At 38.3% G+C, this 144,179-nt stretch overlaps 2 protein-coding genes, 1 long non-coding RNA gene and 2 pseudogenes across 4 annotated transcripts; 2 read left to right on the plus strand and 3 right to left on the minus strand.

Annotated features, from left to right (window-relative positions):
- Positions 1 to 516: 516 nt before the first annotated feature.
- On the minus strand, positions 517 to 27,967 carry LOC144340268 (uncharacterized). The gene is made up of 3 exons (XR_013416172.1): positions 26,699 to 27,967; positions 18,533 to 18,572; positions 517 to 1,892 (listed from the first exon to the last, which is right to left on the minus strand). It is a non-coding gene; the product is annotated as an uncharacterized LOC144340268 (long non-coding RNA).
- Positions 27,968 to 38,795: 10,828 nt separating this feature from the next.
- On the minus strand, positions 38,796 to 39,553 carry LOC106998168 (uncharacterized; annotated as a pseudogene).
- Positions 38,798 to 106,436, plus strand: DSE (dermatan sulfate epimerase). Of its 2 annotated transcripts, none has more exons than XM_001111756.5 (6): positions 38,798 to 38,991; positions 67,179 to 67,647; positions 95,082 to 95,335; positions 99,083 to 99,322; positions 101,495 to 101,702; positions 103,750 to 106,436. In XM_001111756.5, the coding sequence occupies exons 2-6, from the start codon at positions 67,232 to 67,234 to the stop codon at positions 105,506 to 105,508; spliced, it is 2,877 nt and encodes a 958-aa protein (XP_001111756.1). In that variant the 5' UTR covers positions 38,798 to 38,991; positions 67,179 to 67,231; the 3' UTR covers positions 105,509 to 106,436. The 2 variants fall into 2 exon arrangements, with proteins under 2 accessions (XP_001111756.1, XP_014993030.1); XM_015137544.3 differs by having other exon boundaries at positions 67,179 to 67,643.
- Positions 106,437 to 123,697: 17,261 nt separating this feature from the next.
- LOC716011 (keratin, type I cytoskeletal 18 pseudogene) lies at positions 123,698 to 124,986 on the minus strand (annotated as a pseudogene).
- A 2,974-nt stretch (positions 124,987 to 127,960) lies between these two features.
- CALHM6 (calcium homeostasis modulator family member 6) lies at positions 127,961 to 130,151 on the plus strand. Its single transcript, XM_001111520.5, has 2 exons — positions 127,961 to 128,837; positions 129,657 to 130,151. Exons 1-2 carry the CDS (start codon positions 128,313 to 128,315, stop codon positions 130,077 to 130,079), a joined length of 948 nt encoding a protein of 315 aa, XP_001111520.1. The 5' UTR covers positions 127,961 to 128,312; the 3' UTR covers positions 130,080 to 130,151.
- Positions 130,152 to 144,179: the final 14,028 nt, after the last annotated feature.

The following is a 144,179-nucleotide window of genomic DNA, read 5'->3' on the forward strand; positions in this document are numbered from 1 at the left end:
CTGCATGCATCTATTCATTTTAACTCAAAACAAAATGCATTCTTTTTGTTTGTTTGTTTTGAGACGGAGTCTTGCTCTGTCGCCCAGGCTGGAGTGCAGTGGCACGATCTCAGCTCACTGCAAGCTCTGCCTCCCAGGTTCATGCCATTCTCCTGCCTCAGCCTCCCGAGTAGCTGGGACTACAGGTGCCCACCACCACGCTTGGCTAATTTTTTTGTATTTTTTTAGTAGAGATGGGGTTTCACCATGTTAGCCAGGATGGTCTCGATCTCCTGACCTTGTGATCCGCCCGCCTCGGCCTCCCAAAGTGCTGAGATTACAGGCGTGAGCCACCGCGCCCGGCCAACAAAATGCATTCTTAATCATTTTAGTATTACATATGTTTTTGACAATTATGCCAAAAAGCAATTTTTAATAAGGCAAACTCTTAATAATCAAGAAATAGAAAGAACTACCCTTAAATACAATTCTCAACTACCACTGATTTTGGTAATAACTGTATTTCTAGTAAATATATTTGATGTTTTGATTATTTTATTATAAGCTTAGTAGGATAAGAAAAATACAAAAAATACAACTGCATAAATCTCAACATGATGAAATAAAAATTATGAAAATCTCCTTATGAATCAAAAAAGTTGAATCACTCATTTTAAACCTTCCAGTCTAGCAAAAACCCTGATTTTATGCCTTTTCAGAAAACAGAAAACCAAAGATGTTCTCCAACTTAGCTTATAAAGTCAACACAACTTTGATATGAGAACATGAACATTAAATAATGAGGAAAAAATTGCAGGCAACCTCAATCATGAGCAGATATGCTTAAATTCTTAATATTAGATAACCATACAACATGTATCTATGAAATGACACAAGTTGAGTTTGTTGCAATTATGCAATGTTAGTTTAGTTTAACATTAGAAAACTGAGAATTTATGACATTAACAGAATAAAGGAAAAAAGTATATGATCATTGTACTAGATGCAGAAAAGCAGTTGGTTAAAGTAAGCATCTATTTATGATTAAAATATATCTTTGGGCAAATGAAGAATAGAAGAGAGCTTCTTTAATCAAATACAGGGTATCTACAAAACACCAATAATAAACACCATGGAAATACTGAAAGCTTTCTTTCTATGATCAGGAATAAGATAATAGTTGTATTAGTTCATTCTCTTGATGCTATGATGAAACACCCAAGACTGGGTAATTTATAAAGGAAAGAGATTTAATTGAGTAACAGTTCTGCAGGGCTGGGGAGGCCTCATGAAACTTACAATTATGGTGGAAGGGAAAGCAAACACATTCTTCTTCACATGGCGACAGCAAGGAGAAGTGCAATGCGAAGTGGGGAAAAGCCCCTTATAAAACCATCAGATCTCATGAGAACTCACTCACTATCATGAGAACAGCATGGGGGAGATGCCCCCATGATCTAATTACCTCCCACGAGGTAACCCCCCAATATATGGGGATTACAATTCGGATTACAATTCAAGATGAGGTTCTGGGTGAGGACCCAGAACCATATCAATAGTTATCAACATTTCTAGGCTACCTACTACTAAAAGTCCTAATCAGTGTGGTAAGGAAGAAGAATTGAAAAGAACAAGTAGGCCGGGCACAGTGGCTCACGCCTGTAGTCCCAGCACTTTGGGAGGCAGAGGCAGGCAGATCACGAGGTCAGGGAATCGAGACCACCCTGGCCAACATGGTGAAACCCCGTCTCTACTAAAAATACAAAAATTAGCTGGGCATGGTGGCACGTTCCTGTTGTCCCAGCTACTTGGGAGGCCGAGGCAGTAGAATCCCTTGAACCCGGGAGGCGGAGGTTGCCGTGAGCCAAGATCGCGTCACTGCACTCCAGCCTGGCAACAGAGTTAGACTCCATCTAAAAGTAAAAGAACAAGTAAAACTGTCATTATTTGCTATGACTGTATATGTAAAAAAACTCAAAGACTCTACCAATAGTTCTTAGAATTGAGTTTAATAAGATTGTATCCCAGCAACCTTGTTAAACTCAATTCTAATCTCGACTTGTAGATTTTAAAAATTTCATTTCTATGATGAGCAACAACAGAAAATGAAACTGAAAATAATCATAATAGGATCAAAAATATTTAAAACCTAAAAATAAATATTTTAGCAGTTGTAAAAGAAACATAAAACATTCCCAAGAGACATTAAAGAACACAAATCAATGAATACCTATACTACATTTATATATTGAAAGACTCAGCATTTTTAAAGTGTTAATTTTCCTGAAACTGAGCTTTAGATCCAAAGAAATTCAAATCAAAATCCCAGTTGGGGTGTGTGTGCGTGTGTGTGTGTGCGTGTGTGTGTGTGTGTGTGTGTGTTTGTGAGAGAGAGACACACACAGGGAGAAAAGGAGTTTGAAACTCAATTCTTTAAAATATGAACAAAAATGAAGAGAAACAGGTATAGACAAGACACTCTTGAATAGGAGGGAAAAGGTAAGAGGAGTTGCTCTACTGGATATTCATACTTATGTCTGTGATAATTAGGATAGTATAGTATTGGTGTAAGAATAGACAAAAAATCATTGGAACAAATTGGAGTTTAGAAAAAGACACATATTTGAACTAAATTAAGTGTTTATATATTAAGTAGGATACAAAGAAAGGTACTTACAATAAAGGAAAAGACTGATACTTAGAGTGAGTTAAAATTAAGAGCCTCAGTTTATGAAAAGACACCTTTAATTGGTAAAAAGTCAAGCTACATGGTAGAATATATTACATATGTAAGTCTTGTGCCCAGTATAAAGTACATCTACAAATTAAATCAATATATAAGAAAATCTAATGAACAATGGACAAAAAGACTTCACCAGGCATTTCACACACAAAAAAAGATACCCCAATTGCCAACAAGTATAAGAAAAGGTCTTTGATTTCTTCAACAAGTATAAGAAAAGGTAAAAGAAATAAAATTTCTTTGTTTCAGGGAAATGCAAATTAAAACCATGGTTATATACCACCAGACTTCTTTTAGAATAGCTAAAATTAAGAATACTGATAATCCCAACTGTGGGAGAAAATGTAGAGCAACAGGAATTCTCATTCACTGCTAATGTGAAAATTGGTAAATGTACTTCCTCAGGATAAAATTTTCAATGAAAAGAGAATAGAATTTACATATATTCACATAAATTCATGCATCCCAGTGGAAAGCACTGACCTATTTTGTGCCTTGTCTTAGTCCATTTTCTGCTGCTATAACAGAGTACTAGAGACTGGGTGATTTATAAAGAAAAGAGATTTATTTGGCTTATGGTTCCGGAGGCTGGGAAGTCCAAGACTGAGGGACTGTATTTGGTGAAGGCATTCTTGTTTTATCATAACATGATGGAAGGCATCACATGATGAGATAATGTGAGAGAGAGTGAGAGCATGAGACAGAGAGAAAAAGGGTGCCAAACTCCTGAGATAACTCATTTCTGTGATAATGACAATCCATGAAGAAAGTGTCCCCATGACTTAATCACTTTGTAAAGTCCCCATCTCCCAATACCGTTATGTTGGCAATTAATTTTCAACATGAGTTTTGGAGGGGATTTTCAAACCATAGCATGTCTCAGCTGATCTTTATGGTATGTACATATCTAGTTTACAGATGAGAAAAGTGAGGCTTCAGAAAGAGAAAGATTTTTAATAAATCCATGAATCTACTAAGTGGAAGAGCCACCACCTAAACAAGCTCTCTCTCATTCTCAACCACATATACTTTCACCATGTTTATAAAAGCATCCTTTAAAAAGATATCCTGTTTTTCCTTATACATTTATAAATTTCCCTTTAAATTTAAAAAGGTCACTTTAATTACATTACTTGATGCCTTTTGCTCCCTATTCAGAGGTAAAACAATGCAGTTTACAAAATACTGCAATCCTTGAGTCCAGAAGGTCGAGGCTGCAGTGAGCCATGATTGCAGCACTCCACTCCAGCCTGGGTGACAGAGCAAGAACCCCTCTCAAAAACAAACAACCCTCCAAAATTCTGCAATATGTGAAAGAAGTTTGACTCTTTGCTATAGTCTCTATCCTAGCTGCTTTATTTTAATGTATTGTACTTAGTGAACGTTGTTGTACTAATCTATTTACACATTTGTTTCCCAACATTAGATTATAATATTCTTGAGGACAAGTTCTTATCTTTGTGTCTCTGTGTCTTCAGCATATCACACAATTGTCTACTGAATGACTAGATGAGATGTTATTCTCAAGGCTTTTACTCAGAGTAGGCAAGTCCCTATTTCAATCCTTTTAAAGAAAGCTTGAAAGCACTCTGCTACCTTCTAGCAGAGTTAAAGTCAAATTATATTCTGAAAGATAAAGGATTCTACCTCATTTTTCCATTTGAAGTGATTCACCAATAATTCTACTTCCTGTTGGTCTCTTAATTCACATAAAGCCCACATTTCACAAACTATATCCAGAGAATAAGGCTCTCTTTGCCAAAAATATTGTATTCAAAAATTTTCTCCCTTTCTGTAGGTTGCCTGCTCACTCTTAATAGTTTCCTTTGCTGTGCAGAAACTCTTTAATTAGATCTCATTTTTTGTTTTGTTTTGTTTTTTGGGTTTTTTGTTTTTTTTTTTTTTTTAACCTTTGTTGCTATTGCTTTTGGCATCTTCGTCATGAAATCTTTGCCCATTCCTATGTCCAGAGTGGTATTACCTAGGTTATCTCCCAGAGTTTTTATAGCTTTGGGTTTTCCATTTAAGTCTTTACTCCATCTTGAGGAATTTAAACAAATTTACAAGAAAAAAAAACCATTAAAAAGTTGGTAAAGGGTATGAACAGACTTTCCAAAAGACATGAGTGCAGCCAACAATGATGAAAAAAAGCTCAACATCAGTGATCATTAGAGAAATGCAAATCAAAACCACAGTGAAATGCCATCTTACACCAGTCAGACTGGCTATTAAAAAGTCAGAATATAACAGATGCTGACAAAGTTGCGGAGAAGGAACCTCCCACTGTTGGTGGAAGTGTAAATTAGTTTAACCATTGTGGAAGACTGTGGTGATTCCTCAAAGTCCTAAAGACAGAAATACCATTTGACCCAACAATCTCATTACTGGGTATATACTCAAAGGAATGTAAATCACTCTGTTATAAAGACACATGCACATGTATGTTCATTGCAGCACTACTCACAATAGCAAAGACATGGAATCAACCTAAATGCCCATCAATGATAGACTTGATAAAGAAAATGCGGTACATATACACCATGGAATACTATGCAGCCATAAAAAGGGACAAGATCAAGTCCTTTGCAGGGACATAGATGGAGCTAGAGGCCATTATCCTTAGCAAACTAACACATAAAGAGAAAACCGAATACCACATGGTTTCGCTTGTAAGTGGGAGCTAAATGATGAAAGCACATGGACACAAAGAGGGGAACAACACACACTGGGGTCTATGCAAGGGTGGAGGGTGGTAAGAGAGAGAGTGTTAGGAAAAATAACTCATGAGTACTAGGCTTAATACCTGGGTGACAAAGAAATCTGTACAACGAACCCCCATGACATGTTTACCTATGTAACAAAACTGTACATGTACCCCTGAACTTAAAAGTTAGATTTTTAAAAAGGTATTGTTTTATTCTCTTTTGTTTGATTGTACTGTTAAAGAAAAAATACAACAAATATAGTTTGAAGATCTAATTGGCTTTTATTTGTGATTCTAGAATCAGGCAACACTTCATTCTATAAAACAGAATTAGTGATCCACTGGATATGATAGAATGGTTGGTTTTTGTAAGGTGGGAATAAGACAACAGAATGATAAATAAAAGTGTGTTGGTTAACGTAAGTTACAACAAGTCACTTTTCTTGTAAGAGTTAAAACAGAGAAGACCTCTTTATTATGCTGACTTAGGAAGATTGAGCTCTTTGACTAGTTGCTGTGAATCTCCTGTTTTCAGGAAAAACTGCTCTGTTTGGGGCTATACCAGCTTCCTTAAAGTTCAGTTTGATTATGAGGCACTTTGCATGAGTGACACTATTTTGGTTTGGTTTGATCTGTGGGAGTCTGGGTGCAGAAAGCTGGTCCAAAACAATGGATTCCCAGAAACTGTAACAGCACTTAGTCATAAACACCTCTCTCAGAATTATGTTCAGCATGTGAATGTCCCTGATGTCCATTTGTAGTCAGATATCAACTCCTTTGGAATCCAGGAAGAATTTTATTTTGACTGTATTTAATGTAAATCTGTTTTACAGAAGAAGAATTTAAAAATATGTATCTTGCAGTATATGAACAGAAAATACTCCTATTGAAAAAGTTCTTGATGACCTAGACAGAATCTAAATAGTTATCTAGCATTTAGTCTGCAAGCCTACAGAATGCTAGATAATGTGATATAGTTAATTTTAGCCAAAGTCTTGCTCATCTGAATATAAGTTATAATTTCTAAGAGTCGTGTTAAAAATAAGGCAGTATTATTTAAAAATTAGTACTATAATGCCACCTACCTGAGTGACACATGGTCTGATGTATTTGCTTGCATGTTTTAAAGAAAAAAGTAGGCCAGGCACAGCGGCTCACGCCTGTAATCCCAGCATTTTGGGAGGCCGAGGCAGGTGGATCACCCCAGGTTGGGAGTTCAAGATCAGCCTGACCAACATGCGGAAACCCTGTCTCTACTTAAAATATAAAATTAGCCAGGCATGGTGGCACATGCCTGTGGTCCCAGCTACTTGGGAGGCTGAGGCAGGAGAATTTCTTGAACCTGGGAGGTGGAGGTTGCAATGAGCCGAGATTGTGCCATTGCACTCCAGCCTGGGCAACAAGAGCAAAACTTCATCTCAAAAAAAAAAAAAAAAAAAAAAATGGTAACATCAAATTCCAATTTTACAATTATATTGTGCTCAAAATATCTGCCTATGTATTTTAGGCTAGATTCATAGTCTTTGTAGTAAAAAATATTAATCTTACTAAATTCAGCTTTCAAGAGTCATATTAAATAATAATTTTATTGTCAGCACTATATGTAAGGCTACATTTCATGACTATAGATTCAATAAAACAGCACGACTATAATGAGAATAGCTAATCATAGTGATTTATTAATAATGCCAGTGTTTACATTTTATCTCTTTTAATGTAATAATCCCATGTGCTGTAAGTACAGTGCACTATCGTTATCCCTGTTTTACACATAAGGAACCTGAAGCACAGAGAGTATTGAATATTAGCTGAATATCACAGAGTTTATAAGTGGTAGAACTGGTATACAGAGCTGACTCCAGAACCCTGGCTCCTCACTGCCATACTACAGTACCTCATATACATGAGGAAAATATACACAAGAAAAGTTGCTTTGTGTGAGATTTGCTTTAGCTAACTTTTACTACAGTATCATTATTTATCATTTAAAATTAGAAATAGCCAGGCGTGGTGGCTCACGCCTGTAATACCAGCACTTTGGGAGGCCAAGGTGGGAGGATCACGAGGTCAGGAGTTCGAGACCAACCTGACCAACATGGTGAAACACCGTCTCTACTAAAACTACAAAAATTAGCCGGGCATGGTGGTGGATGCCTGCAATCCCAGCTACTCAGGAGACTGTGGCAGGAGAGTCGCTTTAACTGGGGAGGCAGAATTTGCAGTGAGCCGAGATTGCGCCATTGCACTCCAGCCTAGGTGACAGAGCAAGACTCCATCTCAATAAATAAATAAATAAATACATAAATAAATAAAACTAGAAACACTCTAATTGCAGAATTCATCCAGATAAATTGAAAAGCGTTGATATTACTGATGATTACAAGGAGTCTTGAGGTCAAATAAAAGATTTAGAAAAATTATGTTTTGATGAAGACAGAATTCAGATATGTTACAGTGAAATGGTTTTACATTCTTCTTATGACCATTAGTAGTAAGCAAAAATGTGTAATTTTCTTTTTAAAAAATGGCACTGATGACATTGACTGTAAGTTCAGTCTATTCTAATTTATTTAGACTTTGTATTCCTGCATTCAGTAACACCCTTAGCAGTTTTGAGGGGCATTATGAAATTTGGTATGATTATGAAGACTATAACTTCAGGAACTAGAAGACATTTGCAGTTACCTTGATTTTGTCAGGTAAGCCAAAGAACCACCACCACAGAGAATAAACTTCATCAGTTCTTTGCTCTAACAGGAGCTTTGTTACTCTTCATGTCTGTGTTTGATGTTCTGAATAACCTTCATTTTCCTTCCTCCCTCCTTCCCTCCTTTTCTTTCTCTCTTTCTTTTTCTTTCTCTCTTTCTTTCTTTTTCTTTTCTTTTCTTTCTCTTTCTTCTTTTTTGTTTTGACGGAGTTTTGCTCTTGCTGCCCAGGCTGGAGTGCAGTGGCGCAATCTCGGCTCACTGCAACCTCCGCCTCCCGGGTTCAAGCAATTCTCCTGCCTCAGCCTCTCTAGTAGCTGTGATTACAGGTGCCTGCCACCACGCCCAGCTACTTTTTTGTATTTTTAGTAGAGATGAGGTTTCACTATGTTGGCTAGGCTGGTCTCACACTCCTGACATCAGGCGATCCACCCATCTCAGCCTCCCAAAGTGCTGGGATTACAGGTGTGAGCCATCGCACCCAGCCTACTATGCATCCTTTCACAGTTAAATTTTTTAAATGTGGATCTTGTGAATTTAGAATTCATTATAATTCACAGACAGAACCAAAGATTACCTTTGGCTTAGGCAGAGAGACAGAGTGGCAGGCTCAGCTAAGCAACTTGACCCACACCCAATCAGCAACTGCAGTTTTTGTTACCTAATGTGCAAAATCCACACAGCTTATTCTATTTACAAAGTTGTAAAGTGATAGAAAGCTTTTTCCATTTTCCAACCAAGTGTTGTACAGGGTGTCAGCAGCATGTTTATAAAAACGAAGCAACTTCATGACAGTTAATCAAGCTTCCCATTGTCAAGAGTCTCTGGACCTCTGAGGGCTTGCCCAGACATTTTTGCCCAGGTCCATGTGGAACTACAAGTTCCTCTATGCCTCCAAATAGCCAAACAGTGTCCCAGAAATGTTTGCTCCAATCTTTGTCTTATTTGTCTCATGCACCCTGTGCTAGAAGCTCTGTTCATCTGTATCCATTTACTGGTAACATGCTCCTGTTCAGCAGATAAATGAGTTTGTCTTCTTGTCTGTAACTGGCTGAAAAAGTGCAGGGTGAGATCTCCTCCACCGCAGTCCTGTCCATCTGTTCATCATATTCCATGACCACGTGTCCTGATCTTTTCATCTCCCATAGCTGATGTGGCTGCTCTATGCTTCCAAAAACTTACATAATATTAAATCTTAGAACATTTACAAGTTTTCAGGGAACATGTACCCACCCAAAAGTAATAACATTCCCCCCACTTTTCTTTCTTTCTTTTTTTAAAACCTTATGGTTTATTTCAGTGGAATAGAAAAAAGTAGCCAATTTTTTCCACAATTGGAATTGGGGGTTGGTGAAGGGAAGTGGTAAATACAGTTTGGAAAGGAATGTTCTGCTAAGAAATTCAGATTTTATGAGCCAAGGAAAACCATCATATCTTTTTGTTGTTGTTTTAATGTGAAATGATCAGAGCTGTGCTTTAGGAATATTAATCTGACTACTATGTTTTGAATGAATTTAAAAAAGGAGAAAACAGAGTCATGAAATCCAGTTACTGCTGTAGGATCAATCTGGGCGAGCAAGTAATGAAATCCTGAACTAGTGAAGCAGCAGTGGGAATGAAGAGGAGGGAGACAATGGTCAGTGGAATTCATATGACTTGGCAACTGAATACATAGTTGAGGAAAAAGGAAATGTTTTTTTTTTGTTGTTTTTTTTGAGACGGAGTCTCGCTCTGTTCCCCGGGCTGGAGTACAGTGGCAGGATCTCAGCTCACTGCAAGCTCCGCCTCCCGGGTTCACGCCATTCTCCTGCCTCAGCCTCCCGAGTAGCTGGGACTACAGGCGCCTGCCACCTCGCCCGGCTAGTTTTTTGTATTTTTTAGTAGAGACGGGGTTTCACCATGTTAGCCAGGATGGTCTCCATCTCCTGACCTCGTGATCCGCCTGTCTCAGCCTCCCAAAGTGCTGGGATTACAGGCTTGAGCCACCGCGCCCGGCGGAAAAAGGAAATGTTAAAGGTAACAGGTTTTGAGATGTCTGTTGCCCATTCCTGGTGCTAATAAAATTATAGAAATATGGAACAGAAGAAGAATCTCCATTCTGCATTTAGGATGCTAGTGAAACATCCACAAAGACGTTATTAACCAGGCAATAGAAATATAGAAACCCTATTGTAAGTTTTGAATGTCTCTTTACTGATAGATTATGAAAATAGATGGAATTTCTGTGTGCGAGTGTGGAGTATACAAATATATGAATTGCATGGGACTTTAAAAGTCACTGAGAAAAAAGGATCGACGAAGCAACAAAGTAAAGAAATAGTTAAGTAGTGTGAGGGGACTCATGAGAATACAGAATCACAGAAAGCCAGGGAGAAAAGTTTCAGGCAGAAGGTTTATCTGCTTGTGGTTTGTTGAACTTCTTAAATCTGCAGATTAATGTTTTTAGTCAAATTTAGTATGTTTTCAGTCATTCTTTTTAAAAATATTTTTCTGTCCCTTTCTCTCTCTTGTTTCGTGCTGGAACTCCCATTATATGTATATTGGTATACTTGATGTCCCACAGGTCTCTTTTCTTCAGCTGGGATAATTTCTGCTGATCTGTCAAGTTCATTGATTCTTTCTTCTGCCATTTTGAATCTGCTATTCAGTGCTTCTAGTGAATTATTCACTTCAGTTTTCCAATACACAATATGCATTTGATTCCTTTTTCTATCACCTGAGAGTTTCTATTTGTTGATTCATTGCTGTCATTTTTTTAATCATTATTATTATACTTCAAGTTCCAAGGTACCTGGGAACAACATGCAGGTTTGATACATAGGTATACATGTGCCATGTTGGTTTGCTGCACCCATCAACTCGTCATTTACATTAGGTATTCCTCCTAATGCTATCCCTCCCGCAGCCCCCCACCCCCCACCAGGCACTGGTGTGTGATGTTCTTGGCCCTGTGTCCAAGGGTTCTCATTGTTCAATTCCCACCTTTGAGTGAGAACATGTGGTGCCCCTCTGAGACAAAGCTTCCAGAGGAAAGATCAGGCAGCAACATTTGTGGTTCTGCAATATTTGCTATTCTGCAGCCTCTGCTGGTGATACACAGGCAAACAGGGTCTGGAGTGGACCTTGAGCAATCTCCAACAGACCTGCAGCTGAGGGTCCTGACTGTTGGAAGGAAAATTAACAAACAGAAAGGACATCCACACCAAAACCCCATCTGTACGTCACCATCATCAAAGACCAAAGGTAGATAAAACCACAAAGATGGGGAGAAACCAGAGCAGAAAAGCTGAAAATTCTAAAAGTCAGAGGGCCTCTTCTCCTCCAAAGGAAAGCAGCTCCTCACCAGCTAAAAACCTGGAAAAAAGATTAGACAAATGGCTAACTAGAATAAACAGTGTAGAGAAGACCTTAAATGACCTGATGGAGCTGAAAACCATGACATGAGAACTATGTGACGCATGCACAAGCTTCAGTAGCCGATTTGATCAGGTGGAAGAAAGGGTATCAGTTTTTGAAGATCAAATAAATGAAATGAAGTGAGAAGAGAAGTTTAGAGAAAAAAGAGTAAAAAGAAATGAACAAAGCCTCCAAGAAATATGGGACTATGTGAAAAGACCAAATCTATGTCTGATTGGTGTACCCGAAAGTGACAGGGAACCAAGTTGGAAAACACTCTTCAGGATATTATCCAGGAGAACATCCCCTACTTAACGAGGCAGGTCAACATTCAAATTCAGGAAATACAGAGAACACCACAAAGATACTCCTTGAGAAGAGCAACCCCAAGACACATTATTGTCAGATTCACCAAAGTTGAAATGAAGGAAAAAATGGTAAGGGGAGCCAGAGAGAAAGGTCGGGTTATCGACAAAGGGAAGCCCATCAGACTAACAGTGGATCTCTTGGCAGAAACTCTACAAGCAAGAAGAGAGTGGGGGCCAATATTCAACAGTCTTAAAGAAAGGAATTTTCAACCCAGCATTTCATATCCAGCCAAACAAAACTTCATAAGTGAAGGAGAAATGAAATCCTTTTCAGACAAATGCTGAGAGATTTTGTCACCACCAGGCTTGCCTTACAATAGATCATGAAGGAAGCACTAAACATGGAAAGGAACAACCGCTATCAGCCAATGCAAAACATGCCAAATTGTAAAGACCATCGACGCTACGAAGAAACTGCATCAACTAATGAGCAAAATAACCAGCTAACATCATAATGACAGGATCAAATTCACACATAACAATATTAACCTTAAATGTAAATGGACTAAATGCTCCAATAAACAGACACAGACTGGCAAATTGGATAAAGAGTCAAGACCCATCAGTGTGCTGTATTCAGGAGACCCATCTCACGTTCAGAGACACACATAGACTCAAAATAAAGGGATGGAGAAAGATCTACCAAGCAAATGGACAACAAAAAAAAGCAGGGGTTGCAATCCTAGTCTCTGATAAAACAGACTTTAAACCAACAAAGATCAAAAGAGACAAAGAAGGCCATTACATAATGGTAAAGGGATCAATTCAAGAAGAGCTAACTATCCTAAATACATATGCATCTAATACAAGACCACCCAGATTCATAAAGGAAGCCCTTAGAGACCTACAAAGAGACTTAGACTCCCATACAATAATAATGGAAGACTTTAACACCCCACTGTCAACATTAGACAGATCAATGAGACAGAAAGTTAACAAAGATATGCAATAATTGAACTCAACTCTGCAACAAGCAGATGTAATAGACATCTATAGAACTCTCTACCCCAAACCAACAGAATATACATTCTTCTCAGCACCACATTGCACTTATTCCAAAATTGACCACATAGTTGGAGGTAAAGCACTCCTCAGCAAATGTACAAGAACAGAAATTATAACAAACTGTCTCTCAGACCACAATCAAACTAGAACTCAGGATTAAGAAACTCACTCAAAACCTCTCAACTACATGGAAACTGAACAACCTGCTTCTGAATGACTACCAGGTACATAACGAAATGAAGGCAGAAATAAAGATGTTCTTTGAAATCAATGAGGACAAAGACACAACATATCACATTTAAAGAAGAGTGTAGAGGGAAATTTATAGCACTAAATGCCCACAAGATTAAGCAGGAAAGATCTAAAATTGACACCCTAACATCACAATTAAAAGAACTAGAGAAGCAAGAGCAAACACATTCAAAAGCTAGCAGAAGGCAAGAAATAACGAAGATCAGAGCAGAACTGAAGGAGATAGAGACACAAAAACCCTTCAAAAAATCAACGAAACCAGGAGCTGGTTTTTTGAAAAGATCAACAAAATTGATAGACCACTAGCAAGACTAATAAAGAAGAAAAGAGAGAAGAATCAAATGGATGCAATAAAAAATGATAAAGAGGATATCACCACCGACCCCACAGAAATACAAACTACCATCAGAGAATACTATAAACACCTCTATGCAAATAAACTAGAAAATGTAGAAGAAATGGATAATTTCCTGGACACTTACACTCTCCTACGACTAAACCAGGAAGAAGTTGAAACCCTGAATAGACCAATAGCAGGCTCTGAAATTGAGGCAATAATTAATATCCTACCAACCAAAAAAAGTCCAGGACCAGATGGATTCACAGCTGAATTCTACCAGAGGTATAAGGAGGACCTGGTACCATTCCTTCTGAAACTATTCCAATCAATAGAAAAAGAGGGAATCCTCCCTAACTCATTTTATGAGGCCATCATCATCCTGATACCAAAGCCGGGCAGAGACACAACAAAAAAAGAGAATTTTAGACCAATATCCCTGATGAACATCGATGCAAAAATCCTCCATAAAATACAGGCAAACTGAATCCAGCAGCACATCAAAAAGCTTATCCACCATGATCAAGTGGGCTTCATCCCCGGGATGCAAGGCTGGTTCAACATATGCAAATCAATAAACATAATCCAGCATATAAATATAACCAAAGACAAAAACCACATGATTATCTCAATAGATGCAGAAAAGGCCTTTGACAAAATTCAACAGCCCTTCATGCTAAAAACTCTCAATAAATTCGGTATTGATGGAACGTATCTCAAAATAATAAGAGCTATTTATTACAAACCCACAGCCAATATCATACTGAATGGGCAAAAACTGGAAGCATTCCCTTTGAAAACTGGCACAAGACAGGGATGCCCTCTCTCACCACTCCTATTCAATATAGTGTTGGAAGTTCTGGCTAGGGCAATCAGGCAAGAGAAAGAAATCAAGGGTATTCAGTTAGGAAAAGAAGAAGTCAAATTGTCCCTGTTTGCAGATGACATGATTGTATATTTAGAAAACCCCATCATCTCAGCCCAAAATCTCCTTAAGCTGATAAGCAACTTCAGCAAAGTCTCAGGATACAAAATTAATGTGCAAAAATCACAAGCATTCTTACACACCAGTAGCAGACAGAGAGCCAAATCATGAATGAACTTCCATTCACAACTGCTTCAAAGAGAATAAAATACCTAGGAATCCAACTGACAAGGGATGTAAAGGACCTCTTCAAGGAGAACTACAAACTACTGCTCAGTGAAATAAAAGAGGACACAAACAAATGGAAGAACATACCATGCTCATGGATAGGAAGAATTAATATTGTGAAAATGGGCATACTGCCCAAGGTAATTTATAGATTCAGTGCCATCCCCATCAAGCTACCAATGAGTTTCTTCACAGAATTGGAAAAAACTGCTTTAAAGTTCATATGGAACCAAAAAAGAGCCCACATTGCCAAGATAATACTAAGCCAAAAGAACAAAGCTCGAGGCATCATGCTACCTGACTTCAAACTATACTACAAGGCTACAGTAACCCAAACAGAATGGTACTGGTACCAAAACAGAGATATAGACTAATGGAACACAACAGAGCCCTCAGAAATATTACCAATCATCTGCAACCATCTCATCTTTGACAAACCTGACAAAAACAAGAAATGGGGAAAGGATTCTCTATTTAATAAATGGTGCTGGCACAACTGGCTAGTCATAAGTAGAAAGCTGAAACTGAATCCCTTCCTTACACCTTATACAAAAATTGATTCAAGATGGATTAAAGACTTAAATGTTAAACCTAAAACCATAAAAATCCTAGAAGAAAACCTAGGCAATACCATTCAGGACATAAGCATGGGCAAGGACTTTATGACTAAAACACCAAAAGCAATGGCCACAAAAGCCAAAATTGACAAATGGGATCTAATTAAACTAACGAGCTTCTGCACAGCAAAATAAACTACCATCAGAGTGAGCAGGCAACCTACAGAATGGGAGAAAATTTTTACAATCTGCCCATGTGACCAAGGGCTAATATCCAGAATCTACAAAGAACTTAAATAAATTTACAAGAAAAAATCAAACAACCCCATCAAAAATGGGCAAAGGATATGAACAGCCACTTCTCAAAAGAAGACATTTATGCAGCCAACAGACACGTGAGAAAATGCTCATCATCACTGGTCATCAGAGAACTGCAAATCAAAACCACAATGAGATACCATCTCAAACCAGTTAGAATGGTGATCATTAAAAAGTCAGGAAACAACAGGTGCTGGAGAGGATGTGGAAATATAGGAACACTTTTACACTGTTGGTGGGACTGTAAACTATTTGTAGAAGACAATGTGATGATTCCTCAAGGATCTAGAACTAGAAATACCATTTGGCCCAGCCATCCTATTACTGGGTATATACCCAAAGGATTATAAATCATGTTGCTATAAAGACACACGCACACATATGTTTTTCTGTGGCACTATTCACAATAGCAAAATCTTGGAACCAACCCAAATGTCCATCAATGACAGACTGGATTAAGAAAATGCGGCACATATACACCATGGAATACTGTGCAGCCATAAGAAGGATGAGTTCATGTCCTTTGTAGGCACATGGATGCAGCTGGAAACCATCATTCTGAGCAAACTATCGCAAGGACAGAAAACCAAACACCGCATATTCTCACTCATAGGTGGGAACTGAACAATGAGAACACTTGGACACAGGGTGGGGAACATCACACACCAGGGCCTGTCGTGGGGTGAGGAGAGGGGGGAGGGATATCATTAGGAGATATACCTTATATAAATGACGAGTTCACGGGTGCAGCACAGCAACATGGCACATGTATACATATGTAACCAACCTGCATGTTGTGCTCATGTACCCTAGAACTTAAAGTATAATAAAACATATACATATACATGCTCATACATATACATATGTAACAATATTTATATACACTAATATATAATGGATATGTATACATATATATGTATATCTACAGTATATCTACACACACACTCCCATATACATACATACACATCTCTAAACCTGGATTCCTAAAGGTTTTCCCATGCCAGTATGGCTTAGTGATTGGATAGAGGTTGTGCTGAAACCCCTGAGCCAATGAAGTTTCTGTCTTTTGCCAAAGGATCTCTATGTGATAAGGGAACTCACTCAAGAGTTCAGGTGCTCTCAAGCCTACTCAAGCTCCAGCTTTTACTTACCACTGGATCTTTTCTTATCCTCTCTTTTATGCAAACAAATTCAGGGGTAGCCAGGATTGAGTGACTAGCTCGGGCCTTCTCCAGGAAATATACAAAGCCAGAGTAATATTCTCCAACTGTGACTACAGCCTCAGACTAGTAGAGCCATTGGCTTTCCCTGTTTACCTGCCTCAGAGATCAGCATTTTTACCAAATATGCTGCTGGGAGTGGTCGTTTCTCATCACTCTAGATTGAGTGAGCTCTCATTGATCATAACAGAGAAGCTGCCCGTCCTCATGGGCTGGCCAGCTTCTACAAATCCTCTGTCCTTACTGAAGTGAGGAGTAAGGGGAGGGAGGATATGCGAGTAGCTTCAGGCTAGAATGCCACAGATTCTCATTATTCTTATATTCAGCAGTTTTTCAAGCCTAAATGCTTCTCAGGTTGTTGTGTGCCTTTGGTTGATTTTCAGAGTGCCAAAATGATTGTTTTTGTCAATTTTATCCAGCTTTATAGTTGCTTTTTACAGAGAGAATTTGTCTCACTTGGCCATAACCAAAAGCTCACCACTTACTACCTTTAAAAGAATCACTTACATATTAATTCTGTTTCATGTTTACATGCAAATATTTTTTTTAAAATACCTAAATATACTACTCCCTTTTATAGTGTTTAGGAATCTGACCTTGTAACTTTAAGAGACTAATTAGCTCAAATCTAGTTTCATTTTTAAATTTTATATCTTGCTTTTTTCCTATGTCAAAATGACTTATCTCATAAGAGGATAGTAAGAAAACTGAAAAGTGATCAGGCCATTTCATATGCCTTCATAAAAACTGCTCAAGATGATATGATTGAGGAAGAGTATGCAGATCAATGTGCATGGGTCTACATTATTCTAGGACTGACTTATTTCCCCATAGAGTGGAAATCTTCTACTTCTAACTTCTGTGGCAATAAATTCTTTTTTTTAAAGCATGATTACATGAGAACTCTTCAGAGAAAAGAACTTGAATCTCTTCTTTTCATATCACAAAAGCTTACTCTAGTGAATTCTGAGTAACGCGAACTGAGAATTAAATTTAGAATTTGCAGGGTCATGAGCTTCTACCCAGATTATCTCAGGAAAAGGTATTAAACAGAAGCATCATTACCCCATTAATCATTAAAAAAAGGCCAACTGACACAACTGTCTATTCTTTGAGGTAGCAAAAAACCCAGTCAGGCAGGCACTGTTTTGTACTCATTTAGTAATTCTGATATTCAAGACTATTCCTTAGACAGAAAAGTATATGGCTCTCTAAAGGTCAGGCAAGTCCGGACTGCTATGATGATATTCTCAAAGATGAGTTATGTTCCATGCAAGTCTATTCACTAAACGTGTATGGTACCAAATAATCTGACTCCAAGTAATAAAAAAAATAGCTTTTGGGTGTTTTCCACGCCTTTAGACATGACGAACATAGACTATTTAATTGTATAAAGATTTTCCTGGCATATCTTCCATTTGGAAAAAAGTCCTGAAAGTTCTTCTGTTTTATGAAATATTCTAGTCTAGTCTCTGTTCTGCATTATATTATTTTACATAGAACTTACAGTCTTAAAAAAGAATGTTCATTTGTTTAAAAGCTCCCAAATTGACTAATATTATTGCTATTATAGTTTGTTTTTACATAGTGTTCAATAGAACATTTGTTGTGATTAAGCAAGATTGCTTCTTTGTCTCCTTTTCTCTTCTCTTCCAAATAGTTCAATGCCATTATAACTTTCCTCTAACAGAGATGGGAATGTTTGCCTTCACTGAATCCCCATCTCATCAGTCTACAGTCTTGAAACTCTTATTTTAACAGAACAGTCATCTGACTCGGTTTGGCTGTCTCTTACCAAAATCTCTTGGCAGCAACAGAGTAACCCTTGCTGGTACCTGAGAGAGAAAACAAAGGGTCTGTTTTGAGTACAGTAGAAGATAAAAAATGAACCTGATACTTCTTCACATCTTAAAACTTTTATTTGAGAAATATGCTAAGTTGTAACATTAACATTTAAATTCCTAGGAACCATCTTTATAGTTGATTATATTTTTATTGGTGAAATATATCACAACTACATTCTATTCCACTCTGTTATAGTGATGTTTGTTATTTATAAATACCTTTATTATTTTTACCTCATTATAAAATAGCTACATAATAATGAAATGTTTAATAATGTTCTGCAAAGAGGAAAAAAAAGCATAAGGGATATTGACCATCTTGGATTGTTTTTCATGAATTCAGAGTCCTCAGTAAGTGATTTTAGAAACTCAACTTAATCAACTTAGTTCAAATAAGCAGTCTCTGTTGATTAAAATAGTCTTTACTGTCTATCAGAGTATTCCAATTCTAAACTCAGAGAATTTAGGAATTTCAGTTTATAATCAGAAAGCACCCTGGTGAACTATGAATAGTGACAAAGGCCTTAAGGAAGATTTATCCCAACTTTGGTAGAACCTGGGGAGTTGTCTTTTACATTTTATCATGCACCTTTCTAGTAACTGCAGTTCTTCTATCCCACAGTGGTTCTCTTTAGTTTATGGGAAATTTAAGTCCTGATATTAAATCCTTATTAATTTCTGTAACCTCCTTGGTTACACTGGCCTGTAAACAAAGCTCATTTCAGTCTCTGCTCAAACCCTTGGAAAAGTTAGTTAATATCTCTGAACCTCAATTCTGCCTGTAAATATGTAAAATGAAAGGAACCAATTAGATGCCTAGCTATAACATTTCTTGATTTTAAGTGTTTGTTTTTAGAATCACCACTCTCCATATATTTGTGTGAGCTAATCAACTATTCTCTATATATCTACTCATGGCCTCCTTGGTACAACCAATCCTTTTAGACCTTAACTTACCCCGGTCCTGTGTCCAAGAATCAATTCAACTGAAATGGCTGGTCAGAACCATTTTTCTCTTGATCACAAGGGTTCTCCGAACACCAAGCTTCCTCAAATGATAAAACACCTGTTCCAGAAGAATCTCTCAATATGGTGCTGAATTTGCATAGGTTATTGATCCTAATTTCTAGACTCTGAATGGAGGTTAATTGTGCTTGGAATAGTGGTTCTCAAATGCATAAGGACTTAAAATCCACAGGGTTAGTGCTGGGTGAGGCAGAGGTCAGTAGCTCTTGAACTGGATAGTAAACATCAAGAAATTGAGAAATAAGAAACAGGAACTTTGGGATGCTTTGAGGAGCATACTTAAAACCACCACAGCCTCAGATGTTTGTGTTGAAGGAGTAAGATGGCCAAGAAAAAAAAAAATGTTAGGTCTGAGACTTTACTCATTCCAATAACAGACCTGGCAGAGAAATCATTACCCATTTTGCAACACAGCCTTAGGACAAGTCTGGGCAAGCTCTGGGTGGGCAAAAAATAGGCTTTCCAAAACTCACCTAGCTTTCCAGCCCACCCCACATACATACCCTACACATGAAGTCTTCCTTTCTTTCCTTTCTTTCCCCTTCCCCCCTCCTCCTCCCTCTCTCTCTTTCTCTCTTCCAGAATGAATGATTTGTATGACTGTGTAATGTGTTTGTCAGACAAGTCCATCAGGGACTTAATAGTCCCTTAACAGGGTAAGAGAGAGATATGAGTCTTGTGGTCATCATAAGTGGTTGGGCTTCCCCACTACCTCATTCGTTTATGTTAGCTAACTATCAAAATCTAGGTCTTTACTAATTTATAGTTCAAATATCCATACGAGTAGTGTGTTTGTGTGTGTGGGTCTGTGTGTGTGTAAACACTGATGGCTATTTTTCCAAATGAACTGATGATGACCTCCAACTTGTGGTTCAGGAGAAGGAACTTTATGTCCTACTTTTGCTCTGGAAAAATGAAGAGACTGCTAAGGGGGAGTAGTCATGATGGAATTGTGCATGTGTGTGTTAGGTAATATTGGGTGGAAAATTAAGGGATATTTTCCTTTGTAGTATTCCAAATAAATCTGTTTATGTCATAGATAGTTACTTGGAATAAATATCTTTCTTCATGAATGCCCTCTTAATTTCCAGAAAATCTTATAAATGTTTCTCAGTAAGGTTCTTTAAATAAACTATGTTTCAATCATAATACTACTAGCTACCATTGAGCATTTACACTTCCTGGCATTGGGTCCAACACTTTACATTCTTTATTTCTCATCCTTATACTCTCAAAAGATGGGACATTGATATTCCCAGAAAACTGAGATTTGGGGAGGCTAAGTAAATTTGCCTAAGGTTATGGAACAAATACATTGTACAGCTGTTACTTGATCATAGATCTGACTGGCTCCAACCATTGGACACTTACTGTTGTCACATAAGGGGATTCAGACAGATATCTAGCTTATTTTATAACTGTTCTCATTTGGCGAGAGATTGTCTACAAAGATATTTGGTTTTTGTGAGCCTTAATGGCTGATGTAAAACAATTTGGTAATTATTTTTAATTTAAAAAAACCTTATAATCAATCTAAACATACTCCTATGTCATATACTGAGACTCTGAGAAAATATTTTAGAGTAGAGGTGAGCAGTCTTCAGATACTGAATTATAATGCCATCCACTTTTAAAGAATGATATGACACTTTCAAGAATCTAGACTTCAGATGGCTTGCAAAAGTACACCTATATCTAGAGCAATACTTGGATATAATATTTCCTGAAATACAGTCTTTCTCTTAAAGAAAAAAATAATAATATTAGTTCAGGTCCTTGAGATATGAGGCAAGGATTAGAGATTTGTTAAGTAAATGTTGACCCAGACTATATAAATCTAATGATCAAAATCCCTTTAAAATTTTTTAGGAGATTGGAGAACAGTAAATAATATTTATTGAAAGCCTGTTTTATGTTATGTGCTACTAGGAGCTTAGACAACATAACCTCACGTGGACCTTACAACTGCTCTGGAGGTCAGTCATTGTTCTTGAGTCAGGCTTTTTTTTCTGGTATAAGTAACAGAGTTGCCCCCTCATGCTGTCTCAAAAGGCATGAGTTATTTTAAGGGAGAGTGGGTGGAGGGTTTGTATAGTAAGGGAACCAGGAAGCTCATGGAATTGTCATATAATCTGGCCTTACAAGCACTTCAGTTACAACTCTGTCAAAATGGGAAGTGGCTCAAGAAACTTGCTCTTCCCATCTAAGGAAAGGATGGTATTTTTCAGCTTTTGGTGAGACCATTTATCTTCAGAATGGGTCTAATCTGAAAACAGACCCCACTGGGCAGAAACATGAAATCCATGTTCATAATTCTGTAAATGATATGAAAATTACTTGCATTCTTGTAACACCTATATAAAAATTATAATTTTCTGTTTATTTTCCCACAATTGTTGCTGTAGTTACATTTTTTTGGTTACATTACTTTTTATAATAAAATAGTGACAGGTTTTATATAATAATCTGTAATTGGCTTTTTAATGTGCTTTCCATGGAAATACTCCAAACTTGACACTGGTGTCAATTCCATTGTACTTGTTCACAAATATAACACACACTACACATTTTTACATATACACATACATATATAAAGGCACACATACCTATGTGCATAATTCATTTAAGCATGTTTATTATTGGACACTTGAGTTGTTTTCAGTATTTTGCTAATTTAAACAATACCATGTTGAACAACTTTGCATACATACAGTTTCACACATATGTGCATATATTCTAAGGAGTGGAATTGCTGGATGCAAATTTACATACCTTTTAAAGATTTGTTACTCCAAATCCTGTATTTGTCCTCCAAATCCTCTCTCAAAGGAATGTGCCAATTTGTACTTCCACCAGCATTGTATGAGACTCACTATTTCTGTGTACCTTCCTCAAACCTTCACATTTTTCTAATTTGAACACTTTAGGTATGACCAGACTGTAGAGCCTCAGGTTACTACTTATTTACCAACTGTTTTTCAGCTGATACTTTTAAGCCTTCTGCTCCAGTTAGGCCACAGACTCCTATTTCCTTTCCTTTTAGGATAATGCTGGCTAGGGCTCATTTAGCCTAATTTCTGTTTTCTGCCCTAGTACAGTAGCCTCCTTGGTCCATGCTTAAACGATTTCAGAAATCTAAAAGGGAATTTTCCAATACATATACCCGCTTCTTTCATGTCAGTAAAATAAAAGCATTATAGGACTCCTCAATTTGATATGTGATCTCAACTAGTCTGTTAATACTAAATTGCAGACACTCAAAGGTGAGAATCAGTCCTAGGAAGATTATGCGCAACCAGTCTACAATGCAAATATTAAGCAGGCTCAAAAGTAGATCTGTAACTACAGCTGCAGCTCCATCAAGGCAACAAGTGGACACATCCTGGCAAAGTGCAATCTGACCTCCTTTGTTTTACATTAGCTCATTGTTCTTTAATACATTTTAACTTGAAAAAGTTAAATAGCCTTCAATAACAAGACAATTATGGTGTCATAGAATTAGTGTTGAAATCTTCCAACTCACATACTAGACAAAACATAGTTCTCCCAATAACTATCTGGAGGATCCCTGAAGAGGATGCTAACCACATGACTATTGCTTCCCTGGTTCAACCCACCCCTGAATGGCATGAAGGCTGTTAGCTCAGCAAAGAGGCTTTGAAACGCTGTCCTGTAGACTGGTATGGACAGGCTGCACTTCAGATTTGTCTGGAGAGATATAAGACATGATCCATGGCCAAGGAATCGGGGGGGGGCTCAGACATTTTTAAGATCCTCTAGTAATTTTGGTGAATAGTTCTAGTCTTTGGAACTATGGCTCAGAGCATCAAAGAGAAATGTATCCTGTGAACTTTACACAACTGGCTAGAGCTATGTTATCTAATATGGTAGACAGAGCCACTAGGCACATGTGTCTATTGGCCACTTGAAGTATGCATAGCTAGTCAAGATTTCAAAGACTTACATTAAAATGATAATGTTTTGGACATAGGGTGTTACATAAAAGTATTGTAAGACCTAATTTCACCTTTTTAAAAACATATTTTAATGTCGCAATAAAGCATTTAAAGTTACAAAAATGGCTTACATTATATTTCTACTAGACAATTTTGATCTAGAAGGCATAGTTCCATAGCTCAGGAACTTTGAGTCATAGAATTTTAAAGTTAAAGGAATCTTGTAGATGAAACAATTCTCTCACTTTGAGAATGAGTAAACAGGTACCCCATTGGTAAAGTGACTTATTCTGGTAACCTGAGTTGTTGGTAGAGCCAGGATGTTCCCGAATCCCACAACTCTGGATTTCCATCCAATGCTAGCTTCTCCCTCCCATGCTGCTCATCTTGAGCGATAGTAGCCACACCGAGTGTTTTACGATTCCTACAATTCTGAGGCATAGAAAGCCTCACCACTCATAGCCCCTGTTGTAGTCTCTGCTCACCAGATTCTGTCTGAATAACTAAGGCGTCCAAATTCATTACTACAGATCCATAGTCACACCCTTAAGCAGATGCCTCCTCTTTTCACCATCTCACATTATTAGTTTTGCCTAAACCAAATGGAGCTATGGTTTTAGTGAGGCCTTAGTATCTTTCTAACATGTTTCCAAAAAATAAATTCTACTTATTTGAGTGGTGTGACATTCACTAATAATATTTCTCCCACCTTCACGTTTACTAACATTCTGGTTTTCTCTGCATCCAGAGAACAATGTTTCTTCTTCTCCAGTACTAGTTAGAAGGATCAAGTGTTGATGAGTGATGAGCCCCTCCCTGGCTCCTGCCCTTTAGCCATAAAAACAAGTTATGTTTTTGCATGCCATCAACAGAGCCTTGCTTATATAACAGTTTTTTTAAGCCAAAAAATAGTTTTTCTTCTCTCTCATCTTTTAATAAAATATGTGAGAACTTTAATAGTGTTATTGGTAAGCATCCAAAATATTTAGAAACTACTTCCCCTGCCACAGAAATATTTGCTGCTCTGAAGGGTGCATTCAAAGGATCTACTTTCCCCAATGATTCCCAGCCTGTTGAGATTCATGCACGTATGTCCCAAAATGTGTTAAAATCCACGTGCACATGTGTGTGTTTTTCAAAGTCAGTGCAGATGCATAGAAATGCCCCCCACCCAGGTCTGTTGCATTTTGATGTATTTCCTTCTGAATGCCTCAGGTTTAAGCTGAGCTGTCAAGTGTAGAATTTAGAGGGAATAATTAACCCAAGTCACTGATCAATTAAAATGTCCCCAGGCAAATAAGAGTATGTGAATAAATCTGATTTTTTAATGATTTCTTAGAACAGGTAACAAAAATACTTTCCAATTTCAGTCCTTTACTGTCTAGTTGAATCCTTGCTGCTGGAAGAAGGCAAGCAAGTCTTTGCCTTTCTTCAAAGCTCGATATCCAATGCAGCAAAAATTCCTGATCATGACTCTGTTTCCTACATCACTTGTAGGTGATTTTTTGTTTGTTTGTTTGTTTTTTGTTTCTTTCTGCTATTGACTGTTTCTGATCATAGAGATCTAGGGCAATGACATTCACTTTGTGAATAGTAATAAATGAAAATGTCATGTTTGGAGATGTAATATCAGTACCATCTGTAATAGCAGACTGCAGCCTACATTGGCATAAATACTAGTGCCATACAATTATTTATAAATGGAGCCTTGTTGAGGGGAAGAGTTATTCTTTAATTAATAAAAATCTAAGACAAGGTGGTGACAGAATATGCCAGGTGTAGGGTAGAAAATGCAGTTCTTGGAAGTATCCTTCCCAGTGGCAGGAACTGAAGACTCTAGATCAACCAGGTGGACCTTTTCATTGATGAGCTGATAGCTTTTAGGCTGTGGGGAACCTCTGGTGCCTTACAACTCTAACTACTGCAAAATTTCTTGTTGTACCTCATAAACATGTGATCTTCCTATTGGAAGAGCTACGTGGTCCTTGGACAAACAGAGATAGTGTCTTGCTTTAAACCTTATCTACTTGCTACAGTTTCCTTCTGCCAATATGAGCATGCCTCTAAATGCCACAAAGTGTTTCAATTTAATCAAAGTTGGCTCTACTTTTGCCTTTTGTTTGGCTAAAGCATCACGCCATCTTCTTGATGCTTTATTGTGTTTATCAGTCAGATTTATGTAGGTTAGAAAGCATTCAGAAGTCATTATTTCAGTTTCATAGTTCTTAGAGGTCTATACCCTTAAACTTTGAAAGTAAACATGAACAGTATCTCTCTACACATACACAGTAACCTCACTGCAATGTTTTTAAGTTTCAAGTCGCAATCTATTAGTGGGTCTTGAAATCTATTTAGTTGATCAAATTCTTTCTTTTTTAATGAAATAGACTAAAATAAAAAATAGAAACATTGATTTGTGAAACTTTTATATTTCTATATCTTTATCATCTAGCTTCTATTTATCATCTGCCTATCCATATTAGTTTTAGTTTAAAGAAAAGGTTTGAAGAACATTTGCCTTAAGGGAACTATCAGAAATAGATTATTAGAGTACATGACAATTCTTATGATTTCATGCTAGACTAAATAGGGAACACTTACTATACAAGCATTTGTAGGTTTGCATATATGATATCTTTCACAACTTCCTCCTTCTAAATCTCCATATTATTATTTTTTAACTTTAGAGAGATTAGAAAAGGGAGTCATCATAAGTCTTAAGGATTTGAGTAACTGTCAACCATCTATGATCAAATTTAAATATACTTTTCTTCCTATTTATAATTTTAGTTCAGTTACTGTAGTTATATAGCTTTTGTTTCCTATATATGGCAAATACTGTTTTAATATTAGTAAAATTTAGAAGCTTCTTGTCCAGGTTTAAATTTCAGAGAACAACAGCTGATAGATCAGGGACAAAGAAAATTTAGTATTATTCTTTCACACTCAGAATAAAAACTGTAATAGAGATCATTAATTTCTGTACAGTGTATAGGACAGGTGATGTGGTTAAGTGGAAACAGATAGGCTTCGCATTATTATTACAAACTGGGAATCTATAATACTTCCTTTACTTTTCAAGCACATGTTAGCTCATCTGTCATTCTAAGTGTTGATATAGCTCATTTTACTCACAAAATGGCATCTGTTGACTTGTGAGGCAAGATCTCTTAGGTTAGCTTCATCCATAGTCATTCTTAGTAGCATCCAAAGAAAGCACAGTTCATATGGCAACATTCTTTTCAAATGATTCCCCACAAAATTATGTTTGACTTAAAAACTTGCTTAAAGAGAAGGAATATTACACCATGGAATACTATGCAGCCATAAAAAGGAACGAGATCATGTCCTTTGCAGAGACATGGGTGGAGTCATTATCCTCAGCAAACTAACGCAGGAACAGAAAACCAAACACCGCATGTTCTCACTTATAAGTGGGAGCTGAATGATAAGAACACAGGGAGGAGAACAACACAAACTGGGGCCTGTGGGTGACAGGGAAGGGAGAACATCAGGAAAAATAGCTAATGCATGCTGGGCTTAATACCTAGGTGATGGGTTGATAGGTGCAGCAAACCACCATGGTACATGTTTACCTATGTCACAAAACACATACTGCATGTGTACCCTGGAACTTAAAATTTAAAAAAAATTTTAAAGGGAAGGAATATTTCTCTGCATCTGCATCTGGAAAAAAAAAGTCATATCTTGACATATATTTTAATATTTCGTTTGTAATTTCCTGGTAATTTTACTTATTGAAACATGGGGAAAATATTCAAAAGCTAGTTTTTGAAAGATTTGAAAATAAAGGTGACACCATTATCCCTCTTTAAATAGAGCATGAATATTTGGGTGAATGTAACAATTTAGTGTTAACTCTCTCAGTCCCTTTGTGACATTAGTATGGACACTTAATATGTACATAAATTTGGAAAAGGTTGCCACCTTGGCTGCATCATAAAAGAATTCTAAGGAAGTCGAATGCTCAAATACCACTTTTAATAACTTTCCTATTAAGCCCCAGCACTTCAAATACCACTTTTAATAACTTTCCTATTAAGCCCCAGCACTTTAAAGATGATAGTTAATTTTGATTCTTCAGTTACTTATTCCTGTGATGAATTTGACATTTAAAAAAAATTTTTTTTAATGGCTTGTGTGCTTTCGGGAGAAAAGAAAAACTATGAGTTGAGTTTTCTGCTTTTATGTACTAATATTTTTGCTGATTGCATCACAAGTAAATTCACTGGTCAGAGTTCTGATGATTTGGGATACATTTTTTAAGATGCCATTTTTTACAACTATTATTGTAAAATTTGAGGAAAACGACATCTATAATTTTTATCATAGAGCCATTTATATTCTAATATCAAAATAGATTTTAAAATTATATAACTGATTTTTTATTGTTTTGTTTTTGTTTTCTTTGAGATGGAGTCTCATTCTGTTGCCCAGACTGGAGTGCAGTGGCGTGATCTCGACTTACCACAACCTCCGCTTCCTGGGTTCAAGTGATTCTCCTGCCTTGGCCTCCCCAGTAGCTGGGATTACAAGGTGTGCACCACCACACCTGGCTAATTTTTCTACTTTTAGTAGAGGTGGGCTTTCACCATGTTGGGCAGGCTGGTGTCAAACTCCTGACCTCGTGATCTGCCTGCCTTGGCCTCCCAAAGTGCTGGGTTTACAGGTTTGGGTCACTGCACCCGGCTGAATATAAGTTTTAACATCAAGAAATACCCATAACTTCTTAGTTTATATGGCTTAATGAACTTGAGATTTACAAAATAATTAGATTGTTTTTCAGAATTATTCCTGGACTCACAATTTGTAAGATTCTTTTAAAATATCTCAAGAGAGCTGGGTGTGATGGTGCACATCTACAGTCCCAGCTACTCAGGAGGCTGAGGTGGGAGGATCACTTGAGCCCAGGAGTTTGAGGTTGTAGTGAGCTATGATCCTGCCACTGTACTCCAGCCTGGGCAACAGAGCAAGACCCCATCTCTGGAAAAAAAAAATATGTGTGTGTGTGTGTGTATGTGTGTGTATGTCTCATAAGCCTCTGGCTGCTCTCCAAACCCTTATTTAGTCTTATCCAGTAGAAACACATTAATCATCAAATAAATCCTTGATTTTTACTGAAAAATAAAGAAGCTTATATTTAGCAAATATACTATCACAATAGTACTTCTCAAAAAGTTCCTGCTTAATGCATTATGTCATCAAGTGATTAATGAAAAGGGACTGACAACAAATGTGAGTCATAGCTGAAGCTACAAAACAGAAAGAGCTACTCTATCATCCTCCTTCTGATGAAAATTATCTAGACTATGTATTGTATATATACATATTTTGTATATATTATTATATTAAAATATATACCATTTTAGACTGCAAAGACCCTCAGAGATATTCTACACCAGTGGTTCTCAGATGAGATTCACTTTCAGGAGCTGTAAAACTTGTTTAGACTATGCATCCTGCAACAGGTAAATTGGAATCTCTGTGATAGGGCCCCAGGTATCAAAGTTTTATAAATTCCCTAAGTGATTCCAATATACAGTCTAAGTGTTAAGAACTATTGGCTTAGGCCAGTGGTCTTCAAACTCAAATGTACATAAGAATCACCTGCAGTTTGTTAAAACATGGATTTCTGGCCCTCACCCCTAGAGAATCTAATTAAGTAGATCTGGGATTGGTCTGAAAATTTTCAAGATCTCAAGTGCTATGGACTGAATTTTGTTCCCCAAAATTCATACGTAAGTCCCAACCCCCAATGTGACCATACTTGGAAATAGAGCTTTTAGGATTAAAGAAAGGTAAAATGAGGTCATAAGGATGATGTCTTATAAGAAGAGGGAGAAAGAGAGATCACTCTGTTTCCATGTGCAGGCCACGTGAGAACACAGGCTACTGTCTGCAAGCAAGCAAGAGAACCCTCATCAGAAACAGAATTGGCTAGCACCTTGATCTTGAACTTCCTAGCCTCCAGAACTGTGAGAAATAAATTTCTATACTTTTAGCCATCCAGTCTATGGTATTTTGTCATGGCATCCCAGGCTGACTAATGAATCAGTGATGCTAATAGCAGTGGTCCATGGACCATATTTTTGAGCACCTCTAGCCTAGACCACATACCCCAGAAATTTCATTTTAATTTGTCTGGAGGTAGTACAGAGCATCATTTTTTCCCCAAAGTTTCCTGGGTGGTCCTAAAGTATAACCATACTTGAGAACAAATGAAGTAGGATGGTTTCTTCTATTTATAGCTAAGGACACTAAGACTCAAAAGAAGTTGTGATTTGCCCAAGTTATCATGTTTATGCTACTGCTGATTTTTCCAAATTTATAGGGGAAGTAAAAACAGAAAGAATTTCTTCTAGGGTCAATTTAGTCCCAGAACCTGTAACTTTCAGTTTCCAGAATTAACCCATTAATTTTCCCATAGACAACATTAAAATTTGTCAATTTCAGGCAGATTCATTTAAAGTAACTTTTCCATTATACTACAATCCAAGATTGTTGTAGCCTATGTCTATTTTTACTTTGTAACAGTTGCTTTTTTTGGCCACATTTAATGACTGATCAGAAGTGAGATTTTTAAATATATATATACGCACACATATATATATACACATATATGTGTGTGCTTCTGTGTGTGTGTATATGTGATAGATACTTGCCACATGTTTAATGACTGATCAGAAAGTGAGATTTTAAAATATACATATATATACACACACATATATGTATGTGCTTGTGTGTGTATACATACATGATATTTAGCTGAGCTACACACCACAACATTAATCTGCCCACCATGAACAGAAGCACTGCTATCTTGTATAATAACAGGAAATTCAGAAAATTGATTCATGCAATAAAAAGATGCAATTTATTAGAATTTTTAAATACCTTAATTCCCAGGTATAATGAGAGGAAAAATAACTCAAGATGGGTGAAAGTTTATTAAAGATTTCACCTCAAGGACAGGCATTTAGTTAGTGATTTCACATATGTAGTGATGTGAACTTACATTGTTCATATATTGGAGAAATTACATCGTAAGTAAAACATAACACATTAAGCTTAACGCTGCTAAATGAAAGGTGCCATCCCCTGCACATTCTGAGTAGGCACTTGATTTCCTCCAAAAATAAACCTTATTTCTTCTTAGGCACTGACATTTTGTTAATGGAGGAAGTGAATCTACATTTTTTCATAAATTGCCAGAGTTAATATGAAATATGCGCTTCCCAAAAGGAGAAATTAGTTGTACATTTTTGGCCAATGATTCAGCAAAGAGAAGTGAGAAAAAGAAAATCTGGCTAGTAATCAGGAGGCTCGACTTCTCCTTCCACTTCTAACTAATTAGCAGCAAAAACTGGTAACAGTTCCACATCTATGTTAACCTTAGTTTCTTAGCCATAAGTAGAAAGCTGAAACTGGATCCTTTCCTTACTCCTTATACGAAAATTAATTCAAGATGGATTAGAGACTTAAATATTAGACCTAAAACCATAAAAACCCTAGAAGAAAACCTAGGCAATACCATTCAGGACATAGGCATGGGCAAGGACTTCATGTCTAAAACACAAAAAGCAATGGCAACAAAAGCCAAAATTGACAAATGGGATCTAATGAAACTAAAGAGCTTCTGCACAGCAAAATAAACTACCATCAGAGTGAACAGGCAACCTACAGAATGCGAGAAAATTTTTGCAATCTACTCATCTGACAAAGGGCTAATATCCAGAACCTACAAAGAACTCAAACAAATTTACAAGAAAAAAACAAACAACCCCATCAAAAAAGTGGGCAAAGGATATGAACAGACACTTCTCAAAAGAAGACATTCATACAGCCAACAGACACATGAAAAAATGCTCATCATCACTCGCCATCAGAGAAATGCAAATCAAAACCACTATGAGATACCATCTCACACCAGTTAGAATGACAATCATTAAAAAATCAGGAAACAACAGTTGCTGGAGAGGATGTGGAGAAATAGGAACACTTTTACACTGTTGGTGGGATGGTAAACTAGTTCAACCATTGTGGAAGACAGTGTGGCGATTCCTCAAAGATCTAGAACTAGAAATACCATTTGACCCAGCCATCCCATTACTGGGTATATACCCAAAGGATTATAAGACATGCTTCTATAAAGACACATGCACACGTATGTTTATTGCGGCACTATTCACAATAGCAAAGACTTGGAATCAACCCAAATGTCCATCAGTGACAGACTGGATTAAGAAAATGTGGCACATATACACCATGGAATACTATGCAGCCATAAAAAAGAATGAGTTCATGTCCTTTGTAGGACATGGATGCAGCTGGAAACCATCATTCTCAGCAAACTATCGCAAGAACAGAAAACCAAATACCACATGTTCTCACTCATAGGTGGGAACTGAACAATGAGATCACTTGGACATAGGAAGGGGAACATCATACACCGGGGCCTATTGTGGGGAGGGGGGAGTGGAGAGGGATAGCATTAGGAGATATACCTAATGTAAATGATGAGTTAATGGGTGCAGCACACCAACATGGCACATGTATACATATATAACAAACCTGCACATGTACCCTAGAACTTAAAGTATAATAAAATAAAAAAAGAATAGATATTAAAAAAAAACCTTAGTTTCTTCATAAAATGAAATGGTTAGAATGTAATTATTCCAAGTTTCCTTCTACTTTTCTCACTTAGATGACAAATACTTCTAAGGAATGCTGTGTTTTTTGTTTATTTGTTTAATTGTTGTTGGGTTTTAAAATTGTGTTATGTTAGCATTTTTAAAAAATGGAAGTGTTTTCCATTTAGCCAAGATGAGTAAAAATGGCAAACTCAAAATGGCACTTTTAAAAAATCAAAAAATGAAAGAAAACAGCGCAAAAGAACCACAGTGTATGGAGTTTGGTGAGAAAGGATATAGAAACATGCCACTGGACTACATACTTTAGTTTAACATCAGCAAACTGTTGAACATTTCCCATCTAAAAGATACTATAAATGCACAATAGCCCAGATTTTCTTTGCCTGACACAGGTGATCTCATCAGCAGAAGAAAACGCCTGAGCAGAAGAAGTCTGAATGGCCTGGCTGTTAAAATGTTTTCTTGGAATTCATTATGTGTAACACTCAGGCAGCAGAAACTTGAAGTGAAACATTAACTGCAATATGAAGTCCACTTCAATAGTTCAGCCAGTATTGACATCAAATATTTTTCCCAAACTGCATACCCAACAAAAGTATTTAGAAAGAAATACATTAGTGAGCTTGGGTTAATAAAAACGAATCTTCACAATATTTTATATAATAATAAACCAGAACAAATGTGACAAATATATTCTCTAAGTCTACTTCATTTGGTTCAAGTACCTGCTTAGTAACATGCTTTTTTTTTCTTTTTTTTTTTTTTGACACCAAGTTTCACTCTTGTTGCCCAGGCTGGAGTGCAGTGGTGTGATCTTGGTCACTGCAACCTCTGCCTCTTGGGTTCAAGCGATTCTCGTGTCTTAGCCTCCTGAGTAGCTGAGATTACAGGTGTGCGCCACCACGCCCGGCTAATTTTTTTGTGTGTGTTTTTAGTAGAGATGGAGTTTTGCCATGTTGCCCAGGCTGATCTCGAACTCTTGGAGTCAAGCACTTTGCCTGCCTCGGTCTCCCAAAGTGCTAGGATTACAGGTATAAGCCACCTCACCCAGCCTATTTAGTAACACTCTAATAGTGAGTGGTTCCCAAACTTTTGGTACATTGGAATCACAGAGTTTCAAACACCTCAAACTTTCTAATTTGATTGGTACAGACTATAACTGGGGAATCAGAAGTTCTTAAATCTCTCCAAATGGTTCTAATGTGCAGCAAAGTTTGGGAAGCACCACTATGTAGCACTCGTTCTGACTCTGGCTACACATTAGAACTATCTGGTACCTTTAAAAGCATATAGGACATCTGGACTTCATCCTAGAAGGAATTAAATCAGAATTTCTAAGAGTGCGACTAGGCGTTGGTGTGTTTTTGGTTCTCCCAAGTGATGCTAATATGCACCCAGGGGTTAGAATTACTATTATAGAATATTGCCAGGACAATCCTTATCTCCTCCTGAAGAGCACAGAAGGCTTGATTTCCAAACCATTGCAAAAATTGGCATGACCTCAACTACTTTTAGCAGGGTTGTGAGAGGCAGGGTATCACTCACCTTAATTGGTTCAGATCCTGCCTGAAAAATGCCCAGGCATGTTACAGTCCACCCAAGACTGATTGCAAAGGGTGTATCTCTCATTGATAGCCCCTAGAACCATTCTAAGTTATGACAATAAACACCTGTTTATTGAGTTCTCATTCCTTGGCAGGTATTATATACAATGTTTGGTTTGCTCCTTCCAGAAACTGCATGAGAAAAGTATGCATATCAAAATGCTACTGATGAGAAAGTGGAACTTAATGATGTTAAATGACTCGCCTGCCTAAGGTCACACAGTTAGTGACAGACAGTCTAGATTTCAGCCTAGTTTTGTTCAACTTTAAAGTCCATGCTCTTATTTGATGGACACATTAAATTATCCACCACTGTATCTAGCCTGGGACACAGCCACAATCTGAAAATTGAATTCTAATTCTAATTTAATAAACGTGCCCTCTGCCAGGAAATATGAGGAATGGCTATAGAAATGAAGAATAGAGTCTCTACCGTGAAGGAACTTATAATATTAAATGTTACACTCCTTTTGGTCTATTCAGTAAGTCTGAGGAAAAGAATAAACATCTAATTTCATTCACTCATATAGCAAATATCAAAAATTTTTGTAATTTCAGAGAACAATATTATAATTTGGAAGGTGTTTGGGACACCTTAGGTAGTTTATAATAAGAGGTGATATAAAATCATCCATTTCAAGTCAATTGTCAATGAATGAAGAATAGCCTTCAACTGAGGCCAGGATACTCAAACTGTAAATGAGGCTTTAGACATACAAAGTTAGTCTAGGCCAAGTGGTTTAGTGGAAGGATTCTAGATTTTATATCAGAAAACATAATCATATGTGATGTGAACCATTTATGGCTTGGGAAATTCACTTTAAATTTCAGAGCCTCTGTTTCCTCATCAGTCAGTGCCTGTGAGGATAAAAGGAGACACATATGGACGTGCCTGGTACACTTCATGACCTATTAGAAGATTGTGAGGCCAGGAAGTATGTACCTGCAGAAATCTCAAATTGTTACTTGCAGTAGAGGTAGTTCTCAATTCTGATTGAGAATGTAGGTAAATGTTTCATTTTGCTTTAAAGATGAAAACTAAGCCCAGGAAGCTAGAGTCATGTGGAGATGAAGCAGTCGCAGCAGAGCATTCTTGGTAATGGAGAAGAGCATGTCAGCGCGAGAAAGGCAGGGAGGGAGGCCTGAGCAAGGAAGGTTGGAGAAGCCTCTGGAGGATGCCTGGCCAGGGCTGAATGCTCAGAAATGGAAGGGAAAGCTCAGGAGATTATCACTGAATCAGTAAGTACAAGTAGAGGGCAGTATGGCTTGAGCAAACCAAAATGATCTTCTGTGATCTGAAGATGAGGGAATCTATAGGTGCAGGTTAAGGCAGTTTTACAAATGGAATAATTTTGACCTGAGGAAGGAAAAGGAAAAGCATTTCAAGAATGGAAGCAGATGTATAGTCAAGGACCAGACTGGTTAGTAAAACATAAAAGGCAGATTAAAATTTAGTTTAATGAATTAAACTCAACAGGAGAACAGCAGCTGCATACCTGTAACAGCCCTGTAATATTGTTATTCTGTTATTTTAGGCTAAAGCCAGGAATAAACTAAGGACGACAACAACAAAAAATACATTTTGTTTTGTTCAGACAAGAACATGGAAGGGATGTCTCTGCTTGAGATAAAATGGATGACTAAACAAAACTAATTCCCTTTTTTTGTCTTCTCTATTATGTAAAAATAAACCATTAAATGTAAGGGATAAAATAAACTTTCAAAGAGTTAACTGAAAAGATAGGTGGAGAAGCTTGTAGGAAAATATGTCCTAGCTGTCTAAAGCTTAACTTCTTGCTTAGTAAATTTCCATCTCAGCAAGGAGAGTTTACCAACAAGGACTCTCAGCTAGCATCAGCACAGAGGGAGATGAACACTAAAAAACTGGAGGTGGACAAATGGAGTTCCAGTTTTTGCCTTAGTCTGAAACCAAGGCAAGAAACTTTTCACAGATAGGGAACAAAATGAATAAACCTATTATTAGAATGACATCTGGGTACTTAGAAAAGGAAGACACAATTTTGTAGACATGAACCAGAATTCAGTAAGTAGTCATTTCCTTTGTTTTTTGACAATATTACAGTAGAGCAAAGACATCCAATAGACAAAGCTCATCTGCTGTTTGGGGCTGCATCTAGGAGTAAGGGGTCACTTTTTCCTAATCCTTCAGCTAAGGTGAGAGTGGGGGTACCTTTTTCTAAATCCTGCAAAAGTGCCATATACCCATATACACAGGGTGCTACCCTGGGACAACAGACAAAAACAGGACAAGGTAATATCTGGGTCCTCAACTGATAAGAATGTTCATCAGTAGCATTCAAATCCAGTGTCAGCTGGCAGAGGAGGGTACCTGAGAATGAGAACTTAAATGATGGTATGGCACAGACCGGATTTACAGAGGTCATGAAATTGAGAGGTAGAATTACTCAGTTATATCAATGATACCCAACATGTCAACAAGCTCAACAAGCTAAGAGGCCTAATTTAACACAATAAAATTCAGTAAAATCACAGGTTAAGTGCTGAACACTGCATTAAGTGTAGTTGTCTAGTTCAGTGAGTCTCCAACTAAACTTTTAACACTTTAAGGTTTTATTTCATAGATTGTAATATGGAGTCAGCTGGGTAATATTGCTGCCATAGAAGCTCCAAGGATATACTTAGGGAAAAACAGTAATTACAACAAAGCCATTAAACATCTTTCTACTTTGTCACTTGGGTGAAACCTTGAATTCAATTATTGGCATCAAGGTTTGAGAGAGATGTTGGCAAAGTAAATCTCCTCCTGAGAGCTTTCTTAATGGATGAAGAAAAGCTGATGGAGTGAATATGTACCCAGGTAAATTGAAGTATTCTCCCGTGGAATCAAGGCTAGGTGTATCCTGTAGATTCCAGAGAGCAGAATAGCAGATCTGTTGAGATTTACTGTAATGGAGTGAGCGGGGCAGGGGAGGGGTGTGCTTTGCACAAAGTGAATGTCATCCAGAGGCCAATTCACAGGTCACTCAAAAGCAAAATTGTGGGGGTGTGAGGGTAAAGGGGAGCAAATGACAGTGAGTACTGCCTCCTTTGAAGAATTCTCAATCCTGGTTGTACACTGTCATCATCTGGGAAGAGATTTTAAAATGCGGATGCTGATGCTTAGACCCTAACCTCAGAGATTCTGATTTGTTGTTCTTGGGTGGGGGTTCCCATTAGAAAGAATTTATTATAGCTCCCCTGCTGATTCTAAAGTTCCAGGTTGGAGAATCACTGAACTAGACTACTACTTGCTGAGAGGTTAAGTAAATTAAACCAGATGTTTTTTCTAAAGTCTCTTTCAAATTTGAGAAGATAAATGGAAATTAACACGGATTACATAGTATAGTTAGACACTTTCACAATTTGTTCTAATAATTGCATTAGTATATGTAAATCTCTTAGCATAGTGACCGTCTGATATGGTGTAGTAAACTCTCAATAAACATTAGCTATTTTTATTGTATCCTCTCCATAACTGTTCAAACGAGGTATTATATCGTTACACTATAGATGAGGAAACTGAGGCTCTGATGTTAGTTTTCCAAGGCCCACAGTAGTAAAAGCAAAGTTTGGATTTGAACCAAAAATTAATTCCAGTTTCCAGAGTCCTCTTCTCTCCTCCACAGACCTTCCCTAAAGCATCTAGTTTATGCAAATTAGTGATTTACCTGAGCGAACATTTAAAAAATTTAATAGTATCACTTCCTCTTGGCCTGTTTGTAAGGAGTTCCTCTTAAATGCAATTTCTGAAAAAGAGAAGCATAAACTGAGACATCCACATTTTTTCTGTATTTGGCCAAATAGAAGTGAGAACCTCTGAGGTCAGGGGAATTGGATGGAGGTACCCTTCAGAATTCATGGAGGAAAGCACTGCTCCCAGTAAAATATCTCCCATTCTAATGAATGGGTAAGTAGCCTACAAATCTTTCACTTCGGTACAATCTAGGTCTGGTAGGTTACATGAACACACTGGGTGGAGGTGGAGGGTGGGGGAAGTATTCCTGAGGTAATGGCCCTGATCATACCTGTCATCTCCTTGGGGCCTGGTTGGACCTGGCTGAGTGTGTTTGAGCCCAGTGGCTGATTTTTGGAAAACAGGAGGACTCTTCTCCAAGAGGCTGTGACTACCAAAGTTGCAAATGCTCCACCTGAACTTGGGTGCATGAGCGATCTCTCTCTCTCTCTCACACCCCCCACTGCGTAAGATAAATTTCCGTTTGTGAGCTGCCTACATTAAATGCTTTGCTCCTGACCTTCTATGATTAAAATCTGTTCCGTTTGCAGGGTTCGGTGCGCTTGGATTTAGTGTATTTTGTTGGTAAAGTAAAAAAGAGAACTGCTTCTCTATAGGCGATCCCCCTCCAAACCCTGCTCCCCCCCCGCCCCCCAACTAACTTCTCTTTGGGAAGAGAGTAAACTGAAATTCGAGAGAAAAGAGGCAGTAACTATTCGGGAGGAGCAGACTGCAGTGGGCACCAGCCCGGGTAGTAAGATTCTTAACGTCTTCCTCGCTTTCCTCTCCCAGAGTTGTGTGTAAGCATCAGCTCCTCCCCCTGGGCCTCCAAAAGTTACCTTTCCTTTGGGTGTGATTCTCGAACCTGAAGCGTTTGAGTCCTAAGAAACTAGAACAAGTTAGAGCCAAAGAGGCCTGGCGGGCAGGGGTGCGGGTGGAGTCCGGGCCGGGTGGCGTGGAAGGCCGAGCACAGCTGCGAGCCGTGAGTCCCGGGAGAGGAGGAGCGGGAGAAAGCGGGGCGGGCCTGCGGTCGGGGTTCGGCCGGGAGAGGGGGTCCCCGTTTCCCCCTCCTCATCCTCGCCTCCTCGGGCTCTGGTGACGTTGCGGTTTCCTCCCCCCTCCAGCGGAGCCTCAGCGCCCGCCGCGTCCCTCCCTCCGCCCCTTTCGCCCACACCTACCCGCCCGCGCCGGCCCGGCTCTCAGTAGCGCCGCCCGAGGCTACAGCAGCGCATCCCGGGGCGCGGCGCCCACCAGCACCCATGGCGCGGCGGTGGCGCGGAAGGCTCGGTTCGGAAAGGGCCGGGAGCCCGGGCGCCCTGGTGTGAGGAGGGCCAGGAGCTGGCTCTGGAGGCTGCGGAGGCGACGCCGGAAAGAACGAAGCCTCGGCGGGGAGCGGTAAGCGGAGGGGCGCGCAAGGGGCGAGCTGGGGCGCGCGGCGCAACTTTCTTCTGGAGTTTCGGGCGGGTAGCCTGTGGGGCTGGCCCGGCACGGGCAGGAGACGGAGAGCCACGTCCCCGGCTGAGAGCGGAGCGCCGCGGGCTGCGCGCCCGGGCCCGGCTCGGCTGGGCTCCGAGAGAGCGCCTGACGCGTGAAGACTGAGCCACGGACTTCCCCAGCGGCTGAGCAGCCTCGAGGGGCAGCTTTTCGCCCCTCCCCACCCCCTTGAACGCGAGCACTGAGCCGGGAACACGATGAGAACCTGGAGATCGCATTCAGTGCGTCGGATCAGGGCGGCCCAGCCGCGATTTCCTCGACGGTCCATGGGGCCTCGACTTCACTCTGCGGGGTTGGGTGGCACACCCTCGCGTCCTCCTTTCCCTCCGTATCCCAGCCATTTGGAGGTTGGGGGAGGTGGCGGTGGCGTGTGTGCCGATCCTGGCGCTGGCAGCCCTACTTTGCGGCTGCGGAAGCCGAGGAAGAGCTTCCCAAGCCTCTCCAGACGCTGGATTCCAGCGCTCCTTGGCTCCGCCGGCACTCGGAGAAATTGTTAGTAAACCTCAGCCCCCGAGGCAGTCCCGGGGAGAGGAGGGGGCGGGGGCTTGACTCACGGACTGGGAAGCTCTGAAAGTGATACCACATGGGCTCAAGATCTGTCGGGGCTGGAATCTGAGCTAAGTTTGTGACCTGAGAACTTCTTCGTTTTCATCGCTCCTTTAAGGCAGCAGCCTCCTCTTAAGCTGGCTGGCATTCAGATGGAAACCGAAGCCTTTGGTTAAAATCAGGATGGTGAACCTCACTTACCTGAAATTCTTTAGGTCAGGCAATGACGCGTTTAGTTCTAGGAATCTTCGTGTAATAAAGTTTTTTTTTTTTTTAAGTTTTCACTGGTCATGGTTTAGAAAGTCATGGTTTAGCCTTGTTAAATGTGTGAAAGATCTTCTCACTTATACATATTTTCAGTATTTTTCACATTATGGAATTTAAACTTTCAGTAATTCTCTCAAGTTTTTAAAAAAATTCTCAATGATAATCTCTATGTGAAAGTGATATACAATATTGTATAGTGTATTCTAACTATATTGCTAAATGGGATCACAAAAACCCTAATGTGCATGGAAGAAAATATAGGATTATCTGAGTATTTGTTTCATGCAAATACTTAGATTTCCGTATCGTGACCTCTTCCTTTGACGGTCAGGATACAGATACAAGTTCTTTTTTGAAGTATGTTGGTAAGGACTGTTCTAGTAAAAATGGAGAAGATAACAGATTGAATTTGATGTCTCCATCACCTAGTGACCCCTCTGGGTTCAGCAAAATGTGCAAGATAGTGCTTACATACAGAGGTATATGAGATCAGCCTTAGCTCTCTTGGAGCTACTAATACAGAACCTGAGAAACATCAATAAGCAGCACTTCCCAAGTTTGAACTTGGGAAGAGTTATTTTTCATTGACATGTATATGATGTCAGTATCAGTTTTTATGAAGTTTTTGTTAAATAAAAACACTGGCCTACAAAGTACATTTTGACAAATTAAAAAATACTGAAAGTACAGTCACCAAGTAAAGGGGAATTCTAAAAAAAAAAAAAAAAAAAAAAAGGCCGGGCGCGGTGGCTCACGCCTGTAATCCCAGCACTTTGGGAGGCCCAGGGCAGATCACGAGGTCAGGAGTTAGAGACCAGCCTGGCCCATATGGGGAAACCTGTCTCTACTAAAAATACAAAAAAAAAAAACAAAACAAAACTTAGCTGGGCATCGTGGCACGCGCCTGTAGTACCAGTTACTTGGGAGGCTGAGGCAGAAGAATCTTTTGAACCCGGGAGGCAGAGGTTGCAGTGAGTCGAGATCGTGCCACTTCTCTCCAGCCTGAGTGACAGAACGAGACTCCGTCTCAAAAAAAAGAATGAATGAATGAAAACAAAAGAAAAGAAACTTTGACCAAGAGATACTTTGATAACAGTATAGGCAGTTGCCATGATGGGTTTATTAGGTTCCATTCTCTATCCTGCTAGATAGAGGCTGTCCCTCCTTCTGATCTTGGGGACCTATTAAAAAAGCACTGGGTAAGACATCAGCTAGGTTTGCGATATGAGATCAGGACCATCTTAGTGACTAATGTTTGTGTGTACATCTGTAAATTAGTACAACTAATTTACGAAATTAGTTCAGAAACAAGCTAATACAGTTCCTTTCAATGAGATTTTATGGGCTCTCCAGTTCAATATCTGGCAGAATTGCCCTGAGAGGACCCGGTGGTCATCCATGAAATGAAGCTCTTAACTTCACAGATGCTTCCCAGTGCCTCGTTGTAAAGAGTCTCTTTAATTTCTGAAAAAGTGCTTTAAGATCATTGATGAAAGTACATTTTGCAGTTAATAAAATATTTATACATTTCTTAATGTTATTTGTGATAGAATATTTTGGTATTTATTTATACTTGGATCACACTATGTTGCATGAAAGAAATTGCATAGTTTTCACTCAATAGTATGATTTCAATAAATAATTGTAGAGAAAAAAAGAAAAAATATTTTAATTTGGGTGTTAGTATATTGGTAGTCTTTGTTTTCAAAAAGGAACTCCCAAAAGACTAGCATTTTGTGGGTTGTAGCGTATATTAAATATTATATAACCTGAAACTTTTACAGGATTTTTACGTTTACCGATTGTGTTGCTTACTTCTGCCATGTGTAGGCAAGCTCCAGCCTGTTGAGGGTGTGGATTCCAGATCCTCTTTCAGAAGAAATTCCCAAAAGACTAGCATTTTGTGGTTGTAGCATATAGTAAATATTACGCAACCATTAGCATACTGGAATCCTAAATATAGTAAATATTATTCTTTTTCACCACCCACTGCCCCTTCCCCAAATAAAAAAAGAGAAATACTGTTATTGACTTGGGATGTGTTTGTGGCAGGCCTTTGAGGAGAGCCAGAATCTATGGTAGAGGGAACTTCATTATAGTGGATATTATTATTCTGTTTTCTGAGTGGGGCTGGATCTTTACTATTCTGAAGGAGTGGGTAGGGTACCTGAAGAGATTCAGTGACATAACCCTACTAAAAGAATGTGTCTAAGAAAAGGATAAGACAGTTCTTAAATGCTTACTCCATATTCTATTGTTTATAACAGAATACTTGAATCTGGATAGCTTATAAAGAAAAGGAATTTATTTCTTACAGTTATGGAGCCTAAGTCCAAGGTTGAGGGGCTGCATCTGGGGAGGGCTTTCTTGCTGGTGGGGACTCTATAGAGTTCCGAGGTGATGCAAGGCATCACATGGTGAGAAGGTTGTTCATGCTGTTTCAGGTTTCTCTTCCTATGAAACTATCAGTCTCATTCCCGTGATTACCTATGAATCCATTAACCTATTAATCCATGAATGGATTAATCATTCATGAGGGCAGAGGCTCATGACCCAATCGCCTCTAGCTCCTACCTTTCAATACTGCCGCATCCACATTGGAGGTGAAGTTTCAACATGAGTTTTAGAGGTGGCAATTATCCAAACCACAGCAAATATGTTAAGGTTTTCTCATGGGATTATGTTATCTTCCCCTATAGTGATTGCTAGAATAAAACTCTCTGGGAGCACCAAATTACCAGCAAATGTTTGGGTGACACAGCAAAATTCTTTATACCTCAAGTTGGTGCCCACATGGCAATGAGGCAAGTTATATATAAGCCCAGAGTACTGAAAAGAAAAATTATTTTCCTATGAAATTCATATGGTGAATTAGAATGGGAAGTAGAGATTAAAATCCCAAACTCTTGAGATGTACTGATTGATGCTACCATTTGATGATAACAATAATTAAGGATGTATGTTTCACAAAGTCTTCTCAACTCTAATGCCCCATTCTAATAGGAGATATGCTTTTAAAAATTAAACTGTTCATTAAGTGGATAGTATTTTTAATTGAAATAATTTCTCTTCAAAGAGAAATCTTTCTTTCTATCTACTCGGGAGTCTGAGATGGGAGGATCACTTGAGCCCAGGAGTTTGAGGCTGCAGTGAGCTATGGTCACACCACTGCACTCCAGCCTGGGCGGCGAGCAAGATTCTGCCTAAGGTCTTTTTTATGTGTATGGTAAATAAATGTATCCCAAATTCTTATCATCTCATTTTAGTGTTTCACAACTTCTAGTTATGCATAGAAGAGTGGCTTGATTAGTTGGTGGTGAAGTCTTGCAGAAAAGAATCAAATTAGAAAGAGAAATAGAAGGTATTGTGCATAGGATAGAGTGACCATTACTATTAATAAACTGTTGCTTATAAATTCATATGCATTTAGATAATTGCAGTAAAGGAAAATCCCTCAACATACAGCTACATAAATACTTGCATTTTGAAATTGCCTAGTACTTTTAACTTTTTTTTTCAAAGAATTCAAATATTTTAATATTTTAGCCTGGTAGAAATGGACAGTGATATAGAGCTACTGTCTTACCCTCATTTTAGGGGTGTGGAAATGGAGATACTAAAGGTAAAAGACTTGTCATTCATTTTCAGATCATTAGTGGTATACCTTAAATAGAAGATTAACTTAAATTACACATTTAATTCTACTTTTATCCTTTGTGACTTCAAATTCATATTATTAAAGACTCTGTAACATTTTATTTTCCTATTGTCTACTTTATTATCCCTTTGACTACTCACTACTCCCCATGAACCATTAGCTCCCTAAAATGCTTGTGTGCTTCCTAGACTAATGTAACTGGCTATTTACAGAGCCCCTTTCCGCAGCCCCCTTCTCTTCCACTTCTCTCTATCTCTTCTCATGCCTTCTAAGGATTCCACTGTGGGGCCACTTCTAATTCCTGCAGAGCCCTGGGCTGATTGCTCAGTTCTCATTAGCTAGCTTCAGGATTTTTACCTTTACCGATTGTGTTGCTTACTTCTGCCATGTGTAGGCAAGCTCCAGCCTGTTGAGGGTGTGGATTCCAGATCCTCTTTCAGATGCCCAGAAGAGTGTAAACCTGCTGGAGGAAAAGTGTTCAGAGAGCCTGTTAGAGATTACAAAGAAGAAGGGAATTATTTTAATTTGGAAAGAAAAGAAAAGATTATTGAGGCGATCTGTTTATTTCTTGAATGGAGTAGTTCAGTCTTTAATTCGGAATAACATATGAATTTTAATGTGTATTGATTACCACTGGATTTCCTTCTGTTTGCTTCAACTCCCTTGGAATATTTTGTAAAGATGATTTTGGCAGTGTTGTCATCAAATGTTAGTAAACAAGTCCTGAAGGAACAGAATTTGCCTTTCAGTAATATGTAGAAGCTATGAACAATACTGACAAATAAGCATAATTTGCTTTGGCATTTTATATTTGGGAATAGTTATACCTATTAGGTAAGTGTAGTTTTGTTAGAGAAAATATAACAAAAGACATATAGGCAGTTGGTTTTCAATTACATATATGTAACATATCCATTGTAGATTATTTATGCTCATCTGCTTTGTCCAAGACAGAGTCAGAAAGAGTTTGCAACTGAATATATGTGTCTGCATGCCAACCCCCACCTTTGGAGTTTTATTTCTAGACTTAATAGTTTCTCTTGTCTCTTGTTAGTGTGAACGATAGCAGAATAATCATATCGAAATCCCCAGTGTGTGTTTAAATTAGCATTCGTGCTCTTTTAGTAGAAATTGAAAAGGTATACAGTCAGTTTAAGAAGCTGTCCTTTAAATCTTTCCATTTGAAATATTAATAGAGTTGTAAAGTTGTGTTTGTTGCTTAAATCAGGGCTTTTGCATTTTTTCTCATATGTAACAATAACAAACTTAGCTACTAAATAATAGGCATTTAATGCATGCAAACATTATACGGCAACAAAGTTGAATCAGCATTTCCTAACTCTTAAAAAGGAATTTGTAAAGGAAATAGGCTCACCAAGCTTGTGGGTCTGTAATGTTTTTATTGATGAAGTACGAAGGCAGTATATCAGCCTTATTGTTGCTGTCAAATGGCTGTTGCAAGAAAAATGATGTTTGTTAGCAATTCCTGAAGCAGGTAGCAACATTCGTGTTGTGTAAGTTTTTTTTGGTAAAATGTGGTAATCTGCAGATGAAGTCATGAATCCATATACGTTGCTCATTTAAAGCAATAACTGACTAGAAATGGACACTTGTTTACAGATTAGTCCTTTAGACTGGGGTACTGAAAGGGATTTCTAGAATTTTTCAGTTTTAGAAATGAGAAATGACAGTTTCTGTCACTGAGAAAATTGCCTTAGTGACAAATGCTCAGGAATTTCATGATAGAAATCAGTAAGTCATTTAAAAATACATTATGCCAAGGTACACTCAATATCCGATACGGTGTAGAGCAGTAGTGAAGACCAAGGTACCCAGCTGCAATACAACCTTGTTTACCTTCTAGACAGTCTGACTAAACTTTTATTCTTGAAGCTGTGCTATTTTTGTCATTTTAATACATTTGAGGACAGACTATATCCAATGGATTTGTAGAATTTCACAAATTTTGGGGAAAAATCTTCTCTTGGGGCCTTTGCAGTTTGATGATATCATTCCAGGTGGTATGAACGGGGGCAGGCTCACCAACCCCATGGATAATCAGGCTTGGGCCAGCTGGATTTTGGAATCACCTGCAGTGGTTACATTTCTCCCAAGGAGGGTAGGGACCTGTCAGGAAGGAAAAAAGTAGCCTGAAAGGGAATGTTGAACAGCTGTTTTCCATCTTCCCTGAAGAAAAGAAGGGGGAAATTAACTTAAGGCAAGCATCAAGAAGGATTTATGGTAAATACAGAGAAGTTTTTCTGAATGCTTTTATCCTTTAGGATGGATTTCTGAAGAAGACCTTTGAATTCTTCTCTGTTTAGAAAGGTTTAAATGGGGTTGTCTTGAAGGGATGTTAAATTTATCTTCTGGGGTTCTGATTTATGACTTCTACTCATTTGAAGTTGAAAATCTTCGCAATTAGAAATGATTTAAATATGTGAATATAGAAGAAAACATTTTCATGTTTTACATAAAAGATGCCTTTACATTTTCTACTTGGTATTTTTATAGGAACAAAGTATTTATTGACTGGTTAAATATTGATCATATATAAGATCAATCTTTCATTCAGGTAAACATTGCAAAACTCCTCCATTCCCTGCTTAATCTGTTTTCTCCCAAACAGGTCATTTTTCCTCCATATTTCTCTTTTTTATTTTTAAAATTTTTAAAGAAACAATGAACAGTAAACATTATCTACATTCCAGGTATACAACCTGATTATTTGATATTCATATGCATAATGTAATGATTGTCACAATCAAATTAATTAACACATCCATCACCACCTTACTGTACCTTAAGTCCCCATCCACATTTCTTTTTTATTCTAGATAACCTTATTTTTTTTAAGTCTTGTCTTTTACCTTTCTCTACAGCATTTTCTGTGGTTGAAACCAGACTGGTAGTGAGAGGGAAAGGATCTCAGTGGCTGCATGAATGTAGGGGGCATCCATCAGTCATGTGATTAAAATATGGATGTTGCCCATGTCAGAAAGAACCTGGAAACTTCTGTCATACCATGCTTCTTATGGCAGTGTTTATGGTTAAAAACAATAATGGTGTTTTTATAAATAGAATGCTAACTTTATTTTATTTTGTTAGGAAGATGCAATCTCCAGCAGAATTGATCCCATGGTTTCAGGCCTGTGGTTCTGTTTTTTTCTCAATATTAAAATTAGGCTTATTGAAATTAAGATAGAAGTATCTTAACAACAAGTTCATGTTGATACAGCATAAGGTGTTGGAAAATGCACTCTAAGCTGATAATGGGTCAGTGGCTTGAAGAATGCCAAGAAATGGAGCTCAGCAAAGTTAATGTCTTAGGCATTTGGAGTTCTGTTTCAGGTTAGTCTTATATACTGTAGTTTTAAAGTAATTTCAAAATACTTTTCAAAATTACCTTTCTCAAAAGAAACTGATTCTTGGGAGCACTGAAAACCTCCAAAGTTACCTTAGGTAAGAATGTCTTTGCTGGCCCATTCAGTTTCCAGATTACTTCTTGTTCTCTTCCTCCTCTATCTGTACCTTAATTCTTCCGTAAGTTAGAGCTTTTGGTTTTAATGAGAACCCAGGAGAAATAGGGAGCAAAATAGGAATTGATCTATTGCTTTTGTGTAAGTTCAGTTTATTCCTTTAAACTATTGCGTGAAAATTTAAGATCCACCTTTTTTTCTAAGGAAACAAGGATTGTTCAGGGTGGATTCATCCCATTATCTATGTGCTTTGTTACAGTCCCAAGATATTCACCATTAAAATTTCTGGACTTCATGTGGCTTGCATAGAATTATTCTGTATAAAATTTAAATTAAGAAATGTCATTTGAGTGTCTGCTATGGTAACTTTAAAAGGTGAATTTCACCTCAACTTGTTAAATTTCATCTTGCAAATTTCAGATTGTTGGACCACTTCCAATATCTCTTTCTTAAGAAAGGTTATGTATGGCAGTGTTTAGACTACAAGTTGCCATAAAATGATAAACCCTGCACATAAGGAAGTGGAGTTAGTGGTGTTAGGGTAGTTATATTACAGATCCTTCTTTGTGTGCTTACACCTTTTTTTCTTGTTGGTGAAGCCACTGATGTTTGGTTTAGTGATTGAAAGTTTTAGAAAAGATAAATCTGTGTTACTTGAGAATGAATGCTTTGATATATAACTTTTCCCAATGTACTTTTGAACTTGGAGAGTCAGATGAAAGGACATTTTACTTTAGTGATAGAAATACCGAAAGGATTTAGTCATTGAGTAATTCTGTGCCAGGTACTTCTGTGTTTGAGGGGATGTCTAGGTGGAGGGAAGAGGGGAAGGCATGCAAAATAAATATAACATAGTTTCCAGCCTTGAGGAGCTATAGAATCTGGTTGGAGAAGAATAACTGAATATGAAACTTTGTGAGAACAATTAGGTGCCGAATGGACATAAATGCAGTAGGATTGCAGGAAGGAAGAGGTTCCAAGGGCAAAACAAGGAGAATGAATTGGGTCTCCGAGGATTTTATACAAAAAAGAGGAAAGGAGAAAGCGCTACAAGCAGATCAGTCAGCAGAGCAAAGGCACAAGAAGAGGAGCAAGCAGATATGGAGCGGCTGCCAGGTCAAGGAGAACTTCAGGGAAAAGTCATGGGAATTCACTTATCTCCGTCGATGACATTCTCTTTTTCTCCTTCCTTTCTTTGTATATTCTTTATTATTTTCCACAAGGGTGTTTGACACTACAAGAAAGACAAAGAAGTCTCAGACCCTGCCTCCCAGCAGCTTGTATCTGAGTTGGTAATCAAATCCCTTTTGGATCCAGAGAGGACTGAAACAATAGATGTGAGACAGGAAGATAACGTGTATATTCACATAACTCAGTATGCACATAGTTAGTACTAAGTGTATAGTAGAGACAGTGAAATCTGTACACATTCTTACCGACCCCTTTTTAATGCCCAATTCAGATACTACCTCCTCAGTGCATCCTTCCTTCTTCACCTCTGCCAGGAGTGTCAGCTCTTCTGTAAATTTCAAGTGTACTTTGTCATTCTTATGCAAATTTCATTTTATTTTAGTGTTTGTATAAATATTTCTTCTATCACTTTATAAGATGATATAAGCACCTTCATAGCTGGCACCGTCCCTGAATTCTCAAAAGAATATTGAACAATGCATACATGGGTTCCCAGGGGAGATTGCTTATGGATGGAGTTGCCAAGAAGGCTTCATTAAAGAGTATTGTGTTCTTTGAATGAGAAAAGTACCACATTGGGTGTGAAGCAGATAAGAGAAAGTAACATAGGGAATAAAGGAACGAAATCTGAGTGATGCTCAAGCAAAGATGTGCAGGTAAGTCTGAGGGGGAGTTTATGTAGAGAGAAAATGAGGGATGAGATTGAGAAGATAGGCCAGAGCTAGATTATGAAAGCTCTTGAACAAGAGTGTTGCTCATTTTGCTGAGGGAAATACAGGCTCTTGAGTAGGGAAATGATATGACAGTGGTGACTTTATGATTTGTAAAGATAGTTATTTCCTGGGTAATTTGATCAGACTGCCTGCATTTATGTCTTGGCTTCTTCACATTCTATGGGACCTTGGGTAGTTTAATTATTCTGTGCCTCAGGTTCCATCACCTCAAAAGGTGAAGATACAAATTATACAAGTAACTGCATTATGGGGCTGTGGTAAGGATTAAATTAGTCAATCTACGTGAAATATGTAGCATAGTTCTTGGCACTTGGCAAGCACAATAAAGGCACTGTAATGTTCATTGGTATAGATACTATAAGAATTACAGTGCTTACTTTAGAAATGAGAAAATTCTAGAGCTAGTACTCTATTAGTTATCTGCTGTAACAAAGTACTGCAAACAAGGTGGCTTAAACAATAAGAGTTTATTGTCTCACAGTGGTGGAGGCTAGACATCTAAAATCTAAAATCTGTCAGCAGACTGTTTCCTTCTGAGGCTATGAAGGAGAACCTGTACTAAGCCTTTTACCAAGTTTCTGGTGACTTCTCACAATCTTTGGCATTCCCATCTTGTAGATGCTTCACTCCAGTCTCTATTTTCATCTTCACATGGCTTTCTGTGTGTGTGTGTGTGTGTGTGTGTGTGTGTGTGTGTGTGTCTCCAAATTTCCACTCTTTTTAAAGACACTGGTCATATTGGAGTAGGGGTCTGCCCTATTCCAATATGACCTCATCTTAACTAATTAAATCTGCATGACCCTCTTTCCAAATAAGGTCCCATTTAGGGGTTTGGGGGTTAGGACTTCAACATACGAATTTTTTTGGAACAAAATTTAACCTATAACAGAATGTAAGTCAGATCTTTCAAGCCTACCATAACATGGCCATGGTATGCCAAAAGGATTGTAGAAAAGAGGAAGAATCTGTAGGTTTATATGATAATCAGTTAATGAGCTTGTTTTCTCTTCTGTCTCCTTTCTGCCTGGGCTTACACATTCCCTAGGTAGCCACATTAATGGACATGCCATAAAGGACTTTGGGATTTTGTGTGCCCCTGTTTCCTGAAAGGATATTTTGTTTTCTTCCTTCTTTCCAGCAAGACATTCGCTGTGACTTATTTCTGTCTAGGAATAGAGATAAGGGTATTAAGATAAATGAGACATTATACTTACAACACATACTTTCTGCCTTCTCTCTAAATTTGGATATGTCACTGTCCAAATGTATAGGTGACAAAGGAAGAACTGAATGCTTGTGGAAAGGGGCAAAACTCTTGAAGTATCAATGGTAAGGATTTTACTGAGGAATCAGTTGCAGATGATAAGTGAGTAGGTATGCAGCTGTGTGGCAAGAGATAAATTGATGCCCCCGCTACCCCCAGGCTTATGGTAGGAATTAAGGTAAGTGAACAAATAGGATCAAGGTTCCTTAAGTCACTGAGAAAGTTAGAAATATCCCCAGAGCAATAGAAATTACTGGTGAAGGTTTAAAAGAGTACATGGACAAATGGTGATTTCAAATGATAAAAGTGCCGGGAGGGTCACACCTAGAGTCATTTAGAGAACTAGGCTGTCTCAGGAATTGAAGAGACTGTCTCCGTGTTGCTTGTGAATTGGTAGGATGTGAGATTTGGCCTGCATGGGAGAGCACAACTGGAGACAAGTTGTTGTTGAAAGACTCAGTTATTTCATAAAATCTGTAATTTGGAAGGATCTTAAGTGTTCCCCAACCCCACCCTATTTAAATTCTGAATCACCTGACACCCTATTTAAATTCTGAACCACCTGACACCCTATTTAAATTCTGAATCACCTGACAGGTGATCATCTAGTTTTCACATCCATTTAGGGCTAGGCAGAAGAAGAGAGTTTGAAAAATAAGCTTAGTAAAAAAGGGAGATTTTTTTTCCAGCGTGGACAAAGAGGAATTCCATTAGGTTTGATCAGAAGAGAAGTAGCTAGGGGGAATCTGGCTGTGAATAGATATGGGGTAAAAATGGGTAGGGTGGGTATGAAAGTTTGGGTAGAGAAGTATGCAAGCAAGAGAGAAGTATATGCCTAGATTAGGAGATGCCAAGAATGAGGCTAACACTCTCAGAGCAGGATGCTAAGACAGAATGAAATAAGGACAACTTATTCACCCAGATGAGGATATAGATGCCACACTAAATGTTCATGAACTTGTACGTGCACACAGACATGGACATTAAATACCTGGCCATATTTCAGGCCCTCAGTTGGAGTTTTTAATTTTTTTAAATAATCATACCTATTAAGCACCGTTCATATGACAGTCATTGCTCTGGGCACCTTGCTTATATTATCATTCATCTTTCTTACAGTCCTGGGACATAGATATTTCTATCCCCAATTTACAGATGTGGAACTGAGTTGGAATATTTCTGCAGGAGCATGTTATTTGTCCTGTGTATCCATGGCCATCAATTCAGAAATTATTATCTTGCTCTACATAGTATATGTAGTCTCCAGCAGTCTACTAGAGCTTTGCTTTTCCTCAAAAATTATTTCCTGACTAGTAACATTTCATAGACTTAAATATATGCCATAGTAAGTTTTTTTTAGCAGAAAATAATAGCAATGGTATAGATGTAGAAGAAATAATAATTCGAGAGTATTCTTTTGAATTCTCTAGAGAAAAGTTAATAGTACAGAAAGATTTTTTAAATTTGCAGACAGTAACACTAATCAAGTCCTTATACCAAACCATTAAATAATAATTACAATCCTTGGGAATGTGATTAGACATGGGGACATGAGGGAATCACTTTAAATTTCAAAACAGAGCAACCTAAATGAAAGTCAGCACAGAAACCGTCATTCAGCAGAAAGGAAGGTTTGGCTGGTCTGGACATGGATAGACTAGGGAGAGTGTAAGGTGCCTAATCCCATGCAAGATGGGCCGAAAATTTTGAGGTGGCATTTAGAAAAAGACCCAGAGAGGACTCATGAAAACTATCCTTGGAATGTCAGGAAATAACAAGAGACATTCAGGCAGTGGACTGCGATTAGAGGCATATTAGTTAGGCATGCTAATAATGGGATGGCAAGAAAGTTGGGGGTAAAGCAAGCCACCTAGCAGCCTGAGGTGGACTTAATGGGAGCTTTGCACCTTGGGGGAGGCTGGGAAGGCACTGGCCATGATCACAGCTCTCAGTAAACTCTGTGATAATCACTCAGAGTAACCTTCAGAGTTTAAACATTGTAATATATTTATCTCCGTATGATTTGTCTTCCTACACAAATTTTTATTGTTTCTTTTCATGTAATTATATTTATGTAGCTGTATAACTATATGTTTAGTTATCTCTGAGGATTTGAAAGTTTACATCTTGACACAGTTAAATTTATCCAATTAATATATATTTTTTAAGTGTTTACTAAATGCTAGGTACACTTTTAGGTGCTGGAGATGTAGCAGAAAGCAAAGTGCCTTCCTGAAGCTCACATTCTAGATAGGAGAGCCAAGCACACAAAATAAATAAGTAAATTATATAGTAGATTAGAAGGTCATAAGTGCCATGAAGAAAAATAAAACCCAGGAGGGAATTAGAGAATGGTGATGGTTGGACGTGGTAATGATGTCATTTAAATAAGGTAGTCATTGCAGACCTCACTGAGAAAGTGATATTTGAGCAAAAACTTAAGGGAGGTGAGGGAGCAAGCCACATAGATATCCTAGGGTAAGCATTCGAGGCAGAGGGAACAGATGTACAGGCGCTGGGGAGGGAGCACACCTCGTGTGTGCAGGAATAATAAAGAGGCCAGTGTGACTGGAGCAGAGAGAGAGACTGGACAGTCAGACGTGAAAGCAGAGAGGCAGTATGGCCAGACTGCTTAGTGCCTTGAGAGCAATGCTTAGGACTTTGATGCTTATCTGAATGAGGTGGGAAGCCATTAGAGTGTTTTAAACAGAGCAGTGACATACTCTGAATTAGGATTGAACAGGATCACTCTGGCTCCTATGTGGAGAATGACTTTAGGGAGGTAAGAGTGAAGGCAGGCAGACAAATTTGGAGACTGTTGCAGGCAAGACATGGTGTGGCTGTATGGTGGTGGTGAAAGTGTCTGGATTCTGGACGGATTTGGAGTAGAGCCAACATAATATGCTGATAGTTTGGATATGGAGAGTGAAATAGGGAAGGGAGAAAAGGAGGGGGTGGGGTTGAGTCCCAATTACTGGCAGGATTGGTTGCCAGTAACTGAGATGGGGAAGTCTAAGAAGGCAGTGCCTACGTCTTTGGGTTCACTACATCTATGTATCATTGTTTTACAAACCAAGTCTGTGGTATTCTGAGTTATGATTCATGGGAGGACGTTTGAAAAGTATGCCGGAATTTTAATGGCAAAGAACTCACAGGTTTTCATCTGTGAGACCAAAGTGAGAATCAAAATAAGTACATACAAAAATGTTTAGAAATGTTAAAGACAGCCAAAAAAAAAAAAAAGTAAATTTTATCACTGATGAGTAGTTGAAGTCTGGAAAAATGAGGAATGCTTGTATATAAGTAAAGAATGTAAAAGAACTTCATGTGTAGTAATAAAAGCACCACTCCATATATACTCATCCAGTGTATACAATTTTTATTTTAATCAGATATACTGCAGTTACAGGTTTAATGCCCATAAATTATTTTCCCATGGACTTCCTTTTAGCCGTTTGCTTACCATCCATATATTTCATTTTTGGAATATTCCCAAAGCCTTTTAAAAAAAGTGTCAGTCCAGTATATGCTGCTTTGTCCTTTATTTCAACAGCAATATTCTTAGTCATTTTTCTGGGTGTAAGTCAGAGAAAAATAGCAAAAGTTGACTAAAGAGAAAGATGTGGTGAAAGTATCACATTTTCTTTTATAATGGGACAAAGTATTATGGCAAGCCACTCATAATTCTAACAGGAACTTAGATGATTTAACTAAAAAGAAGAAAAAGGGCATATGGATGGGGAAGCAGTCCCCAAGACCACTGTCAGCCTTGGCAATTCACTAGAAGGACTTACAACATTTGTTATCATCTGGTTATGTTTTAACACAGCCAAAGGATACAGATTAAACTTACCAAAGGGCAAAGGTACATGGGACAAAGCTCAGGAGAAAACGGGCATAAGCTTCCAGGTGTCCGCTCCTACTGGAGTTGTACTCACAGCAACAATGTGTGCCAACACATGCAAAGCATTGCTAGCCAGGGAAGCTCACCTGAACCTTGGTGTCCTGGGCTTTTATTGTAGTTCAATTGTGTGACTGACTTCAGCTACTCAAGACTCCAGCCTCTCCAGAGCAAAGATAGGAGTTTATCATAAATCACCTAGGTAACTAAACTGTTACTGCCATGTAACCCAAGGCCTCGAGTGTATAAAAAACTCTTTATCAGGCAGAATATTCCAAGGGCTCGTCTCTCATGAGCTGGTAAAGGGCCAGTCCTGAAGACTTCTCTTGGGAATGTGTATGGTTTGAGCAACTCAGGTCTGCTAATATAACCCTTTCCCGTATAACATAGTAGATCCTTGAACATTGTATTAGTGCTTCTTAGAAGCATTATTATTATTAGAGAGTAAACTTACAGTACCTTATGCTAGAAGATATGATATAAGGACATACCAAAAATACACATAATGTCAAGAAGGGTTTAGCTAAATTCATAAATGAGTGAACCAGATTAGATTACATAAGTGAGGTTAGTAGTACTTTTTTTGTGGGGCATTTCCCCTGAAAATCTGTAATCGATGTCATGACTTATCCATAGGAGTTTGCAGACAAAGGGCTAGAGGAATGGAGAAACTAACCCACAAGTGTATGTGATATTTATTGGATTCAGGAAAGAAGTCAAAGGGAGGAAAGTTACCCTGGAGGTTGATGTTGAATTCTGGGACAGTCTCAGGAATCTGTTGAAAAACTGCAGAGTAATGAAACAGTACTTAGGAAAAAAAGCATGACTTTGGTGAGAAAATTGGAAGTGGAAGGAAAAGGACAAGGAAGAAATGAAGATGATTTCCAAATAATTGGTTTGACAAAATGTAGTGAAGAAGTTAAGAAAGTTCTGATTGGAAGAATTTAGTTTTAGATGTATAAATGAGCACCTTAGCAGGTTACGAGGAAGGAGGGGGGAGTGAGCAAACGACCACGTGTGGCCATGCGGCCATATTCTTGCAGGAAGTCCCAGGATTGAGACACTGCAGGCAGCCCCCAGGGAGAAAGGAAGTGAGGCATAATGGCTAAAATCTTGACTGTGATTCAGACACACCTGAAGTCAAAAATAAACCTGACCACTCATTGAACAACGCTGGGTAAGTTATTTCACTATTCTAAATCTCAGTTTCCCCATCTATTTCCAACAAAATTACCCATAAGATAATTTTGAGGATTAAATATGATAGTGAAATACACATTCTTTGTACAGTAAAAGCAGTAAAAATTTTCTTTTTTTTTTTTTAAGCAGTAAAAATTTTCTGGGAAAAAAGCATAAGAAGGATTTCCCACAGAGGTATTAAGAGAAGCAGGAGAATGAATATGGTATCCCAGAAACTAACTTCCCAAAGTGTCAGGGAAGAGGAAGAGTGTGGTGTATTATCCTAGGTGGTGAGATTCTGGAGAGTGAGCACTAGGAAAGGGATACTTGGTTTTTCTAACGGGAATTTGAAAAAGGGCTTGGCCTAAGCAGCTTTAATTAGTGTATTAGGGTTCTCCAGAGAAACAGAACCAGTAGATTCATGTCTACACCTACATCTGTTTATCTATATCTAGAATTGGCTAGATTATGGGAACTGACTCATGCAATTATGGAGGCTGAGAGGTCCCACAATCTGCCATCTGCAGTCTGGAGATCCAAGAAAGCACATGGAATAGGTCCAGCCCGAATGTAAAGGCCTGAGAACTAGGAACACTGTTGGTGTAAATCCCAGCCGAAGGACAGGAGAAGACCAATGTTCCAGCCCCAGCAATTAGGCAGACAGAAATTTTTCCCTCTCTTTTTGTTCTATTTCGGCCCACCCACATTGGGAGGGTAGTCTGCTTTACTCAGTTTAGTCTCCTCTGGAAATACCCTCATAGACACATCCAGAAATGATGTTTGACCAAATATTTGTGTACCCTATGATTCTGTCAAGTTGATACATAAAATTAACCATCACAACTGGTAAGAAAAAAAGTCACATATGTACAAATCAAAGGGGGATAATTGGTGGTACAGAATTAAAGATATTTAATCTACAGATTCAAGGAGTTACATTGCCAGTTGAAAGATAATACACATTAGGATTTGTGGAAAGTGGAAAATGTATTTTGATTAAATATCAAAATTTTAAAAAATTATATTTAAGTTTTATAAGTAATTTTTTTCATCTGTTACATTTCGTCAGTACTTATATTTCTGCATTTAGAATTTTTCATGACTGTATAAACATGTTTTTATCAGTATGGTGAATCAGTTAGCTTTATCTATACATAGACTTTGCTTGATGAAGAAGTAGATTGGTAATTGTTTTTTTCCTCAGATCTGTTTGGTTACTTGGGATATTTAGCCTGAGTGTTACAAATGTGCAGTTGAGCAGGAAGAAGAAGAAACCTTTTGGCATCAAATACTCTATATTTCTCAAAGTATTTGATATTTTTAGTCTCCTGAAGAGACTGCAAGGTTGAGAATAAACAATGCATCGAACATATTTTTAAAATAGCATTCTCTGAATGATAGTTTTGTGAGTGTTTCCTCCTGGGGTCATGGTGCACTTCCTTTCAGTTGGACTGACCTCGATGTTCTCATTGAGAAGATGATGATGGCTGCTACTATTTATTGAGCACTTTCTAAATCCTAGGCACCATTTTAATGCTTTAAGTATATCAGCTAATTTAAGCTTCACAGAAACCCTATGAGGGGGGTACTATTATTTTATCCATTTTACAGAGGAGGAAACAGGAACGTAGGTAAGGATGTGATGATGCTAGGATTCAAACCCAGGAAGTCTGGCTTCAGCTTGCGCTGTCAACCACTGATAGTGTTTTGAGATGAATGATAACTAGCGTTTTTTTTTGTTTTTGTTTTTGTTTTTTTTAACACTCACTATGAAGTGGTGAGGGCTTTATAGGTGCTACCTCATTTAATATCTCCCAACCAGTCAGTGAGACAAATAGCATTTTATTTTAAATGAAGAAATAGGTTTAGATAGCTTGTCCAAAGTCATACAGTGACAAACAACTGTGACCTCATGCCAGCCCTCTTAACCATCTCGCCAGTCTGCCTTCAGGAATCTACTGCAGGAAGAAAAATTTTACTTTGGTTTTCAGGAGCATTTTGTGGTTTAGTTTAACTGTTATTTGAAACTGTATAGGGTTGGGATTTAGCTGTTGGCTTCATTATTTTTATTCATCCTCTTTTCTATACTTTATTTTTTAGTTAGTAATGCCACAAAAGTGTTTTCATGGTTAAAGCTATTGCCGAGAGAGCCATAGATTGTCCTTCAGACTCTTACAGAAAATCTTTTACTCTTCAGAGAAACTTTTTAAAAAAAACATTGCAAATTTTCTTCAGTGGCCAAGTTCAGTAGGTTAAATAAATTGCTTTGGACTAAGGGAGACTGACTATTCATGTTTATTTTCAGGCAGAGTAATACAGTACTACAGTTTAAAAAAAAAAAAAAAAACCTCAGAGACATAATTTTCTTATATTTTTATTCTATAGTTATTTAGGGAAGGCATAGATTTTCTTGCCCACTTTGTATGTTCAATGCCTAACATAGTTCTGGGATTTAATTTTTTTTTTTTTTTTTTGAGACAGGGTCTAACCCTGTCACCCAGACTGGAGTGCAGTGGGGCGATCTCGGCTCACTGCAACTTCTGCCTCCTAGCCTCGAGCTATCCTCCCACCTCAGCCTCCCAAGTAGCTGGGACCCCAGGTACACGCCAAAATGCCCAAATAATTTGTGTATTTTTTTGTAGAGACAGGGTTTCACCATGTTGCCCAGGCTGGTCTCTAACTCCTGGGCTCAAGCACTCCAGTTGCCCCAGCCTCCCAACTGCTGGGATAACAGGCATGAGTCACTGTGCCTGGCCCATAATTCCTGGATTTAATAGCTTTTCAATACATAGTAGAATTGATTGGTATTTATAAGAAATTCTTATCCCCAACTTGGGTAAGGAATTGATATTCTAATACTGGATCACAATGCACTGCAAAGCATAACAGGCAAAAAGTACAATTTTTTAAGTGATTCAGCTTAAAAATATATACTTAATTATGCTCAATATTAACTTATTCTGAAAATAATATCAAAATAAAAAATTCTGAAAATACTTTGATAGCGTATTCTAAAACCATCATTAAAAGCAACTAAAATTGTAATAAAGGAATATTAATCAGAAGATTTTTAATTGTTAGACTGCTAGATAAACTAGAATTTATTTATAGCTTATCTTAGAAAGTATAACCATTTCATTGTTTCTTTTGGCCTTTCTGTAAGCAAAATTGGATGCCCCAGTAGTCTCATAAGTGACTTTTGTACACTCATATCTCTACCCTAGTTTCCCTTTTCTCCATGAAAATAATACAGATTTTACTTTTTTTCTACACATAAAATGATAGCCACGCTCTGAAATGCTAGATACTAATGGTTTGCAGTTTAGTAGTAACATGCACCAGGCTAACCTCTACCACTAAATTATGAATTTAGTTTGATAGCCACTACATTTCTCACTCAGGTGGTCTCTGGTGGATGGAGGAGAAGCCTTCAGACTTGACATCAGAAAATGTTTGTGAGCATTTTAAACATATTTTACATGAATTATTCTAATATAAGGAAGTTATACAATTCTCATCCACTGGTATAACAAATAAAGTGGGCTTCACATTAATGAAAAAATGTAGTATCTTCATGAAAACCTTTCAGGGGACAATGATAGAAATATTCCTTGACTGTACAGAGCTGAAGTTAATAAAAGCCTGACCTAAAGTTTTTTTTAATGTTGTATTTGAAGGCAGTGAACACCGTTATTATACATGGTGTGGTTTTGCTGTGTGGCCTCAGGTCTCTAATTACTCCTTCAGCAGCGTGTGCAAATTCTTGGAGGGTCCATATACTATCATTTCATATTATGGATTTTTGTTTGGACATTACCTTTTAGGGAGCAAAATTATTCTTGATTTTGATTAAGAGCTTTCACTTTTGGCCGGGCACGGTGGCTCACGCCTGTAATCCCAGCACTTTGGGAGGCTGAGGCGGGTGGATCACAAGGTCAGGAGATCAAGACCATCCTGGCTAACACAGTGAAACCCCATCTCTACTAAAAATACAAAATATTAGCTGGGCGTGGTGGCGGGCACCTGTAGTCCCAGCTACTCAGGAGGCTGAGGCAGGAGAATGGCCTGAACCCGGGAGGCGGAGCTTGCCGGGAGCTGAGATTGCTCCACTGCACTCCAGCCTAGGCAACAGAGCAAGACTCCGTATCAAAAAAAAAACAGGGCCGGGCGCGGTGGCTCAAGCCTGTAATCCCAGCACTTTGGGAGGCCGAGGCGGGCGGATCACAAGGTCAGGAGATCGAGACCACAGTGAAACCCCGTCTCTACTAAAAATACAAAAAATTAGCCGGGCGCGGTGGCGGGCGCCTGTAGTCCCAGCTACTCAGGAGGCTGAGGCAGGAGAATGGCGGGAACCCGGGAGGCGGAGCTTGCAGTGAGCCGAGATCGCGCCACTGCACTCCAGCCTGGGCAACAGCGTGAGACTCCGTCTCAAAAAAAAAAAAAAAAAAAAAAAAACAGGGCTCTCGGTTTTAAGATTTTTTCCTTTTTGTCTGAGTCCACAGGCTTTACACATCAGGGAGTATAATTTTAGGGAATGATTGTGCAGTACCAAAGCCATAGATTTCTTAGGATTTGACATATTTAAGAATAAGGTTAGATTTATTTCACTACAGAAATTTACCAAGAAAATGTAAGATTTTATTTTGGTATTGAGGAAACATTCTTCAAAAAATTATTTTAATTATGCATTTAATAAAACTGAAATAGAAAAGTAAGGAGACCTTTTAAAATATATGCATTTTATTACTATAGTTAAAATATGTGGCAACAGTGAAGTAGTATGTGAAACCACCGCAAGATGTTTCCCAAGGCACTTGGAAATAAGTTTCTCTGAGAGTTAAATCCTAAAATGGATCAGAGAAGGCAATGCAGCCCTGTCTAGTATATCCTAATGTTCTCAGGCAATCAGGTTTTCCTAAAACTTCACTGGAGGCCTGAAGGAGGGGGGATCTTGGACTTAAACGGAAGCATGAGCAAGCGAGTCACAGTGCCTAACCTCGGCAACGTCTGCCTGTTTTCCACAGGAGAGGGTGCAACATCAGGAACATTCATTTGTCGGGTCTGCCTCTTCAAAGATATGGGCACACTGGTTCTAGTGTGGGGGTTATTCCTAATCATGTAACTAACTATGAGGCCCATCCATTAAGTTGAGCAAACTGGAGCAGCTGCTCTTTGGCTGAGCTTGGCAGGTGTGGTGGCAGGAGTTATAGGGGATGTACATTTCACTCTTGTTTTCTAAATATGATTACAATTCAGTTTTTAAAATTTTGTCTTTAATGATATCCCAAGGGCATCTGTGACGGCTGCTGGCAATTTCAGCAGCCTCCTTCAAATGAAGTTATGGTAGCGATCTTAACTGGTCGACTTGCCCCCAAGCTCAGGGCCTTTCCCATCGCCTTTGTTCTGATTCTTTGCTTGTTCACCAGGCAATTATCTAATAATTCACTTCCTGTGTTGGTTGCCTGTGAAGCCAGAAAATATTTCCCAATCTGCTTGATGGTAAACGAATATGCTGACATTCTGGTTTTACATATGTGAGAGATGGGGAAGCTTAACATTAAGTAGCATCTCATCTCCAGGATGATCAGCTGAGATACTGATGGCAGTGATGGAGCCAGGAACAGATCCTGGACTGAGGTTAACCCATCCGCCTTGCAGTGGCAGCAAGTGTCCCCTAAATTTTCATGTACTCCTTCCATAATATAAGTGTGTTACTAAGAAACAGCTTTCCAGTCAGAGACTGTGTTTCCCAGCCACTGTTAGATCGGCAGGCCTTTCTCCCGACAGAATATAGTAAGAAGTGGTCGCCTTTAGTGTATGAAGAATTAAATTACTGACCTTGGGAAGAAAATTTAGATAATAGCTCATTTAATCTATTATTATTTTCTTTGGGGCAAAACCTCTAACAAATACTTGAAAAATTTAAAGGGTCATATGCTTTCCTTTCCTGTGAGTGATGAGCTTACTATGAGTGATGTGTTGAAGAGTCAGAAGCATTGTGTTCCAATTTCAGCTAAGTCTCTAATAAGCAGTATGATCTGGCCCTAGTCAGTTAACATCTGTGGTTCTTATATTTTGCCTGTAAAGTGTGAAGATTTAGTTTCTTTCAAATAAAATATTTTATCAATAGGTTAATATAATCTTGCAGGTCTGAAACATCTTCCTTTTTATAAATATTATTGAGCTCTTCATGTCAGGTTCTAGGCTAAGTGCATCACACGTATCTGATCACCCCATGAAGCATATTTCATTTTATGGATGACAGAAGGGAGGTTTTGAGAGGGGATGTCAGTTGATCAAAGCTAGGAGGCCGCAGAGTTGAGATTTATGCTCTTGTCTGCCCAACTCCATGCCCCATACTGTTAATCATTATGTTGTGTTCCTCAGATTTGGCACATATTATAAAAGGGTTTTTTAATCCCTCTTGATTTGGAGCATGTTTTACTTTCTACAGGGTGATTTCTTTCTTCCATCCTTGTAATTTCTCTGTTTTCTAAAACCTGTGGAATTGAAAGAACTTTTGTACTACCATTTGTTTCATTCTATAAACAGTCCCAGATCATTTGAAACCCACATCTTTTTGAAACTCGATGTACTAGTTTAATGTTCAGTTTTTTCTTCTCGGCGTACTCGTCTGTGCTTTCTTTGTGTAAAGATGGCAAAAAAAATGGAACTTTTAATGTTATTGAACATTCTCACAAATTAGTTTGGTTAAAGGAAAGAATCTTGGCTTAGGATTTAGGAGGTGCAAGTTCTAGTTCTTTCTCTGAAATTTATTGTGGAACAAATAATACTATTTTGCTATATTAAGTTATTGAAGAGTAAAAGATCAAATATGTGAAAAGCATTTAGGATCACAGAAACAAAGTTTTTCTGTGTGACTGCTGAATCATCATAGCTGCAGTGGATTATTGGAACCAGAATTAAAGCAAAATAATTTGGGGCCTATTGTTGCTTTACAAAGATCTGCTTAAGGTAATTATAATTCATAATTCATGTGGCTTGGCCTACACGTAATGCTAAACTTGGACTGCTGAATATACATAGGCAGAGAGATGATCAAATTGCTAACTGAATTATAGCAGTAACAGCGTGATTTTTTTTTTTTAAAGACAAGGTCTCACTGTGTCACCCAGGCTGAAGTGCAGTGGCACAATTATAGCTCACTGCAGCCTTGAACTTCTGGGCTCAAGCAATCCTCCTGCTTCAGCCTCCCGAGTAGCTGGAACTACAGGCACATGCCACCACATCTGGCTAATTTTTTTATTATTTTATTTTATTTTATTTTTATGGGTATGGAGTCTCACTATGTTGACCAGGCTGGTCTCAAACTCCTGACCTCAACTGATCCTCCTACCTCATAGATTTAGGACTGTTTTACTATCCAAGTTGTGTGGCATAAGACAAATGAATGGGAAGAAAAGGTGGATCATGAAAGTTGTAGAGTTAGAAGAGGAAAAAGAGAATTTCAGAGGACATGATGCTCAATAGAATTATTCAGAAATAGCCTGAGAATTGAATTGTAGATAAGCTACTTATTAGTAGCATCAGCTGCTGAGAGTCACTGGTAATTTTTCCATGTTGAAAATGCTATGCCCTTGAACTGGGCCAAGTGAAACTTAAAGATTTAAAGGGGCTAGAAGTGCTCTGCTGTCTCTGAAACATAATGAAATAGAGGGTGAATAGCTTGAGAGATCATCCACAAACATCTCAAAGTTCAGACTTATTTCTCCAGGACAGAAGGCACGTTTCAAGATAGTGTGTGTGTTTGTGTTTGTGTTTGTTTCATAGTGTTGAAAGTGGGAGAGTTGAGGCTGATCATCTCTGTAAACTCATTAGCCTTTAATGCCCTTTGTTTCAGTAAGCATTTTTGGCATTTCTCAAACTATAGTTATTTGGGTACTACTTTCAACAATTTTTGCCATATTCATTTGCTTTTTTTTTAACTTTTAAGTTTAAATATATTTTAAACAGGAGTTTTGCGTATCTGTTGAAATCTCAGGTTTGGGCCGGGCGCGGTGGCTCAAGCCTGTAATCCCAGCACTTTGGGAGGCCGAGACGGGCGGATCACGAGGTCAGGAGATCGAGACCATCCTGGCTAACCCGGTGAAACCCCGTCTCTACTAAAAAGTACAAAAAACCAGCCGGGCGAGGTGGCGGGCGCCTGTAGTCCCAGCTACTCGGGAGGCTGAGGCAGGAGAATGGCGTGAACCCGGGAGGCGGAGCTTGTAGTGAGCTGAGATCTGGCCACTGCACTCCAGCCTGGGCGACAGAGCGAGACTCCGTCTCAAAAAAAAAAAAAAAAAAAAAAAGAAATCTCAGGTTTGATGTGGTATGGTTTTTCATAATGTACATGAAAATAAGTACATAAAATTAACATAAAGCCTGTCCATTTTTGGTCCACCTAAAATTATCTTGAAATATTCCTTTCCTTTAATTTTGGCACTTTGTACAGTGAGCACACACAATGTCTAGAGTGGAAGGTCAAAGAGAAAACTCAATGACTGGAAATAGAGATTTTTCAGTGAAATTTTCTAGACAGATTTAAAATGATGGATGGGTATTACTTCCTCTTTTAGGTTACCAGCCTAAAACAAGTTTGGGTTAGAGTTTAGTTAGGTTTAATTTCTTTTCTTTTTAAACTAGTGGATAGTTTTTAGGCTACATAAGTTTCTAGACTTCATACGTGTTTTCTCCCATTAGTTTCCTAGAGGGACTTTTTTCTGGAAAGTTCTAAACTTGCCTTGGCTTTAAATAAGGGGGAACAAAGTTTCTCCATGCTTATTTAATGATGAGGTCTGCTCTACCAACTCCTAAGTCCAGGGGTTTAGTTCAGCGCAGCCAGCATGCTGCCTTTTAAATGCCAGATTCAGTGCTAAGCTCCATGATACATAGAGGAAGAAGGTTCCCACCTTCTGTGAGGCATTGCATGTAAACAACCGAAATAGTCCAGTGTGATACGGGTATGTGTCAGATACAGGAGAGATCAACTCTTTGGGTGAATCAACAAAAGCCTTAATAGCTGGGAGAGCACTGGGGGCTGGGCACACTGAGTGGGGCATGGGGAAGGTAGTACACCATTTGTGGTATTGAGAATGCCACGGTTCTTTCTCCTCAGTCTTCACAGATAATTGTTCTGCAGAATCTCTGTGGGTTCTGCATTGGCTAACGTGGTATTCTGACCGAAATTAATATTTTAAATGTACAGTAATGCACAACTTGGCTGCTCTGACTCCCTTGCACGAGTTCGAAGTAATAGCTACAGAACCTTCAATAACAGTTGGCATGTTGAGATGGCATCCTTCCCAAAACAACATCTTAATGAGGTTCTATGCTTCAGGATCAGCTTTTCTGGTTTAAATATATTCAGGCATATCCTACGTAACTGGAAGCACTGTGGCAGAAGTGGCAGGGGTCATATTGTGAGTTTTGCTGAGTTAGGCATGTAGGCCCCGCAGTGTGAGGGACTCTTTGGAGCAGTCCTGAATATACAGTGATTCTGTGCCTGGGTGGGAGTGTGGTTGCACAGGGGAGGAGAAAGAACATGATGAATTAACCTTACCCACGTTTGAGGAAGTTTGTACAGAATGTGAGATGGAAAATTTCTAGTTTCCATATATTAATACCTACTTACCCATATGCTCATAGCCGGAGCCACTCCGCTATCCACCTGAGCTCCCACACATTCAAAAGCCAGTAGTTGAGGGATCTTTCATTGCATGTATGTTGGGTGTGTGGGGGGGTTCAATTAAAGGAGAAAGTGTCTAAAACCCCCACAGTGCTGATTGCATTGATGAAAGCATTCAGACTTAGAATTTTAGGGACTTAATATATACAGGATTTTTTTTTTTTAATTGTTAGCAGTATATTATTCTCTTTCTTTTTTTTTTGAGATAGAGTTTTGCTCTGTCACCCAGCCTGGAGTGCAGTGGCGGATCTCGGCTCACTGCAACCTCCGCCTCCCGGGTTCAAGTGATTCCTGCATCAACCTCCAGTGCAGCTGGGATTACAGGCACCCCCCACTCACGCCCGGCTAATTTTTGTATTTTTAGTAGAGACGGGGTTTCGCCGTGTTGGCCAGGATGGTCTTCAACTCCTGACCTCAAGTGATCTGCCCGCCTCCGCCTCCCAAAGTCCTGGGATTACAGACATGAGCCACCGTGCCTGTCCGGTATATTGTTCTCTAAATGGAGCAAGGAATAAGCCCCTGGGGGGAACTGAGCATTACCTCAGACCCAGCCATTTCTCTGTGCTGCCAGAGACCACACCCCTCCTCAGGCATAACCACAGAGGACTATTTCTTTTGGCTGGATCTCTGACCTTGAAGGATCCAGCCTGCCAGCCGCCTTGAGACTTTGGGTGCTAGACATAATACTGGCAGAGTCCAAGAGTTATTTCTATTTCATATGTTTTATTTAGTATGGCTATATTAATTTTTTACTCATCAGAAGTTCTGCTCTTGAAATAAATGTAAAACGTTTTACAAAACCACTGCCATTGAGTTTCACATATATGTAGAAATATGAAAAACTCCAGAATAAGGTAGCACCCTCAAATGATGCCTCATTGCCTTTTTCATGGAAACACACACAGCAAGTTGAAAATGTAGATTGATCTTCCGTATCTGTTAAATTACTAGTTTTTCTCCTTCTGAATATGATGAGGCAGTTTTTCCTTGGAAAAACAGTTTGTGTTCAGCTTGGGAGGTTGATTTTCCACCATCAGTTTCTCCCTTTAATAATTGAAAACCACTGTTCATTATTTACATAAAACTGTCTTTTTCTGGTCTGCTTTCTATAACCTTTCCCCTCTTAAGAATTTTAAGAATTCCCTGACTCTCCTCTGGGGGATTTTCTGCCTGCTTTATCCCAGATGTGGGACATTGACTAGGCTGAGGTTTTGGGGATTTTTTTTTTTTTTTTTTTTTGTGTTTCTACATTTGAAAGACGTTCTTTTAACCAGTGCACAAATCTGCCACTGAAAAAAGGGGCTTTGAAGAAAAATCAAGTAGTTAAGAAAATATGTGAACTTTGTTTACATTTCTCACTTATTGAATGACACCAAAATCCCATATGCCAAATGAAAAAGTAGACAGTAGTTTCAGATAATAAGGGGAAAATGCACCCATGTTATTTCAGCCTTTTAATTCTGGGATTTTATTCTCTGAATGAAGGCATGTCAGTTGCTGGTCCCAGTGGCGCTGTGTTTGGTCTTTAATACGTGCTTGCTGATGTCAGCTGAGGAAATACAGGGGCTTGGTAGATGGTTACATGGCCTTGTCTTCTCTCTTTCTACCTTCTGCTCACATAAAGAGGATATTTAACCTTATTCATAGTATTTTGTCTGCTTACAGTTTTACAGATGTATTGATCCTAATCCCTGGTTCAGAAATGTTAGGAAAAGGAGATAAGTTACAGTGAAAGAGGCTGTAGTAAGAAATACAGGATTTTCTGGTTTTTTGTAATGTCTACTCAGATTCCCAGATGATTGTTCATTACCAGCTTTTGGTTATTGTGGTTTATGGATTAATGTCTAAAAAAAAAATACAGTCTAATTTGTTTTCATGATACTATGTGAGAAGAATACCAAGAATAATTTTTTCCTTACTTGAACAAATATTATACATTTTCCCTAAGTCCAAAATTCTGTTTTCCATAATGAACACAATTCTGAGGTAGTATGTTTAACTCTATAAAATCAGAACTTGTTTTAGTTATTTTCTTCCTAATTACATTTTTTTTGCTGTATTTTTAAAAATCTGAATTCATAAGCTTTATTTTCAAATATGGTTTCTACCTCTCATATGTTTCCACACCTGTGCCATGTTCCCTTGGCTGACAGACGCTTTTTTCCTTTTTATCTCGTGTAGGATCTTTCGAAGATGGTTTGGCTGCCTTGGAGATTTGGAGATCTGATGCCACGATGAGGACTCACACACGGGGGGCTCCCAGTGTGTTTTTCATATATTTGCTTCGCTTTGTGTCAGCCTACATCACCGACGAGAACCCAGAAGTCATGATTCCCTTCACCAATGCCAACTATGACAGCCATCCCATGCTGTACTTCTCCAGGGCAGAAGTGGCGGAGCTGCAGCGCAGGGCTGCCAGCTCGCACGAGCACATTGCAGCCCGCCTCACGGAGGCTGTGCACACAATGCTGTCCAGCCCCTTGGAATACCTCCCTCCCTGGGATCCCAAGGACTACAGTGCCCGCTGGAATGAAATTTATGGAAACAACTTAGGTGCCTTGGCAATGTTTTGTGTGCTGTATCCTGAGAACATTGAAGCCCGAGACATGGCCAAAGACTACATGGAGAGGATGGCAGCGCAGCCTAGTTGGTAGATTTTTGTCTTTTTCTTCTTACTGTAGTAACTCTGCATTAGAAAGAAACAAATCCATATGAAATCTCAGAGGCCAGATCTTCATATACCTCTTTGTGTATGTGTGTGGAGGAAGGTGTTATTTGTGTTGCCAGTCTTATGAATGGCCCTTAGTTTCAAAAGATGTAGTAACTTCCATGTTTAAAGTTAGAGGGAAAATATTTAGATGCAGCCTAATCTAAAGAAAAACTAATTTGCGGAATTGATTAAAGAGTATCATTTTGATTGTTGAGAGTTCTTTCCTCCATATTCAACATGCATATATTACTATCATCTGGTGTTAGGTTTGATTGACCCCAAGTGGTTAAAACTTTTTTCAGCAAGACATTTCTAGTAATTAAGACTTACTTGCATTTTATGATCGTAAGGAACTAAAGGTGAATGGGGTGGGACTGACTGGCAATTTATAAACACATCCCCTCCAATAACCAGCAGATTTCTGAGACCTGTAGGAAAACCAACATTATTGTGTAATTGTGTGAGGAATTCTAATTACATAATAATTTAGTTTCAGAAGTTTTAAGATTTGAGAACAAATTCCTGTCTTTTTGATAAGCTTAATTTTATTTTATTAATTTATAGTTAATGCTTCATATGCTTCCAAACAGATATGTGATGAGTTGATTAAACAAGGGATTCTACAGATGTTTTTACTCATGCAGTTTTTAATTATATATTTATGGTTCAGTTGCAATAAAAGAATTTATAGATTGTATGAAATATACTTTTAAAAATTATGTAAGCTGCCTCTTGTCATAGGACTAGAGAGAGCTCATTTTAAATGCTTAGAAAAATCTGTGAATGCACCTAATACTTTGATGAATTACATCTTAACATATCACAAGGGTGAAGGATGGTGGTTTGCAAGCTTTCCGATAAATTTCTGGAATTTTGTAATGAAAAGTATTAGGCAAGAGTTGGCATTAGATCCATATCGGAGCTGATATTTTAGGCCTGTTGCTAAGTATATGTAGTTATTTTGAAGTTTACAATATTGTAGGTTGAAAAGAATTTTTTATTTGATTTATTTCAAAGCTTAGCCACGTATGTAGTTGTTTCTGACTTTGACTGATATTAACTGATCTTATTCTATTCTTGACGGCAAGAAAGAAAAGATGTATGAAAACTTTTCTGATATTTGAATTACCAGATTACATTATCAAATGCTACAGTAACCCACTAATTGATTTGTTCAATTACTTAGTTTAAAATGGCAACCATATTGACATTATTTAGAAAGAAACCTTTGTCATCTAGAAGGGTACTTTCTCTTTAAAGTCCTTCTTGTTTTAGATAAGTGGATTTTGGCAAATTAAGAAATCGATGTAAATATTCCAGAGATAGTACCTATAGAGAACCATGTATTTAATCTCACAAGAAAGTAATGGATGGTGAAATACCATTTTTGATGGAGATTGTTTAGCACAATATAGTAACATTATGAGAATTGTACAAGACTAGTATAATTTTCTCATTATAATGTAAAATATTCAGGTATATAAATACCAATGAATGAATGCTGCCATTAGGATGAGACTCCTTCTATGATAAGAGAAATAAATAACTTAAAAGAAATATAATTTTTACATAATTTCCACAAGTGCAGATTTATTGATCCCTGGAGGTGTATAGAAATTTACTAGGAGTCTAGCACTTTATTCATGGCAATATTGATAGAAATAGGTATAACTCTAGGCCATTATCTAGTAAACTAAAAGCCAATTTTTGACTTAATAGAGCTGAACAGTTGACTTCTTTCTCTTGACCTTCAAGGTAAAATCTTGAGAATTTACGCTTACATCTGGTTTCTAGTTCCAAAAGTGATCTTGAATTAGAAAGTTGAGCTACTTGAGCATTTTGTTTTGGCAGGTACTATTATTAAGTTGTGTTGTGTAATGACTTCACAGAAATTTTAACTTCTTAAAAACTACCACACCCAACCCTTAGACTTTTAAACTTTAATTTAGATTTGTGATTGAGCACAATTACAACACAATTATGTGTTGTAATAATTTAAAACAATGTTCAGTGATTTTATAGTTCAGCTACCTCTGTTTTAATTGCTCCATTAAATCATGTCCTCACTACATACCAAGAAGTATACAATGAGTGTTATCATTATCTTAGGATGTAGTTCACCTATATTTGATTTCAGAAAAAAACCCAAAAAACTAGCTGTTATTTACAGAAGAGATCAATAATTAATATTATGAAAGTAAAAAAAAAAAAAAAAAAAAAAACAACTTTCTACAATAGTTTCATCAGGCTGCATGCATTTGCCATTTTCTTTGAAGAGCATTTCTACTCTTTTGAAAGCCGGTTACTAAATTATGTTCATTCACTGATTCATTTGATCAACAAACATTTATTGAGCATCTACTGTGTATCATGCGCTGTGCTAAGGTGCTGGGGATTCAAAGATGAAGAAGTAGCCCAGTAATTTTATAATGTTTACCTAGGGCAAAGGTTGCAAACATTGGGTTCTTAAAGCCTCAGCTAGGAGTATTTTCTCTGCTTAGAATTGAGTGTGTGGATCATTTCCACACACTAAGGAGTTTTCATTCATGACTTAGTTTTCATTCATGACTTAAACATTTGTATCATGCTGCACTCTAGTGTGGTAGAAAAGCACCAACTCTGGAGTCACACTGCCTTTGAATCCCAGCTCCCTCACTCTTCAGCTGTGTTAATTCTCTTAGTTAATTAACTTTTCAGATTAATTTTCTTAATTTGTGTGAGCATTAGTGTCCTGATGTATAATGTGGCAGTAACAACTCTATCTACCTTATAGGGTTGCTAGGAGGATTAAGTGCAATAATCAATGTAAAGTACTTAGCACAGTTCTTGTCACATAGTAAGCCCTCGGTAAATGAGAATAATGACAATAATGGTAATTATTGATGCTGTTATTTTATCTACCTAGTACTTAGACCCTATTTGGTTGTAATTTGGTATATGTAGGCTCCAAGGAAATAGTATCCTTTGGGATTTTACTAATCTTAATTGCTCTCAAAACTAGAACATCTGTTTAACTCATAAAATTTTCCCCTTGGGTTTGTTCCATTAAAACTTTCATTGATGCTCCCCTGGGCCCTTTTTAAAATGTATACAAGAATCTAATGTTAACACCAATGAGGAAGGTTTAGGGGAAAGTAACAATGATATGTCATTTGTCTGGTATTAAAAAGAAGTACCTATGAGATATACATGCATACAGATTTATTAATGGGGTTCATATTATTTGACTATCTAGTAAATAAAGAGGTTAAAGTTCACATCTATAGATTCACTTAAGCATCCTGAAGAAGAAAGGTTAAATGGAAAATATTCAATTGTACTCTGTCCGTCTAATATCCTACAAAGTAAAACAGGAATCTCATAGATTTATAATGATACTGGTGGTTGAAAAATAACAGCATGCATTTTTATTGTGTGTGTCTCTGAGTATCCAGACGATTGGGCACCGCAGAATGATGAGACTAATCTATGTGCTATATCTGCTTTTTCAGAGGTGCTTGCATCCTCTCTCAGAAGCCCTCCCCCGTTTCTCTCCCTTTTGCTAGGGAACATACATTCTTCATTACAGTAAAAGTAACAGAGTAATTTAAGCTTGTGCTGAACTTAGTTTTAAAAATAAAATATAGGCCGGGCGCGGTGGCTCAAGCCTGTAATCCCAGCACTTTGGGAGGCCGAGACGGGCGGATCACGAGGTCAGGAGATCGAGACCATGCTGGCTAACACGGTGAAACCCCGTCTCTACTAAAAAATACAAAAAATTAGCCAGGCGAGGTGGCGGGCGCCTGTAGTCCCAGCTACTCGGGAGGCTGAGGCAGGAGACTGGCGTGAACCCAGGAGGCGGAGCTCGCAGTGAGCTGAGATCTGGCCACTGCACTCCAGCCTGGGCGACAGAGCGAGACTCCGTCTCAAAAAAATAAAAAATAAAATAAAATATAAAAATACATTATTTTAATCCAATATATAATGGCAAAATATTATTAATTTAAAAATTACAATGCCAAAGATATCACCAATAATGTCTTTGTTTTTACCCTTTTAATTAAGTCTTTTTCCCTCTATAAATCTTGCCTTCCAAATGAAAGCTAGAATTTAAGTTGCAGTTGGCTCTGTGTTATATAAAAGCTTTATTAGAACTTAACATGCACTACTTTTAGAAAGCTTTAATGAACTAAGATCATAAATCTAGGGCTGGAAACAATGGAAATATTTTCTCATACTTAAAGTGAGTTCACTATTTTTGAAATAGTATCACCTCGATATAAAACATACAAGTTCTGTATATGCCAATTGGCATAGGGGGCTATCCTCATTATTAATGGTTGCTTTCTGCATTCAATCCTTAGATAGTTGAAAAAAAAAAAAAACAGCAGAATTTTAAATAACTGAAAATCATCCATCAGTTTTTCTTTTCTCAAGAGCCTAAATGATAAGGTAGGAAAATAATGAAAACAGTGCTTAGTAGAGATTTAAAATGGATTTTTAAAAAATCAGTTTTCAGGATTTTGGGGGGTCAGCACATATTATTCTACTTTTCTAAAATTCTCATAACTTATTTCTACTATAACTTTTCCCCTAGAAGGTTAAGGAAGCATAAAATACTATGCTTCAAATTAGAAGTAGCTGAGAGAGAAAAGAGGGGGGAAAGACTGGAGACATTGACTAGACAAGGAATGCGACAATTGCTAAAAGGCATCTGAAACGCACCATGAGTGGGCCACAAGTGGACACTGAGAGGTTTTATTTGTTTGTTGGTTGGTTGGTTTTAGCAGCACAGAAAGTAGGCTTAGTCAGTTTTGAAGTTTACAGTGACCATGGGATCAGTTACTCTGTAGAACTAACTACTCTTGGCCCAAGGATCAGAAGGAAGTTTCCCATAGGGCTTTTATGAAGAACCCTCGCAGCCTTCTCATCCTTGCAGTGCATGTATGATGAATTGCACAGTGTTATTTCTTTACACCAGACTGACCTGAGAGTGGGACCATGCCTCTTTTGCTCATGTGTGTATCCCTCGATAGAGGATCTCCAAAGCAAAGTTTACTAAAACCTTGATCAGGGAGGGAGTGGGGGTGGTGAAAAGGATGGATATATGGGTTAGCCCAGGCCACTTTTTTCCTAATCTAGCTTAATCCTTTGGTAGATTTTGCATGTGTAGAAAAATGAAATGGCTGCATGTCCACCAGACAGCATCCGTATACATTGTTTTAGCCAAGCTCTTGGTAGATGGGTTGCTATGAGCTTAAGATTACACTCCTCAGCAAATTCTTAGTGATTTTCCAGAGCTAAAAACAAAACAAAATGTACTCAACTAATTATTGGAAAACACTACAGATCCTGAATCACTTAAGAAAGGTGCAGTTAAGTTTACCATATTTCACTTAATAATATGGGAAGATGAATGAATGCATTTAAAAGAGATTTAGGATAGGATTGTAACTGAGAGCACTTACTGTTCAAGCCCTGGTTGATAACATAGAATTATCCAGCATCCATTTCCAAGCAGCAGGCTTTTTGCGGCTCCTTGTCTTAATTTGTAAACCCTGAGGAACAGCTCTGCCCCAGTGGCCTTTGGATCTGTCCTTGCATCTGGGCTCTGCCATTGTGTTAGCCACATGTCCTTTGACAGGTTCCTTACACTCTGTAAACTTGTTTCTTCGTCTGTAAAATATGGATTATTCCTCCCACACAAGGTCATCCCAAGGATTGAATGAAGTAATGCATATAAAGCTCGTAGCATTATTTGCCTGCCACATAGTTTTACTAAAAAGTTTGTTATTATTACACAGAAATAGGTACGAATATATAACTTTATTCTTGCTAAGTTTCTTGGCACACAGTACTCCATTTTACCTATGTTGTCACTCTGGAGTTGTGTTTTTGAAAAGTATTTGTTGTGACTCATTAGTTCTCTCTTTCTTTATAGTATTTTTCCTTGCTTATCGTCAGACAGAAAATAAATCACAGAGGGAAGAAATTACTTCACTCTTGCATTGGAGCCAGTTAGCTACAGGAAATCAGGAGAACTGGTGAGGGAAACAAAGAAAGTTGAACTTTTGGACAGAGAAGTAATTGTGTTTTTACTGAGTATTAAATTCTTGCCTGTGATTGCAAACTTCTGGATGGTGTCATCTGAGGGTGCATTTGCAAAAATAAAATATAATTATAAAATATAAAGAGAGAAAAAAGAAAAATCTCCAGCATATTGAAATTAACCAGTTTCATTGCTGTACGTATGAAAATGAGGAGTGTGCCTGCCTTGCTCAGCGTTGCCTGCTGGGCTTCAAATGCAGTCCTCTGCAGCTGTTTCTCGGGTTTTTTACTTCTCAAAATTGCAATTTAAGACTGAGAATCAAAAGCCGGGAGGATGTAGCTGGGCCTCAACAGGTGGAGCCACAGCCCTGCGAGTAAAAAGATCAGGTTTTCTTCTCATGACCTTACAGTGAGGAAGGCTGGCCGGCTTAGCCCAGAACGCACCTGGAACCCATTAAAGTGGACTCATGGAGACAAATGCTGGGCTGTCAGAAAACCCAGCCCCTAATTCCCCTGGCTTTTTCTCATTCATGTTTTTTCCTTTCTCTTACCCTTCCCCCTCACTCTTTCTGCCTGTCTTTTTCTCTGTTCTTTTCATTCTGTGACGTAAGGGAAGCTATTCCCTTTTATCCTGCTGCAGAGACTTCAAAATATTATAGAAGGGTAAAATAACTTATGAGGCTTTTTACAACGATCAGATTCTTTAAAATTTACAGAAACACACAGCCATTGGGAATTCACTTCTTGAATGCCATTTATTAAACAGGTTGTTGCCATCATTGTTACAGATGGATTCTTGGGCAGGAATCAAGGTCAGGTGCTCTGTGGTGGGAGGAAGCAGATGAAGAGGAGCCGAGGGAGAGGCATAGGCAGGTGTGCAGATTAGCTGAGCAGCCCGGTTAGAGTGCCATTGGACAGTTGTGTGGTGCACAATCACACCCTAAATAGGATGTTCTGCTCACCTAAACTGTTAGCGCTTAACTAATTTCGACTCTTCCCCATCTATTTCAAATGCAGGTGAAGATAAAGTTATTCTAATAATGCTTCTCTCTAACAATAACTTTAAAAATGTTATGACAGTTATAAATCATACATGATTGAAAGGAAATCTGCAGTTAATTTTCTTTATAGGATTTGTTTATTGACTCTAAGATTCAGTATTGGTATGACCCTCAAGTCATCTCTGTGATGAGTGATTCACTTGCTCGCCTCCCTCCCACCCTTTCAGTGTCATTTGATACCTTTTTAAATGGAACACGGGCAGGCTTTCAGAGTTGTCAGAGGGAACGGTGCTCAAGGCCAGAGGAGTTCTCATCCCTCTTTAATTGGGGCGTAAATCAGTGTCCCTCACCCCATATGAACAAAGGCGACATGAATATATTAAGTTCCATGTAGTCTTTACAATCTGGTCTTAAATTTTTCTAATATAAAAATCTGGCAAGCATGATGTTTGAATTTTGTGCGTGTCTTGCCTCATATCATAAGGAAAAATGTTAGTTGGCAAGCGCCGCATATATGTCTATATTCTTCATTGATACTTCATACTCACTTTTTTAAAAGTTGGCTTTATCTTTTGGATAAAATATTCATGCCTAACACCACTTAAGATGTAGGGTCTTGCTGACATTAACTTCTTGCTAATGCTCTATAGGTATATAGTAACTTGAGAGTAATAATGACACATATACGCTCATGCAGCCCTTTATAAAGCCGGGTAGTTTCTTTTACCTTAGGTATCTTAAGAATGGCTTTTTTACTGCTTCGTCTCCTTCTGCCATGTCCATTAAGGGAACACATTTCAGCCACGCTTACCACAGTGTCTCTCATCCATCTTTCCTTTTCCTTTCCAGTGTTAACATGCTAGTTCTGGAGGAGATACCATAGTCGGGGCCAGATCATTGCTTATCCCACTTAAGCCTGTGGTTTAGAAAGCTTTGTGTTTAGGATGGCTTGGAAGGGATGACTCAGGAAAAAAGAAACTGGTTAGAAGCTTATAATATTAGTGTAGGAGAGAAATGAAGACCACAGTTAAAACAGTGAGAGTGGGGAGAAGAAAGCATAAATTTAAGAGACATGTAAGACTGAAAAATCTACACAGAGATTGATTAGATATAGGACACTCTTTCTCAAAGTGTGAGTCTTTCAGCATATTGAGTATCCTTAAAAAGACAGATTCCTGGGTTTCGCCCAGACTCACTGAATCGTGTCTTCTTGGAGTAGGCCACAGAACCTGTATTTTTAACAAGTCCCCCAAATGATTCTTAGATGTACTAAAACTTAAATTGTAAGGGAGAGGGAGGCATAATGATTGCCCTGGGTGATGGGTTGCATCTTGATACCCAAATGAGATGGAGAATATGGGGAGGAGAGAGTGGTTTGTGGGAGGGAAGAGATGGTTCACTTTTTTACATATCTTTTTGTGTCACTCTATTTCTTCTGTCTACTTTATTTGTCTCACTTTGTTGATATTGCCAACTGTGTGGACAGATGACTTTCAAAGTTCTCTGTCCCTGTTACATTGCAAGGGCTCATAGATACCCTTAGCAGGTATCTTGGTGTATAGTTATTACTGTAACTTTTAGGACCTCCTGGCCATGTCTGCTCATTCTTACAAATTCACCATCTCCCACTTCTGCTTGTTCTGTGGCTTCTGCACTGCTGCTCCTATGCTCGTTATTTACCCATAGTCATTTTTCTCTTCCCTCCCCTTGCTCCGTTCTTCACTCTTGCTACTCTATGAATGCATTTTGCTGTTGGTGATTCTGTCATTTTTGAATGTAAGTGAGCTCTTCAGGAAAAAGTACCTTTGATAATCAAAAAAGATCAGTCTATTGTCACCCATCCAGAGCTTAGAGATTTTTTACTTTTTTTTCTAGAATTTTGTGATTTTTATTGTTTTAAAGCTTTTAACTGATAGGTATTTATGTGTGGTCTTCCCAATGGTCCAGTGGACCATGTGGCACTGGTATTTTCAACTCTGCCTTGAGTTTAGGCAGTAATGAGTTTACAGACCAGCCCTGAGCTGGCCTTTCTGCCTACAAGTATGCCAGACTCATTTATACCTTGTCTTCCACCTTTCTCTCCAACCCCATCCAGACAGTATGATCCACCTTAACTTCTTCCACCATTACATGTTCTCTAGCCCCTCATCCATCTCAATTCCTATAGTTACTTTTTATTTAATTCATTGGTTTGCAGTCATAACTGGGTTGCCTGGTTTTCTGACCAGGAGTGTACATCTTCTAGATTCAGCTCCAAAGAAACTTCTTTCTAGAAACCTTCCAGACTCCATGTTCTATACCTGCCCTCCAGTGTGATTCATATGTTCCAAGGAACCCATGCAAAACTGTTATAGGTTGTTTTGCCTGCACTGCAATTCTTGGTTTGTTAGTCTTCCTTACTGGCACGTGAGCTTAGTGAGGGTAGCCCCAGCATTTTTGGTGGTTCTAGGAGCCACATATAGTATACCTGCCACAAAGACACTAATTAATTATCTTGAATGAATGGATGGATGAATGAATGAATGATCTGTCTTATTTTTATTGAGAGTCTAAGCTTACTGAGAGCAGAAATCCTGGATCTGTATACAACTTTGAAATTGATTTGGTGCCCTGTGTACTGTGGCTGATCATATTTATCTGATCTCACTTTCACTCTGAAGACCCGCCTGTCATCAGTCGTTTGTCTGTCAGCCTGTAATCACAGAGACACTTTACCTTTGACCTACTTGCAGGCCAGTAGGAAGAATGTCAGGATTTGACATCTTGGTGCATAGCTCAGCAGAGAATCTCAGATTACCTGGTCTTTGAAGTATTCCTCCTGCACCTGGCCTTCTCTCCTCCCTGATCCCTTGAATTTTGATGTTCATCTTCTTACACACATGTAATGTCCATGTGTGCTCCTTCTCAGGTAACTACAACAGAGTTTTGTTTTTATTCACTTTAAAGCTACGTGCTTCAGTCTTTGAAATGAATGGTGGTGCTGTTAAGCAAGGGGAGGCGATAGTTTGTAGAGCAAGGACTGTGGAGCCGGTCTGCCAGTGTTCCAGTCACATTTAAGACCTGTGTGACCTTGAGAATGTTACTTAGCTTCTCTGTGGTTCAGTTTCCTCATCTGTAACTTGGGGATATATATGATACATACTTCATACTATAGAGGATTGGTTAATGAAACAGTACATAGCATAATGTGTTAACTATTATTGTTATCTTTATTACTTCGCTTATATTTTGTGTTCTTATAAATTGATGCCAAAGGCAATTTTCACTTATCGATAAATGTATGCACATATTCACTTTATATAAGTTTATTGTATACTTACTCTGCTCTTGGTATTTTATTAGGCATTGGAGATACAAGGATTTTAAGACATGTTATGTATCTGTTTTGCCTAGAGTTGTTGGTCTATGGAAGATATAAATACTAGTACTGTTAGCATATTAATACTAGTAGTGGGATAAATGCTATGACTAGGAAAGTACAGTGTGTAGTGGGAAGATATAGTAGTACTTTGCCCAACATTGGAGCATCAGGGAAGGCTTTCCTGCTGAGGCCTGAAGGACGGATAGGAACCAGCCACGTCAAGGGGAAAAAGGAGCTGTGCTTGACTGTTCAAGCACAAGTAGCTGCGCAAAGGCCTGGAGATAAAAGAAAGCAGCGTGCTTTTGAGGAACTGAAAATTCAGTGTAGGGAGGAAACTAGCAAGTGTTGAGGCTTCGGGTAGAGAGCCAGATGCTGCCGGGCCTTGTCTACCATTTAAAGGAAATTGGACCTTTTTTTAACAAGTACTGTGAAACCACTGAAAGGTGTAACAGGGCAGTGATGTGATCAGATTTATGTATGTATGTTAATCTTTTCATTGAAAAATAAAAGTAGAATATTATATGACTAAAATGTGTAGCTTAATAAAGTATTTTAAAGCAAACACCCTGGTAAGTACAACACAGTTCAAGAAATAAAATTTTGGCAGTCACTCCCCGAAGCCCCTTCACGGGCCCCATCCCAGTCCCAGTTCCCTCCCTTCCCACAAAGACTACCCTGATGCCATGATACCTACAGTAGTTGTGTCCTTGTGTTCCCTTATAGTTCATCCAAGTGTGCATCTCTCGGCATCATCATTTAATCTTGCTCATTTTTTAAAAGTCTTTTAAGGTTTTTTAAAAAGTCTGCAGGCCGGCGCGGTGACTTACGCCTGTAATCCCAGCACTTTGGGAGGCAGAGGCAGGCTGATCACAAGGTCAGGAGATCGAGACCATCCTGGCTAATACGGTGAAACCCTGTCTCTACTAAAAGTACAAAAAAATTAGCCAGGCGTGGTGGCATGCACCTGTAGTCCCAGCTACTGGGGAGGCTGAGGCAGGAGAATGGCGTGAACCCAGAAAGCAGAGCTTGCAGTGAGCCGAGATCGCTCTACTGTACTCCAGCCTGGGCGACAGAGCAAGACTCCATCTCAAAAAAAAAAAAAAAGGAAGAAGAATCTCGTTGTGGGAGTAGATTGCTGATGTGAAACCAGGAAGTCAAGTAGGCCTTTTGTGTTTATCTAAATGAAAGCCTAGAATTGGAAATAATTGCTAGGTTCCAGTGATAAATAATTAGCATTCATAAGACTTGACAATTGTATTTGAGGGCCAAAGGAGACAAAGAATTTTCTTTATGGGATGTTGGGATCTCTCAGTGGGCTTCTAACACTTGGAGCTATTGAGGAATGCTAATGAAGGTTTGGATTTGGAGATGCAGAATTGAAGTGCCTTTGGGCCCAAGAGGAGATGTCCAATTTATCTCTCTCAAGCTTTATTTTTAGCTGCTTCCTGTTTGCCAGTGGTACATTGTAACTTAAGACTGTGTATGTGTGTGTGTGTGTGTGTGTTGTGTGTGTGTCTCAGTCTTAAGGAAAAAAAATGTATCCAATATGAAATATGCTTTCAGGTACAATATATATCCTTTCTGTTGATGATAGAAAAATGTAGAAAGAAAATCCAAAGAAGATCATATTTAGTTCAAGTTGTCCTACTACAATAAATAAATGAAGAATAGCTGGAAGAATGAGAAGTTGAGGTGCTGATACAGCACTAAAGCCACGTGGGTGTCCTCAAATCACTTTCTGGAGCTGAATCCAAAGAAACATTGTGCAGGCTGCACTCTGGGAGAAGGGCATCAGCTTGAGTGAGTCGTGCTGCTGCTTCTCAAGCTGAAAAAGAAAAAAGGTTCCTGATGAAGTGTAGATAGCTATTAGGGCTTGTAACAACTTAGTGAGCAATTTTTAGTTCATATCTGTGATTCATTTACAGTGAATTTACTATTACAAGAAAAAAATTGGAAATGAGATAAGAATAAATCAAATATGTATGTACTGCTAATATTTATATTAACTTCAGCATCTTCCCATTCTAAATCCTAATTTCTAGAAACCACATGAAGTTTACTGTTTTACTTTCTTCCAAGAGTCTGTTGATGTGAGAAATATTTTAAAGTATTACTGAATCCAGTTTGAGTCTTTTGCCCTCTGCTTTTCTACTATAACCTGTCACTTGGTCACAAGAGAAGTTGGGACAATATGATTACATTCAGCATCTGGGGTTAACTTTTATTTTCAGTATGGCAGTAACTCTAGATATAAAACTGGGGAATGTGTTTAATGTCTGGGGCATATCGAAGACAGCTCACAAGTTTGGCTCATAATTTAAATTTATATATTCTGTTTTTTGGCAACGTAGGAGATAACTATACCCCAGAACAATTTTTACGATTCACAAAGAAAAGTTCTAAATTGACTTTTGTCCACTCTACTGCCCAATTACTTTTTAAAGACATATTCTTTGAAACTGTATTCCCAGGACAAAAAAATAAATATTATGGGTTCAGAGTGTTGTCACAGGCATTATTTCATTATTTCTCTTGAATGTAAATGGCTTCAAAGCCAAACAAAATTGTTTTGGAAGGCAAGGGATGTTTTTCTTTTTTTTTTTTTTTTTTCCCACACCATGACAAATTATGTTTTCCTTCCTGAATTGAGTGAGCCGGTTTAGTGTCTCCATGCCTGCTCCCTTCATAGAGCACTATTTGCCCTCTACTTTGAACATTCCGAACTTCTCTGGTCTCCTGGGTTCCTTCCTGATGATCTCACGGTGAGAATTTTGTCTTAGTCCTGGCTCCCTACGCTCTGCTGGGAAGTGCCTGGGCAGCCTGGATTTCAACACAGTTCCTCCCACTGAAGCAGCCCTCCATGCCAGCAGTATGCCTCTGATGGGTGGCTTATTTTGGATCACATTTACCCTCTAAGACAGTGGCTTTGAAACTTTTTCACTGTGACCTACAGTAAGAAACAACCCAATACAGACATAACTTTTTTAGTTTATTTGTTTCTAGTTTTCAATTTTATTTTTCTTTCTAATTTTATTATTTATTTTTATTTCATCTTTTAGATTTAGTGGGTACATGTGCAGTTACATAGTATGTATGCTGCGTGATGCTGCGATTTGGGGCTCAGTTGATCCTGACACTCAGGTAGTAAGCATAGTACTCAATTGGAAGTTTCTTAACCCTTGTTCCCCTCCCTCCCTCCCCCATGTAGTAGTCCCCACTCTCTTTTGTTCCTATATGTCCATGTGTACCCAATGTTTAGCTCCCACTTACTAGTGAGAACATGCGGTATTGTGGTATTTGGTTTTCTGTTTCTGCATTACTTTGCTTAGGATAATGGCCTCTAGCTCCATGTTGCTGCAAAGGATGTGATTTCATTCTTTTCTATGCCTGCCTAGTATTTCATAATGTATATGTACCACATGTTCTTTTCTTTTTTTTTTTGAGACGGAGTCTCACTCTGTCGCCCAAGCTGGAGTGCAGTGGCGCGATATACACTCACTGCAAGCTCCACCTCCCGGATTTCCGCCATTCTCCTGCCTCAGCCTCCCGAGTAGCTGGGACTACAGGCGCCCGCCACCGCGGCCGGCTAATTTTTGTATTTTTAGTAGAGACGGGGTTTCACCGTGTTAACCGGGGTGGTCTCGATCTCCTGACCTCGTGATCCGCCCGTCTCAGCCTCCCAAAGTGCTGGGATTACAGGCGTGAGCCACCGCTCCCGGCCTCACATTTTCTTTATCACCGTTGATGGGCACCTAGGTTGATTCTGTGTTTCTGCTGTTGTAAATAGTAGTGCAGTGGACACACAGGCTGATGCACACATAACTTCAACTTTACATATATAAGTATATAAATAAATGTTTCATGAAATAGCCCTTGCATTTAAATTATGCCTTGTCCTCTATTTTCTATTTCATTCCATTAAAAATACACTGATTACAACCCATTTTATTCATTTCACAGTATATTTGTAGTTTGAAAGCCCTGCTTAATATTGTGATAAATACAAATTTTTTTCCAGAGAATCCCTTCTCAATATCCTTTCTTGGATATCTCCACTGAGGAGACCATTCCACTCTTTGAGATGGCCTCTTTATTCTATAATTCTAGTGTTTAGAATGCTTATTCTCAAAACATATTGGGAAGCATCTTTATTTCATTAAGAAACAGTACAGGCCTGTGATTAATGATTACATGTTGGGTTTCCAGGGCTGAATGGAATAAACAGTGCAGAGCATTATTTCCTACTGCACCCAGAGTAAAATCAGCCACAGTTCATTCACTGTTTTAAAAAGGCCTCTGGATTTTATGAAGCTCCGCATAATTTCAGCAAAACCTTTAAAAAGCAAATTATCAAAGAAAAATTTTGATAAAACATTAAAAGCAGGAGCAGTGGGTAAATATATTACCCTTACTCTAAGAGATGGCAAAATATCATTTCACGTATGCTAGTCCTCCAGGCCTACCTCACTTTGGATTTGACATTTTCCCACCATGAGGGCAGCAAAAATTGGCAATTTGACTACAGTTTTTGCCATTGTGAAAAAGTGTCCCTCATATTTTGAAACTTCATTCCTCAAGTAATTCTTTGCCCTTTTGCGTGTCATGTTCTCAGAATGTGAGGCAAGTGCTCTTTCAAGTAAACAGGAGTAGCTGAGCGTTCGAGCGGCAGCAGGAAGATGATGGGGAGGGTATGAGATGGCAGCAATGGCCAATCAGGTTTTTTAGTGTCGGTGTATTTGTTGCCAGGGCTGCTGTAACAAAATACCATAGACTAGTAGCTTAAACCAACAGAAATTTATTCTCTCTCAGTTCTGGAGGCTGGAAGTCTGAAATCAAGATATCAATAGGCTTCATTCCTTCTGGAGGCTCTCTGAAGGAGAGACTTTCCCAAGCTGCTCTCCTAGCTTCTGGTGGTTGTAGGCAATCTTTGGTGTTCTTGGCTTGTAGTTGCATCATCTCTCCCTCTCACTCTGACACAGATAAGTTATTTGCATTATAATATAGATCTGTCATATTTTATAAATATGCCATAATTTTAATGAGAGGAATATCAAGTGTTTGCATATATATGTATATATGTGTGTATATGTGTGTGTGTGTGTATATGTATATGTGTATATATGTGTATATATGTGTGTGTGTGTGTGTGTGTATATATATATATTTTTTAGACAGAGTTTAGGCACGATCTCAGCTCACCACAACCTCTACCTCCTGGGTTCAAGCGATTTTCCGGCTTCAGCCTCCCAAGTAGCTGGGATTACAGGCATGTGCCACCACACCCAGCTAATGTTGTATTTTTAGTAGAGATGGGGTTTCTACATGTTGGTCAGGCTGGTCTTGAGCTCCTGACCTCAGGTGATCTGCCCACCTTGGCCTCCCAAAGTGCTGGGATTATAGGCGTGAGCCACTGCGCCCGGCCTGTTTGCATATTTTAACAAGGCAAAAGTTATTGACAACTGAACTATATTGTATACTGTAATGACCTTTCAATGTGTGTACAACTCTGTTTTCTCTTGGATTCATAATAGCTTTTTGTTTTATTTATCTCTAATGACTAGCCAGACTCTCAGCCAGTTGTGTAAGTTTTCTATCTATTCAAACAAGACATTCTTAATAAGACATTTTTAAAAAATAATTCATCTTTTTGAAGAAGTAATGCTACAGCTTTTTGACTTGCTAGGATGCAGATTCCTTGCGGCCAGGTCCGTTCTACAGCCATCTTTGTTCTTTTTTCTCTTGTATTGGATTCCTTGTGCCATGTCTTCTTTTTGATATACATCCTAATTTAGGTGGAGATATTTTCCACTGGCTTCCAGAGAAAGCATTTATGAGAGGTAAATTTTGAGACCTTGGATGTCTGTGTGTGTTTTTTCTTCCCTCATGTTTAAAGGGTAGCTTGGCTAGATATGAAATTATAGTCTGGAAATTGTCTCTCCGAGTTTTCGAGTCATCGTTTTATTGTATACTGGTGTCTAGTGTTGCTGTTGAGATGTCTGACCCCAACTCTTCCTGATTCTTTGAATGAAACCTGATATTCCACTCTGAAGCATTTAGGATCTTTTTATGTTACCAGTGTTTTGAAATTACGAGATGATGTATCTTGTTTTGAGATGAGTCTGTGTTCATCCACGTACTGTGTACTTCATGGATTCTTTCAATATGGAAACCCATGCCCTTTAGTTCTGATGACTTTCCTTGATATATTTGGATCTCTTTTTCTTTCCTTTTTTTCTTTTTTCTTTTTTTTCCCCTCTTTTTCACATGTTTAACCTCTTGGGCCAGTCTTCTTTTTTTTCCCCTCTCCTGTTTTCTATTTCATTTTCTTACTTTTTTTTTGCATTTTCAAGGTTTCTTCAACTTTCGCCCCAGCCCTTTTATTGTACTTACCTTTCTGCTATTTTGTTTTCCATTTCAAGAACTTCTTTTGTCTTGAAATTTCTTTCTACCTGCATGATTTAATTTCTCCCAAGCTGTATTAATCACTTTGTTCGTTTGGGTCTCTTTTGTCCTATTATGGGATTTCCTCAAGTCTCTGGTAGTCCTTGACTGCCTAAAAATGCATACAAAGGTTGTAACAAATTACCATGTACTCCGTGGCTTAAAACAGCACAGATTGATCTTACAGTGTTGTAAAAGTATAACACAAGGCTAAAATCAAGCTGTTAGCAGGGCTACATTTTATTCTGGAAGCTCTAGGGCAGAATACTTTTCTTTGCCTTTTTCTAGCTTTTGGAGTTAACATATATTCCTTTGCTTGTGGCTCCCTGCCTTCACCTTCAAAGCTAGCAACCTTGCATCTCTTTGATTCTTCCTCCATGGTCACATCTCTCTCCGACCACGGCCAAGAAAGGTTCTTTGCTTTTAAGGACCCATATGACTACATTGGGACCACCTGGGTAATCTAGAATAATCTCCCACCCCAAGGTTTTTAATCATATCTACAAAAGTCCCTTTGCCCCAATGGAAGGTAATGTATGCATAGATTCTTGGGGGACTGATATTTTGCCTGTCACATGTTCTAAACAGCTAATTGGCCTCTGTGTGTGTGTGTGTGTGTGTGTGTGTGTGTGTGTGTGTGTGTGAGGAGCTTTTTGACTGCACTGTAAGGTTGATAGTTTGATTAAATCTTTTTCATTGGGAAGTACTTAGTGTTCAGAATCTTTAGATTTTTATTCTTCATTATAGACTTCTTGCCCTTCAGAGTCATGTTATATTTAAAATAGATGGCATATTTTTGATGTGTCTTATAAAATTTATATTAAACTTTTATAAGGTAAATAAATGTGTCAACTACATACAGTTATTATAACTGCTCAGTTCTTGCCCAAGCCAACATTTATATATTATGTTTTCTTCTCTGACAGGGCTGGCCACTGTCCATCATCCTGGCTGTTCTTGCATGTTTATTTTTTTTTCTTAAAATCATACTGACTACTGTCAGTTGTTAACTGGCAATTGTCTGTATGGCTTCTCACATGATCACTGGATGCTTGCATAGACATTGACGGAGTGATAACATCAATAAGTTGTCCAACTGAACTTTTTGAAACATATTTTACACATATAGTTGTAAAACACGTTAGATATTTAAAATATGAAGCTCCTTTTTAAAATGGGTAAATATCATTAAAGCATGCTTTTTGTGAACAATATAGGCAGACCTGACCTGGTTATTCCCTCCTATTGCCTTTCCAGGTTTTAAAATTTCTCCATTATAATAGATTCTTTCAGAATTTGTCATTAGAATTTGATATGTAAGTGTATTTTTAACTGTAGTCCTTTGAGCTCTGCCATTCTACCAAAATAGAGGTCTTGTTCCTAAATTTGAATAATTTTTACTTATATGTTTCTTCCTCTCACCTCTTGTAGGTTGAATATTAGGGCAAAGCATACTTATTCAGTTAAAAGGGGTTACAATTATAAATGTTGTTTGATTCCATTTAAATATATTATGTTTGGGTGGCATGCTTGGATATTTGGGTAATAATACTTCATGTCATTGAAGTAAACATTGAGATAATGACATGGAAATGCCTTTTCCCATTTAACAGCACTACTCTACATTTTATTTTCATTAACTTGGTATATTCCGACACTTCAATTCTTTTTATTTACAAATCATCTAGAATACTTTTCATTTGAGTAAAATATGTTTCTTTTAGTTTCTGCTCTGGCATAATTGACTCCTCAGTATTCTGGTTGAGTGGGGCCAAGTTGACTTAAATTTTATATTTTAGAATTTAATATTTGGAATATCGAACTCATAGCATTAAAATGAAATTAAGTGGTAATATGCTGCTATATTAAATCCAGTGATTTAATTAATATAGAAATACAGACTGTGAGAGGAAATGGTTTTTTACATTTCAGGGCGCATAAGTTATTTTCCCTGAAAATGTCTTAACATACAATGAGTTCCCATTCTGTCATACTGTTCACCCTTCTAGCAATTGTTTCCAGAAACGGAAAGTAGTTTTGTTCCCAAAGTAGATATTGGAAAAGGAAAGCTCATTGTCCATTTCTGTGTACTCTAGCCCTGGCCAGTGTCAAAGGTAAACAATACCAGACACTAAAGTGGCAAGGATAAGTTTTAATCAGTAGTAACTATTTAAACTGAAGCATAAACTGAACTGCATAAACTGAACTGAACTTCAATTTGTACAGAGGTGAACAGGTATTTTAAAGGGAGGAGGGCAAGCAGGGGCTTAGTAGAGCCAGGAAAGAGAAAAATTACAAAGGGTAGTCAATGTACATGTGATTAGGCTAACTAATCACATGTCTGCTAAGTGGCAGTTATCGAAGGTAGAATTCTATCCTCCCACAGAGACTGGGAGATAGAGACCCTATCCTCAAATGTTGACTGGAACAAACAAATTTTTTGGAAGCCCTGAGTTTCTTAGGCAGACACTTTCAACAGGGAGAGGGTCATCTCAGGGATATAACCTTGAGCTATTAGAAACATGTTAGTGTTTACTCTTCATAGAATGAGGTTGAGGCCTAGCCAAGAAGAAGGCACAGAGGAGCCTGGCTAGGGTTTGATCAAGAAGATAGTGTTTGTTACTACCTTAAGGGGCCCAAGGTTCTGAATTGCAAACCAGAACCACCATCCCCTGGACCAACTCTACCTTAGAGTAGTACATTAGGTGCACAGGCTCATGAGGGAGGGAAAGAGTTGCTCAGGAATTCTAGATGATTGGTGTCTCATGTTCCTTGGGTGGGCCCTGAGCAAACACATGAGCACAGCATTGTAATATCTTTTCTTCTACTGTGTGCCCCTTTTCTCAGATCTCATGCCTTGTTCTGTCTTGGTGTCATGAAAATGGCAACGCTTAGAACCCTGTGTTGTGTTTCAGCATATAGACCCTTCTGCCTAACTGTTGGTAGAGCCACTGACTCTGGCATGTTCTGACTCAGTTCTTATTGCAAACTTGGTGACTTTCTTTGAAAGCACCGTTCTTCCCCCTCACTAAGAAGTAAAACCCATTCTAGATTCAGATAATTCTGGTTTCCATTCTCAGCTTCACCATTTTAACTATGTGGCCTTGAACAAGTAATCTCCTATCCAAATTGCCTTTTCACAATCTATAAAATGGGGATGGAATACCTAATGTTGACTTGAGAAGATGAAATGACATAATGTATGTAGAGGCTTGGGCACATAATATGTGCTTAATTAATATGAAGTACACCCTCCTCTCCTTTCCCTCCCTGTGCATTTTGTTTCACAATGCCAGGGCTAACCTTTAGCCACCTGATCAAACACTTAGAATATGGATGCCAAGCCAGGCCAGAGATTAGCTGAACATTCCCCTTGGATTGCTGACTACCCACTCAGAGCCTCCTAGATCAAGTCTCTATCTTCTAGGCTTACTCTGATCCTCTTGGCAAATGTCTGCCAAGGCCCAATGTGCTTTACAGATGAGGCTACAGAGGTGAGAAATCCACTTCCCTTTAGCTACATTTTATAGGAATTCCATACCAAATTTAACATGTTACTAACATTTAACATTCATGGTTAGTTTTTGCATTTAAAATGGAGGGAAAAAAAAGATGAATCACTGCTGCATTAGTCATGTTTTTAAAAGGAGTGGTAATACATGACTGTCTTAACTTACTGGAGGTTGTTTCCAAACACACAAAGGCGTTTGGTTGAATATTAAATGGTTTTCTATCAAGTTACTGTGTTCAGGAGACTTTTAGAATGAATAGACTAATTTACATTTTTAAAATAGAGTTGACCTAATTCTGGCCTATTTTGATGGTGTGGCCAAGTGCACGTGGACAGAGGTGTGGCATATGTACAGCAGACACAGCTGCAGCAAAGCTGGCAAATGGGAAGCTGATGGTGCACTACCCTGGTAATTTTAGAGTTTGCAATTTCTAAGGAGTTCACCGTTGTGTTCTGAATGTAAATTTATAATTTTTGTAAAGCTTGTTTCATTTTAACTTAAATTTGTAGTTCCATAACTATCTACTGTATAAAATCAGATTTTAAACGTGAATCTTCTACTTTATGGATTTACTTAAATATTTTATAGGTTGGTAAAACTATAGTTATTCTGAAAATGAGAAAAAGAACATGGATCATTTTAATGGAGTTCTCCTCCTTTGTTGGAAAGGTCTGACAAATCATAAAGTCTCATTTAAATACACTTTCAAAAAATATGTAGATTTGCCTATACTGTGGATCAAATCGTGACCTTTGGAACATAGCTACATATGGAACAGCCCACTATAAAATTGTTAGATTCTGAAAAGTACTAGGAAATAGGATTAATTATAAGGGGAATTATGAGTTCTGCTATTGTTCCTAGTTATTTGTTTCTTGTATACTGTTGATTAATTTAAATAAGTATGAGTGATCTCTTGGCACATCTTTGGTTTCAAAGACCTAATTTCTTTTTATTCCAAGTGTTTATTTTAGCAATATTTGTGTAAATGAAATAGACAGTTGCTGTGGACTGAATGGGACCCTCCTCAAAATTCATATTGAAGCCCTAACCCCTTGTGTGGAAGTATTTAGAGAATAAGGCCTAAAGGAGAGAATTAGATTTAGATGAAGGTCCTAAATGCAGGGCTCTCATGACAGGATAAGTGCCCTGATAAGAGGAGGTGCCGGAGAGCTTGTACTCCTGTGCAGTCTCTCTCACACTTGCCCTATCCCCACACCATACACCTAGGAAAGGCTAGGTGAGTACACAGAAATATGGTGGCCTTCTAAAAGCCAGGAACAGAGCTCTCACCAAAATCTGACCATGCTGGCACCCTGATATCAGATATCCAGCTTCCAGAACTTGTAAAAAATAAATTTCTGTTGTTTAAGCTACCCAGCCTATGGCATTTTGTTATGGTAGCCTGGGCTAAGACAACAGTATACAAATTTAAATAATATTCTGTGAACCTTGTAATATTAAATTTTAATCTTTTCACAGGTAATTATTTTCTATAGACTGTCTATATCAAAACTATATGAAAATTTTAAAAATGGAAGCATTTAATCACTTGTAGTTCAAATCTATACCAATAAAAATAGATACCAACATTGTTTTTAGAGTTCCTTTTAATGGTTATTTAATCAAATAAAGAGTCACATTTTTAGTGATACAGACTTCTTAGATTGCCTACTATTATATTCCTTACATAATCGTTTAAAAAGCATTTATGATAATAGAAGCAGACTATCCATTTAAAATTGGTACAAAAATTTGGATTAATGAGACTGCTCAACTTTGGAAAAACAGTTATGGCTCATTCTTCCTTTCAGAGTCACAGCTTCATTCATAGACACAGCACATCATGACCAACTCTATGCCTTTCCACACCAACGTTCCACCCTTACCCTCAGAAAATCAATAGCTCTCTCCTGTATTCAGATTAATTTATTTCACATAAATTCACCTTTGCAAATATTCAAAGCATCATTTTTTAAACTTTTTGGACTTGGAAGTACTTTGTACTCTTAAAAATTAACAAGGCCTTCAAACAGCTTTGTTTATTCGGGCTGTGTCTATCAAAGTTTACCATATTAGAAATTAAAACTGAGAAGTTTGAAACATTTGTTTGTTCAGCTCATTTCATATTAAAATAACCATTTTTAGGAAAAAATAACTATATATAGACACACACACACACACACACACATATATGTATGTATATATATATATATATATATATTTTTTTTTTGGTACAGAGTCTCACTGTGTCACCCAGGCTGGAGTGCAGTGGTGCAATCATAGCTCACTGCAGCTTTGAACTTGTGGGCTCCAGCAATCCTCCTGCCTCAGCCTCCTAAGCTGGGACTTCAGGTGCATGCCACCATGCCCAGCTAGTTTTTAAAAAGTTATTTTGTGTAGAGACAGTTTTGCTATGTGGAACTCCTGGGCTCAAGCAATCCTCCTACCTTGGCTTCCTAAAGCACTAGGATTACAGGCATAAGCCACTGTACCCAGCCAAACTATGTTTTTTAAAACAAAAAATAGAAGGAAGGTGTTGTCTTACGTTTTTGCAAATCTTATGTGTCTGCTTCTGCATTTGGCTTGTTGCTATGTGTTTTTTTGGTTGAAGTATATGAAGAAAATCCAGCTTCACAGGAATATGTGATTGACGAGGGAGGAGTATTTTAATAATCTTTTCAAATAATTGTGAATATTCTTCTTTGACACTACACTAAAACTTGACTGGTAGTGGTTCCATAAAAATTAATTGCAGTATAGAATCTGAAGCCATGTGAATGAACTCTTCATACTCTTTTACATTAAAATCCATTGGCGTATTTTACACTTAGGAGTGGCTGTCTTACCCGTGCATGGTTTTATAACATCATGCCTTTGTTATTTTGCATGTTTGTTCACTGAGTTATTTCAGTCTACCGAATGTTAACACATTTACTTATACAATATAAAAATCATTTTTGTTGATGTTCTCACTGATTTCATCAGAAAAATCTTTAAGTATTGGTAAGCTCTTAAGCTCTTGGTAATGGATACAAATTTTCCAAAATTCTTATTTCCGGTTGAAAGCTCCAAGTTTGTCACTGGCAACAAAGGCTTTCAGCTTTCCTTGAACTGGCAGGCCTTCCTTGTTTATTTTCAAAAAAATTTCTATTCTAACACCCAAATCAAAATAATTATAATTTGTCAGTTGATCATTCTGTCACGTAAAAATGACAAAATAATTATAATTTGTCAGTTGATCATTCTGTCACGTTTCATGACAAAACCCAGCTAGCTCAGCTCTCAACTCAGTGCATGACTTCTTTTATTTGTGACAGTCTTGTAATTTGGTACTCCATTTAATCACATAGGATATTAGAAAGATTTATACTCAAAGAGTTGAGATTTTATAAAAATTTATCATTTTTACTACTTCATCAAAGACATTTTTAAATAAAATTGGCTTTAAAAATTAAACAACAACAACAACAAAAACATGAGTGCATGGCAGTGCAAAATCATACAAGGACTACTAGGGCAGTTTAGTGCCCCTGCTTGGATTCCTGCTAAGGTTACAGCAGTTTTACTTAATACTGCTTTTGTACCGTCAGTGCAAATATCAACATATAACATCTTTATGTTATTATGAAAATAATTCTTATTTGTGATTTCTCCAAAATATAGTAGTCTCGGAAGCCCCTCCCTGGGCCTTACTTTGAGAACAGCTGCTCTAAGGGGTGAAAGTGTAGTTTACAAAAGAGGAATAGCGTAAATATTTCCTTAATTAACCTCCCTTAACTAACTTGCCAGTGAACCTAGCTTCCATTCCTTATGTAACACGGTAGCTGAATGTCAGGACTTGTAGGTTGCCCTTTACATTTATTTCTGTTCCCCCTAGTACAGTTACCTGCTGAGCAAGTGTCAGCTGTATTTGTTCTCAAACCAGGTAACACAGTTTCCCTAATACCTGTAATGAGACAGTTTTAATAATATAAATAGATAAAGTGTGAGTTCAAAAAGAAAAAGCTAATATTTCTAGAACCAACTTAAAAGCTTTGGAATAACTTACTGTAAAAAATTGCTGTCGTGATATAGTGTGAATGAGATTTGTAGAAGATTAGGGAAAAACTCATAAAAATCTAGAAGGCTTCTGCGTTCCCTCACAGGTATCTTTAATTTCTTCCTATATTATAAAGAAACCAAAGCTGGAAATTGTGATGATGTGTCATGTGTGTTCTTTGCAGGAAAGAACAATGAAACTCCATCTGTAGACCCATATTCAGAGAATAGGTTTTGGCTCACCTTCAAAAGATTGGTGAATGTGTGGACACATGGATATATTTTAAGTTGAAATACAATTCATAAATTAATGTCTGTCTGGTTTTTTAAAAAAATAATTTCCCACTTAACCACCTTTTACAGTGAACTGATTTATTACTGGTCAGGATCACATTGGATAAGATAGTTTCTCAGCTGCCATCTATGAACTAAGAGCAAATTTCCGTTGGTTTTTGTGACTGTAAAATATAGTCTCTTCCATTATTTCACTTTGTATCTAAGGCTGGGTAAGACCATGTTGGTAAAAGATTTAGATAACTTTTTAGAAATACAACTATTACAGGTCAGCTTTTCTAATGATAGAGGGACAGACCTGAAGGTGCCATAAACTTTTTTCTTTTGGGATGCCAATGTTTCATTGAATTTGAAACTGTTTGAAATCAACAAACTGCATGTTGGGGCTTAGACATTTTCACAGAAATTAGCATGACATTTCCTGAAGGATGAGAATTATATCAAATGTTCTGCTTATCTATAAAAATAAACTTATTGGTTAATCACACATGTGAGGGTTTGATGGCTGGTAGCGATTCATTGACATCAGCTTTATCATGAGTCGGTGTATATACTGCCATTTATAGATGCATCATGACATGGTACAGTGACACAAGTTGGGAAACAAATGACCTGACTTCCCTGCCTGGCCCACCAGTCACCATGAGTCAGTGAAGATGATATTGCCAACTCCCTGGCAATGTGTGTGCAGTATGAATTGTTTTTTCCTAGAAGTAGGGAATTCATTCACACACTCATCGTCTGTTTACAAATAGTACACACACCGGCAAGCTGACTGGCTAGAGCAAGGCAGCTTTGTCTGTTACTAGATTACTAAGAAACTGCTCAATCTTTTTAGTACCAAACACTGAATGGTAACCAAACGCTGAAATTATTACTAAATATAAAGGGATCTCTCCAAATTCCTGATTTCATAATGATCACATAATCACTGTCAGCAGTGTGGCTGACAGTGAGTTATAGGTTTGTTCCTCCACTTTTTCCTTCTTTCTGAAAATATTTATGGAGCATCTGCCATGTGCCACACTGTTCTAGGATTGGGGATCCAATTGCGAATACAATAGTGAAGAAAAAAGTCCTGCCCTTGTAGAACTTAAGTTCTAGGAGGGGATACATATACATAGACATATTCATACATATATTTGCTAAAGGGAAAAAAAGGGGGAATTAAATATTATTTTGGGAGGATGATGAAATTCTGATAGGGTGACCAGGGAAGCTCTCACCTAGGCCATTTCTTTAGCATAAACTTCTAAAGGAGAAACATAATCTGGAAGAGGTAGTCTCTCAGAACATTTTAAAGTATTTTTAAGCTGAGGTCTGTAAGGTTTGTTTGAGAGAACTAATACATCTTAATTTTTACTAACTTTAACTGAAATCCAACATTTCTTCCAGTCATGAGTAGAGATAACTAATTGTGATGGTATTGGGAGAATCTGGAACAAAGTTACAGACAGGTTATCACAGATATTTTCATACTACATTACAGTTGTTATAGATATTTCAAAATTTATGTTTATTACCACTTATAAATTATGGTAGTTATTATCCCTGCTATTAAATGTTAGTATTTCATGTCTTAATAAAATAGCTAGCTGTACTACTATTTTTTAAATATGTGTATTGATAATTATATTTCAAAATAATAGATTTCCATGTATCCTTAATTATGTCTTATGAATTTTAAAACATTTTGAGAAACAGGTCAAGGCTTCGCTAGATTGCCACAAGAGGTTCGTGGCATAAAAAATGTTAAGCTTTAGCTTCATCCCTAATTAAGTGCTGCTTCTGCCTCCCACAGGTACAGCACACTTTTGATTTGTTTCCCTCACTTGGAGATTACTCAAATACATCCTGAACAGATGGGAAGGGTTTTCTGGATAATTCCTTAGAATTCTGATTGTGAAAGATCCTTTTTTTTGCTTCCTGCTTAATGCAAGCCACACACTAATTTGCAGAATAATATAACTAGTCAAACAGAAATTTGGCTTCCTGGAAAATGACAATGTAATTCTTAACAGAAGATCAACTTTTAGATTTCTTACAAAGATATTTGAAAGACCTTTAAGGCAGTGCAGTTCAGTTTATGGGAAAGAGGGATATAAAAATTCTGAGTTAGAATCAGCTCCCACTCACGTTAGTCACGCTTCGCACCATGGTGATGACCAAGTGGGTCTGTGCAGATTGAGAGGTCATGGATTATGGACCACGATACCTTCGCATTGACCAGCTATGGCAAATAAGAGGAAATACATATGTTCAACTGTCTTAGCAAGGTGGCCATAAGCATAGAACTGAGAGTGTCTTATTTAAGCAAAAAGGAGGAATGGGGTGAGCACTGGTTAAATTCGTACTCCAGAGAATTTTGCCCTGCCAACACATGTTCTATGCTTTAGATCTCTTTGAATATATTCTACTACTTCTTGTCATGAATAAAAAATCAAAAGTAAAAGTTCTCAACATCTTGATGTTGCCAGAATCCTGAGAGAGAAAACTGTTAACTGTATAATTTTCACATTTTAGACAAGCTATGCTATATGTTTCATTATAATGTGGAGGGAAGTCAGTTGTGTGTCATTAAGCCCTTGGATTGTATCTTCAGTTGTGCCCTTTAGTTCTGAGAAATAGACACTTTAGAAGTGTAATGAAAGCTGTGAGTCTGATGAACTCATTTCCATGATTTATTTTCCTTTACAGGTTGGTGAAAGATGCTCCTTGGGATGAGGTCCCGCTCGCTCACTCCCTGGTTGGTTTTGCCACTGCTTATGACTTCTTGTACAACTACCTGAGCAAGACACAACAGGAGAAGTTTCTTGAAGTGATTGCCAATGCCTCAGGGTATATGTATGAAACTTCATACAGGAGAGGATGGGGATTTCAATACCTGCACAATCATCAGCCCACCAACTGCATGGCTTTGCTCACAGGAAGCCTAGTCCTGATGAATCAAGGTGTGTGTGGACACAGCCGAGGTGATGCCTGAGCTGACAGAAGTCGTAGTTGCCATGTTGTGAGCAAAGCATTTTTATAACCATTCTTAGTACGTGTTCATACTTGGATCCTAACTAAACCCATGAGATGAAGTAGTCCCTACAGTGTCTCTTAGTTAATTGAGGGACATCTCCTCCTTATTTTCCGCTAGTATATTAGCCGGCATGTTATCTAATTATGGCTTATGATTATCCCAGAACAAATCTTCACAACTCAGGGTCAGTGATGAATATTCATTTTTCCAGAGAATTTTGACAGTGAAGACAGCCCTCCTGGAATAAACGAAATTTTAAAAAGCTAAACAGATGGTTTGTTATTTGAAATGAAGATTTCCAGCACACAGATGGGAATCATAACACCACTACTATTTTTCCCTCTTAATATTTAAAACAACCAATCTGGATTATTTACATCCAAATTGGAAGCAACTTTTGTGGATTGTGTAGCTACTTTGCCTTAACATATTGCATAATTGCCAATAATACATTTTCTTTGTTCTTTTAACTCTAAATTACAACTTCTGTAGAAATCTATAAATGATTAAGATTGTGTTTAAGAAAAGCAGCTCTAAGATCACAGGGAATTATCAGAATATTAAATATATAATTGGGGCTTGGAAATCTAACAGAATTTAACTCGATTATATTCCCCATAAGAATTATTAAGCATTTTGTTGATTATCCAACATCAGATTTTACCCAAATCTAGCTTTCTCCCTTGTCATATCAACCAACCTTCACTTTTAATTGGGTCTTAGAGGAAAAGAAACTAACATTTATTGAGCATATGACACGTGCTAGTCTTTTTCCATATTTTATTCAATCTTCACATCAACCATATAAGGCAGCTGGGATTTGGACCCACTTCTGGCCATCCATAAAGTTCAATCTCTTTCAACTGTATTTTGTTATCTCTCTCAGAAGGGAAATTTCATTTATAATAACTTAAGCAAAATTTAATTATGAAAGTGAATTTTCATGCTAGCTCCCCTTTTCCCCTACTCTCACAAAAACATAAAGAAAATTAAAACATCAGGTCAGGCGCGGTGGCTCACGCCCATAATCCCAACACTTTGGAAGGCCAAGGCAGGCAGATCACTTGAGGACAGGAGTTCGAGACCAGCCTGGCCAACATGGGGAAATCCCGTCTCAACTGAAAAATGGGCGTGGTGGCGCATGCCTATAATCCCAGCTACTCAGGAGGCTGAGGCAGGAGAATCACTTGAACCCGGGAGGCAGAGGTTGCAGTGAGCCAAGATCCCACCACTGCACTCCAGCCTCGGCAACAAAGTGAGACTCAGTCTTAAATAAATAAATAAATAAATAACCAAACAAATAGAAAGGAAAAGAAAAGTAAAACGTCAAAATGCAAACAATGTGTTAATCCACTAACAAACCATTTATAAACCCCCAGGCCTCTGAAACAACACCATCATGAAATGGTGAAAGGATCTCTTGGGTGAGCCAAATTTCTGCCTCAGGGCTTAAATTTAATCTACTATAGTTTTATTTCCTTAAATAAATTTTTATTTATTTAACAAGAGGAGTAGTTTCTTTCTTCAGTCTTTCTAAATAACATTATTCCAAATAATAAGCAGTGACCCAAAATAATACTGGTTTAGATTGAATCAAAATATGTCATTTTGCCCTGGCAGGAGTTTTCCTATGCATTTATTTTCTGACTAAAGTTATGGTGGCCCTGGCAGACACTCTTCCAGAGCCCCCACATAAGTACACACATTTATGACAAGACTGGACAGAAGGAGGTAGAAATCAGTTGGAAAGAAGACAGATGTGAAATGTTTAAATGATTACACCGTAGTTACAATAACCACAGAGAGTAAAATAAAAGATACCATGAAAAGCCTTATGGTTAAATATAAAATGAGTATATTAACTTGGAATTCAAGAGAGCAGTGTTCTTTCGGTAATTTTCTTCCTGTAACTTTGAAGTTAGATAGGAGAACTTAAGGGGAAGTTAAAGAACGTTCCAGGCAAGGTATACGGGTGGCAGAAAAAAAATACAGGGCATAGCTTCAGTTAACAACAATATCAGTACCTTGTATTGACAGAGATTTGCAATTTACAAAATATTTTGGTAGACATGGCCTCATATCTTCTGAAGAGGGTTGTTGTAAGGAACAAATAAGGAAAATTAGGTAATGTTGGTATCCTGGGGACAGTGGCCTGATTTTAGGCATCAGTCACATTGGTATCTGGTGGGAGATGGAAGACACAGAGGAAAAGAATGAACATAATTAGAATTTTAAACTGGAATGGTAGAGAATGGAAATCGAAAACTATCCAGAATATTGACATGTCAGCTATAGGTGGCAGAAGAGGCCAGGGTATGATGAACAGTCACCTCTGCGTACCCAAGCCTGAGAGCTGAGTTGCCCACGTTAGTCAGGAGCCAAGTCTTAGCCTGTGACCTATATTTAGGCCCAGAGCTGGTTGGACCAAATTGCAGTAAAGCAGTGTGGCTACATCCACACCAGGAAGCATTGGGCTTAATTTTATTCTCAAGGGTGGCGTGTTTTTAAGCGAACCCTTAAATCTAAAGACCTAGGTTGAGATTAAAGTTGTATTCATTTTTAGTCATGTGCCAGAGGTCTTGAACAAGTGAGCCTTTCTGTTTTGGGGCAATAATACATAATTGGGTTGTTAAAAGGATTAACTAAGATTCTGCTCAGTGCTATATAAATTATAAATGTTACAGAAATGTGAGGAGTTGTTATTGTCAACTAAGTGCAACAATTCTAGAAAGCGAGCATTTCTGAGTTAAAAGGTTTTATAAATTTTTATAGACTTGATTTTCAGTGGGGAGATTAAAATGTGACAGATGGAAGAATTGCTTGGACAAAATCATGTAGCTCATTTTCTGGTGGTTTCAGGATTCCTAGTTGATTTTTTCATTATTAATTTGCCTTTCCATTGGTTTCTCAGCCCCACTTTGCTGCCTTTTCAGATCCTGTGGGATCTAAAGCACATAAGAGAGGTTGCTGTCTAATGACAATATGAATTGAAGACTGTCTTTAGCATTTATAGTATGTGCAACCTATTACAAATTCTATAAAATAATGATGCAAGTTTTGTGAAGAGATAAACTTTTAAAAATATTTTCAAGTATTGTTTTTTAGGAACACTGATTAAAATCTTAATATACAAATCCTCTCTTGCCAACATAAAGTTATATGCATTTGTGATCTTACATGTGATAGAGTTTATTAAAGATCAGAAAGTGACTGATACTCATTTAAGGGTTTATCTTCATTTATAGAGTCAAGAACTTCTTTTTTTTTTTTTTTTTTTGAGACGGAGTCTCGCTCTGTCGCCCAGGCTGGAGTGCAGTGGCGCAATCTCCACTCACTGCAAGCTCCGCCTCCTGGGTTCACACCATTCTCCTGCCTCAGCCTTCCAAGTAGCTGGGACTACAGGCACCTGCCAACACGCCCAGATAATTTTTTGTAATTTTAGTGGAGACAGTGTTTCACCATATTAGCCAGGAAGAACTTCTTAACTTATACCAGGGACCATCACAAACCTAGATTACAGGATGTTATTTATACACTGACAAGTTGGAGTTTTACGAAATGCAATTTGTAATATAAACGAGTTAGATAACTCAGAGGGTTTTATTTGGCCATATTTTTGTTTATGCTTTGTCACAGCCTTTAGTCATTGCTTCCATGTGTTTTCATCCTTCAGGATATCTTCAAGAAGCCTACTTATGGACCAAACAAGTTCTGACCATCATGGAGAAATCTCTGATCTTGCTCAGGGAGGTGACGGATGGCTCCCTCTATGAAGGAGTTGCATATGGCAGCTACACCACTAGATCACTCTTCCAATACATGTTTCTCGTCCAGAGGCACTTCAACATCAACCACTTTGGCCATCCGTGGCTTAAACAACACTTCGCATTTATGTATAGAACCATCCTGCCAGGTACAGTGAGGAGTCAGAAGTGTGAAAACATTAAACTATTGTAATTTTTTCTGATTATGAAAATGAGCTAGACTAAGCAGAGAAATTAGGTCCTTAGAGTTTGTCATATTGAAATTAAATAGTTTTTTTTAATCAAAGAAAAATTGAATTCAAGAGTTGCCTATAGCCAGAACATTTTGGAGGCTAATGTATTTATGATTTAGGTATTACAAAGCTTGGAGGGTTATGGATTAAATACAATTTCTAGGCCCCTCAATACTTTTTTTTATATATAGATCCAAACTTGAGTACATATACAGACTCATCTTCATCATTGAAAGCAAAATATAAACATTTGTGATTACCTGTCAGTTTTCCTTTATATGTGATCCCTGATCAATCCTATTTTTAATTTTTGGTTTTCAGTTTTTTCTTTCAAACTACACAGACACGATTCAAAATGAAGGATTACACCTACACATTTAAGTTGGAGCTTTAGTATTTTAATATTTTATTGAAGTAAATAGTATAGAAAAGTAAAAAAAAATTGCTGTAAAACTTGTAATTTCTTATTGCTGTGACATTTAGCCTTCTAAGAAAACTAGCTCTAAAAAAAAAAAGATATACATGATTTAATAATGTATTCATTTCTAGAGAACTTTGTAACCTTTTTTTATTTCTAAAACAGGACCAAGATGTTAGAACAAGTTATAAAGGAAAATTTTATCAGGATACGTATCCCCTACTTCCTCCTCCTTCCCCAAGGAAATGCAATTTTTAAATGGTGATTCTAGACCTACAACAAAGAATTCAGTATTTAAATCTTTTGGCTCTGGTAGTATACATACAGATTAATAGAATCTCCATTATTGGACTAGTGCAAAAAATACTGCAGAGCATAAGAACCATTTTAAGATTTAGTTTAGACTTACGTTCAAAAAAAATTTGCTTTGTTGCTTTTTCTTAGACATATAGGAGAGGACTGTTTTGCAATTCATCTTAGTAAACAAAGGCTACCTAAAGCAAGGGGCCTTTCAGAGGTTTCAGTGCTTTGTAAGCTGCTTTTTTAAGCTGAGATCTAAAGGCTAACAACATCAGAAATTGTATTTGCTGTGAGCTGTGTCTGTGGCTACTTCCTAAAGTGGAAAAGACAGTATGAACATGTCTAAAAGCAGCATTTATATGTTTGTGTTAATTAAACAAACTTTTATTGAACATCTGTATGCCAGGCACTGTACTAGGCAGAGGATTCAAAGAGGAATAAAACACATCTCCTGCTTTCAAGGAATTCACAGACTAGTAGAAGATTCAGAAAATATCATTTTAAAATAGGGTATACTTACAAGATCACTTACTAAATTATTAGGAACAAAAACATTAGCTGTAAATTATAAATATAATCATGGTAACATTTTAGAAGAGGTTCTATGTTAAAGCAATCTGTTTTCAACTACATTTCTCCTTTTTTTTTTTTTTTCTACAGTTGATACTCTAGTAGCATTTTTTTTTTTTTGTCTGGCTGAGTTTTCTCCCATGCTGCTTCTTTTTTCATGAACACATGGAGCGTATCCAGTCTTACCTGCTTTTATTTTTCTTCCCTATTCCAAAAATGATATATGGCTTTAAGATCCTTGCATTTTCTCTCCTTTAACTTCCAGCAGTACATACTGGCAGAGCTACTCTGGGAATTAAATTTTCTTCCTGTAGAAACTCAGTCTCTCCCCTGAACTTTATATGTAGTATAACTTAGACTTTATTGAAGCCAAATTAAAGCATGTTATTTTATTATCTTGGCCTAGAATGCACGTTGAGTTGTGGGAGAGCTAGTGTTCATTCCAGGTTCAGGAACCCAAACTGCGCAAGAGGATATCCCATGTATATATGCAAATATAATCATGTATAGCATGAACACTGGAAAATGAGAAAGGCAGACAATAGGTGTAGCACTTCTGTTACCAATGACAGGTACCACATAACAAATACAAGCTTACACACAACATATCATGAAGACCTTTTGAGGGATTCTAATTAACTGGTCTGGAATAAAATCAGAGGATTGTGATTTTTCTTTTATTTTATCCCCTCAATTACGCAATTCTAATTTGCAACTAGATTTGAAAAATCATTGTTTAGACCTATATAGGAGTATGAAGTTTTTAATGTATCTTAATTCTTTCCAACTTGTTTCCCTAGGGTTTCAAAGGACTGTGGCTATTGCGGACTCAAATTACAACTGGTTTTATGGTCCAGAAAGCCAGTTAGTGTTCCTTGATAAATTTGTCATGCGTAATGGCAGTGGTAACTGGCTAGCTGACCAAATCAGAAGGAACCGTGCGGTGGAAGGTCCAGGAACACCGTCCAAAGGGCAGCGCTGGTGCACTCTGCACACGGAATTTCTCTGGTATGACACACTGGGCTAGCTTTAAAGAGAAATGGTACCCAAGGGTACTATTCGTGCTATGCACTTGTTTTTTTGCATTTAAAAAGAAAAACTAAAGCACTTTTTAAATATTTTCTCCATGCCACCTGAGTATATGAAGTTTCAATTCAACTCATACCACAGTTTTTGAAACTCTTAGAAACTTTTATTTTTTAAAAAAAAATTTCAACTTTTATTTTAGATGCAGTGGTACGTGTGCACTATACTCCGGGAGTGAGCATAGTACCTAATAGGTAGTGTTAGAAACATTTCTTTATGTTTAACATCTAATTACTGTTTTCAGTTTTTGGTTCTCATATTAGAAATGTCCTACACTTGCATTATTTCATAAATAAACATGTTTTGATTTTACATCATTTTTTGAAATCATATAAAACGAAACACAAAATTTAGGTTATTCTGATAATCATACCAAAAAAAAGGTAGTAAAATATTTTGTTTTGGTAAATGGAGCATTATAATCTTCTAATAGCAAAGCTGTTGCTAAATTTTCAAAAGTGTTTAAAAGTGTTTGACAGTATTTGACAGCTTCACTTTGATAATAAAAGGACCGTGTAAATTTTTTTGCCTTAATCTTTTAAGCCCAGAAAGAGAAGCTTGGGTCTCCTTTTTAAAGTATTGCCAAATATGTTGTTGGCATCCAATAAGTTAAAATCAAAATTAGAGGGAACTGATTAGTCATTAATCCCTGATGTCTTTTCAAGCTGTTGAAATTTGCATTCAACTCCAAAACAAGCTTTCTTGTGGTTTGCTTCTCTTTATTCTTTCTTTTCAAAATATAAAAAATTGAGGAAAAAATATTAGTAAAATGGTAACTGGCTATAGTTTAACCAACAATTTAAGATTATTTTCATAGATAAACTAAATATATTAAGATGCAACCATCCTTGAGTTCTCTCAGGAGTATGACGTAATTACTTAATAGTGTGACTCGTAAATAAGTTACCCGTGAATATCCAACCAAGAGAGTTCTATAAAGCTAACTACAGGATTAATATAATAGGTCAGTTTAATGCTAAGTCTAACTTAAAAATCTGCCTTTATGGCAATATGCAGACTGACCAAAAACTGAGAGTAAGATGGCCCATTCAGCTTACATCTAAACCTGTGAAATCACATTTATTAAGCCAACATTATACTAGACCTAAGTAGAGATATAATTTCTGATGTCTTGAAACTGAGACTGTAGAACAACAGATGAAGCAGTCAAAATCAAACACTAATAAGATTAACTCTACTACAGGTGATTGATTCACTTTAGGGAAAAAGTACATAGTACTAAGAATAAACATTTATCATAAATAAAAATAAGAAGTGATTTATTGTCCAAGAAGCATGGCATCATCTGCAGATTAAAACAAAACCAAACCTTTGGTCCTGGCTAGTCAGTGGTAGGCACAATTATAAATCCCCCAGTATAAGACAGTTGGCTGAAACTTCATTCGTTTATATTCTGAGATGTGGTGTTGGTGATACATTTTATCTAATATGTGAAGTCCTTCTCTATTTCAGTTTATTTTTTCAAGGAAAAAAATCTTGAGGGAGAACTGCTTTCAGTGCCAAACATTCAGTAATATCAGTTACTGCAGAACTATACTTCATTATAGCTCAAGGCTTGTTAGAGTCCAGATTCTAACATGGCATTTCTAGAAGAGGAGCCCCTCAGCCAGAAATTTGGATGAGATGCCTAAATCCACGAGGCCCAGTAGATTGGATGGTTACTCTGACATCATCAAATGAAGATGGTCCATGTAGAGATGAGAGCAGAAATCATTTTGGGCCCAAACCCAAGGATCACAAATGATAAAGAAATATTCCTCTTCCAGTCACCAAGGGTTTCCCTTTGTGTATACTGATTGTCCTTGGATATTTTCAGAACTGTCCCTAATCCACTCCGTGCTGCCAGTGCTCTGGGTAGCATTTGTGTGTCGCATCTTCCACATTACCATGTTATGTGTTATTTTCACTTCCATCAGAAAACCATTTAATTTTTTAAAATTAATTTCAGGTATGATGCCAGCTTGAAATCGGTTCCTCCTCCAGACTTTGGCACCCCTACACTGCATTATTTTGAAGACTGGGGTGTCGTGACTTATGGAAGTGCACTACCTGCAGAAATCAATAGATCTTTCCTTTCCTTCAAGTCTGGAAAACTGGGAGGACGTGCAATATATGACATTGTCCACAGAAACAAATACAAAGATTGGATCAAAGGATGGAGAAATTTTAATGCAGGGCATGAACATCCTGATCAAAACTCATTTACTTTTGCTCCCAATGGTGTGCCTTTCATTACTGAGGCTCTGTACGGGCCAAAGTACACCTTCTTCAACAATGTTTTGATGTTTTCCCCAGCTGTGTCAAAGAGCTGCTTTTCTCCCTGGGAGGGTCAGGTCACAGAAGACTGCTCATCAAAATGGTCTAAATACAAGCATGACCTGGCAGCTAGTTGTCAGGGGAGAGTGGTTGCAGCAGAGGAGAAAAATGGGGTGGTTTTCATCCGAGGAGAAGGTGTGGGAGCTTACAACCCCCAGCTCAACCTGAAGAATGTTCAGAGGAATCTCATCCTCCTACATCCACAGCTGCTTCTCCTTGTAGACCAAATACACCTGGGAGAGGAGAGTCCCCTGGAGACAGCAGCAAGCTTCTTCCACAATGTGGATGTTCCTTTTGAGGAGACTGTGGTAGATGGTGTCCATGGGGCTTTCATCAGGCAGAGAGATGGTCTCTATAAAATGTACTGGATGGACGATACTGGCTACAGCGAGAAAGCAACCTTTGCCTCAGTGACATATCCTCGGGGCTATCCCTACAATGGGACAAACTATGTGAATGTCACCATGCACCTCCGAAGTCCCATCACCAGGGCAGCTTACCTCTTCATAGGGCCATCTATAGATGTTCAGAGCTTCACTATCCACGGAGACTCTCAGCAACTGGATGTGTTCGTAGCCACCAGCAAACATGCCTACGCAACGTACCTGTGGACAGGTGAGGCCACAGGACAGTCTGCCTTTGCACAGGTCATTGCTGATCGTCACAAAATTCTGTTTGACCGGAATTCAGCCATCAAGAGCAGCATTGTCCCTGAGGTGAAGGACTATGCTGCTATTGTGGAACAGAACCTGCAGCATTTTAAGCCAGTGTTTCAGCTGCTGGAGAAGCAGATACTGTCCCGAGTCCGGAACACAGCTAGCTTTAGGAAGACTGCTGAGCGCCTGCTGAGATTTTCAGATAAGAGACAGACTGAGGAGGCCATTGACAGGATTTTTGCCATATCACAGCAACAGCAGCAGCAAAGCAAGTCAAAGAAAAACCGAAGGGCAGGCAAGCGCTATAAATTTGTGGATGCTGTCCCTGATATTTTTGCACAGATTGAAGTCAATGAGAAAAAGATTAGACAGAAAGCTCAGATTTTGGCACAGAAAGAACTACCCATAGATGAAGATGAAGAAATGAAAGACCTTTTAGATTTTGCAGATGTAACATATGAAAAACATAAAAATGGGGGCTTGATGAAAGGCCGGTTTGGACAGGCACGGATGATGACAACTACTCACAGCAGGGCCCCATCACTGTCTGCTTCCTATACCAGATTGTTCTTGATCCTGAACATTGCTATTTTCTTTGTCATGTTGGCAATGCAACTGACTTATTTCCAGAGGGCCCAGAGCCTACATGGCCAAAGATGTCTGTATGCAGTTCTTCTAATAGATAGCTGTATTTTATTGTGGTTGTACTCTTCTTGTTCCCAATCACAGTGTTAGCACTGAAGATATAAATTACCTGGTCATTTTGTGATCACAAGAAGCTATACAAAATAAAATGTCTTTACCCCAGATTATCAGATTTTTTTCCCCTTAGATTCATTTTAACAAATTAAGGGAAGATATTTTGACACAAAAAAGCAGGAACATGGAGAAATTGGAGCAGGCAAAGAATTTATCAAAGCAGTAGAAATAGCTTGGTGGTCCTATGGTGTTTCTGGAAGTGTTTGTCATTGCTAATTGAGCAATCCATGTAGGACTACTTTTAGAAGAAACAAAAAGTCTGTTTTTTAAAGTAATGTTTTTTCTTATGAGAAAAAGGTTTAGATAGAATTGGGTTTTATTAATATTAATTTAATGCTATTAGCAATTTCCTTATACTATATTATGGAAAAGACTGAAGAATACAATTCTGAGAAATATAAAAAAATTTTAATGGTACAGTCATGTTGAAAGATAAATGTTGCTAAGTCCTGGTATGATGGTGTCAGCTTCCTTGGGGAAGTACTTCTTGAGTTACGTAACTAATAGGATCTTTTATTACAGGTCTGGATGGCTATTCAGATAATATAGCAAAAAATGATAGCAGAAGATCATTAAAAACTTAAAATATATTTTATTAGAAAACATTTATCTGAATGAATATTTCCTTGATGCTGGTCTCTGCACACATATAATTGGTTACTTGTATGCATTCATTGGTGGTTCAATAAGTAAAATGATTACAGATAATACTGTATTTTCCTTATATGGAAAACTGTTGTACACCCAATGACTAAACCTTTCAAAATAAAATATTTTCTATTATGAATGTTGATTTTCATACCAAAGAAGATGGAGAATCTAAAACTTGGATATGATTCTTATGTTTTTTTAATAGGAAAACTTTTTCAAGTTTATTTTGCTAAATAAACATCGTAATTGTGAATTTTCTCTAGTGTTTTTCTTCTCTGTTCCATTATATTCAAAATGCATTAACATTTTCCAAAATTTTTGAAGAGAAATCTTTATTTGGATGTATATTCATTAAATGTATAAAATAGTATTTGAATCAAAAGAAGTATTTTCTCTGCTTATTAACCTTAATTGTTGTTTAAACACATTTTAAATATTTAAAACAATAGCCAACTTCTGATATTTAAGTGGCACCCAACTTTCAAAAGCATAAAATTTTCAGTCAGCTCCTCAGAAGGTAACAGCAGCATACAATACTAGAAAAATAATCCATAGTTTCCATTTGAGCATAAGAAAATGATATACTTAAAAGGAACTTAATAAATTATCATACATTCAGCATATATGAGTCATATATTTCTCCTTTGAAACAGAAAATATGTTCAGCTCAAATTTTACAGTAAGGACACACTCACTGATTTATAGGTGTAAAGTAACAACAGTAACCTTTCCTCTTATTTGCACTTTTAGTTCACAGCCATACCAGTATGTAACCAAAAGACAAGTTGGAGAAACTTATAAGTACCTTTCTGCAGTTCTAATTTTGAACCTTCTTGCATAAAGAAAACACAAGTTTGACTTTTAACTGTGCTTCACTTATTATGCTTGGAATCCAGAAAACGACTTCTGAGGAAGTAATTTTTTTCCCCTCTCATGGAAAGTCTCTAGGGAGGATGTCATTACACACTGTTTAAAAGAATAATGTTTTCAAAAGAATAATGCTTCCGTTTGTCCTGCATGGATGCTCTTACTAGGATTTAAACTTGCTTTATGTGACAGATTCTCCGTTTACTTAACCTCACTCAACATTCCTCTCTTTTACTCTTTCTCACTCAAAAGGATGAACTGTCTGAAATGATCAAAAGGAAATTTTGAAAGAAACAAAAAAAGGAAAATTACTCTTTGAGGTTACCAAGCAAACCTGATCTCAGATCCAAACTGAGACATACTTTCTAACAGAGATGAAAAGTGCAAGTGAGTGCCAAACTCGCTTTTCTTTTGTTTTCATTAGGTTAAGGCTAGACAATACATTAGTCACCACAGCATGATCCAGTCTAACATATTAGTTCATTTTAAAGTAGTTTTTTAAAGATATGCATCTTTAAAACAAAATGAATTAAAATTATGTGGTTTTTTTTCTTCTAATGAACCTGGTATTTATTTCCTTAAAGAGAAATTTCCTCAGGCAGTGACTTAAGTGGTTAAGTGGGGAAAAAATGCTGAAATAAATCACAGCTCTTCATAATGAAACATGTTTTTTATCAGGGATAGTGCATATTTGAGTAAAACTAGGCAACTTTTTGTAACTTGAAAACCAAGCAATGTTGAATCTGCCTTGAAACTGAGTAATCAATTATGGAATCTGTTTCAGTGCTGCTCACTATGACAGGAGTGTTTCAAGTTCATTGGATAATGTGTGAGCTGTTGTTCAGGGGATTGGCAGGACTCTTGGTCCTAGCCTTAAAGAAAATTTGAGAATCACTAGCATACAGAGCTTGTCAGTGCAGTAAAAGTGGTATATTCCTGGGAAGCTGAGGTGGGAATATTGCCTGAGCCTAGGAGTTCTATGCTGCAGTGAGCCATGACTGTGCCACTGCACTCCAGCCTTAGAGACAGAGTGAGAACCTGTCTTTTCTTTTTTTAAGTATATTTCCTTGTTTGTAACTGATTAGCTTATTTCAGTTGATGGTAGATGAGACCTATGATGGTAGATGAGACCCAGAATCTTCAGAGAGAACATTCTTTTGAGAACATTGTTTTTATTGTCAAAGTCAGGTAGAAGGCCGTGTTCTGGAACTATTTTAATTATTAAAATATATCACCTAAGATAATGAATTCTTCCACAAATATTTTAGTCATAGTTTTTAGTACCACATATTCTAAGGTTATCAGAAAATATGTCTTAACAGAATGTTTTGCATACTGAATAATTTGTTTTTGAGAAGGAAAATTTACATTTGACTTACTCAGTTCTTAAAAAATTATTTTTATTTCTAGAGACAGGGTCTGTCTCCATCACCCAGGCTGAAGTGTAGTGGCGCGATCATAGCGCACTGCAGCCACAAACTTCCTATCTCAAGCGATTCTGCCTCAGCCTTCCAAAGTGCTCGGATTAGAGGCATAAGTCATAACACCCAGCCAAGTTAAAAAAAAACTTTTGGTAGTTCACAAACCACTCACAAAAGAATCTGAAGTTTCTCCAAGTATTAAGAGAAAGCAAGCTGTGAAGTGCTATATGTGTAAGCTTAAAAGTAAATTCGTGTGATTTCTTACAAATATAAAACAAGATTAAAATGAATATAGTCATGGGTATGAGGAGCATGTAATTTATCTTCTAAGTGGAGGCACATTTGAGAGTTAAAGGAAGAGCAATTAATTGTTATTCGAGGACAACAGATATAAACCGAGATTATACTAGGTGAACTGGGACATACGGTCATCTTTGTCATAGCTTAATTTGGGGAAAAAGGAGTTAGGGAAGTCTGTCAAGGTCTAACTCAAAGTTTGGTGCTTTTTAAGCAAGTTTAAGGAACTTGAGATGACCTGATTGAGACCCCTAAATCTACAGATGAGGAAAGCAAGGCTCAAGCAGGGGGAGCCTGATCCTTTCCCTGTTCCCTGTGTATTCCCTGTCTGTGGCAAAGCCCATTGGCTTGATTCTCTTCTCTTTAGCTTCATGTTAAATAGTTTCTTTCTGCAGTTTATTTAATTTACTGACCAAATGACGTATTTTTTTTCAGCAATGTTTCAGCTAGATATTTGCTTTATGCATGTAATGTCAATGAAGTACTCATAAGTTTTCAAGAAATGACTGTGATAAATCATACGTTCCACTACATAGTCTAAATATTTAGTTTTTGTCATCTATTTTAATATGTTCAAATTCTGTTCAACAAGACATGTAGTCACTATGTAAAGAATAAAAATAGACAAAGTTGTATTATGACTTTTCTTCGTGGATATACAGTTTCCCTCTTGGTTTTGGGATTTTGTTAATTGAATTTTTATTTGGCATAAATTATAAACATACATGATTGAAAAAGTAAAATGGTACTAGACAGCTTATTTAAAAAACAGAACAATAAATTCTCTGTCCCTTCCCTTCTCATTCTTAGTTTGTACTTCCCAGAAATAACCAATTTCTAAATCTTTTGGCTGTTACATCTATTGTGTACTTGTTTACAGTAAGGTCTAAAACTACCTACTAATGAAGATTTAGCTCTCTTATCCATTCCCCTCTTTCTTTATACTTATTGGAAGATAATAGGTGCTATAGAGGGAAAAGGCAGGGTAAGGAGACTGGGAAGAGGGGGCCATAATTTTAAATGTGATCAGGCTAGCCTTTATTGATGTCTCCACTTCCATTCTATGTGTCATTTTGAAAATCTATTTGCTGTTAATTTAATGGGGTTTTGGAAAGGAACTGAAGAAAATTTATATATTGAGTGCAGTATGTTTAAATGGAAGTCCCACATCACTTTTCAGTTGAGTTAACAAATAACAAGAATGACAGTAACATGTTTACAGAGCATCTACTATATGCCAAGTATTGTTTTAGGAACTGAAGATATGGTAGAGAATAGGAATAATAAAAGCTGGCCCTCATATAGTTTATGTTTTAGTGGGAGCAAATAATAACAGTAATAGTGCAGGATGTCAAGTAGTGGTAAGTACCGTAGAGAATAAAGCAAGGGGAGGGGATGTAAGGTGATGGTGAATTGATACTGTCCCATAAACAGTGGTTTCTGATGTGATTACTTATGATCAGACACTTGAAAGAAATAAGGGAATGAATCACAGAGACATCTAAGAGAGAGGAGCATTCCAGATAGAACAGCAGTTCGAAGGCCCTGAGCTCAGTATGTGTTTGGTGTGTTCAGGACTAGGAGACCAGTGTGGCTAGAGCAGAGTGGGTGAGGGGAGGGTGATAGGAGTAGGATCAGATCATACATACCCTCACAGACTGCAACAAAGACTTGGATTATGAGTTGGGGATGTGGCTGACTGCAGGAGCAATAAGTAGTGGGAAGTGGGTCCAGGAGGCCGTTTTAGCCATGTTAAGTTTAAGATACTTTCTAAAAATCCAAGTGGAGATGTACAAGCCTGGAATCCAGGGGCAGACTTTGGCTGAAGATACAATTGTTGATGCCTTCTTAAAGGTTAAACAGAAATTTACTAGCTGTGAGAGGAAAAGTGCATTCTGGGTAAATAGAATAGAATAAAGAAACAAATACGGAAAAGCAAACCTGGCTCAGGAATTCTCCAGACTGGTGATGTTGGCCCACAGGGTGTGTGATGGCGAATGGGTGAAGATGAAACTGAAGAGGCAAGCAGGGAGGCTATTGTGCAGGACTTTGTAGGACATGCTAAGGAATCTGGACTTTATTCTGCCATGACGGCTGCTCAACCATTTTTATGCCTCAGCGTAACTGAGGGCTACAACATAACACCCATCACTCAGCAAGCATGGCAGCAATTTTCATGGGATGGGAAATGTGTATGGGAGCAAAAGGGACATGGGTGAGGGGTGGTGATGATGCCACACATACCTGTGTGTGTGAAGCTTTGAAAAATCCCTGAGATGGTTCTGATATGCCCCCATATTCCATATGTTTACTCCCTGGGGTGAGGTGGGGCGGGGAAGGGGTACCCTCTACTTAGAAATTGCTGCAAGCAATGGCAAGCCATTAAAGAATTTTCTTTTTAAATAATCAGATTTGCATTTTAGAAAGGCAATTTTAGCTTCAGTGTAGAGGGTGAGCCCAATGGGGAAGAGGTTAGGAGGCCATTTTCATAGTCTGGGTAGAAGACAATTAGCTCCTTGAATAAGTCTGGAGAGGGAATGTTTAACTCCTAGCCCACAGGCAAAATGTGTGGCCAAAGGAATGCATATTTTGTGAAAGTATTGCTCAGAAAGATAATGAGTCAAGGATCCCTAATGGTATAGGTGTCTGAGTCTTATTTCTTATAAGAAGAGCATGTTTGCCTGCCATGGCTCTGCTCCAGTCATCCTGGCTATCCCTTAATAAGCCCAGGAAATTGTTCAAATATTTCTGCCATTTGTATTTTCAGCTTGCCTTGTTTAGGGACTTCACCTGGAATGGTATAGCTGGAGTACAGGGTGTATATGTAGTGGCGGGTGATAGAAAATGAGACTGGAGAAGAAGACCAGGCTCCAGGGCAGGAGGGTCTCTTCCTCGCTCCATTTAATTTAAAAAAGAAATAGTTCCAATTATATAAGCATTGTGGTTAATGCAGACAGTTGGAGTACTTTCTAAATCAGAAAAGTAAAAGTGCTGCTCCTTCAACATATCTCTAGAAATTTGTTATGGGGAAGTCTTTATCAAAGAATGTTCACATGATTTCAGTAGAATTTCTGAAGAAAGGGGCTTCTAAAAACAGTCAGCCAGCCCAGCACATTCCAAATTAAATAATGAGATGTGTTTTTAGTATTTATTTAGGAATTCTTTTCTGAAGAAAAAACGTTTTCAATGGTCTAGGCACTCCTTTCTTCTTCCAAAGAAATGGTAGTAACAGGACACTAGAAGTACCTTTCTGTGTAAAGTGAAATCTTGTCAGTTTTCCTCACTTTGTACTTTTCAGTGTCTATTGTTTACCACTTTTCTCCAGGATCAGAGACCTCCAGTGAAATAAAAGGAATTTCTATTTATTGTCTCCTTAATAATCTTGATTTCTAAACTCCTTTACTCCTCTCTTGAAGGAATTTGTTTTACTGACAAAGGAATGAATCCAGGCCATTTAATGGAGTTCTGAGGAGAATTCTTAGAGCACTCTATATATTGAAACCTCCATATTTTTTGATACAAAAAGGACTAAGGAAGTCGTGATTCCTTTGAAAGATTAATTCACAGAATTTTTTTTTATCACAATTGAAATATCAATTGCAGTAACAACTGAAAACTGATTGCTATTACTGAACACTGCCCTTAGGTGGCTCACTCTTAGAAGACACAAAGTCACTGGACTACAGTCCTTTAGGGCGGGGATTGTGTCTCTTGCTCGTTGTATATACATGATTCTTACACAGTGCCTGACATTCAAAAAATGCATTCAAAAAAATTTGGTAATCAAAAAATGCTTGATGAATTGACTGACTGACTGCCTGAATGAATAAATAAATTGGTGGATTAATGACTGAATGGAGTACAGAAGACTCTGGTCCCAGAAGACCTTAACATTGAGTTTACTGCAGACTGAATGTTTGCCTCCTCTCAAAAGTAATATGTTGAAACCTAATCGTTAATGTGATGGTATTAGGATGTGGGGTCTTTGGAAGGTGATTAGGTTATGAAGGTAGAGCCCTTGGGAATGGGAGTAGTACCCTTATAAAAGATACCCCAGAGAGGTCCCTTGTCCCTTCCAACATGTGAGGCTACAGTGAAAAGATGGCCATCTGTGAACCAGGAAGTGAGTCCTCACCAGGTACCACATCTGCTGTGCTTTGATCTTAGATTTCCCTGTCCCCAGAACTGTGGTAAATAAATTTCTGTTTGTAAGCCACCTAGTCTATGGTGTTTTTGTTATAGCAGCCTGAATGAGATAAGAAAGAACATAGTTCTTATAATGAGCTAACATCACTAACCTCTCAGTTAGCTGTGAACTGTGGCCCTGAGAGATGCTCCAACTAGATCCTGGAGCTGTTTCAACACTGTCACCTCTGAGCTATGGGGAGGCCCTAAAATTCAATCTCCAGGACAGGGTACATGTGAAAGACAGATGTTAACAAGGTAAGCAAGCAGCTGCTTATATGACTGCTAAACACAGGGTGGTCCCAAGTGGGATAGAGAGCCCAGTTTCCAAAGCACAACTTAAAATAACACACCACTTGTGTGGGATGTTGTAAACCACCAGTAATCAACAGACTGTTGCTAAACTTCAGCCATTGCCCATAAGAATGCCTTCTGAGTTCATGACACTGTGCAATCCAGAAAGCATGGCCATGCCAGCAAAGCAGACTTCCTAGAGAACATAGGACAATGTGGTGTGGGTGTAAAGGGTGTGGGCAGGCAGTGTGGTTGGGAGGGTTGGTTATTCAGCTGGCTTTTCTGCCACACCTGCACACGTGGAGAGTCAACCATGGCACCTCAGAGTACACTGGATCTCCTGAAAAAGACCCTGGCAGGGAGAATATCTTATATAACTTACTGCATGTTTTCTCTACTTCTAAATAGGGTTTCTGTGTTGCCTAGTGCATGTTTTAAGAGTCTTATGGATGATGAGAGGACCTTTGTGAATTCACTACTGAAGAGAGGTCATTTTTAATTAAAAAAAAATTTGGATGTCAGAGGAAGAAGTAGGGAATGAAAGAATATTTTATAATTCTGTAAAAGAAGTTTTGTTTCTTAAATGGTATGTAATGAGCCCACATGAAGGCTTATTTTGTAAAATGTGCTAAAATTCATAAAAACATTGCCTAGTCCAAGTTTACACCATTATTATGCTAAAGCTTACTGGAGAGCAATGATAATAGCAGTCTTACTGAAGCCTAGCAAAGTTTGAAGAAATTTGTACACATCTGCATACTGTAAGGAAGATAATAGCTACAGCCGCATCTTATAAGTTAGGAAGCTAGGTTCAGATAGGCTAAGAACTGTAAGAGACATACAGCCAACAGTAATTATGGATTAGAGCATAAAGCTCAAAATAAAACAATGTTCTAAACTTGAATTTTAATTATTTAAAGTACTCAAAATGCTACATTATAATCATTAGAAATATTGAGTTATAAGCATAGCTACATCAAAACTATTAAACTTTCACCATAATTGTTTACCTTTAATCTCATGAAACTTAAATGAACAAGCAAAAAAATTGTCAAAGTAGATCATCTTTGTTAAAGATAGACTGCTGGACCAGGAGAGGTACCTCTCGCCTGTAATCCCATACTTTGTGCGGCTGAGGTGGCAGATAGCTTAAGCCGAGGAGTTCGAGACCAGCCTGGGCAACACGATGAAACCCTGTCTCTTCCAAAAACACAAAAATTAGCTGGGTGTGATGGTGCACGCCTGAGGTAGGAAGATTGCTCGAGCCCCGGGAGGCAGAGGTTGCAGTCAGCCAAGATCAGGCCTCTGCACTCCAGCCTGAGCAACAGAGTCAGATCTTGTATCAAAAAAACAAAAAATAGACTACTGAGCATCCTCACATTTTAGAAAATACTACAACTATTTGTCATAGTTTAGGATCCTGCGGCACAGCCTACAGACATCATAAGATAATCAGTTGCAAAACCAGACTTCCGCTTTTTGTGTCTACTCTCATCTTGCACCCAAACTGTGAGTCACTTCGATTGAGCTTCATAAACATAAAAACAAATCATTTACTAATAAATGTATCTACAGTCTCCATCTCTTAATTTGGTATTGTTTCCTGGACTTTTAAGACTTTTTGTCATAAATGTTTGTGGTTTTTCAGGTGGTTGAAGTGAATGGAGTCATTGTAAAACGCTTTCAATCAGCTGATGAATGCTTTATATAACATAAACCTACTTTATCATCCTCTCCTAAAGAAGAGAAGATTTAGCTAGAATTATTATTAACAGAAGATGTGGAGATATAGAAGAAACTAGAAAATATTTCACAATCAACACATCTTTCAGGCAGCCAATCATTTGTCACTCATATTGCTTTTTCAAACCCAGCATTACATGGAAGGAATAAATGGAACTCCAGTTTGGTTTTGCTTCTTCTTTTTTTTTTTTTTTTTTTCTGTTAAGGCAGATTTTAATTTTTTGTTGTTTACTTTTCATTGAATTTTGTCAGTTCTTGGTCAAATATATGTATGTGTGTGTTTTTTAAAGAGGTCATGCCTGTTTCTTTAATGAACTAGAAGTATATATTATAGAATGTTAGAATTGAAAGGGACCCCAAAGATGATCTAGTTCACCCTTCCCATTTGACAGTTGAGGAAACACCTTGTTTGGCATTTATTTACTTTAGGGAAAGTTGGGGCACTGCCAAAATTAACACTGCCTGCTTTGACTTTTCACTGCTTGACAGACAAACACTAGGTTGGGGGATATAGACAAACAGGGACTAAAACAAGCAACATTATGCCATCGGCCATCAATCTGGTTGTTGTGTTATTCTTCCCCAAAATAATTTCAAGTCAACTATAGACATAGACACTTGAATTGTATTAATTAATTTATTAAATAAAAATGGCTGATATTTTGCTTATTAAAAATCTGATTCTTTCTTTGGCACCTGGTTGGATAAGCAAGTCAAATGTTAACAACCTGAGTACAATAGTCTATTACAAAACAGTGAATCAGCGCCCTCTAGCACATTTCTGAGTCACTACTTTTTAAAAAAACCTTTACAACAATGTAACTGAAACTAAAACATTCTAAACATTGTGCTGGGCTTTTCATACTATCTCATTTTTAATTCTCATAAAGTTGTACAACATAACTTGAGACAGCTCTGTAAGTAGATAAAGATAATATGCAGTGTAGTGAGGGCTGCTTCGTGTGTGGGAAGAGAGCTGTGGGCAGAGAGCAGCTGACTCTACCCAGGGAAGCAATGATGAATGAGAAAAGGCCCTGAATCCCTGGGAGCTCCCAGCATAGTAGGAGAGACAGATCCCTGGAAAGGAACGTTGCAATAGGCATGTCAAGAACTATTGCACAGTTATTTCTTTTTAAATAGTATGAGAGAAAAAAAAAAAAAGAAAGAAAGAAATGCTAATTCTGGGGGTTTTGAAGATAACTTCAACAAAGAAGTTACGTCAGACTGAGTATTGAAAGAACAGAATAGTTTGCCAGGTGAAAAACAGAAATGCCATTCAAGAAAGTCAGAAAAAGAAGTGAGAAGGCATGGTATTGAGGAAGACTGTGATGTGTATGCACAGGAAATGTAAGGGGGTCCGTGGTGCTGGAAACCGGGGTGCATGGGATGAAGTGGGATGGAGATGTGTGGAACAAGCCTGGGACAAGCTTCTTTGCCAATGTAGGGATACGGAAGTTGTCCTCTGGACAACTGAAGTATTGGAGGTTTTCAACTGGAAAATAATGTCATTGGATTGCTTTCTTTCTCCTGCCATAAAAATTAAGAAGTATAATCCTTAATGAGGAAAAAATACTAAAACATTAAAACAGATATAGTGTATAAAGCATAATTATAAACACCTCTGTAACATATAACATTGTGAAAACCCTTCATCTCCTCCCCCGGTCATACATCATGAAAGCCCCAAAAATGATAACCACTGTCCTGATTCTTAATCACTTATTTTTTGTTCCTTAGTTTTTTCACTTATGTATACATACTCAGAAAAGATAGTCTATTTAGACTATTTCGGAACTTTTTATAAGTGAAATCATACCGAACATCTTCTTTGTGTTTAAGTTTTATTCCTCAACGTTTTGTTTTAAAGATACACCTTTGTTGATTGTTCCTGTAGCAATATTTATTTACATTGCTATGTAGTATTTTCTTGTTTGACTATTTCACAGTTTATCTTGTCTGCTGTTGTATAATTTTTCTTTGGTTTTTAAAATTAGTTCTTATGTTTATTTGATCAGTTTTTATGTTTACTAACAGTTCTTTTATACCAGCTTTTTAAAAATAGCAATTATGAACAATACGAGCTTTTGTACTCTGCATCCCGTTCACATGGTGCATAACAGTCTCTAGGGTATACTCAAATTCACTTTTAAAAATATTTTATTTTTCTATGAGCACTTTTAGGTTTATAGCAAAATTCAGAGAAGGGTATAGCGATTTCACACATACCTCCTGCTCCCACACATGCATATCCTCCCCCATTATCAACACACTCCACCAGAGTGATATGTTTGTTGCAACTGATAAACCTACATTGACACGTGATAATCACCCAAAGTCCACAGTTTATATTAGGGTTCAGTCTTATGTACATTCTACATGTTTGGACAGATGTGTAATGACCTTTGTCCACCATTAGAGTATCCAGATTAGTTTCATTGCCCTGAAAATCTTCTATGTTCTGCCTGCTGATTCCTCTTGCCCCACAACTCCTGGCAACCACTGATTATTTCACTGTCTTTAGAGTTTTGCCTTTTCCAGAATAGTTGTAATTATACAGTATGTAGCCTTTTCAGATTGGCTTCTTTCACTTAGTAATATGCATTTGTTTCTTTCATGTCTTTTTATGGCTTGATAGCTCATTTCTCTTTAGCATTGAATAATATTCCATTGTCTGGATATGTGATAGTTTATTTACCATTTATCCATTCACTTACTGATGGATATCTTGGTTGTTTCTAACTTTTGGCAATTATGAGTAAAGCTGCTATAAACATCCATTTGCAAGTTTTTGGGTTGGCATAAGTTTTCAATTCCTTTGGATAGATACCAAGGAGCATGATGGCTGGATCGTATCCTAAGAGTATTTTAGTGTTGTAAGAAACTACCAAACTGCCTTCCAAAGTGGCTGCACCATTTTGCATCCCCACCAATAACAAACGACAAATTCATTTTTCAGGAAGTTAATTCTGACAGGACTGAGTTGCATATACTGCAGTGAGGTGATGTAATGAGAATGTGGACCACATTCAGTGAGGTTGGAGAGGAGAGGTCCACACTGAGGAGTGGACCTGAAGCACACTTAAGCTGCACAAGAAATGGAGTGGCATCACCAGTGACCCTGAGTTTCCTAGCTTGAAAGATTGGTATCCTTATCTGACATCAAAACTCAGGAAAAATAAGTTGTAACATAAGCTAAGTTCTATTTTAGTTGAAGAGATTGCTAGACAAATAAGTGAAGATATCTTCTAGGCAGTTAGAAATGCCCATGTAGAACTTAGGAAAGGGAGATGAATATTTGGAAATATTAACATAGAGGTTGGCTGTTGAAGCCGTAGGAAAAGAGAATAATGATCATTACCAACACTTTTGAGTGTTTACTATGTGCCAGGCACTATTAGAAAAATGTTGTATGCTTCAACTCTTAATTTTCACAACAACCCAATGAGGCAGGTAATATTATTTTCATTTTACAGATAACTGAGGCACAGAGAGATCTATTAGCTTGCTCAAGGTCACATGTCTAATCGGTGGTGGTGCTAAGAGGAGATTATTTCAGAGTGTGTATGTGGAAAGTGCTGAATTTTAGTGAGTACCAATATTAATGGTTGGGAGAAGGAGGGGGAGCCTATGAAGGAGACTTGGATGAATAGTCATGGAGTCTGGAGGAGAGCCAGAGAGTGTTATTAGCAGTCAAACTTAAATTACCTTAATAAGGTAAGTACTGCAGGTGCCTGGCACTACCAGAGGAGGTCAGGTATCATGCCAAAGTACAGTCACAGATAGTCAAGCTCTGAATCTACCTGTGAATGAAACTTATTCAAGATTGGTTCATTGCTTCCAAGAAAGGAGGTGAACTTTTTTTTTTTTTTTTTAACTTTTTAAAGAAATCTAAAAGTAAAATACAGAAAAATATTTCTTGCCCTTGGGTTGCTCTCTCAGCTAAAGTTAAAAGAAAAATCCCTCCCATAAATAATTCAGTTATGTGTGGGTATGGAAAGATGGTGGACAATGGGGAGTCGAATTAGTGGGGAAGAGAACTGTACTGAGTAAACAAGACAAAAGCAGTTGAGCTGAATAGGAAGGAGAACAGGAAGAAGTCTGGGACAGTCCCTGCTCTGCCCAGGCCTGCACCTCCACCATCCCACAATGTGGCTTGGTAACTCTGATTACAAAGTGTGTGGGAGTAGGTGTCCAGGTGGCCCTTCAGCTGCACTTGGAACTTAACCCATGACCCTGTTTCTTCCTGGTGTTGCCTTGTTCCTCCATGGATAGGCTACCTACTGTTTTTCACAGGGTTGGCAATTCAAGATTCCTAATGTTATTGTGAGCTATGTGATGTGCTCAGACCGGCGTGGCCTTGCAGAAGGGCTCACATTCTGAGCTGAATAAAATAGGCATGGTGCTGGCTCTGCAGTAAGAGAAGAGAAAATCTAAGCCCGCTTCTCATTCATTTATTCATTGATTCACTCACTATTCCCACAAATATGTACTGAACATCTACAATGTCCTGGGCACTATGCCAAGACCTGTGTAACTAAAAGAGGATTAAGTCAGGTGTTACCCATGCCCTCTTGGAATGTATAATCTAGTGGAGGAGATGAACAAAAATTAACAAGCAACAAATGAAAGATCAAACTGCTACATGTAATAAGGAAAAAATGCAGCTAAAAAAAGTGAAGGGTTGGATGGGGAACTATTTAGAAAGACTGGTCATAGATGTGGTGGAGACTTCCTATACTTGTCCATGTCAGGTTCTCTGCCTTTAAGGCATGGGAAAGAACCATACTTCCTCTTTCCATTGCAGTTAGGTGAAACCTTGTGGATAGTTCTGAACAGATATTGGTATTTGAAGCAGGGTGCTTTCTTAATTAAAAAACCCTAAAATATGTGGCATGGCCTTGGCAGTTCAGTGGTGGACAGCATATAAATTGATAATGGAGGCTAGATAGATGACAATTCTTGTTATGTGGTGGTTGGCAACTTCTGTATTAACTTGGAGGAAGATTATGTAGCTAAAGGAAATACGACTCTAGGAGAAAGGATTGGAAAATAATGTGTCTACTATGTGTTGGCAACCACTAGCTATTTTTTTGGCAAGACTTTATAACCTCAAAAAAAAAAAGAATTGGTTGATTGGTTAATAAATATGAGAAAGAATGGAGATATTTCAGAAAATTGGGGCCTTGCAAAATTGGAAATCCGAACAGGCTTTAAACTCCAAATACCAAGTCAGAAATTGAGAAAGCCTTGAAAGATGAAGCCCATTAAAATAACCTGTGGAAAGGTAAAATTAAAAGTATGGTGTCTCCACCTATTGATAATGCCTTTCAATAGATTAAGGAATTTCAGGGCAGATAAAATTAAGGTATTCAATTGGATAAATACACAGGGCAAAGATCAAATTAAAGTTGTGGCTTTTCCACAGGAAATCATAGACTCATGTATATTCAGGGTATCAGTAATGGCAAGAGAGAGATAAAGATAGAGAGACATGGAGATCTAGATAGAGAGGGAGGAAGAGACAGAGGAAGGTAGGGTGGATGGGAGGACCAGGGAAAGAGGGACAGAGTGAGACAGAGAGAGAGAGAGAGACACGGAGGATGGGGCAAGAAAGCAAAATGACAGAGTATATCTGAGAACCATGTCTTGGAAAGAATGGTGGATATTGGCAAATACGGTTTACTGGAATCAAAGAAATAAGAAGCTTACTAAATTACCACTTGGCAAAAGCCATAAAAGTCCCTACCTTGAGTATACAGAAATGTTCCTTGATTTTCAGGACTCCACCCTCTGGAGGGTTTTCTGTTATCTTCCTTTGTCATGTACTAATGGGCATATATTTGTCTTGGGAACTGTGTAATTCTCTTAGTGCGTGTCCTACTTATGTAATGTCAGAAGACCATAGGTCTACTTGGGCTTGTGATTTCTTTGACTGTAAATTTCTCCCAAATTTTAGTAAGCTCCTTATCTTTTTGATCGCTGCAAGCTGTATTTGTCAATAGCCACAGTTCCAAGCTATATTTGTCAATAGCCACAGTACTTTCCAAGACATGATTCCATTCTTCTGCTTTCTTGCAAAGTAAATTTCCTTTCGTATACAAATGAATTGCTTGAAATGTTCTTGCTTATCTTTTCCAATTAGTACGTCTTCCATGTCTTTTCATCCATACCAGCACATACAGATCTACCTCAATGGTATGGATCTACTTTGTATTCTGTGCATAAATACTACATAATTTATTTAAATAGTATCCTACAACTTGACGATTTAGCAAGTTTCAAGTGATGCATTCTTTTTGGGAAGCTCTTCCATGAGAGTTTATGCTCTCCATAGAGTTCATTTAAGTTTCTGAGATTTTATAATAGTGTCATCTATAATTTGAAGAACTAAAAATTTTGTTTTATTAAATTATTTTAATTTTCTTCATTCTTATTATTTAATCTTGTTTGTTATTTATGATTGTTTTCTTTGGAAATTCATATCTCTGATCATATATCATAAATTAGTAAAGGAAATTTGAGTTCAAGAGAGCTGGGCTTGTGATGATAAATGCTGTATCACACATTATCACACATTGTGCTCTGCAGCTGTCATAATAATGCAGACTAATGGCATGACTCTGCTTGAAATATGACTGCTAGATTGTAATACAGCATTAATCTAGGCCCCAAGACCCTCCAAAGAGAGTCAAATCAAGTTAAGATTCAAATATCTTAGGTATCATGGGCAAGATGCAATGCTAGATGCCAAAATTAACAAGTTAATTTACAAAATCTGACACTCCTAATCCCAAAAGGAATATATTTCTGAATGTTAAAATTTGTGGATATATTCTGGATATATATTGTGGGTGTATAAATTTGTGGATATATATTGTGGCTATCTCTATGTCTCTGTGTCTCTCTCTCTCACCTTTGAAATAACAATTTGATTTGATGGGTGCTATGGTCTGAATGTTGGTGTCCCCCCAAAAGTCTTATGTTGGAACTTAATATCCAATATGATAGTATTAAGAGGTGAGGCCTGCTGAGAAGTGATTAAATCATGAGGGCTTCACTCTCATGAATGGGATTAGTGCCCTTACAAAAGAGGTTGAAGGGAAGTGCCTTGTCTCTTCCACCATGTGAAGACACAGGAAAGTTGCCATTTATGAGGAATAGGCTTTTACCAGACACCAAATCCGCTAGCATCTTGATCATGGACTTCTCAGCCTTCGGTACTGTGAGAAATAATTCTTTGTTTATAAATTACCCAGTCTAAAGTATTTTGTTATAGCAGACTGAAAGACTAAGACAATGAGCAAACATTATTTCGCCAAAATTGCTAATAGACATAGGTCGTAAAAAGCACAGAGGGAAAACTAACTAGGACCTTTAATAGCCTCTGAGTATCAGATGATGTTGATGATGGCAGTGACAACAACAATAGTAGCAATGATGATGTCAACAGAGACTTGGCCAGATCTAGGTTCTCTAAGTTGTTAAATCAAGTTTAGCCTAAAGCTGCCTCCTTACGTATTTCATGTTCAGCCTAAAGGTTTCTCTGCAATGTAAGCAGACTGTAACCTACTGTTGTGCCAGTCAGCAAGTTTTGGCCAATCAAAGGGGGTCAACTGTTCAAACTGTATTCAAACAAGGTAAACGCTAAGCTGTAACCAACCAGGCTGTTTCCATACCTCACTTCCGTTTTTCATACGTCACTTTCCTTTTTCTGTCTGTAAGTTTTCCACGGGATTCTCTCTGAGCCTACTCTGGCTCAAGAGGCTGCCAGATTCATGAATCATTCTTTGCTCAATTAAACTCTGTTAAATTTAATGTGGCTATGGTTTTTCTTTTAACAAAGTTAAAATAACCATCTGCTGCAAGAAAAAAAATTAGTGTGTTAATCACTAAATACTAAAACTTTTGTGATAGGCGTAGGAAATTCATGCTAAGAGAGGAATAAAAATCTTTAAAGAGATTTTTTTGGAAATGTCATGGGATTGCCATTTAACAAATGACGGCTCTGTGCCAAGGAAAGAGTCTGATCTTTCCCTCCTTCTGCTTTACACTTCCGTTGGAAAAACTTTTATAAACATTTGAAATACGTCAAGATAATAGCATGTTCCAGATTTTCAAATATGTTATCTAATATGAGCAATACATCCACAAATTTTAACATTCAGAAAGATATTCCCTTTAAGAGTAGGAGTGTCAGATTTTGTAAACTAACTTGTTAATTTGGCATCTGGCATTTCTTCTTGCACATGTTACCTATGATATTTGAATCCTAATTTGATTTTACTCCTTTTGGAAGGTCTTGGGGCCAAGACTAATGTTGTATTAGAATCTAGCAGTCATATTCCAAGCAGGGTCATGCCGTTAGTCTGCATTCTTATGAAAGCTGCAGAGAACAATGTTTGAGAACTAGCACACATGAAGACAAATGCAAGACACTTTCAGATTCACAGTGGGTATGTGCATTTCCTTTCAAGAAGTTTCTTTTCCAAGAAATGCTCTGTGGTTTCTGAAACCCATTGCTGACATTGAAAATGATAGTGCTGAAAAACAAAGTACTATACAGTTAAAGGAAACCAAAGAGAACCCATAACCATTGGCTTTACACTGTGCTTAATGTGAGACTCAACTACTCATTTATTTATTTATTTTCACCTCTGAACTTTTTATTGGCCTCCTGCTCCCCAAAGGGTCCCCTACTTCTGCTGGCTTAATACCTCAGAACTTTGGTATCATTGGTCTCAGACACCACTTTGCCAACCACTATCTGGCAGATGGTGGTCTTTTGGATGGTTTGCATGGAGTTGCTGCTGTCCAGGGCATCACCAAGACTGAAGTCCTCACCATCTTCCAGCAGGCATTGGCAGGTGGTGATCTCAGCCTCCAGCTTGACCTTGATGTCCAGCAGGGCCTCGTACTCCTGGGCCTAGCACTGTCCCTCTGCCTGGGTCTGTGCCAGCTCTGACTCCAGGTGCATCAGGTCCCATGGGGCTGCTCCATCTGCAGGGCATAGCGGCATCCACCTCCCTCAGGCTGCTCTCCAAGCTGGCCTTCAGATTTCTCATGGAGTCTAGGTCGATCTCCAAGGACTGGACTATATGTCTCAGCTCTGTGAGTGTCATCTCAGCAGCTCCAATCTCGGTGGACTGCATGGTGACCACTGTGGTGCTCTCCTCAATCTGCTGAGACCAGTACTTGTCCAGCTTCTCTCAGTTCTTCCCAGACAACTTGTCATATTGGGCCCGGATGTCTGCCATGATCTTGGCAAGATCCTGAGATTTGGGGGCTTCTACCTCCACGGTCAGCCCAGAGCTGGCAGTCTCGGCTTGTAGGCCTTTTACTTCCTTTTCGCGGTTGGTTCTTCATGAAGAACAGCTCCTTTCTGAGAGCTTCGATCTCTGTCTCCAGCTGCAGTTGAGTGACATTGGTGTCATCAGTGACTTTGTGGACCCCATGGATGTCACTCACCACAGACTGGCACATGGCCAGCTCTGTCTCATACTTGACACTGAAGTCATCAGCAGCAAGACAGGCACTGCTGATCTGCAGAACGATGCGGGCATTGTCCACAGTATTTGCGCAGATTTGAGCCCTCAGGTCCTGATGGTCGTGAAGTAATGGCTCCAGTCTCTGGTCTGGGGTCCCTTCTTCTCCAGGTGCTCCTGGATTTTACTCTCCAGCTTCCAGTTCTCAGTCTCCAGGTTCCTCACTCTGTCCAGGTAGGAGACCAGACAGTCATTCAGGCTTTGCATGGTCTCCTTCTCATTCTGGATGCCTCCTATTCCTGCCACACCCCTGGCCATCCCCACGGCCAGGCCCCCAGATCCCATGCCGCCCCAGAAGCTGGTGGAACGGGACACAGATCCAGGAACCAGAGCCCCTGGTGCCTGCATAGACACTGGCCACACTGCTCACCAGCCGGACGATGAAGCTGGGTGCCTGGACAGAGCCCAGGGAATGGTAGTTGGTGGAGAAGGCGGAGCAAGTGGTGAAGCTCATGCTGTCCAGGGAGGAGAGCAAAAGGACAGGATTCAGGCTTTGCTGACGACATTCTACTACTCATTTCTTAACAGCTAAAGCAAATCACAGCCTTTCAAAAGTGTAAAGACGTTTAAAATATTATTTAGTCAACCTCTCCACACCATTAGGGTGTTAGTCAATTTCCACTAAGGGCTGAACTTCTGAGCAATATCCTCTCAGAACAGAGCTGAGTATGGAGGGCTGGGAATCTTCAATAGACCAAGAGCTAGAACCAGTCAATCCAGTGGAGGTGGGAGTGGATGGCAAGGTACTAGACTCAAAGCCAGATGCTGGGGAAACATTCAGGCTGGCAGGCAAATCCTGGACTCTCAATTATAGAAACCTGTACTAAGTTCTGAATGATCATTGCATCTGGGAGATCTGTGTTTAGGAGAGTACAAAAACAGCAAACCCAGGAAGGGGTGTTTAGAGACAGAAGCTCACAATGTCAGGATGCAGCTCAGTCTGTGATAAGTTTCAGAGGCAGAATTTCAGACTACATATTCTGGTCTATGAAGCACCTAAACCTGACCTTCCAACCTGCAGCTTTGGCCTCATGATGTGCCAACTTGCCTGTCATTCTCAATGCTCCCATCACTCTGGCCTTCTTTCCAACCAAGCTCCTTTGTACCCCAGACTCATTCAGATTAAATGTCATTTTCTCATAGAGGCTCTTTCAGGACACTCTCTAACTCCAATTTATCCTGTGCATAATCTTCAGAACCCTTTCTCTCCATTTACTATATCATCTCTACTATAAGTTCAAAGATGGCTGGATACCTGTGTCTTCTTCCTTGTTGTATCCAGCAATTCCAAGTACTTTTGATAGATACCTGACATGTTCTGAGTGTTTATTAAACATCTAAATGAATGACTGAATGAACAAATGAACTAATTAATAACTGGTTAACAAACGAATTAATCTATTTGGGGGAGGGGGCTGATAGATTAAAGTTTCTGTAAGTAAACATATTTCAAACAAATCATTGACTAAATACCAGAAGCCAGAGAAGAGAAGGTGATGGACTTCATTAGAGTCTTAATAAATGAAGGGAACAAAACCAGACCATAGGAATGAGGTGAAGGAGGAGATGGTGCTGATTAGATTGAGCCTTAGTGGATGATAAACTATTACAGCACAGTGATAAAACCCTGGGATGGCTATCAGTAGGTAACCAGGAAAATGCCAGCCATCCCTCTTGGTTTGAGAGATGTGGGAGAATAAATTAATCTCACTCAAGAAGACAGAAGGGTGCATTTTTATTAGGTTTCAGTTAGAGGAGATTTGGATAAAGCCATTTGCACAAAGGTTGTGGATATACTGATGTTCGTGCATGATGGAATATGGGAAGGGTGGAGGAGAGAGGACACAATAGAGTATTATGGTAGAGGTGAAGAAGAGTGCAGCAGTAGGAGGAGAGTTACTCAAGGCACAAGGGAAGAAGTTTATCTTGGGAGATGAAAAATTACAAAGATAATGGTCATAGCAGAAGTGATTTGCTTCAAACATGCAACTTTGCTGCAAGTTGACAGGAAGCCTGGTAGTATCTGGTCTAAACTCAGAGAAGAGGGCTCCAACTTTCCTGCATGACCATGAAGACCCTCATCTGGGGTTAGCCTCTAAACACACAGAAAAAGATATCTATTTACCACACCACTATGGAATGACAGCTTTTGGCACTATGCTAGGCACCCTGCTGGTGGTGTTGGAGGGAGAGTAGTTAAGAAGGCAAGTTAGACTAAGAAAATAATAATAAATTTCTTGTCCCTTCTCTAACAATTCATTTGGTTCCACGGGCTACCTATTCTTCCCAGATAAAATAAGGCAAGCCTAGTGGATGGGCACCAATAAGAACCATTTCATTGTGAACTGCCCGCCCAAGCTCCATATCCAGATACCCTGCTTGTGGTGAAGCAGACAGCTAAGGTGTACACCAATTCTCTTAAGGTAGCAGAGTCATATTGAGTCACTTAATACTACCCACTGAATTGATCCACGGTTTAAAATTCAAAATTCAGTATTCATCAAGATTGTTAAGTTATGTACAATGTAATTATTTGTTGTCTATTCCTCAAATTGCATTGTAAGGGGTAAACTCTCACACTGAGCATTCATTTAACAGACATACCCTATAGGTAAAGACACTTTACATATGCTGCTCAATCTACTCATATCAATAATCTTGAAAAGTGGGCACTGTTATCCTTCTTTTACAAATAAGGATGCTGTGTCTCAGAGGGGCCTACTTGTTAAATACACCACAGACACGATGTGCTTGACTTCAAACTCCATGTTCTTTCAAGCACACCTCAGCTCACTGTAACCTACTCTGGAGTCACACAGAGTAAGACTCAATATCACAAAAGTGGTTACAGTGTTTGTGTCAGAACAATGCTGCCTTCAGAAAACTGAAGGTGGAGGAAACAACAACATTAGATAGATGTAGCTGCAGTTTGCAATTTTGGGTTCAACTAGTATTCTTTGAACAATCATGTATCCCCTTCTGTGCTGATCAGCTTGGTGGTCAGAGTCAGAATTTTACCCTCCTATAACACTGACCGTGTTATGACATACCTGAAAGAAAATGACATTGTATTGATGAGTAAATCAATACAGTATATTTGCTCTAATGCCCTGAAGGAGATCAGGTAGAGGAGAGAAGAGTCAGTGTGAACTAGGCTGGTGGTTCTGTCCAGGAGGGAGACAGAAAGCGTGCCGCACGTTATAGAAGTACCAGAACTTGAGCTGGACTTTGCTATGATTTAGCTTATGAAGGAGGAACCAGAAATTTGTCCTTGAATAATGTTTCCCGTAAGTAGTCAGTTTTTCGATAATTATTTGGTTTTACTGTGATCTGGCTTAGTGACTAGGGTGGCTGCAATAGAGGAAAATCTGGTATTTCCCAGTTTTCCCAACTGGTGGCTGTGGGTCAAGAAGGTAGTTTCCTGGTTCGTTGTCAGATTGGTGGTAACAAAGGAACAAGGTCAATCTTCTGTCAGAGTTCCTGAATTGGGGGAGGAAGATAACTGGTGCCTCTGCCTTTGGAACGGGGTGGGCGCCAGAGAGGTCAAGGGGCCAGGGGGTGTCTGTTTGCCTGGTTCTCTTCGTTAACCAGAACTGGTGTGGCTGAAATGAGAAAGTGAAACTTTAGGAAGGTCTGAGAAGCCCTCTTCCCTTTTAAAAGAGTTGCTTCTCGCAGAGTGGAAAGCCCCGGTCCCCAGTCCACCAAAACCATTTGACAAGCAGGACAGCGAAGAGGCAGAAGGATCAGGGCCTGTCCGCGACGTCCCGGGGGACGAGGCTCATGGAGAAGTTTCGGGCAGTGCTGGACCTGCACCTCAAGCACCACAGCGCCCTGGGCTACGGCCTGGTGACCCTGCTGACGGCGGGCGGGGAGCGCATTTTCTCCACCGTGGTGTTCCAGTGCCCGTGCAGCGCCGCCTGGAACCTGCCCTACGGCCTGGTCTTCTTGCTGGTGCCGGCGCTCGCGCTCTTCCTCTTGGGCTATGTGTTGAGCGCACGCACGTGGCGCCTGATCACCGGCTGCGGCTGCAGAGCCCGCGCGAGTTGCGGATCTGGGCTGCGCGGCTCCCTGGTGTGCGCGCAGCTCAGCGCGGCCGCCGCGCTCGCGCCCCTCACTTGGGTGGCCGTGGCGCTGCTCGGGGGCGCCTTTTACGAGTGCGCGGCCAGCGGGAGTGCGGTCTTAGCGCAGCGCCTGTGCCTCGACCGCGACCACAACTGCGCCGCGGAGCTGCCGCTGGTGCCCTGCCACGAGGCCAAGGCGTCGGACGTGCAGGACCTCCTGAAGGATCTGAAGGCTCAGTCGCAGGTCTGCCGCTGGCACTGGGGGCGTTTGGGGAGAGCCGAGGGGCCGAGATTTCGCTGGGCGTCTGGGGTGAGGGAAAAGTCGGTGACTTTTCTCCAGATATTCAATGCCTAAGAAAATCTAGAATGGCTCCTTGCATCTAATTTGCCGTCAAACGAATATCTAAATAAAACGCATGAAAAGGAGAAAAAAGCATTCCTGTAGTATCTGCCACTGTACATGAATCGTGGAAAGTGGGAGTGAGAGTGGGCACACCTACTCTGTGCCAGATATTGCGCTAGGCCCTTGACCGCCTGCATTATTTTTACGCCTCACAACAGCGGTTTTGCCATTACAAGTAATAGTTTCATATCTCCACTATATAGCGACTTCACTGAGTCTAAGTAGTTTGCCCAGTCAGTAGAAAGCAGAAGAATTGTTACAATTAAAGGCGTCTATACAATAAAATGGGTCTGTCTGGCTGTAAAGCCAGCACCCCACATTGCATCTGGACTTAGAAAGCTCAGAAGTTCTTTAAAATGAACACTTCTTTCCCAGGATTTGCAGAAGTTCCACGTTTTGAATTCTAAGGGAGTGGTATGGGCTCCTCCCTGGGCAGAATCACAGTGCATAACTTGGACTAGAGTTGACCTTTCAAGCAAGCAGTTGTACTGGGGGTCGAGGGAGGTTACTGCGACACCTTACTCTTAAGGAATTAAGACCTAAAACTGTTGCTTGTTCATCGTCGTAACTGGAGAGTAGTTGAAGCTTTATCTGAGCATTTTTAAATTTCTTGTAAAAAAAAAAAAAAGTAACTAAATTACTATTTTGTGTTTTCTTAAGGTGTTGGGCTGGATCTTGATAGCAGCTGTTATCATCGTCCTTCTGATTTTTACATGTGTCAGCCGATGCCTGTCTCCAGTTAGTTTTCTGCAGCTGAAATTCTGGAAAATCTATTTGGAACAGGAGCAGCAGATCCTTAAAAGTAAAGCCACAGAGCATGCAACTGAATTGGCAAAAGAGAATGTTAAATGTTTCTTTGAGGGCTCCCATCCGAAAGAATGTAACACTCCGAGCGTTAAAGAGTGGCAGCAAATTTCATCACTGTATACTTTCAATCAGAAGGACCCGTACTACAGCATGTTGCACAAATATGTTAACAGAAAAGAGAAGACTCACAGTATCAGGTCTACTGAAGGAGATACAGTGATTCCTGTTCTTGGCTTTGTAGATTCATCTAGTATAAACAGCACTCCTGGGTTATGACCTTCTGAATGCATAGAAAAAAAAAAGTCGTTTTGAATTATTGCTTTATGAAAAAATAAACATTGATATTTTTAGGACTGCTTTTTTTCTTCCAAATTGTGGAATTTTATATATGAAATTAAAATATAGAGCTTAACCTCTTTATAATATTATTTAAAACAAACAAAAAAAGAAAATGATTCATCCAAAGTAAAAACTAGGACTAAAATAAGTCTTATATCCTTGTTCTAGAGTCCTTTTCAAATAAAAGACTTTTGGAGCAAAAACAGTGACAGAACAATTGAACTTCAGACATTTCTTTTAGGTTATCTGATGTTAATTTCAAGTTCATTTTCTTGCCTACAACATCTTGTTAGGAACTTTAAGATTATGGCATTCTAACTGGTTCTATAGCACAATGGATGGCACATTGGGCTTCTAGCCGAACCTGCTGTGGGCATTCAAAAATTAGAGCATTTTGTGACTCTAATGGGGTTACAATAATAAATTAATCATGAAAAGGAAAATAAACTTTTTAAAATATGGAATTAGAAAAAGTAGTTAAGAATTGCAGGCAACAACTGTTGTTTTTAGTTTATAGGATCAGAGGGAAAGTTAAAACTTATATGTTATGGTAAATTTAAAATAAACACAAAAGTAGAGAGGATGGTTTTATGAGCCTCCAAGTGTTGTTACGCAGCTTCAACAGAGTTGGGAAGTCAGATAAAACCAATACTATACAAAAAATTGCAAATTGTGACCTGATTTAGATTAGGGGAGAAGAGATTTGGGGAAGCTTTTTAAAAACTGAATCCTGCAGGGTAGCAAGAACGAGCATTTCAGTCATTCTGAAAGTACACTGAGCATTTCAGTCATACAGATAAAACCAATACCATACAAACAAATGCAAATTGCGACCTGATTTAGATTAGGGGAGAAGGGATTTGGGGAAGCTTTTTAAAAACTGAATCCTGTAGGGTAGCAAGAAGGAGCATTTCAGTCATACTGAAGGAACAGTATGTGCAAAGACTAGGGTGAAAAAGATGTTAGCAGAGTTGGAAACCTGAAAGGCGACTGAAAAAATGAGCAAGGGACTGAGTGTGCAATGCCTGGAAACCAAGAGAAGGATTTTGGTTTTCATCATATGAGCATTTTAGGAAGACAGTTTGCTTTTCTTGAGAGAAAAGGAATGACATGGGAAGCAGGAGAGCCAGTGTAGAAGTAGAGAGACTAATTGGGAGGCCACTGCAGTGGAAATAGGTGGGAGTGAACTTGAACTGAGTGGATGGGGACCAAAATGGAAAAAGTAGATAGATTCAGGGTAGACTTTGTACATAGACGTGGCAGGATTTATTGATAGAAAGGCTCTAAAGATTTGGTGAGAGCAATTATATCTACAGATAAAATTCTGTAACTTTATAATGCCAGGACTTTTCAGCGATCCTTGTCTTCCATTAGCTTGTCACTCCTGTCCATTCCCCAAATTTATGGCTGTTTTCTGAATTTTAAAAAATGATATACAAAAACTTTATAAAATAATTGAGCACTGGTCTTATTTAGCCCTTTTTCCTCTTTTGGCAAACGCTTATGCTGGTTTCTGTTTACCTTGCCTGCATAAGGCCGTTAAAGAGAACTAAGCTTCAGGGCGGAATATCCTGTTGTTGAGAGTCATGTGTAACAAGAAAGTTGGCAGCAGAAACAGCATGATCAGTTTTTTTTTTTTCATTCCCTAAAAGAATGCTTTTAAAAATAATATCCTGCCTACTTTCATTTTTTACTTCCTTTATTTCATTTTCCAATTTCTTCTTCCTTTTTCTTCTGAGACAGGATCTCACTCTTACCCAGGCTGGAGTGTAGTGGCAAGATCTTGGCTCACTGCAAACCCTGCCTCCCTGGCTCAAGTGATCCTCCCACCTCAGCCTCCTGAGTAGCTGGGACCACAGGCATGTGCCACCATGCCCAGCTAATTTTTGTATTTTTCGTAGAAATAGGGTTTCTCCATGTTGCCCAGGCTGGTCTCGAACTCCTGGGCTCAAGTAATCTCCTCACCTCAGCCTCTCAAACTGCTGGGATAACAGATGTGAGCCACTGCGCCCAGCCTCCAATATCTTTTTGTACATTCTTCCCTTTCAAAACATTTTTTAATATTGTATAACTTATACTTGCATCTTCAGTAGTAACATATTGTCTCTATTTTGTTGATTCATGTTCCACCTCCTCTTGCACAGTCTTTAATAATTATTGTGAAAATATATGTGCTTAAGAAAAAAATCGTAATGGTGGAGAATGGTGAGAAATAAAATAAAATTACCTCATTCCTTTGCAATATATTCTTCTCAGAAGTAGCCATGTATGAACTCTGTGTCTGCATAAACACTAGGATAAATGTTGTTCTGTAACTTTTACACATAAAATATCATTATTCCATGTCATCATGTGACAATTTACTTCATTAAAAAAAATTGCCACGCCTGTAATCCCAGCACTTTGGGAGGCCGAGGCGGGTGGATCACGAGGTCAGGAGATCGAGACCATCCTGGCTAACACGGAGAAACCCCGTCTCTGCTAAAAATACAAAAAATTAGCCAGGCGTGGTGGCGGGTGCCTGTAGTCCCAGCTACTCAGGAGGCTGAGGCAGGAGAATGGCGTGAACCCGGGAGGCGGAGCTTGCAGTGAGCCGAGATCGCGCCACTGTACTCCAGCCTGGGCGACAGAGCGAGACTCCTTCTCAAAAAAAGAAAAATTGCTACATAGTATTTTACTGGTTAGTAGGATATTATCCCTTTTTTGTTAACCCCACCCACCAGCCCCCACACACATGCACACACATTCATAAAGTGTAGAAAGGTAAGCACGAAATTGTCAAATGTGGTCCCTTCTGAAGACTAAGATTGGTGCAGGAATTTTTTTAATTTCATGCACTTTTGATCTTTGGGGTTGTTGTAATGAATAATAAATATTAAATGTATAATTAGAAAAATTCTATAAGTAACGTTACTCTGGTGTAGAGTTTTACAGTCAACAAAGCAGTTTTGCATCTTTCATTTCATTTTCACAAGTTTCCAGGATACCCATGAAACACCTCACTCACATTTACAAACAATGAATCGAAAGTTAAAGAGGTTACATTATTAATCCAAAGTTACATGTCAATAAAGGCAAAACCAAAGGTAGGGTACGGATGCTCCCCAGATGATGTAGTTTAATGTGGCTACTGGCTGTTTTTGTTACTGGCTCAGATTTTTCCCTTCCTAGCCCATGTGCGTTGTGGGCAGAAGAGATACGGATATCCTTAGTGACATTTAATATTTGACATTTTATCTTGAAACTCAACAACTACTAATAGCAAAGACCACTTTGAATAAACATGGTGAGACTGAGACACAGTAAGTTATTTCTTGGTGGGAACAAGGTCACTGCTATTTGGCAGAAATCACCACTCGTCTGGGCCTGGCCCAAACAGGCTGCATCATGGGCTAAAGAAACATTTCTATACTCAGTATGTATTTATGTGCTTGTTTACCAAATGATTCTTCATCATCACCCCCAGCTTTATGCTGTCCTGAACCCTTAACCTTTAAAGAGATTCAGATGCAGAATCTGCTGTTAATATCTGCTGGAAAACAACCACATTGTTATAAGAGATGATTCTACATTTTATTGAATACTGGCAAGATAATAAACTTGCAAGGCATAAGATTAAGAATGGCCTCCTTGCTTTATCCAAAGCCGTGGCTAGAAATATCAATGCTCAATGAACTAAAGAAGCAAGTCCTGAGGGGAGTATCTGAAAATAGAATTTGCCAAATACTCAAATGTCTCTGGCTGAAAAACATCTTGGAACTCTAAATTTCACAGCATCCTGCATCTTATCTACCAGGTGGCCTACAATAAATTATTCTTCCCAAGACAGAAGATGGAGAAACCCTCCCTCTCTGAGTCAGCCCCAGCGGCAGTAGCCAGGGCCTGTTTTGACAGCAGTGCACTCCCACTGAGTGCCTAGCACACTTCACACACTGAGCCTATCCCAAAAGCAAAGCCTTTAGTTGACTTAATTTTGTCCCTTTCTCTTCATTACCTACTTATGAAATATCTCTTGTAAATTGCAATGTAAGGACTGTGGAATTGATCGTATTATATTCTTATCCAGCGAAAAAGACCGAAATCCAGGCTGGTACAGTGTCTCATGCCTATAATCCCAGCACTCTGGGAAGCTAAGGCAGGAGAATTGCTTAAGACCGGGAATTCTGAGACCAGCCTGAGAAACATAGCAGGATCTTATCTCTACCAAAAAAAAAAAAAATTATCTGGGTGTGGTGCTGTGCACCTGTAGTACCAGCTACCCTGGAGGCTGTGGTGGGTGGATCACTTGATCCCAGGAGTTCGAGGTAGCAGTGAGCTATTATTGCACTGTACTCCAGCCTGGGTGGCAGAACAAGACATGTCTCTAAATAAATAGATACATACATAAAATAATTTTTAAAAAGATCCAAATCAAAAAAGGGAATATTCTTTCAAGACTGTTTGCCACAAGGACTAGAATATTAAGAAGTTCCAAATGAAAGGAATATCCTACAAGATCAGGCAATTTATTGTCATTTTAAAAATTATGAGATATGAACCACAGAGAAGAGTATGTGAAACATTTAGGTACAATTTAATAATGATTACAAAGCAAACATCTCTGTAACCACCAAAGAGTGGAAGGAAATGTACATTTCCAGCACCCCAGCAACCCCTGCCTCATACACCCCTTCACAATTCCAACTCTTTCCACCTGGAAGTGAGAAGTGATCATTTATTTCTTTTTTCATAGTTTTACCACATAAGAGTACATTCCTAAACTATCTATGCTTAGTTTTGCTGGTTTTTGAACTTTAAATGAATACAATCATGCTCTGATAATTTTTTTGTGATATTCTTTTTGTTTTTAAGAGAGTAATCCATGTTTTGTCTAGGACAATTTGTTTATTTTGATTGCTGTGTGGTGTTTTATTGTTCAAATATATCATAATGTAGTCCATTTAACTGCTGATGGACACTTGGGTTCCCAGTTCTGGCTCTTATCAGCACTGCTGGTATGAACATTCATGGACTTCTACTCTGAGAAACACGAGCAAGTGTTTCTTCAGAGTGTGTTTCTGGGAATCAGTGGTAGCATGAGAGTATGCACATATTCCAGTTTGCTGTATCATATCAAATATAAAGGATTATATCGATTTATACCACTATAAGAGTTCTCATTGCTTCTCACTTCTGCAACAGTTGGTATTTCCAGTCATTTACTTTTTGTCAGGGGAATATGTAATGGTATCTCTCATTGTGGTTTCAATTGACATTTCCCCAATCATTACAGGCTTTAGGCATCTATAAATCTCTTTTCTAGTCATTTGGATATCCTCTTTTATGAAACGCCTATTCAAGCCTTTTGCCGATTTTTTATATTTAGTCTTCTTCCTGTTAATTCGTAGGATTTCGTTATTATTTCATTCACTTAAACCAACAAATATTTATTGAGTGCCTGATACATTTGGGCATGTTCTAGCATACGTCAATGAAGCAAAACCAAAACTCTGTCCTTGTGGAGCTTACATTCTAGGGGGAAGAGGAGGAAAAAAGAGCAGGCATAAATAATAATAAATAAATAAATAAATAAATAAATAAATAAATAAATAATTGGGTATGTAAGGAGAAGATTAATACTATGAAAAAAAGAAAAAGGAGAGCACCCCAAGAAGCATTAGAAAGGCTGGAGAATGGAGAGCTGTTGCCTTCATGAAACGCAAACTTTGAGCAAAGATTGAAGGCGTGAAGGGTTAATCAGGGTGGTCTGAGAATGGCGAATTAGGAGACAGAAGTAGGCCATGAAGTCAGAGAGATAAAGGGCTTGGGGACTGATTATGTGATTATGTAAGCCTTTGGACCACTATAAGCACTCTGGCTTTTATTCTGAATGAGCTGAACAACTACCTCACACATTCCCTACAACAGGAGTCCCCAACCTTTTTAGCACCAGAGACTGGTTTCTTGGAAGAAAATTTTTCCACGGACAGGCGTCAGGGTGGGTGGTTTCAGGATGATTCAAGTGCATGACATTTATTGTGCACTTTATTTATATTATTATTACATTGTAATAATGAAATAATTATACAACTTACCATAATGCACAATCAGTGGGAATGCTGAGATTGTTTTCCTGCAACTAGACGGTCCCATCTAGGGGTAACGGGAGACAATGACAGATCATCAGGCATTAGATTCTCATAAGGAGCATGCAACTTAGATTCCTCAACTTAGATGCTGACGATTTAACAGGAGGTGGAGCTCAGGCAGTAATCCAAGTAATGGGGAGCAGCTGTAAATACAGATGAAGCTTCACTTGCTCTCCCATTGCTCACCTCCTGCTGTGTGACCCAGTTCCTAACAGGACATGGACTGATACCAGTCCATGGTCCAGGGATTAGGGACCCCTGCCCTACAACACTGAAATGATCTGATGACTGAAGCTGACCATTAGACTTTCTGGGATAATCAACAGAAGATAAGAACATACTGACTTAAAAGACAGAAAGTGATGCTCTCTTTTAGAATGTAGGTAGCCCTAACCCTTGAGCTAAGGAAAGATACCTAAGACCAAATAGAATGTGTTACTGTGGAATTAAAGTCAGATGGTAAGTGTATGGGCATGCATGCGTGATGTGCATGAGTTTACTTATGGTACTTTGAGTACATTTTTTTTTATAGTTTGTTTTGCTAGGAGAATATTATGTGAGAAACTTGGTGTGATAAAATTATTGATACTGGTGATAAGTGAACTTGTATATTCAGTGGTCACAGTTTGCTTTTAAAACTCTGCAACTCACTTTTCAGTGACCCTCCTTGTCAAGTTTTGGGCCCTATTTAACTAATACCCTCAGGGTCACCATCTACTCCTTAATATATTTACTTTCAACCATTCAAGAAATATCCCTCAGTATCTGTGAAGGATTGGTTCCAGGACCCTCTATGGATACAAAATCCATGGATACTCAAGTCCCTTGTACAAAATAGTGTAGCATTTGTATATAACCCATGCACATCCTCCTGTTTATTTTAAATCATCTTTAGATTATTTATAACACCTACTACAGTGAAAATGCTATGCAAATTGTTGTTACACTGTATTGTTTAGGGAATAATGACAAGAATAAAAGTTTGTACATGTTCAGTACAGATGTTCAGTGCGGTCACAACTATCGAAATTTTTTTCCAAATATTTTTGACCTATAGTTAGTTGGTTGAATACATGGATATGGAGAGCTGATTGTATTGAGAGGGGATACCGTATGTGGGAGTCTTTATAATCCCATGATTCAGAGCTCAGACATTAGAGGCAGATAACTCTGGGTTTATGGCTTGGCCTCTACTAAGGATGTGACTTCAAATGCCTCTCCAAATCTCAGTTTCAGCATTTGTAAAATGTGGAATAATCGTATTATTTACCCAGATGATTTTGTGAGGATTAAATGAGATAATGCCTAGAAAATGCTCAGTAAACAAAATGTATTGTTATTATTATAAGGCAGTAGGCTAAAGGGATGAGAAAAGGAGAGAAATAAGATGTCACTTCTACTCTCAAAGAATCAGTAGGCAAATATGTAAATAATTAGCCATAATGGGAATTTAAAAAAAAAACTGTAATAAAAGAATAAGCAAAGTGTTTTGAGAATACAGATCTGCCTAGGAACATTCACATAAATTTTATTAAAGAAGAAATATTTTAGCTAAGGCTTGAGAATGAGTTAGATTCCAATAACCAGGGCTGAAAAGAAAAGGCTACTGAAAATCTAATCTAATAAACTTGCTGGCTACCCAGAGCCCCAAATGAAGGTCCCTTCCATTACATTCCTACTGAACAGTGCTTTCTAAAACATACTAATCAGTATCAAGTCCTAAAGGATTCCCCACCAACATGACATTTCAGGGTTTCTCCACAATGGCCCATCCCTTTGGCATGTTCTTTTCTTCAGTTCATTCTCTTTTGGTGGTGGTACAGGAGGGGGTTGTTATATTTCTCAATGTAATATTTCATTCAGTATGATTCAGTATGGATAGAATTTTTTTGTTTTTGTTTTGTTTTGTTTTTTGTTGCCCAGGCTGGAGTGCAATGGCGCAATCTTGGCTCACTGCAACCTCCACCTCCCAGGTTCAAACAAGCCTCCCGAGTAGCTAGGATTACAGGCGCCCGCCACCACACCTAGCTAATTTTTGTATTTTTAGTATAGACGGGGTTTCACCATGTTGGCCAGGCTAGTCTCAAACTCCTGACTTCAGGAGATCTACCCACCTCGGCCTCCCAAAGTGCTGGGATTATAGGCGTCAGCCACCGTTCCCAGCCTTGGATAGATTTTTTTTTTTTTTTTTTTTTTTTTAAATAGTGGCAGCTTAAGAATCTAACTCAAACCAATGTTGCTATGGAAAACTAACTTTCTCAGACCTCTTCTCGGCATGCTCATGGTGTTCTGGTGATCTTTCCTTATGTATTAAACTGTGCCAGTCACCAAGAACCCAAAATCCACAAATAATTTTAGTTTAACACTCTTTGTGGATCAAAACAAACCAAATCCTCGCTATATATGAAGCTCTCAGGTGGTTCCTTATTTTTTCTTTCTGTCAGAAAATTTCCGCCTCTTAAAGTCACTTAATTGTTTTTTCAGTAATATTTGATGCCATAGCTGAATGCACTGTACTACTTTGTTTAAAAGGTCAGATGTAAGGTGCTGAGATGAATTCCAAATTTCACAGACTCTATCTCCTCTGATCCTGGGTTACTCTAATAGTCTCCTACCTGGTTTATATATCTGCAATGTCTCTCTCTTTTTTAAAAAACATTTATTTATTATTATTTTATTATTTCAGTAGCTTTTGTGGGACAAGTGGGTTTGGGTTTCATGGATGAATTCTATAGTGGTGAATTCTGAGATTTTAGTGTACTCATCACCTGAGTAGTGTACATTGTACCCAATATTTAATCTTTTATCCCTCACTCCCCTTCCATCCTCCCCACTACCGAGTCCCCAAAGTCTGTTATATCACGCTGTATTGTCTCTGCATCCTCATAGCTTAGCTCCCACTTCAAGTGAGAACGTACTGTATTTGACTTTCCATTCCTGAGTTACTTCACTTAGAATAAGGGCCTCCAGCTCTATCCAAGTTGCTGCAAAAGACATTATTTCATTCCTTATTATGGCTGAGTAGGATTCCTTGGTGTATATATACCACAATTTCTTTATCCACTCATTGGTCAATGGGTATTTAGGTTTGTTCCATATCTTTGTAATTGTGAATTTTGCTGCTATAAACATGCATTGTGCATGTGTCTTCTTCATATAATGACTTTCTTTCCTTTGTGTATATACCCAGTAGTGGGACTGCTGGATCAAATGGTAGACCTACTTTTAGTTCGTTAAGGAATCTCCATACTGTCTTCCATACAGGTTGCATTAATTTACATTCCCACTAGCAGTGTAAAAATGTTCCCTTTTTACTACATCTATGCCAATATCTATTGTTTTTTGACTTTCTAATTATGGCCATTCTTGCAGGAGTAAGGTGCTGTCTCATTGTGGTTTTACTTTGCATTTTCCTGAGGGTTAGTGATGCTGAGCATTTTTTCGTATGTTTGTTGGCCCATTGTATATCTTCTTTTGAGACATGTCTATTCATGAAAATGCAGGATCAATTTTCCTAAAACACATCCTATCACCCAGACTGAGAGATCCCCATTATCTGTTTTATCAAATCTAGACTCTAAGCTCCATGTATTAAAGGAGACTACTACTCAATTTCTGACACAAGCTGCATTTATTGCTGGATAAGCCAAAGAGAGCTGTGCTTCTAGGTCACAGTCTCTTTAGACAAATCTGCTAATTTTATATAGAGTTTTGGGAAGTGCCCCAAGCAGCCCCTTCACTTCATCTCACCTATGTTTATTTTTTCAATATTATGTAATAATATCTAATCTCTGACTCAGTCAGGCCTTCTGATCATTCAACCAGCTGAAACATACCTGGCTCAGTCGCATTTCTCCATTCAACTGATTTCTTTTTTCTCTCATTACCCCAATGTCAGGTCTGGAATTTTATTTTACCCTATTTACAAGCTAATAGTCTATTACTATATCATGAAACTTGGCAGAAGAGGTGAAATGTCTAGTCCAGTGACAAAAGTTGTATTAATCACAACAGCACAAACAGCATGAGCATCATGTTTGCATTGATTCCCCTTGTCCCTAAGCCCTACAGGGGCAACAGAGATAACTAAGATGGATATTTGCACACACAGCAGGTTGTATTACTGGAGAGAACAATGAGCTTGGGGGAACTGCCATTTCATAGGAACTAATAACCAAACCTGCTCTTTGTCCAAAAAGGAGACTTTACTTCAACTCTTAAATTTGCTTGCTGCAAACACAACTCTAAGAAATGGCCTGGGTAAAAAGCAGTCAGAGCTTTGCAATCTTGGCATATGGCAAGACATGTGAAAGTGTGAGAGACTGAGAAGGACAATCTTCCAGCTGTCAGTATTTTCCAAGTCCTATTTCAAATCATACTTCCTCACCAGTGTGTGCCCCAACTGTATCAGTCCACTGTAACTTTCTCCTCTGAATCCTATGACTTTACCTCTCAAACTTACTGTAACACTTGACCATAAACCTTGTTGTATTATAATAAAACTGTATGTTTCCTCTTTCCAGCATGATTTTATAACTTCTGAAGACTTTTTAAAATCTATTTGTAATTCCCACAAAATAGCGACAAAACTGATAAAAACACGTGAGAAAAATTAAATATGTTTTCATTTTAAGACGAAAAAAATTTTTAAGAATCACAAATATTTCTTGAAATGTTGAGACACAAGATATATAACCATAGACAATAAATTTGAAATCAGATGTGGCATTTTGGTAAATACATTATCATTCCTAGACCTCAAAACCGTGTGAGAGTGTTCATAAATCAGGTGATTGCTAATGTTATTTGTTGGTCTTTTCTGTATGGCATTTCATTTCATAATGGCAGATTATATATAGCACTATAAAATTATATAAATATATTTCATATTTTTCTTATATATAGTAAAGCAAGAAAATTTAAAAAACAAAAACAGGTTTTTTTTCCATATAGTATTCACCAACTTAGGGGTTATTGATATTTCCCAGAACACACAGTTTGGAAAATGGTACCTCAGATAATCAGAGGCAGATGGCCACCAACAGTTGTTTAATTTACTTGACGATATTCTTAAATCACATCGTCTTAATTCAAAAAAGGCAACTTAAATAAACTCATATCTGAGATATGGTCAAGTTGTAGGGCAACTTATTTCAATGGCCAAGCAAGTAGATGGATGCATAGGGGATTCCTTAAGACACGGTTTATTTCCTGGAGACTAGATCATCTTGCATCTAGGCGTCTTTAAAGATACTTAAAAGCACTTGGAGAGAGGGCAGTGCATAAAATAAAAACAGATGTTTTTCCTCTTAAAAATCAAAACAATCCTAACTTCCTTCTCTACTTCCAGTTCTGCTCAATATTTCTTGATGAAACAAGTGTTCCTATTCAATTCGTATATAATCTACGAGGACTAACTTTAACAAGTCCACATTCTTTAACTTTTAAGTCTGCTTGCCCCTGTTCATACCAACAGAATTCCACAATCTTTCCTGGCTGCCAAGCACATTTATCCCAGCTAGAAGCTGCCTAACTTTCCCAGCAGATGTATGATAAAGCTCACTCTTTAAAATTGTCAGTTTTATTTTCTTAAAATCTACACCAGGCCGGGCGCCGTGACTCACGCCTGTAATCCCAGCACTTTGGGAGGCCACGGTGGGCGGATCATAAGGTCAGGAGTTCAAGACCAGCCTGGCTAACATGGTGAAAACCCGTCTCTACTAAAAATACAAAAATTAGCCGGGCATGGTGGTGGGAGGCTGTAGTCCTAGCTACTCTGGAGGCTGAGGCAGGAGAATCACTTGAATCCGGGAGGCAGAGGTTGCAGTGAGCCAAGATCAGGCCACTGCACTCTAGCCTGGGCAACAGAGCGAGACTGTCTCAAAAAAAAAAAAAAAAAAAAAAAAAGAAAAGAAAAAAATCTACACCTTTATTCCATATCCTTCATATTCCCCCTCTGATTTGAGATTCAACAATTTAGACTTATTAAAAGTAGTGCTTGGTAAATACGATCATTGGCAATGACTAATATTTGGAAAAGGTACTTCTGTTCAAAATTGTTGATTTGAAAGTTCACATTTTACCACAATAAAAAAAAGGGATATTTTTTAATGGCATAAAGCAAGCAGAGAACAAGAAGGAGAACAAAAACAAGCACAATTTTGGAGAGCTAGAAAGTAGATGGTGGCCAGGCCCCACGGCTCACACAAATCCCAGCACTTTGGGAAGCCAAGGTGGGTGGATCGCTTGAACCCAGAAGTTCAAGATTAGTCCAGCCAGCATGGTGAAATCCTGTCTCTACTAAAAATACAAAAATTAACCAGGCATGATGGGTCGCACCTCTAGTCCCAGCTACTGGGGAGGCCGGGTTGGGAGAATCACCTGAGCCCGAGAAGTTGACACTGCAGTGGGTTGTGATCTCCCCACTGCACTCCAGCCTGGGCGACGGGAGTGAGACCCTGTCTCAAAACAAAAACAAAACCAAAAAACAAACAAACAAAAAAACATAGATGGTAACTGATAATTGGTCTAATAGACCTGAGGGAAAAAAATCTGAAGCCCAAGCCAGAAGTGGAAAACAATAAGCAATATGATTTACACCATGGAATCTGTAAAATTCTCAGGAATTAGCAGCACCATTCACCTCTAGATATGGGTCTGGAGGTGGAGTTAAAAGCAGAATTCGTTGAAAATCTTTTTAAGGAAAATTGTCCCTCAGATATTGGTCCCTGTTCCATGCAGCCAAGCAACTGCTTCTCCCTACCCTAGCAGAAGATGGGAGCTTCAAGCTCTAGATATAGGTTTTCAAAAATATTTCTGGACTGAGGGACAATAGGTATAACTGAAGGCAGGGACACCATATTGAACAAATGGAAATTAAGTTAAAATGTACATACTGAAATTTTATTTCCGCAATTCTCTTTCCCACCTGGCTTGCAGAAGGCTGAAATGAAGCCTATATTCTCCAGGAAAGGGATCAGAAGACTCACTTCTGATGAGTCTTCATCAGAAATTTGACTGCCCCCAAAAAAGTGACTTCAAAAAAATGACCATTTTGAAATTCACATTTAAATCGCCCAATTTATCCTATGTCGAAGCCCATAATCTACAAGCTCCACCAAAGTTTACATTTTATCCAATATAAGTGGATAGCCAAGTAGCTCCAGAGATTTGGAAAAGTATGAAAGGCAGAGACCAAAACAAACAGAAAGACAATTACTTGGAGGAAGCAGAAACTAGGCATTTTAAAGAAAAATTTTTTTAAACTACCATTAGTGATTTTAGAGTTATAAGAACAGATGTTACATGTAAAAAGTAAGAACAGAATGCTATTTTAAAACACTTAGAAAATGCAATAATTCTTGGAAATTAGCAACATGATAGAAATTACAAATGTAGTAGAAGGTCTGGAAGATACAATTGAGGAAATCTCTCAGGAAGGAAAGGATTAAGATAAAGAGATAGAAAAGAAACAAAAGTAAAGAAAATTAGAAGCCCAGTCTAGGAGATCTAACATTCTACTAATAAGATTCCAGGAGAAAGCAGGGAAAATGTAGAGAATAGGATAAGAAATTATCAAAGAAATAATTCAAATGGAGGAGCATGGATTTCTAGATTGAAGAATTCCATTAGTTAATCAGTACAGCAGAAGGATACAGACACATTGAGATTCATCATGGTGCAGTTTTGGAACACTCAGGATATGGGGAAAATCCTAAAGGTTTCCATAGAGAAAGAACAGACCAAGATAAAGAATCAAATGGCACGGCAATTCTGAAAAACAATTGGAAGCTGGATGATCATACACTTACAAACTTTATCTCCTATTCACTCTTTATCAGGAAGTTAGTAAAGTATGCTCTTTTTTGGAAAAGTGAGCTTCCCCCTCAAGAAGGGGAAGTAATGGGAT

The sequence above is a fragment of the Macaca mulatta genome, chromosome 4, assembly GCF_049350105.2.
Source record: "Macaca mulatta isolate MMU2019108-1 chromosome 4, T2T-MMU8v2.0, whole genome shotgun sequence".
In the NCBI taxonomy this organism is placed as follows: domain Eukaryota; kingdom Metazoa; phylum Chordata; class Mammalia; order Primates; family Cercopithecidae; genus Macaca; species Macaca mulatta.

Coding starts and splice junctions, on each gene's coding strand:
- DSE (XM_001111756.5), top strand. CDS start 67,232: ATGAGGACTCACACACGGGGGGCTCCCAGTGTGTTTTTCATATATTTG. Junction 67,648..95,081: donor ATGGCAGCGCAGCCTAGTTG/GTAGATTTTTGT, acceptor TTTCCTTTACAG/GTTGGTGAAAGATGCTCCTT. Junction 95,336..99,082: donor CCTAGTCCTGATGAATCAAG/GTGTGTGTGGAC, acceptor TTCATCCTTCAG/GATATCTTCAAGAAGCCTAC.
- CALHM6 (XM_001111520.5), top strand. CDS start 128,313: ATGGAGAAGTTTCGGGCAGTGCTGGACCTGCACCTCAAGCACCACAGC. Junction 128,838..129,656: donor ATCTGAAGGCTCAGTCGCAG/GTCTGCCGCTGG, acceptor TGTTTTCTTAAG/GTGTTGGGCTGGATCTTGAT.